The 124231-nt window shown below is 44.0% G+C and overlaps 1 protein-coding gene across 1 annotated transcript; it reads right to left on the minus strand.

The window, feature by feature from the left end:
- Positions 1-4260: 4260 nt before the first annotated feature.
- Positions 4261-111992, minus strand: LOC143289318 (mediator of RNA polymerase II transcription subunit 12-like protein). Its single transcript, XM_076598317.1, has 43 exons — positions 111872-111992; positions 110287-110349; positions 108127-108270; positions 104380-104460; positions 99248-99407; positions 97720-97907; positions 94316-94426; positions 91355-91497; positions 86668-87065; positions 84816-84952; positions 83137-83268; positions 80101-80227; positions 78651-78862; positions 77122-77230; positions 74096-74125; positions 66535-66698; positions 64898-65108; positions 61853-62142; positions 58869-59032; positions 56810-56924; positions 55047-55168; positions 44796-44906; positions 42783-42924; positions 42469-42598; positions 40422-40646; positions 38619-38733; positions 34805-34967; positions 34473-34574; positions 31759-31833; positions 28953-29059; positions 27053-27220; positions 26192-26330; positions 25521-25589; positions 24736-24845; positions 22795-22918; positions 20558-20713; positions 19946-20188; positions 17824-17937; positions 15731-15949; positions 12632-12815; positions 11847-12045; positions 9425-9629; positions 4261-7272 (listed from the first exon to the last, which is right to left on the minus strand). The coding sequence occupies exons 1-43, from the start codon at positions 111965-111967 to the stop codon at positions 7111-7113; spliced, it is 6459 nt and encodes a 2152-aa protein (XP_076454432.1). The 5' UTR covers positions 111968-111992; the 3' UTR covers positions 4261-7110.
- Between the last annotated feature and the right edge of the window lie 12239 nt (positions 111993-124231).

A 124231-nucleotide genomic window follows, 5' to 3' on the forward strand; every position in this document is an offset into this window, starting at 1 on the left:
ACAGCGCCACTAACCTCTTCCATTCACACACACTGTGTGTCACAGCAACACAAACCTCTTCCATTCACACACACTGTGTGTCACAGCAACACAAACTTCTTCCATTCAAACATACACTGTGTCACTGCCACACAAACCTCTTCCATTCACACACACTTTGTGTCACAGCGCCACTAACCTCTTCCATTCACACACACTTTGTGTCACAGCAACACAAACCTCTTCCATTCACACACACTTTGTGTCACAGCAACACAAACCTCTTCCATTCACACACACTTTGTGTCACAGCCACACAAATCTCTTTCATTTACACACACTGTGTGTCACAGTGACACAAACCTCTTTCATTCACACACACTTTGTGTCACAGCCAAACAAACCTCTTCCATTCACACACACTTTGTGTCACAGCGACACAAACCTCTTCCATTCACACACACTGTGTGTCACAGCAACACAAACTTCTTCCATCCACACACACTGTGTGTCACAGCGACACAAACCTCTTCCGTTCACACACACTGTGTGTCACAGCAACACAAACTTCTTCCATTCACACACACTTTGTGTCACAGTGACACAAACCTCTTCCATTCACACATACTTTGTGTCACAGCAACACAAACCTCTTCCATTCACACACACTGTGTGTCACAGCCACACAAACCTCTTCCATTCACACACACTGTGTGTCACAGCCACACAAACCTCTTCCATTCACACACACTGTGTGTCACAGCCACACAAACCTCTTTCATTCACACACACTGTGTCACAGCAACACAAACCTCTTCCATTCACACACACTGTGTGTCACAGCCACACAAACCTCTTCCATTCACACACACTGTGTGTCACAGCCACACAAACCTCTTCCATTCACACACACTGTGTGTCACAGCCACACAAACCTCTTCCATTCACACACACTTTGTGTCACAGCAACACTAACCTCTTCCATTCAAACACACTTTGTGTCACAGCCACACAAATCTCTTTCATTTACACACACTGTGTGTCACAGCGACACAAACCTCTTCCATTCACACACACTGTGTGTCACAGCGACACAAACCTCTTCCATTCACACACACTGTGTGTCACAGCAACACAAACTTCTTCCATTCAAACATACACTGTGTCACTGCCACACAAAACTCTTCCATTCACACACACTTTGTGTCACTGCCACACAAACCTCTTCCGTTCACACACACTTTGTGTCACTGCCACACAAACCTCTTCCGTTCACACACACTTTGTGTCACAGCGACACTAACCTCTTCCGTTCACACACACTGTGTGTCACAGCAACACAAACCTCTTCCATTCACACACACTGTGTGTCACAGCAACACAAACCTCTTCCGTTCACACACACTGTGTGTCACAGCGACACAAACCTCTTCCATTCACACACACACTGTGTCACAGCAACGCAAACTTCTTCCATTCAAACATACACTGTGTCACTGCCACACAAAACTCTTCCGTTCACACACACTTTGTGTCACAGCAACACAAACCTCTTCCATTCACACACACTTTGTGTCACAGCAACACAAACCTCTTCCATTCACACACACACACTGTGTGTCACAGCAACGCAAACTTCTTCCATTCAAACATACACTGTGTCACTGCCACACAAAACTCTTCCATTCACACACACTGTGTGTCACAGCAACACAAACCTCTTCCATTCACACACACTGTGTGTCACAGCCACACAAACCTCTTCCATTCACACACACTGTGTCACAGCAACACAAACCTCTTCCATTCACACACACTGTGTGTCACAGCAACACAAACCTCTTCCATTCACACACACTGTGTGTCACAGCCACACAAACCTCTTCCATTCACACACACTGTGTGTCACAGCGACACAAACCTCTTCCGTTCACACACACTTTGTGTCACAGCGACACAAACCTCTTCCATTCACACACACTGTCACAGCAACACAAACCTCTTCCATTCACACACACTTTGTATCACAGCGACACTAACCTCTTCCATTCACACACACTGTGTCACAGCAACACAAACCTCTTCCATTCACACACACTTTGTGTCACAGCAACACTAACCTCTTCCATTCAAACACACTTTGTGTCACAGCCACACAAATCTCTTTCATTTACACACACTTTGTGTCACAGGAACACTAACCTCTTCCATTCAAACACACTTTGTGTCACAGCCACACAAATCTCTTTCATTTACACACACTGTGTGTCACAGTGACACAAACCTCTTTCATTCACACACACTGTGTGTCACAGCCACACAAACCTCTTCCATTCACACACACTGTGTGTCACAGCCACACAAACCTCTTCCATTCACACACACTGTGTGTCACAGCCACACAAACCTCTTCCATTCACACACACTTTGTGTCACAGCAACACTAACCTCTTCCATTCAAACACACTTTGTGTCACAGCCACACAAATCTCTTTCATTTACACACACTGTGTGTCACAGTGACACAAACCTCTTCCATTCACACACACCAAGTCACAGCCACACAAACCTCTTCCATTCACACACACTTTGTGTCACAGCAACACAAACCTCTTCCATTCACACACACTTTGTGTCACAGCGACACTAACCTCTTCCATTCACACACACTGTGTGTCACAGCAACACAAACCTCTTCCATTCACACACACTGTGTCACAGCCACACAAACCTCTTCCATTCACACACACTGTGTGTCACAGCAACACAAACCTCTTCCATTCACACACACTTTGTGTCACAGCAACACTAACCTCTTCCATTCAAACACACTTTGTGTCACAGCCACACAAATCTCTTTCATTTACACACACTGTGTGTCACAGTGACACAAACCTCTTTCATTCACACACACTTTGTGTCACAGCCACACAAACCTCTTCCATTCACACACACCAAGTCACAGCCACACAAACCTCTTCCATTCACACACACTGTGTGTCACAGCAACACAAACCTCTTCCATTCACACACACTTTGTGTCACAGCCACACAAATCTCTTTCATTTACACACACTGTGTGTCACAGCAACACAAACCTCTTCCATTCACACACACTTTGTATCACAGCGACACTAACCTCTTCCATTCACACACACTGTGTGTCACAGCAACACAAACCTCTTCCATTCACACACACTTTGTGTCACAGCAACACTAACCTCTTCCATTCAAACACACTTTGTGTCACAGCCACACAAATCTCTTTCATTTACACACAGTGTGTCACAGTGACACAAACCTCTTCCATTCACACACACTGTGTGTCAGAGCCACACAAACCTCTTCCATTCACACACACTGTGTGTCACAGCAACACTAACCTCTTCTGTTCACACACACTGTGTGTCACAGCAACACAAACCTCTTCCATTCACACACACAGTGTGTCACAGCAACACAAACTTCTTCCATTCAAACATACACTGTGTCACTGCCACACAAAACTCTTCCATTCACACACACTTTGTGTCACAGCAACACAAACCTCTTCCATTCACACACACTGTGTGTCACAGCAACACAAACTTCTTCCATTCAAACATACACTGTGTCACTGCCACACAAAACTCTTCCATTCACACACACTTTGTGTCACAGCCACACAAACCTCTACCGTTAACACATTCTTTGCATCACTGCCACACACTGTCAGCAATCCACAGACCTCTGAAGCTCAGACTCTGCAGGTATCTGACTCTTAAGGCCATCACACTTGCCAACCTCAAGGGGCACGTAAGTAGATCAATATTTCTGCAGACAGGAGCGTTGGACTCTTCACACGAACTCTGGAGGCCCATTATGTCAAAACGAAACTCTAGCCATTTTTGTCGATGCTGAGCCACTGCTGTTGTTGTTCTTCTTGCAAAGCTCCTTTATCAGCGACAGTTGGCATTTTGAACAATGTTCCACGACACAATATACAGTGCGTATGTAACCCCCCCAGTTTCTCATCTGTATATCACATCCAAAACAAATATTCCGGAACGTGGACGCACACAAGAGCGACCTGGGGGTGAGACTGAAGAGGTGAAATCAAGAAAGTCTACATGAAGCAACAAAACAAAGAAAATAAAAACACGGATATATGGATAAATGTATACACACAGCAATCAAATGTACTCAAACAAAAAATTATCCAGATTTGTATGACCAGATCCTCGCAGTACTGAATTCAATTGCAGTGCTGACTAGTTTCATTCTTCTCTTTTCGTAATTTAATTTTTTTTTTTTAGGCACTAACTCCGTCTCGTTATCTTCTGGAAATGCGATTCCAAAGTCAGCAGCTCTTGTATCCAGAATTTTTTTTCCTACCTGTGTAAAGGAAGCCCCATACATATAACCTACATTCATTACAAAAGTTCCTAAGATTCCGTCACACACTGACTGAACTGGAAATGCCCATTGGAAAAGACTAAAGGGGTAAAAAAAAAAAAAGGTGATTATATCCAAGCTCTGTCATCTCCAGTGGAACTGAACAACAATCCATGCTGCACGGGAATGAGCACTGCTTTCTTAACTCACTCGGGACGACAAGTTTTCTCCCTTGCTTTTCCCCACAGACGGCCCGTTTGTAAGGGTTTGGAAAAAAATTACAAAAAATACAAAATACTGTGAAAGAAAATGAAACTTTCAGAACTGGTTTATTACATGTTGAGCTAGTACATATAAAATAATCAAATTTCTCATCTTATTTTTACAGTTTATGCCATATGTAGAAAATACTGCCAATTTTTCACCACGAATCACCATACCCATGCTTGCTTTCTGCATTAAATTCGCTTTCTTCTTCGTCATCATCCACTTCTTCAATGTCCGACCCTTCAGTTTGTAGCATTTCAAGTACTTCAGCAACCCTAAAACATTGCCGTTGCTGCCTTGGCTAATCACAAGATCACGTGTACAGCGTGTGATGGAATTTTACTTTCGAAGAATGCTATTCCATTCCTTCATCCAAATCCGAATACGTTTTGTGTAGGATTGCCTGAGCATTCCTTTGTCCGGAGAGAGTTAATATTTGTCATCACTGTCCCACTTTTCCCTCTAACGCTCGCAGATAGCCCAGTTCAGTAAACCAAACGTCATAAATGTATGAACAAATTTGCCCGTTCCCATCTCTGTAGCTAGCTGCCTTCACTTCCACACCCAAACTTGCACTCCACCATCAGCTTCGGAACCAATCTGTTCTTGCATTTCCAGATTCAAACACTCCACTGCTGGCTGCTGCTCTTTGTCTCTGGACCTTGTACTGGAAACAAACTTCCTTTCGCTTCTTCAAATCCCTGCACTTGGCGCCCTAAGCCTGGCCTTACAACTACCTTTCCAACATAGCTCCTCCCTTTTTCCATCCACTGTTTCTCTGGCTTTCTGTCCACAGAAGTTTTGTCTTTCGTCCTTTTATTTCAGAGTTACTCATGCATGTTCCAGCGCTTTGATCTGTCTCTGCACAAGATTCAGCGCTGTATAAATACATTTATAATTATCGTGACCCACACTGGAAACGGGGTTATCAACCTACAATGAAGTGTAGATCTTTATGACACAGACTTACACACACACACCCTGGACCCAAACGCCTCCCCATAGAGATGCTACAATTCACTAGTGCTCTCTCTCTCATGATATTTTATCTTAAAACACAGTCCCTGTTTGCAAACCAGACCATTTTTCATAAGCATCCACACTGGCAGCGGTAAAACCCCAAATGTCTTTCACCTTCAGTTTCTCCAAGGTGTCAAAAACACACAGACTGATCCATACAGTCTGCACAGCATCCACCGTCATGACGGAACGTGCCAAGCTGTGTGATTCCGCAGCCAGACCCATCATCACTGCTTGCGCTTCTAAGAGACGAGAGAGCAGGGATGTTTGACGATGCTGCCGATGTTGATCCCACCGACCTCGCAGTGAGGTACCAGGACTGTGCAGAGCAGAGAGGATAAACTCTTCACCTTCACCGTGACGGACGCAGTCACTGGACAACTTTTCCTTCTCAGCCCCAACCCTGTGGAACTCTTTGCCATGTAGGTTCAGACATTCCCAGTCCTGTTCCTGCTTCATACCCAACCTCGGAGCTCATCTGCTCAAACCTGCCTTTGATCAACTGTTATGTGTGTTTAAGCATGCATGTTTGTACATATACAATAATATATAAATACAGTTTACCGTGTGTATTGTACTTAATACTTCTTATTGTACTTAATACTTCTGGTGCACTGTCTTGTCAGTTTGCAATATTCCTCAAGTAGTTGGACTTGCATCGTTTGATGAATAGTGAAACATACTGCAATGCATATTCTCAGTGGAGTGATTGCATCGTTAAGCTCAAATCAAATCAAATGATGGTGTTTAGAGCCTCGCCGACCACTGAGGCCATCTCAAGGCTAGTGCAACGTTAGCATCCTTGTAAAAGTCTTAGAGCAAAGTCTTATTTGATTAGGCTCTATACAGGTAAACTGAACATTTTTCTTAAGTTACAACTGATGACGAGCTGAAGCCATTCCACTCCGCCACTGCCCTTTTCTAAACACACCCTCTCTGTCGAGAAGGTCAGCTCACAGGCTGAAGGGTGATACAGGAAACGTAACTCCGTGGCACTGAACAAGAGGCCCACTCCCACCCATGCCACACATACACAACAAAACAACCCTCAAAACATCAACAACAACAACAAAAAACAAAAACAAAAAAAAGGGGTGGGGTACTGAAAAAGACAAGACCAAAATGATCCAAACACTGAAAATGATGAACAACGACAACAACAAAATCCACCACCCCCCCCCCCCCACCTCCCAAAAAAAACAACCACACTCTCACAACCCAATCAAGGAAAAGCACCAATGAAAAACAAAACAAAACAACAAAAAATACCCACCCCACCCCCCTCGCACCCCCCATAAAATTCACCCCCAAAACCCTCCCCCGAGACTCAAACGCAGAGAACCGAGCGCTAACTCCAGCCGAACAAAGGGCAGACACCCACACGACACAGAGATTCAACCCCACAACCCCTCCCCACCCCCAACCCCCTCCGTCCAGCCGTGCTTGTGCCCCCCCCCAACCCTGACGGACTCAGTACTGCGGGGGGTAGGAGCCGAAGTGGGGGGCGGGGGCAGGAGGCGGGGGTCCCTGCATGCCGGAGGACATGCGTCGCTGCAGGTGAGCCACTAGCGCCGCCGTCTGCTGCTGCTGCTGCTGCATGGGCTGTGCCGACTGGCCCGGCTGTCCCGCCTGCTGGAGGATAGACAGACAGACAGAATGACTAGTTTTGTCATTTGTATTTGTATTGCTTTTTATCACAACAGATTCCCCTGTGTGAAATTTGGGGCTGCTCTCCCCAGGGAGAGTGCATCGATACACTACAGCGCCACCCATTTAAAAAAAATAAAAAAATAAAAAATTTTCCTGCGTGCAGTTTTATTTGTTTTTCCTATCGAAGTGGATTCTCTACAGAATTTTGCCAGGAACAACCCTTTTGTTGCCGTGGGTTCTTTAACGTGCACTAAGTGCATGCTGCACACAGGACCTCAGTTTATCGTCTCATCTGAATGACTAGCGTCCAGATCACCACTCAAGGTCTAGTGGAGGTGGAGAAAATATCGACGGCTGAGCCGTGATTCAAACCAGCGCGCTCAGATTCTCTCGCTTCCTATGCGGACGCGTTGCCTCCAGGCCATCACTCCACTCCCTATGGGAGTTTACTTTCTGTTTCACTTTCTCAAGGTGTGGCATCACTGCGTTCGGACAAATCCATACACGCGCTACACCCCGTCTGCTAGGCAGATGCCGCCTGGCCAGCAGCACAACCCAACGCGCTTGTCAGGCCTTGCATATTTGTGTACCTACCTACCAGAGTGGATTTCTTTTTACATAATTTTGCCAGAGGACAACACTCTCGTTGCCATGGGTTCTTTTTCAGTGCGCCACGTGCGTGCTGCACACGGGACCTCGGTTTATCATCTCATCCAAAAGACTAGACGCTCAGACAGACAGAATGATTACACTGACCAACGTGACGTTATATCACAGGTGTAAACTGCTGCTGTCCCAGCTGCTGGAAGAAAGACAGACAGACAGACAGAATGATAAACAATGACAAACGTGACGTTATATCACAGGTGGGAAAGAACACGTTCTCACTGTTTATTTATTCTTTCTATCTTTTTTATAAAGACTAAAGTGATGTTACTTCTTCTTCTTCTATGTTTGTGGGCTGCAACTCCCACGTTCACTCGTATGTACGTGAGTAGGCTTTTACGTGTATGACCGTTTTTACCCTGCCATGTAGGCAGCCATACTCCGCTTTCGGGGGAGTGCATGCTGGGTATGTTCTTGCTTCCATAACTCACCGAATGGTGACATGGATTACAGGATCTTTAACGTACGCATCTGATTTTCTGCTTGCCGTATACACACGAAGGGGGTTCAGGCACTAGCAGGTCTGCACATATGTTGACCTGGGAGATCGGAAAAAAACCATCTCCACCCTTTACCCACCAGGCGCCGTCACCCAGATTCGAACCCGGGACCCTGAGATTGAAAGTCCAACGCTTTAACCACTCCGGCTATAGCGCCCGTCGTGTTACTTATGAAACGTGTGATGAAACATACTGTAAGAAACAAATCCTCAGTAATACAAACCCACAAAGCCATGAAGTAAAATTGAATGTAACAATAAGAACAGACAGCAAACAAACAGATTTATACATTAACAAGAGAGGCAAGGCCTTCAAGACTCACTTGTGATAAATCAAGTCCCCTAGCATTAATTACAGAGTAATTTCCCTTTTTTACTATCTGCACCAAAACGTTTGCAAAATAAATAAAAATTCCATGCTTAGCAAAAGAAGTTCCTGTTTGAACAAAAAATGATAATAATGACTACTCTTGTTGTTGGGTCAGAATATCAGATCAAAGTGCCAAGTTCAGAGAATACAAAAAATATAAATATAACAGTAAATGCAGTTTGCATATAATTAGGCTTCATTTTTTTTGTGTTTTTTTTTTGTGCCCATCCCAGAGGTGCAATATTGTTTTAAACAAGATGACTGGAAAGAACTGAATTTTCCCTATTTTTATGCCAAATTTGGTGTCAACTGACAAAGTATTTGCAGAGAAAATGTCAATGTTAAAGTTTACCACAGACACACGGACACACACACACACACAGACAACTGAACACCGGGTTAAAACATAGACTCACTTTGTTTACACAAGTGAGTCAAAAATGAATGTAACAAAAAGAACAGTAAAAGACAGCAAACAAGCAGATTTATACATTAAAAAAAAAAAAACTGCAATTTTTCTCCAGTCAGTTTCACTCGCTGACGACCAGAAAAGATGGATTATCTTCTCTCATTATTATTATTATTATTTTTTTTTTTACCTGCTGCTGCTGCTGCTGCTGCATGGCCATCAACTGCTGCTGCCGCAACTGCTGCTGCCGCATCTGCGCGTTGGGCATCTGCCCCATGTAGGACCCCTGGTGCTGGGGGGTGGGGCCGGACCCCATCTGACTGTAGCCGGACATGCCGCTCATGCCTGTGGTGGGAGTCTGCATGTTGGGGGCCCCTCCCATCTGGGCCTGCATCCTGTGGAAATAGATGCTGAGGGGTTGCCGATGTATATTTGTATTTGTATTTCTTTTTATCACTACAGATTTCTCTGTGTGAAATTCGGGCTGCTCTCCCCCAGGGAGAGCGCGTCGCTACACTACAGCGCCACCCATTTTTTTTTTGGTATTTTTTCCTGCGTGCAGTTTTATTTGTTTTTCCTATCGCAGTGGATTTTTCTACAGAATTTTGCCAGGAACAACCCTTTTGTTGCCGTGGGTTCTTTTACGTGCGCTAAGTGCATGCTGCACACAGGACCTCGGTTTATCGTCTCATCCGAAAGACTTGCGTCCAGACCACCACTCAAGGTCTAGTGGAGGGGGAGAAAATATCGGCGGCTGAGCTGTGATTCGAACCAGCGCGCTCAGATTCTCTCGCTTCCTAGGCGGACGCGTTACCTCTAGGCCATCACATGTGTTTTATATATCTATACACGTGTACACGTCTACATAGAGATAGACATACAAATACAGACACATACAAGTGCACCTCCCATCTGGGCCTGCATCCTGTGGAAATAGACGCCGAGGGGTTGCTGATGTGTATGTGTTTTTTTTTATATATATATACACGTGTGTGCACGTCTACATAGAGATAGACATACAAACACAGACACATACATGCACACCTCCCATCTGGGCCTGTATGTTGTGGAGATAGACGCTGAGGGGTTGCTGATAGTTACATGTTTTATATAAATATATACGTGTGTTCACGTCTACATAGCGATAGACGTACAAACAGACACATACATGCACACCTCCCATCTGGGCCTGCATGTTGTGGAGATAGACGCCGAGGGGTTGCTGATGTGTACATGTTTTATATAAATATACACGTGTGTACACGTCTACATAGAGATAGACATACAAACACAGACACACATACACACACAGACACATGCACACCTCCCATCTGGGCCTGCATCCTGTGGGGATAGACGCTGAGGGGTTGCTGATGTGTACATGTTTTTGCGCGGCAAACAGTGAAAAGACGACTCGTCTTGCCCGGTCCGCTCTTAGCCAATCAAACGCCTCTAAAAGCCACAAGCGCTGAATCATTCAGTAACGGCACGCATACCTGCTCTAATCTCCACTGGGATAGAGAGTGCCATCCTACCTGCCGGAGGTTGTGAACTGCTGTGCTTGGGGCAAGAGGTGCTGGGACATGTCACTAGAAAAGCTTGAGTTCAATTCCCAAAACAAACAGCACCCTCCTACCTGCCGGAGACTAGGAACTGCTATGCCTGAGACATGGCTTGTTGGGGCATGTCACTAGAAAAGTTTGAGTTCGAGTCCAGACTGAAAGCTCCACCATCCTACCTGCCGGAGGCATGGAACCCGTGGGCCTGGGGCATGTCATCATAAAGTCTGCGTTCGATTCCCAGGATAGACAGCACCATCCTACCTGCCAGAGGTGGGAAACTGCTGTGCCTGAGGCATGGGTTGTTGGGCGTGGCACTAAAAAGCTTGAGTTCGATTCCCAAGTTTGAAAGCACTAACCTACCTGACAGGGTGTTGGGGCATGTCACTAAAAATTTTGAGTTGAGTTGGAGTCCAGACTTTGAAAGCCCCACAATCCTACCTGCCAGAGGCTGGAAAGTGCTGAGCTTAGGGCAACAGTTAGTTGGGGGCATGTCACTAAAAAAAACAAAAAACGTTTGATTTAAATTCCGGGCATGGCGCCATCCTGTCTGTAACTGTGCCTGGGACGTGGTGGGTTGTTGTGACAAGTCACTTCTTCTCCTTCTTCTTCTTCTGCGTTCGTGGGCTGCAACTCCCACGTTCACTCGTATGCACATGAGTGGGCTTTTACGTGTATGACCGTTTTTTTTACCCCGCCATATAGGCAGCCATACTCCGCTTTCAGGGATGTGCATGCTGGGAATGTTCTTGTTTCCATAACCCACCGAACGCTGACATGGATTACAGGATCTTTAACGTGCGTATTTGATCTTCTGCTTGCATATACACACGAAGGGGGTTCAGGCACTAAGCAGGTCTGCACATATGTTGACCTGGAAGATTGTAAAAATCTCCACCCTTTACCCACCAGGCGCTGTCACCGTGATTCGAACCCGGGACCCTCAGATTGAAAGTCCAACACTTTAACCACTCTGCTATTGCACCCGTCAGTGACAAGTCACTTAAAACCGTTTCAGTTCCAGTCCAGACTTTGAAAGCTTCGCCATCCTACCTGCCGGAGGCTGGGAACTGCTGCGCCTGGGGCAGGGGCTGCTGAGGCATGTAGGCTCCCTGCTGGGCGGGCATGCCCTGCATGATGGGCGTGCCCTGGGGCGGGGTGTAGGACGGCTGGCTGAAGCCCGGGGACATCATGCCGCCGTTCATCGGGTCCATCATGCCCGGCTGCTGCCCCGGCATGGAGCGGTAGTAACCTGCACAGGGTCGCGCAGACACGCACCCAGTCATTTGAATACATTTTACACAAACACACACACACACACACACACAGAGTCATATGAACACAATACAAAAAACAATACATTACCACACAGCACATTACAAAACAATACATTATAACACAACACAATACAAAAACAATACATTACCACACAGCACAATACAAAACATTACCACAACACAAAATTATACAACACAATACAACACAACGCAACACAAAATCATACAACACAACACAAAATCATACAATACAACACAATACAACACAACGCAACACAAAATCATACAATACAACACAACATCATACAATACAACACAACGCAACACAAAATCATACAATACAACACAACACAAAACCATACAACACAACACAATACAACGCAACACAAAATCATACAACACAAAATCACACAATACAACACAACACAAAACCATACAACACAACACAAAACCATACAACACAACACAAAACCATACAACACAACACAACACAAAATCACACAACACAACACAACACAAAATCACACAACACAGCACAACACAACCCAGCAGACCACTGACCCTGAGGCTGTCCCATCATGTGGCCCATGGCGCCGGGCTGCGAGGAGTTGGGGGGCATGGCGGCGGGGCCGGGGGGGTACATGGAGGGATCGATGATGCGCGTCTTGTTCAGGATGCGCTGACGCAGCAGGGTGGCGTTGTGCATCTTCTGCATGTTGCACATGTTCTGGCCGCCTTGCTGGCCCTGGGGACACGGTGTTGTATTGTATTGCATTGCATTGCATTGCATTGCACTGCATTGTATTGTACTGTATTGTATTGCATTGTATCTCTCTTTTTATCACAACAGATTTCTCTGTGTGAAATTCGGGCTGCTCTCCCCAGGGAAAGTGCGTCGCAACACTACAGCGCCACGCATTAAAGAATTTTTTTCCTGCATGCATTTTTTTTTGTTTTTTTCCTACTGAAGTGGATTTTTCTACAGAATTTTGCCAGGAACAACTCTTTTGTTGCCGTGGTTTCTTTTACATGCGAGCACACTGGACCTCGGTTTATCGTCTCATCCGAATGACTAGCGTCCAGACCACCACTCAAGGTCTATCGGAGGGGGAGAAAAAATCGGCGGCTGAGCCGTGATTTGAACCAGCGCGCTCAGATTCTCTCGCTTCGTAGGTGGACGCGTTGCATCTAGGCCATCACTCCACTATCAGTATGTATGATAGTCAACTGTGTCCGACTGTTCATTTATCTATTTATCTATTCATTACGACAACTTGCTACAGCGCATATTCATTAAAACAACTCGCTATAGTGCATATTCTCGAAGCTCTATGCACTTTACCACAGCGCTAAAAGCATTCACTCAAACACCCCCCCAAAACATACACACATCATTTGAAACATAAGTGAGAAGACAATTAACAGAGATCATGCCGTCAAACGAGCCAAATAATCAATCAGATATATATATCTAAAAAAGTTAAAAACAAGAAATAAAGATAATGATAACAACAAAATTGTAGACAATTTAAACACACACACACACACACACACACATATACACACACACACCAGACAGGTAGACATGACTTAAAACCCACCTGAGACCGGTATACATCACCACCCACCACAGGTGAACATCACCACCCACCACCTACCACAGGTGAACATCACCACCACCTGCCACAGGTGAACATCACCACCCACCCACCACAGGTGAACACCACCACCCACCCACCACAGGTGAACATCACCACCCACCACCTGCCACAAGTGAACATCACCACCCACCACAGGTGAACACCACCACCCACCACAGGTGAACATCACCACCCACCACCTGCCACAGGTGAACACCACCACCCACCACAGGTGAACATCACCACCCACCAACTGCCATAGGTGAACACCACCACCCACCACAGGTGAACATCACCACCCACCACCTGCCACAAGTGAACATCACCACCCACCACAGGTGAACACCACCACCCACCACCTGCTACAGGTGAACACCACCACCCACCACAGGTGAACATCACCACCCACCACCTGCCATAGGTGAACACCACCACCCACCACAGGTGAACATCACCACCCACCAACTGCCATAGGTGAACACCACCACCCACCACAGGTGAACATCACCACCCACCAACTGCCACAGGTGAACATCACCAGCCACCACAGGTGAACACCACCACCCACCACCTGCTACAGGTGAACACCACCACCCACCACAGGTGAACATCACCACCCACCACCTGCCACAGGTGAACACCACCACCCACCACAGGTGAACATCACCACCCACCACCTGCCACAGGTGAACACCACCACCCACCACCTGCCACAGGTGAACACCACCACCCACCACAGGTGAACACCACCACCCACCACAGGTGAACACCACCACCCACCACCTGCCACAGGTGAACATCCTGTATTCACAAATCTGCCCCTTCCTATCTCTGTGGCTGCCTTCACCTCTACACTCCATCTCGCTCACTACAATCAGTTCCGGAACCACTCTGTTTACGCATACCCAGATTCAAGCTCTCGACTGTTGGCCGCCGTTCTTTCTCTCGTCTCCGGACCTTGCAACTGGAATGAACTTCCTCTTTCGCTTCGTCAGGTCTCCACACTCAGCTCTTCTTTCAAGTCTGGCCTTAAAAACCCACCTCTTCCCAAACTAGCCTCCCTTGCCTGCCTCTTCCTTGTCTTCAGTTTCTCCAGTTTTAGAGTTATGCATGCGTGTGTGAATGACTGGTGCGAAAGCGCTTTGATTTGTCTCTGCACAAGATTCAGCGCTGTATAAATACCACTATTATTAGTATTATTATTATTATTACTATTGATCTGTCTCTGCACAAAATTCAGCACTATATAAATACCACTATTATTATTATTATTGATCTGTCTCTGCACAAGATTCAGCACTATATAAACACCACTATTATTAGTATTATTATTATCATTGATCTGTCTCTCCACAAGATTCAGCACTATATAAATACCACTATTATTAGTATTAGTATTATTATTGATCTGTCTCTGCACAAGATTCAGCACTGTATAAATACCACTATTATTAGTATTATTATTATTGATCTGTCTCTGCACAAGATTCAGCACTATATAATTACCAATATTATTATTATTATTATTATTATCGATCCGTCTCTGCACAAGATTCAGCACTATATAAATACCACTATTATTATTATTATTATTGATCTGTCTCTGCACAAAATTCAGCACTATATAAATACCACTATTATTATTATTATTATTATTGATCTGTCTCTGCACAAGATTCAGCACTATATAAACACCACTATTATTAGTATTATTATTATTATTATCATTGATCTGTCTCTCCACAAGATTCAGCACTATATAAATACCACTATTATTATTATTATTGATCTGTCTCTGCACAAGATTCAGCACTATATAAATACCACTATTATTAGTATTATTATTATTATTGATCTGTCTCTGCACAAGATTCAGCACTATATAAATACCACTATTATTAGTATTATTATTATTATTGATCTGTCTCTGCACAAGATTCAGCACTATATAAATACCACCAGTATCATTATTATTATTATTATCATCACCACCCACCCGCCACGTTACAAGACGACCTACCTGCGACATCTGGTTGTGGGAGGTGATGCGGTGCTGGATGATGGAGGAGAGGGCTGTCTTGTTGGAGGGGGGCCCCGGCATGTTAAAGCGGGGCGGTGGCTGCCCCATCTGCTGCTGGTAGTACTTGGGGGGCTGGGGGGCGTACCAGTTGGGGTGGGGGCCGGGCGGGGGGTAGATAGGCTCCTGCTGGTAGGCATAGGGGCGCAACTGCCCCGGTTGCTGTGAGGCGACAGAACAAGTAGTAATAATGATAATCATCGTCATCATGAAAGGACGTCTGGTACGCCCAATCTAATGATGCAAAAGAGCCCTGGGCGTTTTACAATGAGAAATACAATGACGCATGCATACTATGAAAAAAAACAACACATGAATACACCCCACACGCACAAATCCCCCCCTGCTCCAACTCCAACCCACTCCACACAAGATGTAGACACACACACACACACACACACGTGTGTGCAAGCACATCTTGGGCGTTCAAAGCATACGTTTGAAAACAGTAAAAACAATAGAAGTAAAAAAATCAACTTGACTAAAACATAAATGTGAAGACCAAGGAATTATCTACTGATCTGAATGGCTGAGAAATAACGGAGTTTTCAAAACAGGTCTTGAAAGAAGGGCGAGAAACAGCATGACGGACAGGAAACGGAAGTGAGTTCCAATCGCATGGGTTCTTTCTTTTCTGTCAGCTGCCAATGGAGGGGGGGGGGGGGGGGGGGCGGGGGTTGGAGGGGGGGGGAGAGGGTGCGGGTGTGGGGGGGGGGGCAGGGAGGGGGAGGAGCAGGAGCCATACAGTAACAGAAAACTGGCATCAAGGCATCAAAGTATAAACAAAACTACCCACAATCACATCATCATGTCATTATGCACAGAAAAGAAAAAAACAACACCACCACCAACAACAAAAATGCTGGCTTTTAACTCATTCTGTTCCAGCAACGAGTTAACTCATACCACGATTATTTCCCCCTGTGGACCTGGTACGAGTATTCTCATACCAATACACTATCCTTATTTTTGTTTACTCTTGCTTGGTACAGTTGGAATTCTGAAATGAGCCCTTTTACGGATTCCCGAAGCATGGTAACGAAGCTCTGATTGACCGATGAAATCAACAATGCTCCATCCGTTTTCACCGTTTTAGTGAACCACCCTAATTTTTGTGTGAGAGAGAGTGAGTGAGAGTGTGAGTGACTGAGTGTGTGAATGAATAAGTGTGTGAGTGAGTTAGTGAGTACATGAGTGAGTAAGTGAGTACATAAGTGAGTGAGAGTGTGTGTGTGTCTCTTTCTGTGCGTCTGCACGTGCGTGTGCATGCAAATGCATGTGCGAGAGTGCGTGTCCGTGTGTGAGTGATTTCCCATTTCCATGAAGTGCCCACAGCCTTATTCAGAGAGACAAACGCTAACACGAGTTCACAATATCATCGTCACCATTAATGAATTCACACAATCATCATCATCATAAATGAATTTACACTATCATCATCATCATCCTTAATGAACTGACACTATCATCACCATCATCATAAATGAATTCACACTCTCATCATTATAACCATCATCATCACAAATGAATTCACACTCTCATCATTATAACCATCATCATCACAAATGAATTCACACTCTCATCATCATCACCATGAGTTTCAGTTTCAGTAGCTCAACTGTGTTCGGACAAATAATATATACGCTACACCACATCTGCCAAGCAGATGCCTGACCAGCAGCATAACCCAACACGCTCAATCAGGCCTTGAGAAAAAAAAAAAAAAATCATCACTAATGATCTCTCACTATCATCATCACCATCATCACTAATAAATTCACACTATCATCATCATCATCATCACTTATGATCTCTCACACTATCATCATCACCATCATCACTAATGATCTCACACTATCATCATCATCACTAATGATCTCTCACACTATCATCATCACCATCATCACTAATAAATTCACACTATCATCATCATCACTAATAAATTCACACTATCATCATCATCATTAATGATCTCACACTACCATCATCACCATCATTCTTAATGAATTCACACCATCATCGTCATCATCATTTACCTGTATGTAGCTGCCGCCCACAGGAGGCTTGTTGCGGGCCCGGCGGTTCTTCGTGGCTTTCTTCTTGTTGTTGTCCTGAATCTGCATGTCCATGTTCTCCTTGGGTTTGTCCTCCTGTTGCCACACACACGCACCGTCATCATCATCATCATCATCATAATAATAATAATGGTATTTATATAGCGCTGGATCTTGTGCAGAGACAAATCAAAACGCTTTCGCACCAGTCATTCACACGCATGCATAACTCTAAAACTGGAGAAGCTAAAGACAAGGAAGAGGTCGGGAAGGGAGGCTATTTTGGGAAGAGGTGGGTTTTAAGGCCAGACTTGAAAGAAGAGCTGAGTGTGGAGACTTGACGAAGCAAGAGAGGAAGTTCATTCCAATTGCAAGGTCCATCACAATGTTAACAAGAAAATATCACATGCACCGTCCTCCTCATCACAACGTTGACAAGACAGCATCACACACACCAGATTCATCACAATGTTAACGAGAGAGCATCAAACATACATATGATGTGACAGTCAGTCGTGTCCGACTATGACCATCAGAACAGCAGAGGAGGCAACTTCTGTTCCGACTATTTGGGCTAGAATTTGATTATAGTGGAGAGTGTCTTGCCCAAGTTACATCCCCACTCTCTCGGCCATGAGGGTTTTAGGACAGTCGGCGTTGGGATGGTTCCCAAACACACATACACACAAGTACATGCATTTTTACATGCACACACACACATCACATTTATCACAACGTTAACAAGAAAACGTCACACACATCATCCTCATCATCACAGCGTTGTTAACAAGGGAGCATCACACACACACACACACACACACACACACACACCACATTCATCACAGTGTTGACCAGAGTACATCACACACACACACACACACACACCGCATTCATCACAGTGTTGACAACAGTACATCACACACACACACACACACACACACCACATTCATCATAGCATTAACAAGGGAGCATCACACACACACACACACAAATCACATTAATCATAGCACTTACCAAAGAACATCACAAACTCAAACACCACATTCATCACAATTCTAACAATGGAGCAACACACACTCACACACACACTCACACAAACATTCATCACAGAGTTAACAAGGGAGCATAATAATAATCATATCAATTAACATCTCAACCTGTGATTTTAATTAATAAAATGCAGTTTCTTAGCCGTATGAAGAGCACGGGAACAGGAGTCATAATGGCTGCCGGAAAAAGAGGGCGCTAGCCAGCGGGACAAAGGGGAGGTTACCTACTTCCGGGAGGTTATCAGCCGTAGTACTTTTGTTTTCTCCGCATAGGCGGATAGTAGTTTGCACAGGACAGGAATGTCAGACCCCTGCCGGAGTCTGCACTAGTTGGGTCACAGTTAAGTATGTGTAATTAAAATGCAGTTTAGCCGGAAAAAGAGGTCACTAATCAGGGATGCACAGGGGAGGTAACCAACTTCGGGAGGTTATCAGCCATAGCTATTTTCGGACATGAATCAGACCCCTGCCTGAGTCTGTGCTAGTGGGTCACGGTTAACTCACTCAGTACGGCCAGTCCTCTCTTCTCCTCTACACAGACCCCTCGGATGTCCAATGGGTGTCTGAATGACCCAACCTTTAGCTTCCGTCGTCAGAATTGTGGTATTCTTTGTCAACATTCACCTCTTCAGTATAAGAGCCTTCCGCTTGCAATATTTTGATGATGGTAACTGGGGTGAAACGCTGTAAACGTCGTCTCTTTCGCAGTTCGTATGGAAAGTCGTCTCTTTCGCAGTTCGTATGGAAAGAGTTAAGTATGTGTAATTAAAATGAAAGAGACGACGTTAACAGCGTTTCACCCCAGTTACCATCATCAAATTATTGCAAGCGGAACGCTCTTATACTGAAGAGGTGAATGTTGACAAAGATTACCACAATTCTGACGACGGAAGCTAAAGGTTGGGTCATTCAGGCACCCACAGGACATCCGAGGGGTTTGTGTAGAGGAGAAGAGAGGACTGGCCGTACTGAGTGAGTTAACTTGAAGAAACAGAAGGGTGCAACAGAAAGGGAGAAGAAAGAAAGCAGAGAGAGAAAAAAAAGTAAAAACCGACCACTTTCTCCGGCTGCGGCTGCAGCTCCTCCTGCGGGAGAGGGGGCGGCTCCATGTAGTGGGAGTCCGCCTGCCGCAGGGAGTGGGTGTGGTACATCAGCAGGCGGTGCTGGTCCTCGTGGGTCAGAGATCGCTTCTCCAGCCGCACGGCCCCGAAGTAGGCCCAGGAGATGGGCGCCGGGTTCTTGTGGCCCTCGATCACCTCCCAGGGGCTGATCTTGATCTTCTGGCCCACCTGCAGGCCCTGGGTTAATGCACACACACACACACACACAGCGAGTGAACAACACACGTGTAGGACATGGATCAAGTCTATTCTACTACAGGTAAGAGTTAACTCGCTCCATGATTACTTCCCCTGTGGACCAGGTACAAGTATTCTTATACCAACGCACTATTCGAATTTCGTTTATTCTTGCTTGGTACAGTTGGCATTCTAAACAGAACCGTTTACGGATTCCATAAGCATGAAAACGACGTTTCCTTTGACGTATTAAATCAACAATCCTCCATAGATTTTTCGCGGTTTTATTATCACCATCCTTACTTTAATCATCATTATCATCACTATTATGACTATCATTACTATCATCATCATCGTAACCAGTCTCACCTGTTTCTTGGCGTCGTAGCCAGAGACGCGGTTTCCTTTGGAGTCGTTCTGCGCTCCGTGAGGGTCCACACTGATCACCTCGTAGAACCGTTTGGGAACCGGCAGCAACTGTCGCAGGCGGTCCGTGGCATCCGTGTGTTTGTCCCCCAGCTCTTTCTGTGGGTGACAGAGACAAAGAAAGCATGACCCTTCCAAAGAAAGCATGATCCTTACACTGCTTCTGTGGGTGACAGAGACAAAGAAAGCATGATCCTTCCAAAGAAAGCACGATCATTCCACTCTTTCTGTGGGTGACAGAGACAAAGAACGCACGATCCTTCGACTGTTTCTGTGGGTGACAGAGACAAAGAACGCACGATCCTTCCGCTCTTTCTGTGGGTGACAGAGACAAAGAAAGCATGATCCTTCCAAAGAAAGCACGATCCTTACACTGTTTCTGTGGATGACAGAGACAAAGAAAGCATGATCCTTCCAAAGACAGCATGATCCTTCCAAAGAAAGCACGATCCTTTCACTGTTTCCGTGGGTGACAGAGACAAAGAAAGCATGATCCTTCCAAAGACAGCATGATCCTTCCAAAGAAAGCACAATCCTTTCACTGTTTCTGTGGGTGACAGACAAAGACAGCACGATCCTTCCACTCTTTCTGTGGGTGACAGAGACAAAGAAAGCATGATCCTTCCAAAGAAAGCATGATCCTTCCACTGTGACAAAGAAAGCACGATCATTCCACTCTTTCTGTGGGTGACAAAGACAGCACAATTATTCCACTGTGACAAAGAAAGCATGATCACTCCACTGTGACAAAGAAAGGTGACAAAGAAAGCACGATCATTCCACTGTGACAAAGAAAGCATGATCACTCCACTGTGACAAAGAAAGCATGATCATTCCACTGTGACAAAGAAAGCATGATCACTCCACTGTGACAAAGAAAGCATGATCACTGTGACAAAGAAAGCATGATCACTGTGACAGAGAAAGCATGATCACTCCACTGTGACAAAGAAAGCATGATCATTCCACTGTTTCTGTGGGTGACAAAGAAAGCACGATCACTGTGACAAAGAAAGCACGATCATTCCACTGTGACAAAGAAAGCACGATCACTGTGACAAAGAAAGCACGATCATTCCACTGTGACAAAGAAAGCACGATCACTCCACTGTGACAAAGAAAGCATGATCACTCCACTGTTTCTGTGGGTGACAAAGAAAGCACGATCATTAAAGAAAGCACGATCATTCCACTGTTTCTTCCATGCTTCGTCTGCACGTGTATGCTGAAGACTGCCCAGTGCTCTGACAGTGACAGTTGTGTATGTGTGTGTGTGTGTATGTGTGTGTGTGTTGTGTGTTGTGTGTGTGTGTGTGTGTGTACATGTGCATATATGCATGTGCGTGCGTGTGTGTGTGTGTGCGCGTTTGTATGTGCGTGCATGCACACGATACGTGCGTGTGAGTAGTCGTGAGTGCTCTGCGTCAGACTGGTGTGTTGCTGTAAAGTGCTCTGAGCTGTCGGAGAGCTATATAAATGTATCATCATTATTATGATCATCATCATTATTATCATTATCACTTATCGATCATGAGCACATTATTTCATTACACTCATCACCACCAGTGTGATCCATCCGCTACCCTCAAAACACAAGGGGTCCAAGTCTCTCTTATTCCATCTACCTCTCTCCGTGTCTCTGTATCTCTCTCCCTCTCTATCTCTAGTCAATAACTGTTGTTGTTTTTTTGTTGTTTGTTTGTTGTTGTTTTTTTCTGATAATGTGTAGTTGTCTCACTGATGTCCTAGTTTTGTCTGTGTGTGAGTAGTATATCATGCCTGACTTCTTTTTTTTTTTTATCTCCCTTTGTAACATGTTTTGACTGATGGATTATCCCCCCACCCCCCTTACCTTCCTTCTTTTTAATAGTACTCAATTCTTTTTTTCTTTTTCTTGTACTTGATAATTGCGAATTTGTGCGTGTTTTTTTTCTTTCTTTTTTTTTTCTTCTTGTGTGTGTGAGTGTGTGTGTGTGTGCGTGTGTGTGTGTGTGTTTTCTTCTTTTTTTCTCTCTTTGTCCAGGGCTGGGCGGAAAAAAGCATGTGTACTTGCTTATCTCATTACCCTGGTGAAATAAAATCTCGTTTCGTTTCTCTCTCCCTCTCTATCTGTCTGTCTCTTGCAGTCAATTTTTCTGTCCCCCCCCCCCCCCCCCCTTTTCTCTGTGTTTCGTACAGACCTTGAGCTTTTTGATGAGGTTGTGGTAGACCTTCTTGTTGTCTTCCAGCTTCTCTTGACCCTCGCTGATCAGCGTCCCATGTATCAGCACTGACAGCATGTCGATCACCGTGTAGAACAACTCACTGAAAAACACACATCGTCACCATCACTGACAGCATGTCGATCACCGTGTAGAACAACTCACTGAAAAACACACATCGTCACCATTACTGACAGCATGTCGATTATCACCGTGTAGAACAACACACACATCGTCACCATCACTGACAGCATGTCGATTATCACCGTGTAGAACAACACACACATCGTCACCATCACTGACAGCATGTCGATTATCACCGTGTAGAACAACACACACATCGTCACCATTACTGACAGCATGTCGATTATCACCGTGTAGAACAACACACACATCGTCACCATTACTGACAGCATGCTGATCACCGTGTAGAACAACTCACTGAAAACACACACTGTCGGTGACATGTCAATGTGTAGAACAACTCGCTGAAAGCACACATTGTCACCATTACTGACAGCATGTCGATGACCGTGTAGAACAACTCACTGAAAACACATATTGTCAGTGACATGTCAATGAGTAGAACAACTCACTGAAAACACACATTGTCAGTGACATGTCAATGTGCAGAACAGCTTGCTGAAAACACACATCACTGACACGTCAATGTGTAGAACTCACTGAAAAACACACACTGTCACCATTACTGACAGCATGTCGATTATCACCGTGTAGAACAACTCGCTGAAAGCACACATTGTCAGTGACACGTCAATGTGTAGAACAACTCACTGAAAACACACATCGTCACCATTACTGACAGCATGTCGATCACCGTGTAGAACAACTCACTGAAAACACACATTGTCAGTGACATGTCAATGTGTAGAACAACTCGCTGAAAACACACATTGTCAGTGACACGTCAATGTGTAGAACAACTCACTGAAAACACACATTGTCACCATTACTGACAGCATGTCGATCACCATGTAGAACAACTCGCTGAAAAACACACATCATCACTGACACGTCAATGTGTAGAACAACTCACTGAAAACACACATTGTCACCATCACTGACAGCATGTAGATCACCGTGTAGAACAACTCACTGAAAACACACACTGTCACTGACATGTCCATGTGTTTAACAACTAATTTAAAATTCACATCAATAACAAAAAACAACAAATACAATGCATAGTCACACACACACAACACACACACACTAACACACTGTTTGCACACCAGTACACACATCCACATATACAAAAACAAAAAAACCACATAAACACACATACCCACACGCACACCATGCACACACATCTACATAAACAAATTACATACACATACACTACCCACACACATTGCATACACACAGAGACACTACACACACCCACTAAGACACTACACACACCCACACAGACACTACACATACACACACACATACTACACCTACACACATACACAAACCCACACATACTTAACACACACACACACACACACACACACTGCACATACATGATACTACACACAACATACACACCCACACTACACACACACACACACTACACACACACACATACTGCACATACATGATACTACACACAAACTACACACACACACACTCACACTACACACACACTACACACACCCACACACGACACACACACACACACCCACATTACACACACACACACCGCACATACATGGATACAACACACACTCACACTACACCCACATACCCACACTACACACACACCCACACACACTGCACATACGTACCACACACACACACACACACCCACACTACACATACACTGCACATACATGATACTACACACAACACACACTCACACTGCACCCACACACACACACGCCCACACCACACACACACAGGGGCAGCCCTTCCCACCTGTTGGTCTGGCAGTCCACCACCTCATGACTGATAAGCTGCAGCAGGAGCATGGCCCAGTCGCTGGTGTTGGTGTTGGAGCGCTGGATCGTGTCAAACATCGCCCCCACCTGCACACGACAGAAGGTAACATTGGAACTTCTTCTTCTTCTTCTTCTGCGTTCACTCGTACGCACACGAGTGGGCTTTTACGTGTATGACCATTTTTACTCCACCATGTAGGCAGCCATACTCCGTTTTCGGGGGTGTGCAAGCTGGTTATGTTCTTGTTTCCATAATTCACCGAACACTGACATGGATTACAGGATCTTTAACGTGCATATTTGATCTTGTGCTTGCATATACACACGAAGGGGGTTCAGGCACTAGCAGGTCTGCACACATGTTGACCTGGGAGATCGGAAAAATCTCCAACCTTTACCCACCAGGCGCCGTCACCGTGATTCGAACCCGGGACCCTCAGATTGACAGTCCAACGCTTTAACCACTCGGCTATTGCGCCCGTCCCCACGACTGACAAAGAAAACTTTTTTTTTTTATTATAGGGACCCTGACATTGTCGCTTATAGTCCAGCCGACAGCAATTCAGGCTATATCGGGACTGCACAAACGAATGAAATATATTACATCACTCACAAACAACCCCTCCCTCCCCCTGCCCCTCCCAGCCCCACCCCCACAGAAAACAACCAACAACAAGAACTAACAGAAAAAAAAAAGAAAGAAAAAAAAACCCCACATAAAAACACACACATACACACACACACAACTTAACTCCACCTTACCAGAGATAAACGAAGCCGCAGCGCTTCGTGTAGATGCATCCGTATCTTGCTCTCGTCTGGGGTCTTTTCCTGGAAAACAGCACATGGTTGTATTTTTATTATCTAGTGTAGCATAGTGTAGTGTAGTGTAGTGTAGTGTAGTGCAGTGCAGTGCAGTGTAGTGTTGTGCAATGTAGTGTAGCGTAGCATAGCGCAGTGCGGGGCTGCAGTGTTGTGTGCTGTGGTGTGGTGCGGTGCAGTGTAGGTTAGTGTAGTGCAGTGCAGTGTAGTGTACTGTAGCGTAGTGTAGTGTAGGGCAGTGTAGCGCAGCATAGTGTAGTGTAGTGTATTGTAGTGTAGCGTGGTGCACTGTAGTGTAGTGTAGTGTAGTGTAGCGTAGAGTAGTGCAGTGCAGTGTAGTGCAGTGCAGTGCAGTGCAGTGTAGTGTGGTGTGGTGTAGTGTAATGCACTGTAGTGTAGTGTAGCATAGTGTAGTGCAGTGTAGCGTAGCATAGCATAGTGTAGCGCTGTGCAGTGTAGCATAGTGTAGCGTAGAGCAGTGTAGTATAGTGCAGCACTGAGTTGCATTGCACTGCATTGTACTGTATTGCTTTTTATTCTGACACGCTGGATTTTCCTGTGTGAAATTCTGGCTGCTCTTCCCAGGGAACGAACACATCATCAAGACTCACCAGAATCTCCTTGGTGTTGTTGATGAACTTCTCCAGCTGGGACATGAGGGAGTTGAGTAGCCCCTCCCTCTGCTCGTCCTGACCCTTCAGACACGTCTGCACCAGGGACAGGAAGGGCTGGTGGCCCAGCAACGACTGGCTGTTGTGCCGGGGGTGAGGGGGTGTTGGGGGGTGGGGGGGGGGTGGTGGTGGGGGAAGAAGAAGACACGAAACCAGAACCACAGTCAGAACCAGGGAGATAATGGTTTTTTATTTCACATTCAGGAAACTGTTTAACAAGCCGTCAGGAACAGTTGTTTTTTTTTTATTCACCATCATCGGGGAACGGTTTATTTATAATGAACGGCCAGGAACAGACTGTCAACATTCAGGAACAGTCTTGTTTAATTAACATTCAGGAAATGGTTCATTCACCACCTGGCCTCACACACAAACTCAAACACACATACACAACACTCCACCCACACAACCCCCCCCCCCCCTCCTCCCCCTACCCCCCCATCCCTCCCCCCACTTGTGTAGGTTGCGGTCCTTCTCCTGCTTGCTCTTGGCAGAGACACTCCAGGTTGTTGCCGCTCAACAACACACACACAAACTCCCCCCAACCGCCACACACACACACACACAAACCCACCATCACCACACATCCCCTCCCCGCTCCTACACCTCCCCCTCACCTGCGCAGGTTGCGGTCCTTCTCCTGCTTGCTCTTGGCGGAGACGAACAGGTTGTTGTCGCTCAACAACACACACACACACACTGACAAACACCCCCACCCCTCACCACCACCACCCCTCACCCCACACACAAACTCACCATCACCACACATCCCCCCCCCCCTCTCCCACACCTCCCCCTCACCTGCGCAGGTTGCGGTCCTTCTCCTGCTTGCTCTTGGCGGAGACGAACAGGTTGTTGCCGCTCTCCAGCACCTGTCCGGCCAGCTTCAGCACCTTGCCCTGGATGGCGTTGGGCAGGCGGGAGATCAGTGGTGCCACCAGCCACACCGTCTCCTGGTCAGAGCTCGACCTGAATGGCCCGCAATCGTGATAATCAGCCGTCACCTGTCTTTTTCAGGACACAGCAACTCACTCCTAGGTCAGAACTCGACCTGACATCTGTCGATTATGATGAACAGGCATCACCAGTCTCTTGGTCAGTGGTCGAACTGAACAACTGACAATTATAATAGTAAGGCGTCACCAGTCTCCTGGTAAATGGTCTGTCAATTATAAGGCGTCACCAGTCTCTTGGTCAGTGGTCGAACTGAACAACTGACAATTATAATAGTAAGGCGTGTCAATTGTAAGGCGTCACCAGTCTCCTGGTAAATGGTCTGTCAATTGTAAGGCGTCACCAGTCTCCTGGTAAATGGTCTGTCAACTGTAAGGCGTCACCAACCACAGTCAATTATAAGGCGTCACCAACCACAGTCAATTACAACACGTCACCAACCACAGTCAATTATAAGGTGTCACCAAAAGGCAACCACAGTCAATTACAAGGCGTCACCAATCACAGTCAATTAGAAGGCGTCACCAACCACAGTCAATCAGAAGGCGTCACCAACCACAGTCAATTATAACGCGTCACCAACCACAGTCAATTACAACGCGTCACCAATCACAGTCAATTACAAGGCGTCACCAATCACAGTCAATTACAAGGCGTCACCAATCACAATTACAAGGCGTCACCAATCACAGTCAATTACAAGGCGTCACCAATCACAGTCAATTACAAGGTGTCACCAATCACAATTACAAGGCGTCACCAATCACAGTCAATTACAAGGCATCACCAATCACAGTCTCCCAGTGAACAGTCAATCTGAACGTCCATCAATCATAATAATCAGGTGTCCCAAGTCTCTTGGTTGATGGTCGACCTGCACGTCCGTCAATAATGATGACCAGCATCATAAACTCTCTCCTAGTGAGAGCAGGATGCTCAACAACCCGACATCAACAACTGTCAGCTGGTCAGAGCTCAACGTCTGACAACTGTGATAATCAGGCATCAACAACCACAATGTCTCCTGATCAGAACTTAACTCTCTCCATACGAACGGCGAAAGAGACGACGTTAACAGCGTTTCACCTCAATTACCATCATCAAAATATTGCAAGTGGAAGGCTCTTATACTAAAGAGGTGAATATTGACAAAGAATACCACAATTCTGACGACGGAAGCTAAAGGTTGGGTCATTCAGACACCCACTGGATATCCGAGGGGTCTGTGAAGAGGAGAAGAGAGGACTGGCCGTACTGAGTGAGTTAACCTGAACGTCCATCAATTATAACGATCAGGCAACACCAGAGTCTTGGTCTCTCCCCCCTCTAACCCCCACCACGACCAAAATATCCCTTGGCAAACACTTGTTACTGAACAGGAAAGTGGCTCTGCACTGAAAGGGTTAAACTATACAGCTCTCTCCCTCCACAGTCTTTGTGCATGCGTCCACGAGTGTGCATGTTTGTGAGTGAGTGAGTGTGTGTGTGTGTGTGTGTGTGAGTGAGTGTGTATATATGTATGTATTGTGAGTGGCATAACACTCTTTTATCTTAATCTGTGCATGTGCGCGTGTGAGTTTCTATCTTCAATGCTTTTTTATATTCCTGTACCGATGCGAAATGTATTGTCAAATGCGCTCATCGCCACAGGGTAAGCACTGTAAAAAACGCGCATGATCATAATAGTCATCATTATTATCATTGCTATTATTATTATCATAATTATCATTATCATTTTAACACTGACTTGATCTCCTCCTGTGGAGAGCTGCCTCCCGCCAGCTTTATTTCTGTCTGCTGGTGGAACAGGTCGATGGTGGCTCGCGCTATCAGGTCCAGAATGCTGTTGGTTTCCTGTGAACCCCAGTACAGTACAGTGCAGTACAGTACAGTGCAGTGCAGTGCAGTACAATACAGTGCAGTACAATTCAGTACATCGCAGTACAGTACAATTCAGTACATCGCAGTACAGTGCAGTGCAGTACAATACAGTACAGTGCAGTACAATACAGTACATTGCAGTACAGTACAGTACATCGCAGTACAGTGCAGTGCAATTCAGTACATCGCAGTACAGTGCAGTGCAATTCAGTACATCGCAGTACAGTGCAGTGCAGTACAATACAGTGCAGTACAATTCAGTACATCGCAGTACAGTGCAGTGCAGTGCAGTACAATACAGTACATTGCAGTACAGTACAGTGCAGTGCAGTACAGTGCAGTACAATTCAGTACATCTCAGTGCAGTGCAGTACAATACAGTACAGTACAGTGCAGTACAATTCAGTACATCGCAGTACAGTACAGTACAGTGCAGTGCAATTCAGTACATCGCAGTACAATACAGTACAGTGCAGTGCAATTCAGTACATCGCAGTACAGTGCAGTGCAATTCAGTACATCGCAGTACAGTACAGTGCAGTGCAATTCAGTACATCGCAGTACAGTACAGTGCAGTACAATACAGTACAGTGCAGTTTTGGTATTTGTATTTTGTATTTTGTGTATTTATTTTTATCACAACAGATTTCTCTGTGTGAAATTCGGGCAGCTCGCTCCAGGGAGAGCGCGTCGCTACACTGCTGCGCCACCCTTTTTTTAATTTTTTTTTTTACTTTTTCCTGCGTGCAGTTTTATTTGTTTTTCCTATCGAAGTGGATTTTTCTACAGAATTTTGCCAGGAACAACCCTTTTGTTGCCGTGGGTTCTTTTACGTGTGCTAAGAGCATGCTGCACACGGGACCTCGGTTTATCATCTCATCCGAATGACTAGCGCCCAGACCACCACTCAAGGTCGAGTGGAGAGGGAGAAAATATCAGGGGCTGAGCCGTGATTCGAACCAGCGCGCTCAGATTCTCTCGCTTCTCAGGCGGACGCGTTACCTCCAGGCCGTCACTCCACTGTTCAGTTCAGTACAGTGTGGTGTGGTGCAGTGGTACGGCACAGTGCAGTACAGTACAGTACAGTGCTGTACATTTAAGTACAGCCCAGTACAATACAGTGCAGTGTTGTACAGTACATTTCAGTGGAGTGATGGCCTAGAGGTAACGCGTCCGCCTAGAAAGCGAGAGAATCTGAGCGCGCTGGTTCGAATCACTGCACAGCCCCCGAAATTTTCTCCCCCTCCACTAGACCTCGAGTGGTGGTCTGGGCGCTAGTCATTCGGATGAGATGATAAACCGAGGTACCGTGTGCAGCGGTCTCCCTGGGGAGAGCAGCCCGAATTTCACACAGAGAAATTTGTTGTGATAAAAAGAAATACAAATACAATATAGTATGGTACATTACAATACACTACAGTGCAATGCAGTGCAACATGTCACATTACAATACAGTACACTACACTACAGCAAAATACAGTGCATTACAGTATAGTGTGAGGGTGTGTGCATACATTATTTCACTGCATGTTCTTTGAATCATTATTATCATTGCAACTCTGTGACTTTGAACACTGACGTATCTCTTTTTATTCCTATGGTATGTGTCAAAGATGACAGACATGGAATATTTCCCAGCCCCAAGGGGGCACATGAAATCAACGTCTTCCCTTGCCTCGAATAAACTTCTTCTCCTTCTTCTTCTTCTTCTTCTGCGTTCGTGGGCTGGAACTCCCACATTCACTCGCATGTACATGAGTGGGCTTTTACGTGCATGACCGTTTTTACCCCGCCATGTAGGCAGCCATACTCCGCTTTCGGGGGTGTGCATGCTGGGTATGTTCTTGTTTCCATAACCCACCGAACGCTGACATGGATTGCAGGATCTTTAACGTGCGTATTTGATCTTCTGCATGCATTTACACACAAAGGGGGTTCAGGCACTAGCAGGTCTGCACAGATGTTGACCTGGGAGATCGGAAAAATCTCCACCCTTTACCCACCAGGCGCCGTCACCGTGATTCGAACCCGGGACCCTCAGATTGAAAGTCCAACGCTTTAACCACCCGGCTATTGCGCCCGTCGCCTCCAATAAACCAGTATCATCATCAGTAGAGGAGGTTAGCAGGTTGTGTGTCTTGTGTGCGTTCAATCACAACAGACAGTACTGAACACCACAGAACAAGTGTCTCCTTCAGAGTGTAGCCTCCTGGCGACCAAACATCAACGGTTCCCTGTGGACCGCTGGCACTGAAGACTGCAGCAGATGAACCCGGGTGTGACTGGGTATGGAGGTGTTGGAATAAGCGGGAAATGTGTTGATGATGGGGAAGCAAAGTTTCAGTTTCAGTTTCAGTAGCTCAAGGAGGCGTCACTGCGTTCGGACAAATCCATATACGCTACACCACATCTGCCAACCAGATGCCTGACCAGCAGCGTAACCCAATGCGCTTAGTCAGGCCTTGAGAAAAAAAAAAAAGAAAGAAAAAAAAAGGTGAATAAATAATAGATAAGCTTACATAAATAAATAAATAATAATTATAATATAAAAAAGGTAGTAGTAATAATAATAATAATAATAAAATAATAATAATAATAAATAAATGCTTTGGGGAAGCAAAGCAAAACAAAAGAAAAAACAAAAGAAAAAAAAACAAGTACAGAACACTTACAGCCTGGGTGTTGGCTTGTTCCAGCAGTAGCTTCAGTTCCAGGTAGGAGACCCGTAATGACCACTGATCCAGGCTCTGAAATGTGGTCTTCATAGTCAGTGCTGTTTCATCCACACACACACACACACATTCTAACCACCACTGATCCAGGCACACAATGACAAAGGGGGCAAAGTCACTGCACAGCATCCTTCTTCTTCTTCTTCTGCGTTTGTGGGCTGCAACTCCCACGTTCACTCGTATATGCAGGAGCGGGCTTTTACATGTATGACCGTTTTTACCCCGCCATGTAGGCAACCATACTCTGTTTTCGGGGGTGTGCATGCTGGGTATGTTCTTGTTTCCACAACCCACCGAACGCTGACATGGATTACAGGATCTTTAACGTGCGTATTTGATCTTCTGCTTGCGTATACACACGAAGGGGGTTCAGGCACTAGCAGGTCTGCACATATGTTGACCTGGGAGATTGTAAAAATCTCCACCCTTCACCCACCAGGCACCGTCACCGTGATTCGAACCCGGGACCCTCAGATTGACAGTCCAACGCTTTAACCACTCGGCTATTGCGCCCGTCCGGCACACAATGACAAGGGGGCAAAGTCACCCGCACAGCATCCAAACTATTCTGTCTTTACCACTGCAAAATGGACAAACTGAACATACCTGCACTGAAAAAACAAGAGTGCTTCAGCGCTCTGTAATCTCTCTGTTTTCTTTCGAGCTGTCACACGGCATCTTTAACCCTCTAACAGTTGCGTATGGTACTGGAAAACTTTTCCTACTACTTGAAAAATTTCATACTGTTTTAAGGTATATTTGGTTCCTCAAGTACACACAATACAGGCCATTTATATTTGGCCGAAGTGTTCCACAAGTTATCATACTTTCTTCTCACCCTAACATATGCGTCCTACATACAAGTGTCATGCTGCTGTCTCCTCTACTGTCACCAAATTAAGATAAAACTGTCATGACATCATGCTGCTAGTCTACGTCTACCCTCTAACATGCGCAGTGTACATTTGTTAGTCAGAAGAAATAAGTACGGTCCTATCTGAATGTGTTCTCTGCTGCTTCATCATGGTACTATCTACACTTGTCACAAAATCAGCATCACCAAGTCAGCAGTGGGCTGCGGCGGTTATAAATAAACGGTAGGGATTTCCAGCCTGTGGGATGTGGCTGGATAAAATGCTAGGCGGTTAACTCACTCGGGACGACAAGTTTTCTCCCTTGCTTTTCTCCACAGACGGCCCATTTGTAAGGGTTTGGAAAAAAATTACAAAAAATACAAAATACTGTGTAAGAAAATGAAACTTTCAGAACTGGTTTATTACGTGTTGAGCTATTACATATTAAAAAAAAAAAAAAAATCAAATTTCTCATCTTATTTTTACAGTTTTGCCATATATAGAAAATAATGCCAATTTTTCACTCCGAATCACCATACCCATGCTCGCTTTCTGCATTAAATTCGCTTTCTTCTTCATCATCATCCACCTCTTCAATGTCCGACCCTTCAGTATGTAGCATTTCAAGTACTTCGGCAACCTAAAATGTTGCCGTCACTGCCTTGTTCGCTTCACAACATTCTGAGAAGAGCCCGCTTTGCTAACAGGCTGGCACGCGAGCAGCCGACCGGTCAGTGACTTTGTCAGCGTGTGTGTGAGACAGGCCACACATCCCAGGCTGACCAATCATACTGTTCGATTGTGGAGTGACCCAGAATTGCGCACTCTGCTTGGCTAATCACAAAATCACGTGTACAGCGCATGATGGAATTTTACTTTTGGAGAATGCTATTCCATTCCTTCGTCCGAATCTGAATACATTTTGTGTAGGAATGCGTGAGCATTCCTTCGTCCGGAAGCAGTTAAGAAAACACACCTGCCAACCCCAGCAAGACTTATCAGTCACATTTTGGACACAGTGTCAGCAGCAAATGCCATCTGTCAGAACACTAATATATTTTCTGCAAATAAAGACACAAACTGATGCACATAATGAAAGGCCCTTTTTATCCCATATTCTGTTGCCGATCAGACAAACTCTTGTTCTAAATGATTCACTATCACCGTTGTCTTTGTTCTGACACAGCTATGTTGTCTGGCGGTGTTGCTCGTTGGAAAACATTTGCTGAAACAATTTTTATCGTATGTACCTGTCTTTATATAAAACAAGAGAGGCAAGGCCTTCAAGACTCACTTGTGATAAATTAAGTCCCCTAGCATTAATTACAGAGTAATTTCCCTTTTTTACTATCTGCACCAAAACGTTTGCAAAATAAATAAAAATTCCATGCTTAGCAAAAGAAGTTCCTGTTTGAACAAAAAATGATAATAATGACTCCTCTTGTTGTTGTGTCAGAATAAGAGGTCAAAGTGTCAAGTTTAGAGAATACAAAAAATATAAACAGTAAATGCAGTTTGCATATAATTAGGCTTCTTTTTTTATTTTTTTGTGCCCATCCCAGAGGTGCAATATTGTTTTAAACAAGATGACTGGAAAGAACTGAAGCTTTCCTATTTTTATGCCTAATTTGGTGTCAACTGACAAAGTATTTGCAGAGAAAATGTCAATGTTAAAGTTTACCATGGACACACACACACACACACACACAGACAACCGAACACCGGGTTAAAACACAGACTCACTTTGTTTACACAAGTGAGTCAAAAAAGAAAGGAAAAAAAAAGGTACGTCTCTCTCACCTGCAGGACACGGTTGATGAGATGTTTGTGGTCAGTCTCGCTGACGTCCAGCGACCCTGGCAGACCGGCAGGGTAACAGATGGTGTGCAGCAACTGCTGGCCCTGACCCCCACACAACACACACAATGCATTACACACTGTCACCCAACACACAACGCATCGCACACTGCCATTTAACGCACAACGTGTCACACATTACCATATAACACAAAACACATCATACACTGTCATTTAACACACAACACATTACACACTGTCATATAACACAAAACACATTATCCACGCCCCACACCATCCCCCCCCAACACGCACGCCCACTCCCACCCCCCTACCTGTTTCAGGCTGAGCATGGGGTCGATGAGCAGGTCACTGGTGAAGAGGTGGTCCACGTCCTTGAGGAACTTCTCCCGGACCCAGTCCTGCTGGCAGATCTCGTGCAGGGCGTGCTTGGCAAAGTCGTTCAGCCCCTTGCTCTCCATGCCACTGGTCCCTGACCTGCCGTGCACCAAACTTGTGTGTGTCACACCACAGCCCTCGTTACTTCTGGGGGCTCGAAAAGGGATTGAGGTTTCCGTTTATTGTTTTTTTTGGGGGGGGGTTTTTGGTGTTTTTTTTGCTTGAAACTTACACTTCCAATTCAATCCCGACTGCTTCTTCCAGTTAAATTTCATTAGAGCTCTCGGAACATTCTGTGAAACCTATCTTCTGTTAGACCTGTTTCAAAACTCTTGCAACATCCTGTGAAACCTATCTCCGTTAGATCTGTTTACAAAGCTTCGGAACATCCAGTGAAACCTATCTTCGTTAGACCTGTTTCAAAACTCTTGCAACATCCTGTGAAACCTATCTCTGTCACATCTGTTTACAAACTCTTGGAACATCCTGTGAAACCTATCTCCGTTAGATCTGTTTACAAAGCTTCGGAACATCCAGTGAAATCTATCTCTGTTAGACCAGTTTAAAAACTCTTGGAACATCCTGTGAAACCTATCTCCGTTAGATCTGTTTACAAAGCTTCGGAACATCCAGTGAAATCTATCTCTGTTAGACCAGTTTAAAAACTCTTGGAACATCCTGTGAAACCAATCTCCGTTAGATTTGTTTATGAACTCTCGAAACATCCTGTGAAATGTATCTCCATTAGATCTGTTTAAAAACTCTCAAAACTTCTGTGAAACCTATCTCTGTCAGATCTGTTTAATTTATGGAGCTTTCAGAAACTTCTGTGAAACCTATCTCTGTCAGATCTGTTTAATTTATGGAGCTTTCAGAAACTTCTGTGAAACCTATCTCTGTCAGATCTGTTTAATTTATGGAGCTTTCAGAAACTTCTGTGAAACCTATCTCTGTTAGATTTGTTAAATTTATGGAGATTTTGGAAACTTTTGTGAAACCTACCTCTGTTAGATCTGTTAAATTTATGGAGATTTTGGAAACTTCTGTGAAACCTACCTCTGTTAGACCTGTTAAATTGATGGAGCTTTCAGAACCATCTCAACCTGCCACAGAGGTCTGATTCCCCCGTTGTGTGCAAAAATACTACTCTGCCCCAAAACGGATACATCAAAAGCAGCTGCAGCGATGTAACTGCCCTTGAGTATATTACCTCCCTTCTGTTTATGAAAATGAAGCGTCCTTTGATGCAATCTTCCATTCCTGCAGCCTGTTCGCCAAGAGGCTAATTGGTTTTTTTTGCATTCTGTCTCTGTTGTTTGATCATTCACACTTGAATGAACACAAGCAACAACACACACACACACGCGCACAGAGGCTTGCGCACGCGCGCGCACTCACCCCACACATTCACACGCACGACTTTACACGTGCATGCTAATTCACAGACTAATGGCAATACAGGAAGGACCAGACACCCCCCCTGGCCTGCCACCAAACGTGAAGAAAACAAAGAAGAGGAGACGGACGGGAAATGCAGTACGAAGAAAAGAGGACACCAGGCAACAACCAGTGGAAGAACCAGAGGAAGAAGATAAAATATTATTAGCAGGATGGAAGAATCAGCCCAAGACAACAACCACCAAACACGCTGCAGCTCTGAAGATGAAGTCAGAGGATAAAAGGCGACGAACCCGAAGGGCAAGAGACAATGACAGAAAACACGAGAAGAGAACCCACAGACATACAGAAACATACAACAGCAAACAGCCAACTCTGAACCATTAATAGACAAAAATGGACATAACCAAATACAAAAGTACATTACAGACACAACAAAATAAGGATGGTCTCAGTATAGACCAGTCGTCCCTGATGACGAAAATGTCTGATTTCTCTTTAAAAAAAACAACAAAAAAACAAACACAAGCAACAACAACAACAACAAAAAAGAAAATAAAAAAGAATGTGCAATAGTAAAATGTGCACAACGTAATACAAGCCACAGACACACCTCAACAACCAACCACAAAATACATACATGTATAAACAACAAGAGGAGTGATGGCCTAGAGGTAACGCGTCCGCCTAGGAAGCGAGAGAAACTCAGCGCGCTGGTTCGAATCACGGTTCAGCCGCCGATATTTTCTCCCCCTCCACTAGACCTTGAGTGGTGGTCTGGACGCTAGTCATTCGGATGAGACGATAAACCGAGGTCCCGTGTGCAGCATGCACTTAGCGCACGTTAAAGAACCCACGGCAACAAAAGGGTTGTTCCTGGCAAAATTCTGTAGAAAAATCCACATCGATCGGAAAAACAAATAAAACTGCATGCAGGGAAAAAAAAAAAAAAAAAAAAAAAGGGGTGGCGCTGTAGTGTAGCGACGCGCTGTCCCTGGGGAGAGCAGCCCGAATTTCACACAGAGAAATCTGTTGTGATAAAAAGAAATACAGATACAGATACAAATACAGATACACACACAATTACAAATCATACACACAGACAGAAAAATCACCCAGTGACCCTTCCACAGTGACACGCCGTGTCAAAACGAGTCAAACGGAACACACACCCACCACCACTATCCTATTTACCCCGTGACCCCTCCACAGCGACACTCCCATGAATATGACACAAACAGAATGCACACAAAGACACTTCACCAACCCCTCCACAGCAACACGCCATGTCAAAACGACTCAAACGGAACACACACAAAGACACACTCCACCCACCCCTCCACAGCAACACACCGCATCAAAATGACACAAACAGAACGCACACAAAGTGACACTCCGTCCACCCACCCAATGACTTCTCCACAGCGACACACCGTGTCAAAAAGACTCAAACGGAACACACACAAAGAGACTCTCCACCAACCCACCCAGTGACCCATCCACAGAAACACGCCGTGTCAAAACGACTCAAACGGAACACACACAAAGACACTCTCCACCCACCCCTCCACAGCAACACACCACATCAAAATGACACAAACAGAACGCACACAAAGAGACTCTCCACCCACCCCTCCACACAACACGCCACATAAAACAACTCAACAGATCACACACAAAGACACTCTCCACCCACTCACCCACAGCAACACACTGCATTAAAATAACGCAAACGGAACACGCTAAAAGACTCTCCACCCACCCACCCAATGACCCCTCCACAGCGACACACTGTGTCAAAACGACTCAAACGGAACACACACAAAGAGACTCTCCACCAACCCACCTAGTGACCCATCCATAGAAACACACCGTGTCAAAACGACTCAAATGGAGTGCACACAAAGACATTCTACACCCACCCCTCCACAAAACACACCGCATCAAAATGACACAAACAGAACGCAAACAAAGAGACTCTCCACGCACCCCTCCACAGCAACACGCCACATCAAAACGACTCAACAGATCACACACAAAGACACTCTCCACCCACTCACCCACAGCAACACACTGCATTCAAATGACGCAAACGGAACACACTAAAAGACTCTCTACCCACCCACCCAATGACCTCTCCACACCGTGTCAAAACGACTCAAACGGAACACACACAAAAACACTCTCCACGCACCCAGTGACCCCTCCACAGCGACACACCATGTCAACACGACTCAAAACGGACTACACACACACAAAGACACTCTCCACCCACCCCTACACAGAGACACACTGTGTCAAAACAACTCAAACGGAACACACACACACACACACCACCGCCATCCCACTCACCCCAGCACAGCGTCCATGTCCACGCCCCCGTCAGCCAGGTTTTCCAGCAGGGAGCTGATGTTCCGTTCGTTCTGTCGACCAGACCCGCACTTCTTGCTGCCTTCCGGCTCGTCACCTGGGGCAACATCCGTCATTCTGATTCCCTCGCATCTTTTAAATCTCGTCTCAAAACTCACCTTTTCCCTCAGCAGTAAGTTCAATTGTGGCAGGTCCCCTTCCTTTGCGTTAGCTGTGCTTGACTATGCATGTATACATATGTATGTGTACATAACTACATGCATGTATATGAATGTGTATTGTGTGCGCATGTGTTTATGTAAGTTTGTGCCTGCCTATGTGTGCGTATGTGTTAGGGTAGCTGTTAGATACACATGTCACATGTATTGTTAAAATGTATGTACGCAGTGTGTGTGTGTGTGTGTGTGTGTGTGTGTGTAGTCATATTTTGGTGTGTGTATGTAACATAGATGTAATGTTTTATGTTAACAAAGTGTTTTTGTAAAGCACCTAGAGCAGATTTCTGGATAGTGTGCTATATAAGTATCCATTATTATTATTATTATTATAACATCAAGGTTAACTCACTCAGTACTGCCAGTTAGCTCCCCTGACTTTTCCCACAGACAACCCCCATTTGTCTGGGTCAGAAATAAAATCGCCAAAAAAATAAATGTTAGAATTTACGAACTGAAAACTTCCAAACTGATCAGTAACGTAACGAGTTAGTTGGGGAGAAAATATAAAACTTCCACCTTTCTGAGGCTATCACACAGAGAGATGATGAAAGTACCGCATATTTTTGGTTTGAAAATTTAACACACTGACGACTAGAAATGAACACACTGATGACTTACAAATGAAAACAGGAAAGCACAAAGAGTTTGAAACAGATTAAATTCAGACCCTTATATAGCCACGACTGAGCCCCTTCATGTAATTCTCATTTCTGCCTTGTGATCGAGGCGAAACTGGGTCAGACGACATTGTTGACACGCACTGTTCACGTGAACCGGTCTGAAATGGTTGTGAACAGCAGGGTCATGACAGGGGCCGTCTGTCTGGAGTGAGTTAAAAAAAAAGAAGGTTAACTCACTCCGGACGACTAGTTCTCTCCCTTGCTTTTCCCCACAGATGACCCATTTGTTAGGGTTAGGAAAAAAAAAATCACAAAAAATACAAAACAAATGGTAACTGAATGAAACTCACTGTACTTGACCTACTGACCCCTCTCCTCATGTTGTGTGAACGCCAACCCCCCTCCCTCTTCACTGCTCTCAGAAGCTGAGTCACTATCAGTACCTACTTGCTGGTAGCTTTCTTCACTACTTTATTCAATGTCTTCATCATCCTCATCGATGTTGAAACCTTCAGTTTGAAGCATTTCAATCACTTCAGCAGTGGTAAAAGCCGCTGTCATGATCTAGTTTGCTCCCCAAATTTCCATTTGTATCGCCTGCGACACCATTTTCGATACGTATGCAGATTAGCTTGTCGTGTAGGGTCCTGAACTCGCTGGCTCGCTATGGAATCTGTTTTTACGGAATCTCATGAAGAAACTTTTTATTCGACACTTGACACGTTCACAATGCCCGGTGTAGCTGCGATTTTTATGCTACCCCATGAGGAAAACGTGGAAAAATTTTTAACTGTCCATACCGCTATGGCATTCTGTCGTCCGGAACGCTACCTTACGTCAGGAACGCTATAGCGTTCCATCGTCCAGAGAGAGTTAAAACACACGCTAACACATATCTATCAGTCAATCCAATGCACCCCAAGCCCCACCGCCCTACCACAACTCACCGAGGATGAGCATGGCCTTGAGGATGGCTGACAGCGGGCCGATCTCCACCTCGTTGTGGGAGGCCTCCAGCAGGTGTCGGTCACAGGCCTCGTGGATCATGGGCACCGTCTTGGTGGTGTAGGGCCCCGCAGACTGCTGGGAGGTCAGCAGCGAGGGCTTGAACAGCCGCAGCAGCAGGTGGCACGACAGCCGTGCCCCTGGCTCCGCGTCCTGGTCCCCCCCCGCTGAAAACGGCCACCAGTCGTTTTGATTGGTCGTTAATGTCAGGGTGGTGGGCGGGGTGGGGAGCGAGGTGGTCAGTGTGACAAACGTCCTGTGAGTCAATCACGGGGGGTGGGGGAGAGAGCGTTAATTCATTTTCAGTGGTAATATGGCATAATTTTCAATTGAGTTCGCAACCATTTGGGAGAACCCATTTTTTGTTTTTTACCGTGTCCAATCCAGTCCAGTTCAGTTCAAATACTCAAGGAGGCATCACTGTGTTTGGGGGCAATCCTGGTCCGCGCCCGCTGCAAATGGCCAGCAGTCATTTGATTGGTTGTTAACTCTTTCTACTCCAAGTACGAGTTCACTCATACCACTTAACTCGTACCATGATTACTTCCCCTGTGGACCAGACACGAGTATTCTCATATAACACACTATTCTAATTTCATTTATTCTTGCTTGGTACAGCTGGCGTTCTAAACTGAACCGTTTACAGATTTCGGAAGCATGACAATGAAGCTTTGTTCAACTGATTAAACCAACCATTCTCCATCGATTTTCGCCGTTTTAGTGAACCACCCTGTTTCTTCTGCAGTGGTCTCATGTCGTGCTGGTCCAGGATAGTTGTAGCACGCATGTAGCTGTGGGGTAGAATGAGTCAATTCATTTTCAGTGTTAATACAGGATAATTTTCAATAAGTTCACAACCGTTCAGGAGAACCCACTGTTTGTTTTTCTCCGTGTCCAGTTCAGTTCAGTTCAGTTCAGTTCACTTACCCAACGAGGCGTCACTTCGTTCAGGCAAACCCATATGCGCCTCACCACATCTGCCGAGCAAACGCCTGACCAGCAACGTGACCCAACGTGCTTAGTCAGGCCTTGAGGGAGAGCAAAAGGAAAGGAAGTAAAACGAGGTATAATAGCAAAAAAATAGATATGCAATTAACCCTTTCACCTGCCAGGGAAATGATTTAAATGAAATCTATTTGCCAGAGTTTTTCACACAAAAAAAACTGGCGTATATTTTCAAAAAATTCTGTGTACTCTGTTATCGGAGACAGCCCCATAGAAGTATACATTTTCTGAAAAGGAAAAGAATAAAGAATGCAAAACACATGTTTTCCAATTTTACAAACATTAATCTGGTCATTTACACAGCAATATAATATTTTCTGGATAAACAGATAATAACTGTACACACATATTACACGAGAACAACTACAATTTTGCCAGGAACAACCCTTTTGTTGCCGTGGGTTCTTTTACGTGTGCTAAGTGCATGCTGCACACGTGACCTCGGTTTATCGTCTCATCCGAATGACTAGCGTCTAGACCACCACTAAAGGTCTAGTGGAGGGGGAGAAAATATTGGCGGCTGAACCGTGATTCGAACCAGTGCGCTCAGATTCTCTTGCTTCCTAGGTGGATGCGTTACCTCTAGGCCATCACATCACTCTAGCTTACGTTAGAGACCCAACAGCAACAAGAGAGCAGTGCCTGGGTAAATTCTGTCAGATAATTGATTTTGGTTCACTTGTAAAATAAATCTCGCTTACAGGCAGACAGGACAAAAAAAAAAAAATGTTGGCACCGCACCGTGACAACGCCCTCTCTCTCCTTCCGTAACGACACCGAAATTAATAACCCCCGATTTTCTCACTCAGAGAAAAGATGTTGTTGTGACAAAACACAACACAGAATACAATACAATACAATACTCACATGCCGCTTCGATTTCACCTGCCTCTTCCACATCATCATCATCACCGTCTTCATCATCGTTTTCATCATCCACCTTCACACTCTTGCTCTCCCACTTACGTGCCCACTCCTGATTACCTCGGGGGCAGGCCGCGACCAGACTGGGCAGGGCAATGTGGATGATGAAATCCTGCAGCGTGAAGCAGTGCCGGGCCACCAGGATGGCCGTGAACACTGCGATGCTGTCGTGGATCGACAGGTCCGCAACCTGACCAACACAACCACCACCATGATGGTGAAACCAGGCATGCCTACCCCTAAATCTGCTACTACTACTTTTTGCATCAGTTTGACATGGTACAGTATATGACACCAAAACTGAAATAATGAAAATGTCCCGTATTCTACCCCCCGCCACCCTCCCCCCCCAAAAAAGCTCCAAAGCAACTCACATCAATTTGTGTCAGGACATCGATGAAACCACTGCTCTGATTGGCCGAGCAACACAGGTACTTGAGGACTCCCAGCCAATCGCTGGTCAGGGCGTTGCACTTGGCCGTCACTTCCGCACAGTAGATGGAGATCTGGTTCAGACTGACCACACCGCGCTTCACTGTTACTTGCTTGGACATGCCACAGCTTGACCACAGCAACGACATCAGAGACGTCCACATCACATAAATGATAATAATAATAATGATAATAATAATAATACATAGTAGTATATGAAGTGAACTAATCATTAAAAAAGGAATTATTCAGTGCTTAATTTCATGCAAAAGACAAATCAAAACACTTTCACACCAGTTGCCTTCTTTTTTTTTTTGTGGGCCGCGACTCCAACGTTCACTTATATATACATGAGTGGACTATTATATGTATGAATGTTTTTATCCCAGCCATGTAGGCAGTCATGCTCCATTTTCAGGGGTGTGCACACATGGCACACATACACACAAACAGTTACACACATGAATATTCACACAGACACAAACACACATGGATATACACACACACACACACAAACAGTTACACACATGAATATTCACACAGACACAAACACACATGGATATACACACACACACAAACAGTTACACACATGAATATTCACACAGACACAAACACACACGGATATACACACACACACAAACACACATGGATATGCAGACACAAAGACACATGGATATTCAGACACAAACACATATGGATATTCACACAGACACAAACACACACAGACACAAACACACATGGATATACACACAGACACAAACACACATGGATATACACACAGACACAAACACACACAGATATTCACACAGACACATACACAGATATTCACACAGACACAAACACACATGGATATTCACACAGACACAAACACACATGGATATACACACAGACACAAACACACACAGATATACACACAGACACAAACACACATGGATATACACACAGACACAAACACACATGGATATACACACAGACACAAACAGATATACTCACAAACACACATGGATATTCACACAGACACAGGCACAAACACACATGGATATTCACACAGACACAAACACACATGGATATTCACACACACACACAAACACACATGGATACACACACACACAAACACACATGGATACACACACAGACACAAACACACATGGATACACACACAGACACAAACACACACACACCTGTCAATATCGGAGCACTCCCACTTTTTTTATTTTTTATTTTTTACAGATGGCAGGATGAAAAAAAAAAAAAAAAAGCTGTATAAGATTATTCTTTTACTCTCAAAAAGATCATTTCCCTAGACTTGACCTGCCATATCTCTGTTAGAGTCAGAGCACTAGGCAACTGCCAGAACACACACACACACACACACACACCTCAAGAGTTAGAGCACTGGGTGATCTCCAACACACACATACAAACATACACACCCACGCACAGACACACACACACACACACAAATTGTTTAAGGACAAAATATGTCAGTAATGTTTCTTGCATCTGTGGTGCTCACATAACAGCCGATCATATACCAACCTGCGATATGTTAAAGTCTCACATCCCGGAACTGAAATCATCTTCAGTGTTGACGATCTTCAGCAGTCCATTACTAATGTATGACTTTTTCAATAGTCCAGTTGGTTCGCTGTTACAGTTGTTAGTTTTTCATTAGAAATATGTTATATTGTTTAGTTGGTTTTTTTTTTAAATAATTTATTTATTTATTTTTTTAACAAAACTTAAATCATTCATTTTCTATATGTAACACACACACACACACAAACACACACACACACACTTTCACTTACTCGCATGCGTACACAGTAATTCCCCCCCTCCACCCACTCGATTTTTTTTCCTACCCTCGTCTAATATCACTTACAGTGAAAAGACGTTAAACTAAAGAACTAACACAAACACACACACAAACACACACACAAACACCCACACACCTGTCAGTGTCGGAGCACTGTGCGATCTCCAGCAGACAGTTGCAGACGAAGCTGTAACGACTGGGGGCACTTTCGGCCAGTCTCTTGGTATGGCTCTCTGTCACCTCAAACCTGTGTGGAAACGTTTTGCTGGACATTGGATTTTCCTTCGTTAACACGTGCGTTCACACGCAGAGATGCCAACCCCACCCCCCTGCCAAGCGTTTGTAGGAACAATCAGGAAATTTGGTAGGAATGACGGGCGCAATAGCCGAGTGGTTAAAGCGTTGGACTGTCAATCTGAGGGTCCCGGGTTCGAATCACGGTGACGGCGCCTGGTGGGTAAAGGGTGGAGATTTTTACGATCTCCCAGGTCAACATATGTGCAGACCTGCTTAGTGCCTGAACCCCCTTCGTGTGTATATGCAAGCAGAAGATCAAATACGCACGTTAAAGATCCTGTAATCCATGCCAGCGTTTGGTGGGTTATGGAAACAAGAACCCATACCCAGCATGCACACCCCCGAAAACGGAGTATGGCTGCCTACATGGCGGGGTAAAAACGGTCATACACGTAAAAGCCCACTCGTGTGCATACGAGTGAACGCAGAAGAAGAAGAAGAAGGTAGGAACATTCTGAATTTGGTATGAACACTCCGACTCCGAGCCAAATAATAATAATAATAATAATAATGGGCATTTATGGCGCTTAATCTTACCAAAGCCCTAAGCACTTACAAAAACAAAAATATATATAGGAAAAGTATACTGGGACGAAACAGCACAGGCATCAAGGGACAGTCACCACTTCCACCACGGTTTTGCCATTCTCTTATCACGCACACAACAGACGCACACGCAGAAGGGACACACAAACTGGAGAGGAATGAAACAGAGATGCCAATCAGGATGTGAAAAGAGTAGTTTAATGAGAAGACTTGAAGGATGACAGAGAAACCAAACTGTCACGCTCTGTAAGAGAGCGGACTAGAAACCCCCACCCAGCCCAGCACTAACACCCAGACAACACAAACACAGACTACAACAATCCGGGGTTCACATGGAAAACTTAAATCTAGATTTTACGGTTGAACCCTTTAATACACGTAACAAATATTTTATCACATTCTTATAAAATTTATGTCTAAAAATGCATACGCATCCTACAAATGCACATAAAAGAGCAAAGTATTATATTTACTCAAATATTCGCTCCCTCCTATCTCTCTCTCTCTCTCTCTCTCTCTCATTCACGGACATGAACACAAGACAAACAGACAGAACACAGGTTAGGACTGTCTTTACAGTCTCCTCTTACCTTCCAGAGAGGTACCACTACCCCAAAGCTGGAAGTTCACACAGAGCACACAGAGACCACGACCACTCGGAGGAAACTGATCCCCACTACAAGCGTCGAAATGGGCAAACAGCCCTGAAGAGAGCCAAAGACTGGCACGGCTGCCTCCTCTGACAGTCGCGGGCGAAAAGCCCAGAATCTTGTCATTTGTTGACAAGGAAGAGGCTGATCTCAGTTCAGTGACAGCCTGAACTGAGACCTAGACAGACTGAGTATCTCGTGCAAACCGCACAACCCACACTGCTCTCTAGCTAGATGGGGTGGGTGAACGAGGGGGTTGAGCACTTACTTGTCATGATATGTGACAACAGCCCCCCTCACAAGTTCAAACGAAGATTTGAAACTTAATTATAAACATGTCACACAGAATGACAAACACAATAACACATATTCCCACTGCCGTATCATCCACAATGTCCTCTCAAACAGAGACATGCCAAGACACTGCCCTCCTGAAACTAAATGTAAGGAAAAGGCAAAACAATTACATGAAAAAACAACAACAACATCATCAAAACTATGAAGTCTGGAATAACAGGATGAATTGCAAATTATAGAATTGCCAACCTTACCAACTAATTAGTGGTACTAAAAGATCGATACACATGGCCAGTATACAGCTGCCTCATTCAGGTGTTAACACTCAAACTGGGCCGTGTTCAGATCATATTTCATCCAACTCTGGCAGACGACTGAGGAAGTCAGCACCAATGTTTTCTTTGCCAGGAATGGCTTGCACCCTGAACAAGAAAGGCTGCAACTGTAGAGCCCAGCGCGTCAGTCTGCCGCTGACCGTTTTGGCCCTGTCTAGATATTGCAGCGGTGCATGGTCCACCTGGACGACAAACTCCTTCCCGTAGAGGTAGGGTTCAAACCTCTGAATACCCCACACAAGAGCCAGGCATTCCTTTTCAATTGTGGGGTAATTGCGTTCGGCTGGGCTCAATTTCTTACTGGCACACGCCACTGGTTGAGCACCCATACCTTGATCTTGGAGCAGAAGAGCTCCCAACCCCACGTTCGAAGCGTCAGTCCGCAGTATGAAAGGCTTGGACAGATCGGGGAGACAGCAAACTGGCCTACTGCAGAGGATTTGTTTGAGCTGCAGAAAAGCTCTCTCGCAGTACTCATCCCAGATAACTTTGTTTGGCTCCTTGCTCTTGGTTTTCTCAGTCAAGGGAAGAGCGATTTCCGCAAACTGAGGAACGAACCTCCTGTAGAACCCCACGAGGCCCAGAAACCCTCGGAGCTGTCGTTTCGTACAGGGACGAGGTGATTCTCGGATCTTCGCCATTTTTTCTGCAGCTGGCCAAATTTTCCCAGCACCCACATGGTGACCCAGATAGTCTAACTCCCTGTGGCCGAGAAAACATTTGGAGGGCCGTGCAGTCAGCTTGCAATCACGCAACCGGGAAAACACGCTGCGTAAGAGCCTTAGATGCCGTGTTTCATCGGCGGAGGAGATAAGAACATCGTCCATGAAGTTGTCCACGTCAGGGCTGTTGAGAGGCAGTACTAACTTCCGCATCATGCGGGAAAATACTGCGCCAGCAGTTTTGAGGCCAAACGGCATTACACACCACTGGAAGTGTCCCTGAGGAGTAGTGAAAGCTGTTTTCGGGCGATCAGCTTCCGCCATGGGGATCTGCCAGTACCCCTTTGAAAGGTCTAGCTTCGAGAACACCTTTTTCCCTGATAACCGGGAAAACAGTGCCTCTACATCTGGCATTGGTTCAGCATCAAACACAGTTATCTTATTGATGCGACGGAAATCGACGCAAAACCGTACCTTCCCATCTTTCTTCTTTACGAGGACGATAGGAGAGGAGTATGGGGACGAGGATGGCTCTATCACGCCCATCTTCAACATTTGTTGGACCTCCTCTTGAATCGTCTCACGTTGGGAGTAGGGCAGTGGATACTGCTTAGCCCTAATAGGGGTGTCGGAGGTGAGATTGAGCGTGCATGTCTCGAGGTTCGTACAGGCAGGCAAGTCAGTGAGAACATCCCTAAACCCTCGAGTCATTTCACGAATGGCCTCTTTCAGTGAGGAGTTATCAGCGGCCAGCACAACATCCTCCGGACCTTCAGTTGCCTCCAGGGGCATGAGTGGAATGTCGCGTTCCACTGTCCTCGTTCCTTCCCAGACCTCTGGGTCTTCAATCACAGCCAGAGCCACAGTCCCTCGAGGAGTGCGCTCAATGTATTCTTTCAACAGATTGGCGTGGTACAGCTTTTCTTTCTCGCCAATCTGAACGCAATAATCTGCGATGCCCACACGACGCAGAACAGTGTATGGACCCTGCCATTCAAGTTCCAGTTTGTTCTGTTTGGTGGGGCGAAGGAGAAGTACTTTGCTTCCCTCAGCGAACTGTCTTTGCTTTGCTTTGGCATCAAAATAACCCTTGTACCGCCTTGATGCCCTTTCGAGGTTTTGCTGAGCAATGGTACAGGACTCTGCGATTCTGTTTCGCAGTTCTACCACGTATTCAGCAGCAGTCTGAATTTCTGGCCTCTCAGGGTGGAGCCAGTGTTCTCTGAGGATCTGCATGGGACCCCGTACTGTTCTCCCATAGAGCAGCTCGAAAGGCGAGTAGCCAGTGCTCTCCTGGGGAACTTCTCTGTAGGCAAATAACAGAGCGGGAATCCAGCGGTCCCAGGCTCGAGGTTTCTCGTGCGATAGTCTCCGCAGCATTGCCTTCAAAGTAGCGTTAAAACGCTCCACCAACCCGTTGCACTGAGCGTGGTAGGGGGTTGTGGTCAAGCCCCGCACAGACAGAAGGCGATAGACTTCCTGCATGACACTGCCTGTGAACTGAGAACCACGATCAGTCAAAACCTCAGCAGGAACACCTGTTCGTGTCCACATGGTGAACAACGCCTCAGCCACAGTTTCAGCCGAAACGTGTTTGAGAGCGACAGCTTCTGGGTACCTGGTCGCATAGTCGACCATTGTTAAAATGTACCTGTTGCCCGACTCAGATGAAGGGGATATAGGTCCTACAATGTCGACAGCTACACGACTGAAGGGCTCTGAAATGAGGGGCATCTTGACGAGTGGCACTTTCGGGACTCGACCCTTAGCTACCGTCTTCTGGCATCTGTCACAAGAACGGACGAAACGCCGAATGTCAGCACACATGCCAGGCCAGTAGAAATGTGGGAAAACTCTTCCCTGCGTGCGGTTAACCCCAAGATGACCCGACATGGGGGCTTCATGGGCAAGAAGCAACACTGTGGAACGCAGTTCCTTAGGAACACAGATTTGGGTTGCTTCCCCCCGATGGTCCTTGAACCGCCGCATCAGTATTCCCTGCTTCCTGAAGTACATGACCTCTCCAGATCGTGTCTTTTTGACGGCTTTAGACACAGCCAGCTCCCGAGCTTGACACAGGTCAGGATCGCTATCCTGCTGATGCTCTAGGTCCTGTCTAGACACATGGATCTGGAAGTCCTTGACAGGCAAGGGAGATAACCTTTTAGCCCTGGCAGCTGCTTGGGCCCGCGTCTCCACAGCACCCACAAGACTGGCGTCCGAGTAAACTGGCACGGGCACTGAAGTGCCATTCTCGCGCCAGGCAGTATTGCCAATAAGGACCTCTTCCACAGGAGCCTCCATTACTGCCACGTCTAGTCTGCCTTCCACGAAAGGAGACTGGAAATCTACTCTGGCGATGGGTAGGACAGAGGTGCACCTCGACTCGGCCAGCACCACACGGACAGTCGCTCCAGTGAAAGAATCTGGACTGACCAGATGGCGTGCAACAACAACCATGTGAGCTCCGGTGTCTCGCAAAGCCGGGACTGAAACCCCGTTGACGAAAGCCTCACATCGTGGCGAGTACTGCTTTGCAGCACAGTTAACGCAAAGAGATGGAGGTGGGGAATGGGAACCCTGCTGCCTAAAGCTCGGCTGTGCCACAAGGGAAACCTTCTTCCGCTGGCGGCACTCTTTGGCCACATGTCCAAGTTTCCCGCAGAGGAAACAGGTAACTCCTCTAGTTCTCTCGACACCTCTTGAGCTGTCGCTAAGAGCGGAACTACTTTGTCCAAGAGATGCGGCCTTTTGCTCCGCATGAGGTTTGGCACCAAGACCATGATCTCTGGATTTCCTGGAGGCTCGTGCCTCACTCTCAGCCATCCGTCCCGCTCTCCTGGCACCGACAACCTTCGAGGTAATGCGTGCTACCTCCTCCACCCTATCTGGTTCCTCACGCTTAACCTCACTGACGAGGTCAGGGTTAAGGGTAGCTAGGAACTGTTCCTGAAGGAACAAGTCCCTTAAGTCCTCAGCACTGTCGTAATCGCGACCAGCAGCTGTGCACCAGCGAGACAGACAGACCTTAAGCCTTTCTAGAAATTGGATAAAGGTCTCTTCTGCAAGCTTCCGCATCGATCGGAAACGCTTGCAGTACGCATGGGCATCTAGCCGAAACTCGCGGAGTAAAGCCGCTTTCAATGACTCGTAGTCATGAAGTCGCTCCGGAGGCACTCGCAGACAAGCGTCCCTAGCTCGACCTTGTAACAAGGTTACCAAGCGAGCCGCCCATGAACTTGGCTTCCACTTATTGAGAAGCGCTACCCTCTCAAAATGGGTCAGGAAGTCGTCGAAGTCGTCCTTCCCGTCAAATGGAGCAAGGGAAAACGGTTGGCTTATTTGAGCCTCGACCTCTTCTTGCTTTAATTCCATCTTCCTTTCAAACCGCTGCCTATCCTCCTCATCCCTCTTCTCCCTATACCGTCTTTCCTCTTCCCTATATTCATCCTCCCTGTGATCCCTCCAGCGCCTGTAACGGCGCTCTTCCTCCCTATTTGCGCGCTCTTCCTCCTTAGCAGCAGCATCGACCACAAACCGTGCAAGGGCCTCACCAGTCAAACCCATGTCAGCACCCATGGCTTTGAATTTTGTGTAAGGATCCTGGTGAGATAGAGGAACAGTGTCCCCTTTTCTTCCATCATCAGACAGATTACCTGGGTCATCCTCTTTCAGTTGACCCCGTATCCATCCAGACAAACCTGACTCATCTATCTGAGAAGGAGTAGAGGTACTCGACTTATCCATCTGGGACTTTGACCCGGGAGTGACGGCCGCAGCCGTTTGTCGCCGAGTGGCCATTTCTTTCCCCTTTTTTTTTTTCTTTTTTTTTTTTTTTTTTTTTCTCCCCCTCGCAGAGTGCGAGAAAGGCCAACCAAACTCGGCCAAAATCAACAGCCAAAATCAAGTGCCTGAACAACAGCTAACTTTTTGAACAGGTAAGGTGTCTATCTTAACCTCACCCAAACATTCTTCCAGTGACACAGCATAATTTTAATCAGATATCATATGTACACAGGTAACAGACAAAACGATTACACCCACCCCCCTCCCACTCTAACCTAACGTACCCCGCATCTCCACCAATTTGTCACGCTCTGTAAGAGAGCGGACTAGAAACCCCCACCCAGCCCAGCACTAACACCCAGACAACACAAACACAGACTACAACAATCCGGGGTTCACATGGAAAACTTAAATCTAGATTTTACGGTTGAACCCTTTAATACACGTAACAAATATTTTATCACATTCTTATAAAATTTATGTCTAAAAATGCATACGCATCCTACAAATGCACATAAAAGAGCAAAGTATTATATTTACTCAAATATTCGCTCCCTCCTATCTCTCTCTCTCTCTCTCTCTCTCATTCACGGACATGAACACAAGACAAACAGACAGAACACAGGTTAGGACTGTCTTTACAGTCTCCTCTTACCTTCCAGAGAGGTACCACTACCCCAAAGCTGGAAGTTCACACAGAGCACACAGAGACCACGACCACTCGGAGGAAACTGATCCCCACTACAAGCGTCGAAATGGGCAAACAGCCCTGAAGAGAGCCAAAGACTGGCACGGCTGCCTCCTCTGACAGTCGCGGGCGAAAAGCCCAGAATCTTGTCATTTGTTGACAAGGAAGAGGCTGATCTCAGTTCAGTGACAGCCTGAACTGAGACCGAGACAGACTGAGTATCTCGTGCAAACCGCACAACCCACACTGCTCTCTAGCTAGATGGGGTGGGTGAACGAGGGGGTTGAGCACTTACTTGTCATGAGATGTGACACAAACTGCGGAGGGGAAAGAGGGAGCTTATTCCACGAGGACGGGGCCTGGAAAGAGAATGAGCGTTGGCCCACGGTCTTGGTATCAAAGCGCGGGATATGACGAAGGTGAGTATCAGATGAGGAGCGTAACTGTCGCGATGGAGTGTACAGATGTAGAAGATCGGTAAGATAAGAAGGAGCGAGACCGTTCAGGGATTTAAAGCACAGCAGAGACAGTTACAGCAAATGTACATTTTATCTACACGACACACAAACGCTTGGACCGACTTGCAACATGGTGTAACTGCTACGATTAAGCTGATTGGTCCACTCCATGCTGTTTCAATGTAAACGCGCACATGATTAGCTGAGCATCATCAACTGAGACCAAGGTAAGTAGAGACTGCCTTGGCCTCATAATCAATAGATCCAGAGTGTCTAGTTAATGTCACGACAGGAAAGCATGTGACCATGCTATGTACTCGAAAATGAACTTGTCCAAACAATTTTGACCTTCAGAACAAACTGCCATCAAGCGAAACAAAACATGGCCAGATCATAACAGCTGGCATCTCTACACACGTATCATTCACACATAACTAATACACACATGCATATCAACACACACACACACACACACAGACACACACACATGCACCAAATGCCAATTTGGATTACATGATCTTTAAATAAATAAAAAAATCTTTAACATGCTTAAACACACGAAAGAGGTTCACTGTTCAGGCACTAGCAGGTATGCATGTATGCGGACCTGGGAGATGGGGAAAAAAAAACTCTCAATCTTTGACCCACCAGGTGTGCTGAAAAGGGGAAGGGGGGGGGCAGGGGAAGGGGGGGGAAGGGGGTGGGGATCAAACTTGGGTGAGAATCCGGCGCTCCCAACTGGTTATCTGGTCACGGTGCCAACCATTATTATTCATAACTGTCATATCCTGACATGGCCAGCAGAGCAAGGGTCTGAGCGAATCACTGAGAAACTTCTTCTTCTGCGTTCACTCGTATGCACACGAGTGGGCTTTTTACGTGTATGACCGTTTTAACCCCGCCATGTAGGCAGCCATACTCCGTTTTCGGGAGTGTGCATGCTGGGTATGTTCTTGTTTCCATAACCCACCGAACGCTGACATGGATTACAGGATCTTTAACGTGCGTGTTTGATCTTCTGCTTGCGTATACACACAAAGGGGGTTCAGGCACTAGCAGGTCTGCACATATATTGACCTGGGAGATCGTAAAAATCTCCACCCTTTACCCACCAGGCGCCGTCACCGTGATTCGAACCCGGGACCCTCAAATTGACAGTCCAACGCTTTAACCACTCGGCTATTGCGCCCATCACTGAGAAACAATACAATATAATAAAACACACACACACACACCATACTAACCCCCCCCCCCCACACACACACACACAAACAAGACACTGTCCACTGATGTTTTCAATTATGACGGTAGAATACAGCGAATGGTTCACCCACACAACACACATACACATATATACACACACACTCACACACACAGACACACAACACACACACACATACACACACAACACAACACTTACTGTCCCTGGATGTTCTCAATCATGAAGGTGGCATCCAGCGAATGGTTCACCCACACAACACACACACACACACACAACACACACACATAACACAACACTCACTGTCCCTGGATGTTCTCAATCATGAAGGTAGCATCCAGCGAATGGTTCACCCACACACAACACACACACACACACATACAAACACACGCACACACACACAACACAACACTCACTGTCCCCGGATGTTCTCAATCATGAAGGTGGCATCCAGCGAATGGTTCACCCACACAACACACACAACACACATACACACACACACACACACACATAACACAACACTCACTGTCCACGGATGTTCTCAATAATTGAAGGTGGCATCCAACAAATGGTTCACCCACACAACACACACACACACACACACACATATACAAACTCACACTCACAAACACACGCACTCACACACACATACTTTCACACACACACGCACACACATACACATACACTCACAAACACACACACAAACACACAACACAACACTCACTGTCCACGGATGTTCTCAATAATTGAAGGTGGCATCCAACAAATGGTTCACCCACACAACACACACACACATATACAAACTCACACTCACAAACACACGCACTCACACACACATACTTTCACACACACACGCACACACATACACATACACTCACAAACACACACACAAACACACAACACAACACTCACTGTCCCCGGATGTTCTCAATCATGAAGGTGGCATCCAGCGAATGGTTCACCCACACAACACACACACACATACACACACACACACAACACAACACTCACTGTCCCTGGATGTTCTCAATCATGAAGGTGGCATCCAGCGAATGGTTCACCCACACAACACACACACAAACACACAACACAACACTCACTGTCCCCGGATGTTCTCAATAATTGAAGGTGGCATCCAACAAATGGTTCACCCACACAACACACACACACACACACACATATACAAACTCACACTCACAAACACATGCACTCACACACACATACTTTCACACACACACACGCACACACATACACATACACTCACAAACACACACACAAACACACAACACAACACTCACTGTCCCCGGATGTTCTCAATCATGAAGGTGGCATCCAGCGAATGGTTCACCCACACAACACACATACACACACACATATACAGAAACTCACACTCACAAACACACGCACACACAGAGACACACACACACACACACACAACACAACACTCACTGTCCCCGGATGTTCTCAATCATGAAGGTGGCATCCAGCGAATGGTTCAAAGCAGAGGGTGAAGGGGGGGCGTACAGCGTGGTGGTCATCTTGTTGTAGGCCGGCGAACAGCGACAACTGGCCTGTGCAACAAATCAACCGGCGTACGCGCAAGCGAGGTAAACTTGGCTTCAACGGGTCCCGGTTCGAATCACGGTGAGGCCTGGTGGGTAAAGGGTGGATTTTTTCCCGAACGCCAGGTCAACTTCTGTGCAACATCTAGTGCCTGACCCCCTCGGTGTATAAAGCCAAATCAAAATTGTAATCCTTAACCTCGCTTGCGTATGAAAACATACCACCACCCCAAGCATGGGCTACATCGGTAAAGCATAAAAAGTTGCACAAAGATTCACCCCGCGGCGCACTTGTACGTTGTAATAAACGTACTGTAAACCACCGTGTCATACGGTGTGGTGCCAAGTTTTTCACTCTCAAGAGCGCCGCTCGACAACCTACACCTACCCTCTTACAGAGCCTGACCAGCAGATACCCGCCGACTTAGTAGGCCTGTGTGGTAAAGGTTATGTTACCATTAAAGTGAATTTCGATTTAAGTACTAACCCAGGTTCACACTTCTTTCAGTGCTCCTAGTTCGTGCGCACAGGACGCTACATGGACCTCGTTTATCGTCTCATCCGAAAGACTAGACGCTCAGTTTGATTTTCCAGTCAAACTTAGGAGAAAGGGCGAGAGCGGGATTCGAACCCACACCCTCACGGACTCTCTGTATTGGCAGCTGAGCGTCTTAACCATTCTGCCACCTTCCTCCATGCATATGTGGAGGATATGCAGCCCATGAACGCAGAAGAAGAAGAAGAAGAAGAAGAAACCATGCTGTTTTTACCCCCACCTAACCTCAAAGGGACCAATTCCGGGCTGACCACCCCTCACTTCTGAACTCATTCTAACATCACAGCTACATTCCTGCTGCTACTACCCTCTCAGACCAGCACGACATGAGACCACCACAGAAAGAAACATGGTGCTTCACTAAAACGGCGAAAATCAATACAAAAAAATTGTTGATCGAATCGGTTGAATCAAGCTTCGTTTTCATGCTTCCGGAGTCCGAAAATGGTTCAGTTTAGAATACCAACTGTACCAAGAATGAATGAACGAAATCAGAATAGTGTGTTGGTATGAGAATACTCGTACCTGGTCCAAATGGGAAGTTATCATGCTACGAAAACTCATACCTGGAGTTTAACTTACTCTACTCCAGGTATGAGTTAAGTTATACCGTGGTTTCTTGTTCCTGATAACTTGTGGTCCAGGCACAAGTATTTTCGTACCAACACACTGACCTAATTTTGTTTATTCTTGCTTGGTACAGTTTGCATTCTAAACTGAACCGTTTACCGTTTCCGGAGGCATGAAAACAAGGGTTCAACAAAGTCTCCATCAATTTTGTCTGTTTTGGTGAACCACCCTATTCAAATTTTTTCACACACACACACACACACACAAACACACACACACACACCACAACACAACATAACAACACACACACACACACGCCACACCACACCACACCACCACAACACACACACACAAACACAACACACACAAACACAAGACACACACAAACACAAGACACACACACACACACACACAACACACACACAAACACAACACACACAAACACAAGACACACACAAACACAACACACACACAACACACACACACACAACACACACACACACACACACACAACACACACACACCTGGAGGTAGTTGCAGATGGAGAACCAGTCGTACAGCAGACTCAGCATGTTGCGTTCCTCTGTGGAGCAGTTCACCGGGTTGCACACGTTCACCGCCTTCAGTGCATCCATCATTCTGTGACAGCACCGTCCTCCTCACTTTAGTCATCATCATCATCATCATCATCACTTTCGTCATTCTCACTATCATCATCATTATCAACATCATCATCTTCATCACTTTAGTCATCATTATCATATGATCATCATCATTACTTTAGTCATTCTCACTATCATCATCATCATCATCATCATCATCATCATCACTCTAGTCATTCTCCTTATCATCATCATCATCATCACTTTAGTCATTCTCCTTATCATCATCATCATCACTTTAGTCATTCTTATCATCATCATCATCACTTTAGTCATTCTCCTTATCATCATCATCATCACTTTAGTCATTCTCATTACCATCATTGTCATCATCACTTTAGTCATTCTCCTTATCATCATCATCATCACTTTAGTCATTCTCACTATCATCATCATCATCATCATCACTTTAGTCATTCTCATTACCATCATTGTCATCATCACTTTCGTCATTCTCCTTATCATCATTATCATCATCATCATCATCATCACTTTAGCTATTCTCACTATCATCATCATCATCATTTTAGTCATTCTCATTATCATCATTATCAACATCATCACAATCACTTTAGCTATTCTCCTTATCACCATCATCATCATCAATTTAGTCATTCTTATCATCATAATCATCATCACTTTTCATCATTCTCCTTATTATCACCACTTTAGTCAGCACTTTAGTTATCGTCATCATCATCACTTTAGTCATTCTCCTTATCATCATCATCAGCAGCAGCAGCATCACATTAGTCATTCTCACTATCATCATCATCATTATCACTTTAGTCATTCTCACTATCATCATCATCATTATCACTTTAGTCATTCTCACTATCATCATCATCATCGTCACTTTTGTCATTCTCCTTATCATCATAAACAAGACAACACTTCTCATCACCATCATTATAAACAACACTTCTAAAAGCATCATTATAAACAACACTCCTCATTACCATGATTATAAACAACACTTCTCATCACCATCATTATAAACAACACTTCTAAAAGCATCATTATAAACAACACTTCTCATCACCATCATTATAAACAACACTCCTCATTACCATCACGACAAACACGACAAGACTCCCGATTACCATAACAACAAACTAGACAAGAGTCCCGATTACCATCATGATAAACAACACAAACTACTGATTTCCATAACGACAAACAAGACAAAGACTCCCGATTACCATCACGATAAACAAGACAAGACTCCTGATTACCATAACAACAAACTAGACAAGATTCCGGATTACCATCATGATAAACTACACAAGACTACTGATTACCATCATGATAAAAAAGACAAGACTCCTGATTACCATCACGACAAACAAGACAAGACTCACGATTACCATCACGATAAACAAGACAAGACTCACGATTACCATAACAACAAACTAGACAAGAGTCCCGATTACCATCATGATAAACAACACAAACTACTGATTACCATCATGATAAACAACACAAGACTACTGATTACCATCATGATAAACAAGACTCCTGATTACCATCATGATAAACAAGACAAGACTCCTGATTACCATAACGACAAACAAGACAAGACTCCTGATTACCATCATGATAAACAAGACAAGACTCCCGATTACCATCACGACAAACAAGACAAGACTACTGATTACCATCATGATAAACAAGACAAGATTCCAGATTACCATCATGATAAACAATACAAGACTACTGATTACCATCATGATAAACAAGACAAGACTCCCGATTACCATCACGACAAACAAGACAAGACTCCCGATTACCATCACGACAAACAAGACAAGACTCCCGATTACCATCACGACAAACAAGACAAGACTCCCGATTACCATCACGACAATCAAGACAACATCCCCAACACTACCATCCCTACAAAGACAACAACACAACGTACTGGTTGAAGAGGTCCGAGCCCAGCTCCCTGGAGATGAGGATGTAGGAGGTGTACTTGCGGATGACGCCCACGATGCGCAGACACAGCTTGGTCAGGAAGCGCGTGCTGATGGCCGACTCGATCACCACCAGCTGGGCCTCCACCTGGACCAGCATGGACAGCAGCTGTCCGACACAGAGAGAGAGAGAACAGTTCATTTACCGTAAAGTTCCGTCTATAAGCACCAGCCGCCATGGCGAGGTGGTGTCCTAAGTACGTAAAATCAGAACAGGCACCACTGAACACCACCACCGAAGTGACTCAGCAGCAGTGCAGGGTCTCCTCTGGTGTGTGGCCTCCTGGCGACCTAACATCGATGGTTCCCTGTGGACTGCCGATGCTGGAACTGCAACGGACGAACCTGGGTGTGGCCGTGTATGGGGGGAATCTAAATGAGCGGCGTGGGAGTAATGCCACTGAAACGGTGCAGACTATGGGGCAGCGAAAAAACAAAACAAAACAAAACAAAAGTTCCATCTATAAGCCGCGACTTTTTCTCCCAGCTTCAACCTCTGCGGCTTATACGATGATGCGGCTGGACTTATAACGATCCCGGGAGTGTCACGTTCTCGTCTATTCCTTAGCTGCGTGTCGAGTGGGAAACCTGGATGGCAAGTGATGAGAAATCCTTCACCAAAATTGGCCGTTTTTACGATGAGCAAGCTTTGCTGAAGTCCGTCATTGGATCCTGACAGCATGGGGAAAAGTAAAGCAGCCCACCATTTATCTGCCAAGCAGATGCCTGACCAGCAGCGTAACCCCACGCACTTAGTCAGGCCTTGAGAAAGAAAAAAAAAAGACAAACAAAACAAAACAAAAAACAACAACAAAAATATATATATATATAATAATATGATAAAAAAAATTTAAAAATACAAAATAATAGATAAATATATAAAAATACTACTACTACTACTAATATTTATAAGGCGCAAAATCTTGATTAAGTCAACTCTAAGACCACAGACAGAAAAAAAAAAGACAAAAAAAAAAAGACGGACAACACTGATGATAAATAAACAAATAAATGTAAAACATGCAGACACACGTTCACACATACACACACACACTGAACCATCACCTGATAACAATGTTTTGACACAGCACTGACAGCAGCTGTCACACAGACAGCACAGTGCACACTTTATCTACATAGCTCTCTGAACCATCACTTGATAACAATGTTTTGACACAGCATCGACAGCAGCTGTCAGACAGACAGCACAGTGCACACTTTATCTACATAGCTCTCTGAACCATCACTGGATAACAATGTTTTGACACAGCAACGACAGCAGCTGTCAGAGACAGACAGTACAGTGCACACTTTATCTACGTCAGTACTCTGAACCATCACTTGATAACAATGTTTTGACACAGCATCGACAGCAGCTGTCAGAGACACAGACAGCACAGTGCACACTTTATCTACATAGCTCTCTGAACCATCACTTGATAACAATGTTTTGACACAGCACTGACAGCAGCTGTCAGAGACAGACAGCACAGTGCACACTTTATCTACATAGCTCTCTGAACCATCACTTGATAACAATGTTTTGACACAGCACTGACAGCAGCTGTCAGAGACACAGACAGCACAGTGCACACTTTATCTACGTCAGTGCTCTGAACTATCACTTGATAACAATGTTTTGACACAGCATCGACAGCGGCTGTCAGAGACACAGACAGCACAGTGCACACTTTATCTACATAGCTCTCTGAACCATCACTTGATAACAATGTTTTGACACAGCACTGACAGCAGCTGTCAGACACAGACAGCACAGTGCACACTTTATCTATATCAGTACTCTGAACCGTCACTTGATAACAGTGTTTTGACACAGCATCAACAGCGGCTGTCAAGAGACACAGACAGCACAGTGCACTTTATCTACGTCAGTACTCTGAACCATCACTTGATAACAATGTTTTGACACAGCATCGACAGCAGCTGTCAGACACAGACAGCACAGTGCACACTTTATCTACATCAGTACTCTGAACCGTCACTTGATAACAGTGTTTTGACACAGCAACGACAGCAGCAGCTGGACACACAGGGTGCACATTTCTCAATTTGTTTATCGCACCGTTTTGTACATTTCCCCTAAATCAGAGCTGACAGCAGCTGGGCAAAGAGACAAGTGCACAACGCACGCTTTACTCTGCGTCAGCAATCTAAACCCCCGCACTTTATAACAATGTGAGGACACAGCATCAACAGCAGCTGCCAAACACATTACACTCTGCCCCAATCTATTTACATCAGCACTTTGATCCAGAACTTTATAAGACAGCAGCTGCCGGACACACACAGGGCACCGTGTACAGTTTATTCACTGTATGGTGGTCGTGGATTTTCCACCTGAACTAGCATCGATAGCAGCTGCTGGAGACAAAGTACACTGTGCCCAGTTTATTTACCGCATTATTTCATAGTGGAGTGATGGCCTAGAGGTAACGCGTCCGCCTAGGAAACGAGAGAATCTGAGCGCGCTGGTTCGAATCACGGTTCAGCCGCCAATATTTTCTCCCCCTCCACTAGACCTTGAATGGTGGTCTGGACGCTAGTCATTCGGATGAGATGATAAACTGAGGTCCCGTGTGCAGCATGCACTTAGCGCACGTTAAAGAACCCACGGCAACAAAAAAGGTCGTTCCTGGCAAAATTCTGTAGAAAAATCCACTTCGATAGGAAAAACAAATAAAACTGCACGCAGGAAAAAATACACAAAACAATGGGTGGCGCTGTAGTATAGCGACGCGCTCTCCCTGGGAAGAGCAACCCGAATTTCACACAGAGAAATCTGTTGTGATAAAAAGAAATACAAATACAAATACAAATAGAAGCAGAGGACACACAAGTACACACAAACACACAAGCACACACACACACACACACACACACACACAAGCACACACACACACAAACTCACGTCGACGATGAACTTCATGAGCCCGTTGAGGTTGAGCGCCTGCTGCATGAGCTCAAAGAGGAAGGCGATGGGCTGGACCTGGGGCAGGAAGGTGGAGTTGTTGTCCACGTAGGCCTTCATCTGGTCCAAGATGGCCACCGTGCAGTGCTTGGTCACCGAGTGCTGGTCGTGGTACGACAGCTTCTGGAACTTCTGCATCAGCGCCTCCAGGTTGGGGCCAGAGATGGCCGCCGGGGTGGCCACGTTGCCCCCCGACGACGATGACGGCATGCTGCTGCTCTCCGCCCCGGCTGCCAAGAGGATGATAATAATGACAATAATAGTTTTTATAATAATCATAATAACGATAATAATGACGACGGCTTGCTGCTGCGCTCCGTCCCAGCTGCCAAGAGGATGATAATAATGATGATAATAATGACAATAATAGTTTTTATAATAATCATAATAATAGTTTTTATAACGATAATAACGACGACGGCTTGCTGCTGCGCTCCGTCCCAGCTGCCAAGAGGATGATAATAATGATGATAATAATGACAATAATAGTTTTTATAATAATCATAATAATAGTTTTTATAATGATAATAATGACGACGGCTTGCTGCTGCGCTCCGTCGCAGCTGGCAAGACAATGATAATAATAATAATAGTTTTTATCATAAAAATAACAATAGTGTTTTTTTTGGTTTTTTTTTTAATACTACCACCACTAATAGTTTTTATAACAATAATAATAATGATCGCATACTGTTGCTCTCTGTCTTAGCTGGTAAGACAATAATAATAAAGGTAATAATAATAATAGTTTATAAAATTATAACAATAATAATAGTTTTTATAACAACAATCATGACAGCATGTTGCTGCTTTCCATCCTGGCTGCAAAGACAATAATCATGATAGTTTTCATAATAATAATAATAAACATAATAATATCATTAATTTCTGTAATAATAATGACAACGGCATACTGCTGCTCTCTGTCCCAGCTGCCATGGCAACAATAATAATAGTTTAAAAAAAATAATAATCACAACAACAACAACAAGAATAATAACAACAATAACAATACAACAACAAGAACAACAACAATAATAATAATAACAATAACAGTTTTATAATAATGATAATAATAACAATAATAATAGTTTTTATAATAATAATGAAGTCATGCTTTCCATCCCAGCTGGTAAGACAATAATAATAATAATAATCATAATAATCATTATTATTATATTCATAAATAATACAATATGTAGAAGTGGTATACCCACTGTTCCGTTTTATGATACTATAATGCTATCACCTGCTTTTGTCTTGTTCTTGTGGTAGCTGATGTAGCTGGTGCTATTGCTACATCCCTACTGGTTTCCCCTCTATTCTATTAATATTATCTTATTATCATCGTTATTTATTTTTCGGCCATTACAAGTGGCGTAGTTAATGAAATCACTACTGCTATCACTACTGTCTACACTGACTGACTGAATGATTGGTCAAGTAGTTAATCTCCTGGCCTCATTATCTGTTAATTTCCAGTGGAAAAACTACAAAGGCAACCATGTATTTGTCCTGTATTGTCCATGTGTTCTGTGTGGCTCATTCAGGATTAAAGAGGCTATGCCAGTCTTGAATAAAAAGCTAATTTGTGTTTGCACATTTCTTCTGTCTTTGCTGCTGTGTGCACATGTCAAATGATTGGTATAAGGGCAGGCCTGGCGCTTCCTTTTTGAGGAAGTGTTTGGGTTTGTTCCAATGTACCTTTTATTTACCTGTGTGCTAGCTGAATCGGTAGCGTAAGCATCACTGACTTGAAGTTGTGTACCTTGTGTAATGGAGAGAGTTACCACTCTTTACTATTTGTTGGTCAAGTAGTTAGTTATTTCAACATCACTCACTTTACTGTTGGCCCGACTGTAAGCGTTTAAAATGCGCTATACCTCCCTAGCACAGACGTCAGGAAGGCTTCTTCTTCCAATGCTGCAAATCCTCGTTTACAATTATCTGTATTTCTTTAGTGAAGGACTATGACTCTCAATGTAGGAGGCAAGATTGCACTGGCTCTTAGTGCTGCAGCCTTGGGGGCTGGTTGGCCTTTGGGAACCCTCCCAACACCGACTGTCCTAAAGCCCTCGTGGCAGAGAGCGTGGCGATGTAACTTGGGCAAGACAATCTCCAGTACACTCAAATTCTGGCCAAGACAGTCGGGACTGCGGCAGTTACCTCCTCTGCTGTTCTGATGGTAACAGTCGGACACGACTGACTATCGTACAGTTTCAGTTTCACTTTCTCAAAAAGGCGACACTGCGTTCGGACAAATCCATATACGCTACGCCACATCCACTAGGCAGATGCCTGACGGTAGCATGACCTAACGCACTTGTCAGGCCTTGAGTGCATGCTTATAATGTATAAAATATATAAAAGTGGATTTCTTTTTACACAATTTTGCCAGAGGACAACACTTTTAGGATCTTTTTCAGTGCGCCAAGTGCGTGCTGCCCACAGGACTTCGGTTTATCGTCTCATCCGAAAGACTAGACGCTCAGTTTGATTTTCCAGTCAAACTTGGGGAGAAAGGGCAGAGAGCGGGATTCGAACCCACACCCTCACGGACTCTCTGTATTGGCAGCTGAGCGTCTTAACCACTCTGCCACCCTCCTCCTTTATCATACAGTATTTCTGGAATTTGATAAAAAAAAAATAAAGAAACAAATAACAATAATAATAATAATGGATACTTATATAGCACACTATCCAGAAATCTGCTCTAGGTGCTTTACAAAAACGCTTTGTTAACATAAAACATTACATCTATGTTACATACACATACCAAAATATGACTACACACACACACACACACACACACACACACACGCACGCACGCACACACACACACACACACACACACACACACTGCATACATACATTTTAACAATACATGTGTATCTAACAGCTACCCTAACACGTACGCACACATAGGCAGGCACAAACTTACATAAACGCACATAAAAAAAAAAAAACAGAAAAGGGCGTGCTCACCTGTGCCCCCACCGTCCTTGCCCTCCTTGTCCTTCTTCTTCTTCACCTTGCCCACGTCGCCGCTCATCACGTCGATGCAGTTGCGCTTGGAGTAGAGCTTGACGATCTCCTTGGTGATCTTCTTCAGGTTGTGCCGAGCCTCGTCCCGCGCCTTCCCCACGCCGTACAGGACTATCAGCCGCTGGTTCGACTCGTGGTTTGTGCAGTCCTCCTGCTCCACACACACACACTGGTTGCAGGTGTCAAAGAATTGACCATGCTCTACACACATGCATACACGCTCGCACCCAACATACAAATTCACCACAAACACGCACACAACAAACACACACACAAACACACTACACACATACATCCAAGACACCAACACCTCACACACACCACACACACACACCAGACAAACATCCACCAAACGCACACACACACAACACACTACACAAACATCCAACACACTACACACACCCAACACATTTACACACACACCCAACACATTACACAAACACCCAACACACTAACACTCTACACACACATACCACATCCACTCACACCCAACACACAAAACACTGAACACACACATACTTCATACACACAAACACAACACACACACTCCCAAGACACCACACACACACACATCCAACACACAAACAACCAAAACCCACATACACCAAAAACACATTACACACACCCAACACAAACACATTACACACACATACAACAACCCAACACAACCACCCAACACACTACGCACACACATCCAACACACTACACAACACAACCACCCAACACACTACGTACACACATACAACACACTACACAACACAATCACCCAATACACTACACACAAACACCCATCAAAGACAAAACCATCCAACATACACACACACACCAAACACATCACACACACAATCCCTTATGTGACCTAACAAACTGCACACACACACACACACACACACACACACACACAACACACCACACACATAAACATCCATGTGATCCAACATACGACACAAACACACTACAAACACCCAAACACAAACCCCCAACATACACACACACACACAAACACCAATGTGACCCAACATACTACACACACTACACACACACACAAATACAAACCCCCCAAAAACAAACACCCAACACACACACACACACACCCATGTGACCCAACATGCTACACAAACACACTACACAAACCCTCCACAACCCCCCACTCCCACGTTCACTCGTATGTACACGAGAGGGCTTTTATGTGTTTGACCATTTTTACCCCGCCATGTAGGCAGCCACACTCCACTTTCAGGGGTATGTATGCTGGGTATGTTCTCGTTTCCATAACCCATCGAATACTGACACGGATTACAGGATCTTTAACGTGCTTATTTCATCTTCTGCTCACGCATACACACGAAGGGGGTTCAGGCACAAGCAGGTCTGCACATAAGTTGACCTGGGAGATCGGGGAAAAATCTCCACCCTTTACCCACCAGGCTCTGTCACCGTGATTCGAACCCGGGACCCTCAGACTGAAAGTCCAACGTTTTAACTACTCGGCTATCGCGCCCATCACAACCCAAGCACAAACACACAAACCCCCTGTGAAAAAACAAACACCCAACACAAACACCACAAACACTCACAAACTCGATGGGCAGGTGAGTGGCGTACACCAGATGTCGGGACGGCCCCTTGGGCATCTGCTGGGGGGGGAGGTGGGAGTGGCTGTGGTGGTGGGATGAGTGGGGCTCCCCCACGCTGGGAATCATGGGCAGGTCCTTCTCCGACTTGACCGACTTGACCGAGGCTGCAAGGGAGGAGCAAGGGAAGGAACCCCGTCAACCCACGATGCAAGGGAGGAGACCCATAATGCAAGGGAGGAGCAAGGGAACGAATCCCGTCAACCCACGATGCAAGGGAGGAGCAAGGGAACGAACCCCGTCAACCCACGATGCAAGGGAGGTCAAAGGGAACGAACCCCGTCAACCCACGATGCGAGGGAGGAGCAAGGGAACGAACCCTGTCAACCCACGATGCAAGGGAGGACAAAGGGAACGAACCCCGTCAACTCACGATGCAAGGGAGGAGCAAGGGAACGAACCCCGTCAACCCACGATGCAAGGGAGGACAAAGGGAACGAACCCTGTCAACCCACGATGCAAGGGAGGACAAAGGGAACAAACCCCGTCAACCCATGATGCAAAAGAGGAGCAAGGGAACGAACCCTGTCAACCCACCAGGCGCCGTCACCGTGATTCAAACCCGGGACCCTCAGATTGACAGTCCAACACTTTAACCACTCGGCTATTGCGCCCATCACCATGTGGACACATTTCATCACACACATTCTCCTTCACTCTCTCTGCAAGAATTCCTCACAATAACATTCTAAGAAGAACCCCCCCCCCCTCCCCACCCCACCCCCGAAAAACAACAACACCACAACTTTTTTAATAAACCATCTGCCATGGTGTACTTGTTTACCACCACAGATAAGGCCCAACACTTGGCTTATATCACAGATTGATGTAAGTTTACATTTGGGCCAACAGCAAAGTAAGAGCTGTATTGCCAATGGTTCCTCCAGTCAATGGGAAACCATTTACAGCTTAGTCTTTTGTGAAGGACTATGACTCTCAAACTAGGAGGCAAAATTGCACTGGCTCTTAGTGCTGCAGCCTTGGGGGCTAGTTGGCCTTTGGGAACCATCCCAACGCCGACTGTCCTAAAACCCTCTTGGCCGAGAGAGTGGGGATGTACTTGGGCAAGACACTCTCCACTATAATCAAATTCTAGCCCAAATAGTTGGAACAGCAGTTGCCTCCTCTGCTGTTCTGATGGTCATAGTCGGACACGACTGACTATCATATAAATATATATATATATATATATATATATATATATATATACCACCACAGATTGAGGTGACAGTCCAGTTTGAACCCCACAAGAGGCAAATCACTGTATTATACTCAAAGGATCGCTGGCTTCTACCCACACTTTAGACGACTGGGACATCAAAGCCATTCAATCATTCCACAGAATCCCACACTGCCTGAATCAACCAACACTGCAGACGTCTGCACCTCTCAGGCCTGGCTGATGCTGGGCTATGAAATGACCAGAAGAAGCATGGACCTACAGACCTGGTAAGCGGTCCCAGTGACAGACAAAGCCCAAGTCCAACAACAGTGCATGTGGGGAAGGAATGGTAGGGATGAATCCTGTGGGGCGGTGCCGTACGAAAAGAGACAAAAGGGGAAGGGGAAGAAGGGGAAGGAGGGGGAGAGGAGGGGGAGAGGAGGGATGGAAGGTAGTCGTGAGAAGGAGGGGAGGGGAGTGCGGGAAGGGTGGGGGGGGAGCAAAGGGAGGTAATAGAGCAAATACATTATAATGAATTACATTAGTAGTACTTTGACTACACACACTCCCGATAACCACACACATACACACACACACACAAAATCACCACAAAATCCCACCAATAACATTTCTTTAAAAAACAAAAACAAAAACAAACAAACAAAAAAAAAACCACCCAGGGGGAGGAAGAGGTTTAGGGTGTGGGAGATATGACCACAAGCAAGACTTCTTATACACTTCCCTGTTACCTCACCACACAAACAACCAACCGCATACCACAACCACCCCTCCCACCAGCAACATTCCAATCCAAAAAACAAACAAAAATTACTTCATCACACACTGCTCAAAACACACACAGCTGGAGTGCTCCCTACACTGTTCACAATCCCTGAGGAAGAAAAAAAACAACAACACTAACACACTTCCCACTACCCCTCAAAACTTCTGACAGACAGGGCGACGCGTGTGCACCTTTCAACCACCCGCACATGGGAAATCAGTTTCAGTGTCAGTTTCAGTAGCTCAAGGAGGCGTCACTGCGTTCGGACAGATCCATATACGCTACACCACATCTGCCAAGCAGATGCCTGACCAGCAGCGTAACCCAACGCGCTGAGTCAGGCCTTGACGAAAAAAAAAAAAAAGAAAAAAAAAAAAGGTGAATAAATAATAGATAAGCTTACACAAATAAATAAATAAATAATAACTATAATGTAAAAAAAAAAAAAAAAAAAAAATCAACCACAGTTCAGTTCAGTTGCCCAAGGAGGTGTAACTGCGTTCAGACAAAGCCACATACGCACGCTACACCGCATCGGCTAAGCAGTCACCTACACCATGAAGGGCTAGGAGGGGTGGGGGGAAGGTGACAGAATAGATTTGACATTTATCTGTCAATACAGTGTCCGAGAGAGAGAGAGGGTCTGGGTTCGATACCTCCTCTCGCCCTCTCTCCAAAGTTTGGAAAATCAAAACTCAGCAGCTGTTCATTCGGATGAAGACGATAAACTGAGCTTCCCGTGTGTGCAGCACGCACTTGGGAGCACTGGAAAAGAACCCATGGCAACAAAAGAGTTGTCCTCTTGACAAATCCACTCTGATAATATATGTACACAAATAATACATATATATATATATATGCACTCAATGCCTGACTAGCCTGTTGGGTTTTGCTGCTGTCAGCTGTGGTGTAGCATATATGGATTTGACTGAACAAAGTGAATCCTCCTTGAGAAACAAAACTGCATTTACCACAATGAATCACAAACTGGACACTATCTTGTGAATGCCTACCCCCCCCCCCCCCCCCCCCCCCCCCCCCCCCATTTAGTTTTCTGTGCAAAGTGTAAAATACCTTGTAAACTCAAACCACAACTTTGACGAGAAAGAAAAAAAAAAGAGGATAACTTAAAACTAATGAGAAATCAAATAGTAAAGAGTGGTAACTCTCTCCATTACACAAGGTACACAACTTCAAGTCAGTGATGCTTACGCTACCGATTCAGCTAGCACACAGGTAAATAAAACGTACATTGGAACAAACCCAGACACTTCCAGTCTTGAATAAAAGCTAATCTGTGTTTGCACATTTCTTCTGTCTTTGCTGCTGTGTGCACATGTCAAATGATTGGTATAAGGACAGGCCCGGCGCTTCCTTTTTTGAGGAAGTGTCTGGGTTTGTTCCAATGTACCTTTTATTTACCTGTGTGCTAGCTGAATCGGTAGCGTAAGCATCAATGACTTGAAGTTGTGTACCTTGTGTAATGGAGAGAGTTACCACTCTTTACTATTTGTTAATCATATCGTTTCCTGGCCTCATCATTTGTTAATTTCTAATGAGAAATCAGTTTACAATTTGTGATGATTGTGTTGCTTCACAAAGTAGTAAAAGATTTAGATCTAGAGGTAAAGAACAGAATGCCTGCACGAGATGTCAAAGTCACTGAAAAAGCAAGCAATGGCGTGACACCAAGATGCAGCCTCTCGTTTCAGTGGTCAGCGTTTCCTTCTTTCTCTTTCTCTCTCTAAAACACACTTTTATGTTTTGCTGTCCTGTCTTTCACGACTTAACTCTCTCCGGACGAAGGAATGCTCACGCATTCCTACATAAAACGTATTCGGTTTCAGACGACGGAATGGAATAGCATTTTCAAGAAATAAAAATCCATCACGCTCTGTACACGTGATTTTGTGATTAGCCAAGCAGAGTGCGCTATTCTGGGTCACTCCACAATCGAATGGTATGACTGGCCAGCCTGCCATGTGTGGCCCGTCTCGCACACATGCTGACAAAGTCACTGACCGGTCGCCTGCTCGCGTGCCAGCCTGTTAGCAAAGCGGGCTCTTCTCAAAATGTTGTGGAGCGAACAAGGCAGCGACGGCAAAGTTTTAGTGTTTCCGAAGTACTTGAAATGCTACAAACTGAAGGGTCGGACATTGAAGAGGTGGATGATGACGAAGAAGAAAGTGAATTTAATGCAGAAAGCGAGCAAGGGTATGGTGATTCGGGGTGAAAAATTGGCATTATTTTCTACATATGGCAAAACTGTAAAAATAAGATGAGAAATTTGATTTTTTTAAAATATGTAATAGCTCAACACGTAATAAACCAGTTCTGAAAGTTTCATTTTCTTACTCTGTATTTTGAATTTTTTGTAATTTTTTTCCAAACCCTTACAAATGGGCTGTCTGTGGGGAAAAGCAAGGGAGAAAACTTGTCGTCCCGAGTGAGTTAAGGATAAAATATATTCAACTTAAGTTTTATAGTAGCCATGTCGCTTTAGATTTAATTTGCTTATGTTATTTAGAAATGAAACTGTTCTACGTAATGCTGCGTTCTACATTTACTATGCCTTGAAACGATTACATACGGCTGTAACTTAAATCATGGTATCAATTTGAATTTTCATGACAATAGTTATGTTAAGATCAAATACTAGACACTGTGTTATCGTAATTTTGGTTGGTTGTTTCGTATATGATTTCCCCTTCAATTGGGGGCTTAGGCCTAAATTTGAATAAACATTTTGCATTCGCATTCGCATTCTCTAAAACACACACAAATGAATACGCACATGTCAGAGATAGAAAGACAGGGAGGGGTGGGAGTGTGGGGGTGCAGACAGAAAGAGAAGAAATGGAAAGACAGAAACAATGATGAAATAAATGAAGGAGACACAGAGAACGAAGACTAAAGTAAAGAAACACATCCATCATACATTTGAACAATTTCCTACTGATATCACCAGTTTAACGAATGACTTCTCATACACATAATCATATACAGTAAACACCCAGCCAGTGCTGTATGGTCAAACGAAGTTCAGGAATGGACCCCCATAGTTGTCAAAAGGCGAAGTAACCAGTAAACGCCCATCCCCAATTCTAAGTTCAAATTTGTGCCAAGAGGGGGTGAACGCTTACAAGGTAGTTTATGGTACAAGCATCCTGACAACACAGTCGGTCAATTTCTCTACTAATATCAAAGTGCATGGTGAACTAGACAGAGTGCAGCTGTCCTAATTCAGTCCTACTGTGAACTAGACAGAGTGCAACTGTCCTAATTCAGTCCTACTGTGAACTAGACAGAGTGCAGCTGTCCTAATTCAGTCCTACTGTGAACTAGACAGAGTGCAGCTGTCCTAATTCAGTCCTACGGTGAACTAGAGTAAGTGCAGCTGTCCTAATTCAGTCCAACAGTGAACTAGACAGAGTACAACTGTCCTAATTCGGTCCTACGGTGAACTAGACAGAGTACAACTGTCCTAATTCAGTCCTACGGTGAACTAGAGTAAGTGCAGCTGTCCTAATTCAGTCCTAACAGTAACACTTACATTACATGGACTACGGGAAAGTGGAAACAACAAAGAACAGCACAAGAAAATCCTGAACAGATTTCAATAGTTGATCAGCTACAAAGAGTGCTACACTGGATGGAAATGATACGCTCTGATAAAGCTACATACACGCACGCACCACACACACACAACACACACACACGCACACATTAAAAACATTTAACAATAAACTTAACACAAGTTATACTGACACAACATGAAAAAACAACAACAACCATTAACATTAACAATAGTAGCAATAAACAGTAGTAGTAGCAGCAGTAGTAATAGCAGAAATGATTTTCAAAAACAACAACAATAAATAAATAAATAATCATAATAATCACACTCGCTGGCCGTGAACTGTTAACTTAACACACACGTCTATTTGTGCTCAAAGATACAACCAGCTTTATCTTTAAACGCCTATTATGCATACGACTCAGTGTTTGTAAAGCGCTTTAGAGTTTTGTCTCTGACAGAAGACAGGCACTATAAGAGAGTCAGTAATCATAATGATAGTAATGCCTCCAATTTCTGTGATCTCTCTTCATTACACATAGGGTTACCTACTGCCCGTTCTGGTCGTTTTCTTCAGCAAAGTTATTTCTGTTCTTTCTTCTTTGTTTGTGACCTGTGACTTCCACGTTCATTCATATACATGAGAAGGCTTTTACACGAAAAAAAGTTAACTCTCTCCATACGAACGGCGAAAGAGACGACGCTAACAGCGTTTCACCCCAATTACCATCTCGCGTCAAAATATTGCAAGCGGAAGGCTCTTATACTGAAGAAATGAATGTTGACAAAGAATACCACAATTATTCTGACGACGGAAGCTAAAGGTTGGGTCATTCAGACACCCACTGGACATCCGAGGGGTCTGTGTAGAGGAGAAGAGAGGACTGGCCGTACTGAGTGAGTTAATAAAGTGTTTTTACCCCCCGCCAAGTAGGCAGTCCTACTCTGTGTTCGGGGTGACTCCTGTTAATACAAGTGTTAAAATTTACTCCTCCTTTATAAAACAACAACAACAACAACAAAAAACAAAAAAACTGGTGCTCCTTGAAGCTATGTCAACATGAATACATGCCATGATGTGACATTTGGTATCTTGTTTATCTTGTTCTTTATTATTTGTTATTGTTCTTCATCTTATTATTACTACTATAAGTATTATCATATTGAAAAATAACCCTTGCATCTCAACAAATTAATGATTTTTTTTCGATGATCATTGATGGACCAAATATTTTGCTATCTGACTGTTGAATCACAGTGATGTCGTGAAATGTCAAAATATAACCTTGTGTACATGGGGGAAAAAAAACGACAAAAAAAACCCAAACTTACTCCTCGTCATACACATATGTATTTCCACGGTGATCGTTGCTGCTGTTAAGTATCACATCTGATGACGGTTTGCACCAGGAAATATATCCTCAACATAACATGGTATCAGTTCAAGAGGCAGGAAAAGGGAGACAATGAAGCAGGAAGATGTTCTCTGACCAAAACCCAAAACAACCCCCCCCCCCAACCCCCCCTACATGAGTTAATAATTAATCCTAACAAAATAACTGGCATTGGTTAAAAAAAACAAACCCAACCCACCAAACAACTAAGCCAAAAAATCAGAAATGTTAAAAATATAATAAAAGAACTACAGATCGTAAAAGATTAAATAAAGAAAAGAAGAAATTAAGACCCTCCAAAAACACCCCATAAAATGCCAAACTTTTCCTTTACCAATACTATGTCTAAAAACAAATAACACCACAATGCACACTATAAAAAAAAAGAAAAAAGAAAAGAAAAAAGCAACAACAATAAATAACAAAGTTGGGGAAAGAGCACCACCAATCACAACAGACTCAAAACAAAAAAAAAAACAAAAAACAAAAAAACCCACTGCCACACCGACCTAGAAATCACCAGAACAAATCAGGGAAGGAAGGATAACTCTCATGCCTAAAGTCAAGTCAAGGCAAACAAATCTTACCTGTCAGTACTCCGTGTGACAGAGCTAGGCCTACAAAATGACAACACATTAAAGAAAGAAAAAAAAGAAGAAAAAAAAAAGAAAGAGGAAAAAAGAGAAAAAAGCAGAAGAAAACAATAAGTAAGATATGTACCATAGCTTTTTTTTTTTTCTAATGACATTCAGGTACAAGCCATGCAAACTCTGTGTGTGTGTGTGTGTGTGTGTGTGAGTGTGTGTATGTGCATACATATGTGTGTGTGTGTGTGTGTGTGTTTTGTGTATGAACCAGAGCGTGTTGTTTACACAATTACAGTTCAGCTGACATCAAAGAGGCCGTTTCATGTCAGAATTCCAATTCTTCCTAAGACCAGTCAAACAGAAACCACACACACATATGCGCACGCACGCGCACACACACACGCACACACACACAAGCATGCATACACATGCGCAAACACACACACACACGCACACACACACACAAAGTTCTCAATCTGATCAACTAAATTAGTCTAGATTTCTTGTGTCAAACGCCATAAAAGATTTTTTTCAACAACAACAGAAGAAGAAAAAAAAGAAGTAAAAAAAAAACTAAAAAACTAAAAAACCTCACATCCATTCATATGAACATCCACAAAACATACAAACTTCATAAAAAAAAAAAGCACATTATTACTGACATCATGAAAAGCCAGCTTTAATCAATACAAGCTGAATAAGAGAATGACAGAAACAGTATGCAGATGCAAGAAGATAAATAAATAAAAAAATCCCGACGATTCATGTTTTCAACACATCAACAAAAATAATACGCCTCAGCAAACCAAACACTGACCGTAACAAACGAGCAAAACAACACATCAAGGTCAACTGAGAAAAACTGAACAAAACAACAAACAAAAACAAACAAAAAACAAGAGAGGCAAGGCCTTCAAGACTCACTTGTGATACACTTAAAAAAAAAAAAAAAAATCCAAGCTTTTTATGTATTGAGTATAATTTCAAAATGTAATGTTTAAGATCAGTTTAAAGCAAATTAAGTCCCCTAGCATTAATTACAGAGTAATTTCCCTTTTTTACTATCTGCACCAAAACGTTTGCAAATAAATAAAACTTCCATGCTTAGCAAAAGAAGTTCCTGTTTGAACAAAAAATGATAATAATGACTGCTCTTGTTGTTGGGTCAGAATATCAGATCAAAGTGCCAAGTTTAGAGAATACAAAAAATATAAATATAACAGTAAATGCTGTTTGCATATAATTTGGCTTCATTTTTTAAATTTTTTTGTGCCCATCCCAGAGGTGCAATATTGTTTTAAACAAGATGACTGGAAAGAACTGAATTTTTCCTATTTTTATGCCTAATTTGGTATCAAATGACAAAGTATTTGCAGAGAAAATGTCAATGTTAAAGTTTACCACAGACACACAGACACACACAGACAAACGAACACCGGGTTAAAACATAGACTCACTTTGTTTACACAAGTGAGTCAAAAATACAAAACAAAACAACCAACCATACAAGCAAACCAAACCTTTAACTTTTAAAGGACACACAGGCAAACACGACCGTGACACACATACATGAGCAATGAGCTATCAGGCCACAACTGAACAATCATGCTCACGAACAGATCAAGACAGAAAATAACATCCCTCAAAACAGACTGAGGAATATAACAATAGAAGATCATCCCTCAAAATAGGCTTTGGAACATTGTGATGGAAAATAATACCCCTCTAAATTGACTGAGCAACATTGTCCAGATACTGATAGGAATTTTTTTTCTCTAAAATTACGTTATCTAACATACTTACCGTGACCCACTAGTGCAGACTCTGGCAGGGAGTCCGATTCCTGTCCTGTGCAAATTACTATGCGGAGAAAACGAAAGTAGCTACGGCCAATAACCTCCCGGAAGTAGGTTACCTCCCCTCTGTATCCCTGACTCGCTTCCTCTTTTGACAGCAGCCATCTGATAAAGATTTTACAGTGATCTACGCAGTTTGTACACCTCTGTGGTTAGCTGAACCTTGGAGGTTTTGGTATGTTTGAAGGTTTTGGGTATGTTCAAACCGGTATGTTCGAAGGTTTTGGGTATTTTCAAAAGTTTTGGGTATGTTTGAAGGTTTTGGGTTTGTTCGAAGGTTTTGGGTATGTTCAAAGGTTTGGGGTATGTTGAAGGTTTTCAGCATGTTTGAAGATTTTGGGTATGTTCAAAGGTTTTGGGTATGTGCATGTTAAAAGGTTTTGGGAATGTTTTAAGGTTTTGGGTATGTTCAAAAGTTTTGGATGTTCTAAGGTTTTGAACATGTTCAAAGGTTTTGGGTATATTCAAAGGTTTTGGGTATGTTGAAGGTTTTGGGTATGTTTGGAGGTTTTGGGTATGTTGGTTTTGTGAATGTACCTGAAGGTTATGGGTATGTGTTAAGGTCTTGAGCATGATGAAAGGTTATAACTTATAAGTATGTTTAAAGGTTTTGGGTATATCTAAAATTTTTGGGTATGTTTAAATGTTTTTGGTAATGTTAAAAAGTTTTGGGTATGATTAAAAGTTTTAAGCATGTTTAAAGGTTTGGTGTACGTTTAAAGGTTTTGGGTACGTTTAAATGTTTTGGGTATGTTTAAACAGTTTGGGTAAGTCTCAACTTTTTTTGGGGCATGTTTGAAAGTTTTGGGTACGTTTAAATGTTCTGGGTATGTTTGAAAGTTTTGGGTACGTTTAAATGTTCTTGGTACGTTTAAATGTTCTGGGTATGTTTGTAAGTTTTGGGTACGTTTAAATGTTCTGGGTATGTTTGTAAGTTTTGGGTAGGTTTAAATGTTCTGGGTATGTTTGAAAGTTCAGGGTATATTTAAATGTTTTGGATATGTTTAAAAGTTATGGGTAAGTTTAAGGGTATGGATAATGTTCAAAGTTTTGGGTGTGTTCGAAGGTTTGGGGTCACTGTACAAAGAAGAATCACATCCTATCCCCTCCCACAGCAACACCACCATGATGGAGTTCACGTGGGACACCACAGGCGTCTGGCTGACCTACCTGGGGGTTCCGGACTGGACCGCGTCTCCTCCTTGACCGACCCAAAGAGGCTGCTGAGGTCAGACTCCATGGTGTGGATGTCCATGTCCACCTTAAAGTCGTCCTGATGCTGCAACACACACATCCCCCTGAGTGCCCGCTGTCAACGCGTGTAAATCATTCTGTGATAGTCACCACATGTAAATCATCAGGATGTGATTGTCACCTCATGGAAATCATCCTGGTGTGATTGATACCACATTTGATGTGGTTGTCACCGCATAGTAATCATTCTGATGTGATTGTCACCACATGTTAATTATTCTGATGTGATTGTCACCTCACGTAAATCATCCTGATGTGATTGTCACCACATGTTAATCATTCTGATGTGATTGTCACCACATGTTATACACGCAAATCATTCTGATGTGATTGTCACCACATGTTAATCATCCTGATGTGATTGTCACCACATGTTAATCATCCTGATGTGATTGTCACCACATGTTGATCATCCTGATGTGATTGTCACCACATGTTGATCATTCTGATGTGATTGTCACCACATGTTAATCATTCTGATGTGATTGTCACCACATGTTGATCATTCTGATGTGACTGTCAGCACATGTAAATCATCCTGATGTCATTCTCACATGTATATCATTCTGATGTGACTGTCAGCACATGTAAATCATCCTGATGCTGTAACATACAAGACGCTCCATACCTACCGTCAATGTCATGACAGGAAAATCACTGGCACTGCTCAACTAGTGAACACGCACACAGACACACAGACCCAAACATACACTCACCTGTGCACACAGGCGCACAAACACGCCCACCACCACCCAACCCCTTCACACACACAACTCCACCATCCAACTTACTCCACTCAACAAAAAGTACTTGCATCATTTCTACAGGATTCAGACTGACAGTATTTTCAGAACTTGTACAGTCAACTGAGCAATGAGCAATAATGTTAATAATAACAAGAGAGGCAAGGCCTTCAAGACTCACTTGTGGTAAATTAAGTCCCCTAGCATTAATTACAGAGTAATTTCCCTTTTTTTACAATCTGCACCAAAACGTTTGCAAAATAAATAAAACTTCCATGCTTAGCAAAAGAAGTTCCTGTTTGAAAAAAAAATGATAATAATGACTCCTCTTGTTGTGTCAGAATAAGAGGTCAAAGTGCCAAGTTTAGAGAATACAAAAAATATAAATATAACAGTAAATGCAGTTTGCATATAATTAGGCTTCTTTTTTAAATTTTTTTGTGCCCATCCCAGAGGCGCAATATTGTTTTAAACAAGATGACTGGAAAGAACTGAATTTTTCCTATTTTTATGCCTAATTTGGTGTCAACTGACAAAGTATTTGCAGAGAAAATGTCAATGTTAAAGTTTACCACCGACACACAGACACACACACACACAGACAACCGAACACCGGGTTAAAACATAGACTCACTGTGTTTACACAAGTGAGTCAAAAATGAACCCCACCGCCCCGCCCCCCAAAAAACAACAATAACTCACATCATTTCTCAAACTTTCACTGGGGCTCTTGACACTCGATGGCGCCGCACTGTCGGCCGACTGCATGAGGGAGGGGGAGCAGAGCAGGTCGCCGCGGGAGATGAGGGTGCACATGTAGGCATCATGGGAAAAGACGTCGTGCATGATCAGCTCGTGGAACAGGAGGATCAGGTTCCGGAAGGCCTGCTTCTGCTCTTCGTTGCTGTGTTCCTCTGCAACACGACACACGAGACACACTGATGGTCAGGTTACAAACACACAGACAGCATCAGCATCAGTAGCTCAAGGAGGCGTCACTGTGTTCCGACACATCCATACACGCTATGCCACGTCTGCTGAGCAGATGCCTGACCAGCAGCGTAACCCAACACACTTAGTCAGGCCTTGAGACAGGGAACGTTACCAAAACAAGAGAAGACAAAAAACAGAACACACAGATAGGAACAGACAGAGAACGTCACCCAGCACAGGGCGCCCAGTTGTCCAGAAAATGATGAAAACACACACACACACAGAAAACAGACAAGAGGACATTGCCAAAACAAGAGAAGACAAAAAACAGAACACACAGACAGGAACAGACAGAGAACGTCACCCAGCACAGGGCGCCCAGTTGTCCAGAAAATGAAGAAAAAAACAAACACACACACAGACAGAAAACAGACAAGAGAACGTTGCCAAAACAAGAGAGGACAATAACAGAACAGACAGACGGAAACAGGCAGAGAACGTTACCCAGCACAGGGTGCCCAGTTGTCCAGAAAATGAAGAAAACACACACACACACACACACACACACACAGAAAACAGACAAGAGAACGTTGCAAAAACAAGAGAAGACAAAAAACAGAACACACAGACAGGAACAGACAGAGAACGTCACCCAGCACAGGGCGCCCAGTTGTCCAGAAAATGAAGAAAAAAACAAACGCACACACAGACAGAAAACAGACAAGAGAACGTTGCCAAAACAAGAGAGGACAATAACAGAACAGACAGACGGAAACAGGCAGAGAACGTTACCCAGCACAGGGTGCCCAGTTGTCCAGAAAATGAAGAAAAAAACAAACACACACACACACACACACACAGAAAACAGACAAGAGAACGTTGCCAAAACAAGAGAAGACAAAAAACAGAACACACAGATAGGAACAGACAGAGAACGTCGACCAGCACAGGGCGCCCAGTTGTCCAGAAAATGAAGAAAACACACACACACACACACAGACAGAAAACAGACAAGAGAACGTTGCCAAAACAAGAGAGGACAATAACAGAACAAACAGGAACAGCCAGAGAACGTTACCTCAGCAAAGGCGTCCTGGTGTCTAGAAAAAGAGAGGGAGAAAAAAAAAAAAGATAAAAAAGAGAGGAATAAACAAACACACAATAAACGAGAGGGAAAAAAACAACAACCACACAGACAGAAACAGGCAGAGAGCGTTACCCAGCAATGGCGCCCTATTGTCCAGAAAGTCCATCAGCAGAGACTGGAAGGGGGGAACACCCACAGACACCATCTCCTCAGACCCCCCATCCTCCTTGTCCTCCATCATCTCTGAATCGTGGTACTTCTGGAACAACAATCAACTTCATAACAATAATAATAATAATGGATACTTATACAGCACACTATCCAGAAATCTGCTCTAGGTGCTTTACAAAAACGCTTTTGTTAACATAAAACATTATATCTATGTTACATACACACACCAAAATGTGACTACACACACACACACACACACACACACACACACACACACACTGCATACATACATTTTAACATACATGTGTATCTAACAGCTATCCTAACACATACGCACACACACGCACACACAAACGTACATAAACACATGCACACACAATACACATTCATATACATGCATGTAGTTATGTACACATGCATATGTATACACACATAGTCAAGCACAGCTAACGCAAAGGAAGTGGACCTGCCACAATTGAACTTATTGCTGAGGGAAAAGGTGAGTTTTCATACTGACAAAATGCGTGGAGTGATGAGCTAGAGGTAACGCGTCCGCCTTGGAAGTGATAGAATCTGAGCGCAAAGATACTAATCCCATATTCGCCAGTACTTTCTCACCCTCCACCAGACGTTAAGTGGTGGTCTGGATGCTAGTCATGGTGGTCTTCTTCTTCTTCTTTCCGTTACACGACCAACATCAACTTGCCGATGATTCTGTCATGGTTGATACATGCTGGGTATTTTCGTGTCTCCATAACCCACTGAACACTGACATGGATTACAGGATCTTTAACGTGCGTATTTGATTTTCTGTGTGCGTATACACACGAAGGGGGATCAGGCACTAGCAGATCTGCACGTATGTTGACCTGGGAGATCAGAAAAATCTCCACCCTTTACCCACCAGGCGCCATTACCGAGATTCGAACCTGGGACCCTCAGATTGAAAGTCCAACGCTTTAACCACTTGGCTATAGCGCTAGTCATTCGGATGAGATGATAAAGCAAGGTCCTGTGTGCAGCATGCACTTAGCACACCCAAAAGAGCCTACGGCAACAAAATAGTTGTCCAACGACAAAAATTCTGTAGGAATTCGATAGGAAAACAAATAAAACTGCTGGCAGGAAAAAATACAAAAAAAAAAAGAAAGTGTGGCGCTCTCAATGTAGCGACGCCTTCTGCCTTGGGACAGCAGCCCGAATTTCACACAGAGAAATGTGTTGTGACAAAAAAAGAGTAACACAATACCAATGAAATCAACTCCTAATTGTGGTATTTCTGGAACAACGGTAAGACTTTTACGTTGACAAAATGAAATCAAGTTCATCGCTCACTCTGTGGCAGCGTTTGGTTTTAATAATCCAAGATAAGAGTGAAATAGAAGAGTCATGGCATTTCTGGAACAACAATCTACTTTACCCTGACAAGATGAAATCATCTCCGAATTGTGGTATTTATAGAACAACGATCAGCTTTACATGACAAAATGAATCCTCTCCAAATTGTGATATTTCTGAAACAACGATTAGCTTTACTCTGACAAGATGAAATCATCTCCAAATTGTGGTATTTATAGAACAACGATCAGCTTTACACTGACAAAATGAAATCCTCTCTGGATTATGGTATTTCTGAAACAACTATCAGCTTTACTCTGACAAGATGAAATCATCTTCGAATCGTGGTATTTATAGAACAATGATCAGCTTTACACTGACAAAATGAAATCCTCTCTGAATTATGGTATTTCTGAAACAACTATCAGCTTTACTCTGACAAGATGAAATCATCTCCAAATTGTGGTATTTCCAAGGAAGCATGCATTCTTTGCTAACTGGTTTTTGACAATGAACAGCAAACAGACAAAGTTTTTTTGTTTTTGTATTTTCTTTATGAAAACCCATTGCACTAGACCATGCATGCAAAAGATGATATCCAAGAAAATTTCTCTTTATGCTCCTTCAATAAAATGTTTCTTATAGCAGAAATTTCACCATTCTTTCATGTTTAACTTTATTGTACTTATTTTTTATTTTTTCATCTGAAACAGTCCTATTCACAGAAGCCAAATAGATTAACTATAGATTTTATCAAAAACTCTTCAAGCACGTCACTGTAATCAAACTAATACAGCTAAACAAATTCACTGAAGACTTTATCAAACACTCTTTATGCAAATCAATGCAATCAATGAATACAGCTAAACAAACTTGCTGAAGACTTGCTGAACTCTTCAAAATAATCAACGCAATCGATGAATTCAGCCAAACAAATCTGCTGAAGACTTTATCAAAAAATCTTCATACAAATCACTGCAATCAGTAAATACAGCTAAACAAACTTGCTGAAGACTTTATCAAAAACTCTTCATACTAATCACTGCAATCAAGGAATTCAGCCAAACAAATTCGCTGAAGACTTTATTAAAAACTCTTCATACAAATCACAGCAATCAATGAATACAGCTAAATCAATGAATACAGCCAAACAAATTCGCTGAAGACTTTATCAAAAAATCTTCATACTAATCACTGCAATCAACGAATTCAACCAAACAAATTCACTGAAGACTTTATCAAAAAATCTTCATACAAATCACTGCAATCAGTAAATACAGCTAAACAAACTTGCTGAAGACTTTATCAAAAACTCTTCATACTAATCACTGCAATCAACAAATTCAGCCAAACAAATTCACTGAAGACTTTATCAAAAAATCTTCATACTAATCACTGCAATCAAAGAATTCAACCAAACAAATTCACTGAAGACTTTATCAAAAAATCTTCATACAAATCACTGCAATCAAAAAATCTTCATACAAATCACTGCAATCAATGAATTCAGCCAAACAAATTTGCTGAAGACTTTATCAAAAAATCTTCATACAAATCACTGCAATCAATGAATTCAACCAAACAAATTCACTGACGACTTTAATCAAAATCTCGTCATAAACATCCCTGCAATCAACATCAGTTACATGCTGTACTCACATCGGGTCGTAGTTCATTCTGCCGTCGTTCCAGAATTTTGGCTGTGACAATTGCTCGGTGCTCACCAAAACGCTGAGTGCTGACTGCCCAGTCAATCAGCAGGCGGATGATGGGCTCATCATTGAGCGGTGCCTGAAAAAATTAAAAAATAAACAGTCAAATGATAACGACTAGCTCAAAACTGTGTGTCTGGTACAACAGTCTTCATTCTAGCAGCTGAGAATTTAAAATACAAATAACTTGAGTCTAGTAGCAGTACAAATACCAAATACTTGAGCAACTGACAAAAGTATTCATTCCAGCAGCTGAGAATTTAAAATATAAATAGCTTGAGTCTAGTGGTAGTACAAATACCAAATACTTGAGCAATTGTCAAAAATATTCATTCCAGCAGCTGAGAATTTAAAATATAAATAGCTTGAGTCTAGTAGCAGTACAAATACCAAATACTTGAACAATTGTCAAAAATATTCATTCCAGCAGCTGAGAATTTAAAATATAAATAGCTTGAGTCTAGCAGTATTACAAAAACCAAATACTTGAACAATTGACAAGTCTTCATTCTAGCAGCTGAGAATTCAAAATATAAATAGCTTGAGTCTAGTAGTAGCACAAATACCAAATACTTGAGCAATTGACAAAATTATTCATTCTAGCAGCTGAGAATTTAAAATATAAACAGCTTGTCTAGTAGTAGAAAAACCAAATACTTGAGCAGCTGACAAGTCTTCATTCTAAGAGCTGAAAAAATATATATATAGCTTATGTCTTGTACAAAAACCAAATACCTGAGCAATCGACAAATCTTCATGCAGCTGGGAATTAAAAATATTAACAGCTTGATTTTTTTTGTACGTTAACCTGTGATTTTTTAATTTTCTGAAGTGCATGAATGTCAAAAATCATAAACTCCGCATTTTCATGTGCTCTGTCACAAATATATATTGTACTGTATTGTATTCTATTGCTCTTTTTTTTTTTTGTCAGAACAGATTTCTCTGTGTGAAATTCGGGCTGCTCTCCTAAGTGACAGCAAGTTGCTACACTGAGCGCCATCCATTCAAAAAAAAAAAAAAAAAAAAAAAAAAAAAAAATCAATCTGATTTGTTTTCCTATCCAAGTGGGTTTTTGTACAGAATTTTGCCAGGGACAACCTTTCGGTGGCCGTGGGTTCTTTTACATGCGCTAAGTGCATGCTGCACACAGGACCTCCATTTATCGCCTCATCCGAATGACTAGCCTCCAGACCACCACTTAAGGACTAGTGGAGGGGGAAAAAAATACTGGCAACTATGGGATTCGAACCACTGCACTCAAGATTCTCTCTTTTCCAAGCCAGACGCGTTACTGCTAGGCCAACGCTCAACGTTAGTTTTCAGTTTCAGTTTCAGTAGCTCAAGGAGGCGTCACTGCGTTCGGATAAATCCATATACGCTACACCACATCTGCCAAGCAGATGCCTGACCAGCAGCGTAACCCAACACGCTTAGTCAGGCCTTGAGGAAAAAAAAAAGTATATAAATAATAGATAAATACATAAAAAAAGAACTACTACTACTCATAATAATATGTATAAGGCACAAAGACTTGATGAAGTCTATAAGCATACAAGAAAAAACAAAAAATGAAAAAAATAAAATAAAACATTACACACATATATATATATATATATACACTACCTCATTTCCCTCCTTGCTGTTGACGACGGAGAAGATGTTGGTGTAGAGGGTGTCCAGGTTGTTGTTCTGGTCCACACGGTCAAAGTTGTGTCTGTCCAGAATGTCCAGCACTGCCAGCACCTTGCTGGTGATGTAGCCTGCAACACAGTGTCAGTTTCACTGCGCTGTTAAGATTGTTCGTTCTTTAGTTTAACGTCTTTTCACTGTAAGTGATATTAGACGAGGGTAGGAAAAAAAATCAAGTGGGGGGTGGGTGGGGGGGAATTACTGTGTACACATGCGAGTAAGTGAAAGTGTGTGTGTGTGTGTGTGTGTGTGTGTTACATATAGAAAATGATTTAAGTTTTGTTAAAAAAAACAACAACAAAAAAACATAACAATATAACATATTCCTAATGAAAAAATAACAACTATAACAGCAAACTAACTGGACTATTTAACAAGGAGTTGAAAAAGTCATACATCAGCAATGGACTGCTGAAGATCGTCTACAGTGAGATGATTTCAGTTCTGGATGTGAGACTTTAACATATCGCAAGTTGGTATATGATCGGCTGTTATGTGAGCACCACAGATGCAAGAAAAATAACTGACATATATTTTGTCCTAAAACAATTCATTTTCCATCTGCAGATTAGAGAAATGATTTCCCTCTTATGAAAATCATTATGCTAATGTTTTCCCATGAAACCATACATTTTCTGTATGTTCTTATGTAACTCCGAGATACTGCTGTGCATGCATGTGTGCGTGCGTGCTTGCGTGGTGTGTGCGTGCGTGCATGCATGCGCGTGTGTGTGTGTGGAGAGGGAGGGTGATCAGGGGTGTACGTGGAAATGAAGCCGTTTTCGTGTATTACTTGCCTGTATGTATTTCGCTTTATATATATATATATATATATATATATATATATATATATATATATATATATATATATATGTGTGTGTGTAGCTTTTTGATCTTTTGGTCCAACCTTTGTCATGTTGTGTGCGGGTGTGTGTACTGGACTCTGCTGAGGGCCCAGATATTGTGCTGAGTGAGTGACAAGCCTATGGATGCACAATTATTAATTTCCAAATTTCCCATCCCCCCCCTACCCCCCCCCCCCCCACAAAAAAAGCCCCAATCCCAGCCCCCTCTTTTCCTCTCTCTCACCTGTCTGCGACTCCTGGCACTTGTCCCCCCCCCCCGAGGACCAGTTCACCCTTCCTCCTTTACCCCCACCACCCCACCCTGTCACCTACCTCCCCTCCCCCGCCCCTCTTTTTCTCACCTGTCTGCCACTCCTGGCACTTGTCCCAGTTACAGTTACCCCCCCCCCCCCTTCCTCCTCACCCCCCCATTTTCTCACCCTGTCTGAGACTGCTCGCACTTATCTGAAGACCATTTCACCACTCTTCCTCCTTCCCCGCCCAAACCCACCCCCCACACATCCCCCCCCCCTCCCTAATCACATCTTGTTCACCCTTCCCCACCCCCTTGCCCCTCTTTTTCATCTCACACGTCTGCGACTGTTGGCGCTTGTCCAAGGTTCAGTTTGCCCCTTTTCTCCCACCCCTACACTCCCTAATCATACCCCTATCACCCTCCCCCCACACACTGGCCCTCCCAAAAAAGCCCCATCCTCCCCCCATACACTGCCCCCCAAAAAAGCCCCATCCTCCCCCCACACACTGCCCCCCAAAAAAGCCCCACCCCCAAGCCCCACCCTCCTCCCACACACTGCCCCCCAAAAAAGCCCCACCCTCCCCCCACACACTGCCCCCCAAAAAAGCCCCACCCCCAAGCCCCACCCTCTCCCCACATACTGCCCCCCCACCCCCAAAGCGCCGTCTTTTTCCTCTCCCCTCACCCGTCTGCGACTGCTGGCACTTGTCCGAGGACCAGTTGACCTCGGCGGCCCGGCTGCGGTGCCGGATGAGGTTCTCGGCCACGCGGATCTGGGCCCGCGTCTGCTGGTTCTGCTGGGAGGGCAGCATGGGCAGGGAGGAGGGCCGGCACGGGAGGATGTCCAAGGGAGACCCGCAGATGAAGGAGGCCGCCTTGCCGTCCCCCAGCCAGTTCCAGACCAGGGCCGTCGGGCAGCGCAGCGTGATGGTCTGCACCATGCCGCACAGCTTCATCACCACCGAGCGGTGCTGGGGGCAGTCGCGGTACTCGGCGAACACGGCGGCGAAGGGGTGCGTGGTGGCGGTGGTGGCCGGGGCTGTCGGGTGGTACTGGTTGTTGCTGGTGGTGGTCGTCATGGCCCTGTGGGGTTCCGTTTGTTTGGTTGGTGGATCGTTGATGATGAGAATAATGATGATGATGATGATGATGATTGGGTTGTTGTGACCGTGATGAGAAGAACAGGAAATTTTTTTTTTTCCCTAAAATTACGTTTATCTAACATACTTACCGTGACCCACTAGTGCAGACTCCGGCAAGGAGTCCGAATCCTGTCCTGTGCAAACTACTATCCGCCTATGCAGAAAAAACGAAAGTAGCTACGGCCGATAACCTCCCGGAAGTAGGTTACCTCCCCTCTGTATCCCTGACTAGCTTCCTCTTTTTCCGGCAGCCATCTTGACTCCTGATCCTGTGGTCTCCATATGGCTATTTTTTTTTTTGTATTTCTGTCTGTCTATCGATTCTTTGACACTCATGTTTTGTATCTGACGAAGACTTGTATCAGGTCACAAACTTACTTAGCTCGTTTGGGCAATCGAGCTAAAATTACGGGTTCTTTCAACAACAGGTACAGGTACAGGAACAGTATTTGGGGCAGAAATTAAGCCTAATATTAATGCCTGGTTGTTGTGATTGTGATGAGAATAATAATGATGATGACTGGGTCATTGTAAGCATAATGAGAATAATAATAATAATGATATTGATAATAATGATAACGTCATCACTCTCAAACGTCATCATCATGACACCAATAATAAGAATAATAAGATGTTGTCATTGTCCTGATAAACGCATCCACTCTGGATTCTATGCCAGTTCATCAACTCTTTTGGTGGGAGAGGAGAAGGCGCAAGTGAGGGGGTGGGGGGGACAGTGGTCATCAGAAAGTCACACTGAGTTACATACAATACAGAAATAACCCATACATCAACACATTCAAGGACAAGCCTACATAAGACTATCTCTCACACCAAAGCCTCATTTTTCGTTTGTTTTGTTTGTTTAAAAAAAACCAAACCGGAAGATAATTATCATTATCATAATCATTATTGTTGTTGTTGTTATCACAATTATCATCATTATTGTTGTAATTATCATCACTGCCTCACTTGTGTAAACAAAGTGAGTCTATGTTATAACCCAGTGTTCGGTTGTCTGTGTGTGTGTGTGTGTGTGTGTGTGTGTGTGTATGTGTGTGTGTTAAACTTTAACATTGCCATTTTCTCTGAAAATACTTTGTCTGCCAGTACCAAATTTGGCTTAAACACAGTAGGAAAAAAAAAATCTTCACAGTCATACCAATAATAGGTTGTAAGTCTCCCGAATTTAGCTGTATTTCTGAATCATTAACAGTTTATTTCGTTGATGTTCGGTCCGGATTCGGAAAACCGTTGTTACCCCTTTGCAGCTTCTCAATTGTCTGGTGACAATACGCCATGACCTCGTTTTTCTTGTTCGCAATTAAAAGCAAAAGATATACACATTCCAGACAGAACACATACAGTGACACTAACTACATTATTGACAAGTTTACTGCATATGTGAATATTCTAAAGTGGACACTGATTAAACTAGAATGAACAGAAAAGAAAATTTGAATCGACCGTTTCACTGCTTCGTCTACGCAGCTCATGTCAATGCAGATATTGACAAAACATGCTGCAAATGAGAATGAACACATATTCTTGACTGTACAAGACTTTATTGGATTCAAGTCTTAAAATATTCACAAAGAAATATTCTCTGCAGTTATAGTGAACAGTTATTTTGACGAATGGCCCCGGTTTCACTCTGTAATCTCTCTCTCTCTCTCTCCCCCTCCCCCATTACATTACTCCTTAGGTGATGTTCACTTTCCAGTGTGTTATTATTGTTGCTACTATGTTAGTATTAGTATTACCATTAATATTTTCATTGTTGTTGTCAGTGGTAGTTGCAGTTTGGGGTTTTTGTTTTGTTTTTGTTGTTGTTGTTTTTCTTGTTTAGTTTAGTTTTGTCTTGCACTTCAACCTTCTTTTCATTGTCAAATAATGTGTGTATTTTCGCCATTGTGTTTGTGTATTGCTTGTTACATATGAACGAGCACGATATAAGCTCATGCTTGTTGTTGCTCAAGTCTTCTTAATTGAACGCTGTACTGCACCTTGTTTCTTGATATTAAAAATGTTTACATGCTGCAAAGCCTGACGCGATGGCAACGCCTCCTTTACTGCCGAGTTAAAAGAATTCTTAAATAATCATCGACCCGTTTACTGCACATGAATGTTTTAAAGTGGATACTGAATTAACTAGGATGAACAGAAAACAGAAACTGAATGGAACGTGTCGGTAGTTTCTCAGTGAGTGGAAAGACAAAGCTTGTCGATCACAGACCTGTGCAGATCTATAAAAACGGACATATACTGCAGTGTTTTTTAGGCGAAGGGAACATCTCGTTTACCTCAAACTTGAAAGAAAATTTTTAAATGCCCAAAATATCCAAAATAACATGATTAAACTGCATTATGACGGGTGCAATAGCCGAGTGGTTAAAGCGTTGGACTTCCAATCTGAGGGTCCCGGGTTCGAATCTCGGTGACGGTGCCTGGTGGGTAAAGGGTGGAGATTTTTCCGATCTCCCAGGTCAACATATGTGCAGACCTGCTAGTGCCTGAAACCCCTTCGTGTGTATACACAAGCGAAAGATCAAATACGCACGTTAAAAATCCTGTAATCCATGTCAGTGTTCGGTGGGTTATGGAAACAAGTACATACCCAGCATGCACACCCCCGAAAGCGGAGTATGGCTGCCTACATGACGGGGTAAAAACGGTCATACACGTAAAAGCCCACTCGTGTATATACCAGTGAATGTGGGAGTTGCAGCCCACGAACAAAGAAGAAGAAGAAGAAGAAGAACGTCAACAATGAACCTGCGTTAACACAGTAGGTAATACCACTCATTCTCGACCCATCCGTGGTTCGAATCTGCATTAAAACCTTTTTTCTTTTCTTTTCCCCGCAAAGCTGTATATAATCATAATAACGAATAAAGAACACATTTCAACAAAGGAAATTTTCTATCTAAAATTACGTTTAATTACACATACTTAACCGTGACCCAACTAGTGCAGACTCCAGCAGGGGTCTGACATTCCTGTCCTGTGCAAACTACTATCCACCTATGCGGAGAAAACGAAAGCAACTACAGCCAATAACCTCCCGGAAGTAGGGCAGTGCTGGATTCTTCTGCCCCACTGCCTAACTCTGCTGTTACCCAGACTAATATCGGCACTTCCACGTTGGAGTGCCTCTTAATAACTCGATCCTGCCTCTCAGCAGTGCTCGGGCCAATCTTGTCTATCCCTTTTTCCGTCAACACACAACAGCTGAACGTCGGTCCTCTCGCAGGAGCTACTCGCGAGGTTGGACCGCCGTTCAGCTACAGGGGGATGCACATCACACGGCAAGCCGACGGACAAAAACTAATTTTTCATTTTTATAAGTTTTTTTTTCTCTTTAAGTATGTATCGCAAGTGAGTCTTGAAGGTCTTGCCTTTCTTGTTATTATTATTACTAAAATCATTATCACATATTCGATTCTGAATTATGGTCATTATCATAATTCAGGGTGATGACGGCAAACTTACTGCATAACAAGGTCGCTAGAACGTATTCTAGGATACCTCTATAATTATCGTAAAAGGAAATTTTCTACCTAAAATTATGTTTAAATAACATACTTACCGTGACCCACTAGTGCAGACTCCGGCAGGGGTCTGACATTCCTGTCCTGTGCAAACTACTATCCGCCTATGCTGAGAAAATGAAAGTAGCTACGGCCAATAACCTCCCAGAACTAGGTAACCTCCCTTTTGCCCCCCCCCCCCCCCCCCCCCCCTAACTAGTGCCCTCCTTTTACGGCAAATCGCCGCAACCAGCGCAGCAGGGAGAACAGAAAGTGGGGAGGAAAAGGAGGGTCTTAAATGTGGGTCATGGTAAGTATGTAACTTTTTTTTTTTTTTTTTTTTTTGCTGCCCCATCATCTGCACCATTTTAGTGGCATTACTCCCACGCCGCTCATTTAGATTCCCCCATACACGGCCACAGCCGGGTTCGTCCATCGCAGTTCCAGCATCGGCAGTCCACAGGGAACCATCGATGTTAGGTCGCCAGGAGGCCACACAACAGAAGAGACCCTGTTAGGTCGCCAGGAGGCCACACAACAGAGGAGACCCTGCACTGCTGCTGAGTCACTTCGGTGGTGTTCAGTGGTGCCTGTTCTGTTAAGTATGTTACTTATACGTAATTTTAGATAGAAAATTTCCTTTTAATTACACATACTTAACCGTGACCCACTAAAAAAGTTCTCCTGCCACAAGACTCACCCGTTGGCGCTGGCGGTGACCATGGGCGACTGGGTGCGGGGAGACACGTTCCCCGCCTCACCACACATCTGCTGCAGGCGCTTGCAGCAAAAGTAGGCCAGTCGCCGTGACAACAGGGCTGAGAGAGTGATCTCCTCGATGTACTGTGGAAACGAAAGAAAAGAAAATGAGTCGGGTCACTGTGGGGGGCTGGGGGGGGAGGGGGGGGTGTGTGTGGGGATGGGGTGTATATTTGTGCGTGATTGTGTGTATGTGTGTGTGTGTGTGTGTAGGTAAGAATGTGTGTGTGTAGGTAAGTATGTGTGTTGTGTGTGTTGGTGTGTGTGTTTATTTGTGTGTGTGTGTGTGTATACGTGTGTGCGCAGGCATGTTTGTTTGTATGTGCACACGCTTGTTGGTATGTGAAGTACTTGAATCAAGCATGCTTACGTATTGTATAACTTTTTGTTGTAAACACCCTAAGTACCCTACCTGGGAAATGTGGACATCAATCTGCATCAGTATTATCATCACATATGAAAATCTGAGTAAGGTATAGCTAATAATGAAAAGAACTTTCTTGCTTCTCACTTGTTTGTACAACAAGATATGATTCACCACCAGTTTTCGAAGGCAAACGAAACCTTTTTTTTCGCTTTCTCCCCTTCACAGGGGCAGCACTTTGAACAGGAGAGGGAATCAGACCCCTGCTGCAGTCTGCACCAGTGAGTCATGGTACAGTATGCGTATTTAAAAAAAAAAAAATTCAACATTGTGTGGAGTGATGGCCAAGAGGTAACGCGACCGCCTTGGAAGCAAGAGAATCTGAGTGCGCTGGTTCGAATCACGGTTCAGCCGCCGATATTTTCTCCCCCTCCACTAGACCTTGAGTGGTGGTCTGGACGCTAGTCATTCGGATGAGACGATAAACCGAGGTCCCGTGTGCAGCATGCATTTAGCGCACATAAAAGAACCCACGGCAACAAAAGGGTTGTTCCTGGCAAAATTCTGTAGAAAATCCACTTCGATAGGGAAAACAAATAAAACTGCACGCAGGAAAAAATACAAAAAAATGGGTGGCGCTGTAGTGTAGTGACGCGCTCTCCCTGGGCAGAGCAGCCCGAATTTCACAAAGAGAAATCTGATGTGATAAAAAGAAATACAAATACAAATACATTACATTTTTCTCTTTCTTTTTGCTTTTATGTTACTGACTCTTGTACATCAGAAGTGCAACACAGCAGTGTTTTTTTTAATAATTACTTTTATCATCATGATGTTCAGAGTTCAGCAAACAATATTTAGTTCATGAAGCGTGTGTGATTTTTTTTTCTTTCTTTTTCACTCTCTTAACTCACTCTGGACGATGGAACGCTATAGCGTTCCTGATGTAAGGTAGCGTTCCGGAAGACGGAACGCTATAGCAGTTTCGACAATTAAAATTTTTTTTCCACGTTTTCCTCAATGGGGTAGCATAAAAATCGCAGCTACACCGGGCATTGTGAATGCGTCAAGGGTCGAACAGAAAGTTTCTTCATGAGGTTCCGTAACTATACACTCGCTGGCCAGCTGTTGATCTTGGTACCCCACATGACAAGCTAATCTGCATAGGTATCGAAAATGGTGTCGCAGGCGATACAAGTGAAAATTTTTGGAGCAAACTAGATGACAGTGGCTTTTTACTGCTGCTGAGGGTGATTGAAATGCTTCAAACTGAAGGTTTCCACATCGACGAGGATGATGAAGACGTTGAATAAAGTATCTGCAGTGAAGAACGCTACCAGCAAGAAGGTACTGACAGTGACTCAGCTTCTGAGGGCTGTGAAGAGAGGGTGGGGGGTGGGCATACACACGACATGAGGAGAGGGGTCAGTGGGTCAAGTACAGGGAGTTTCATTCAGTTACTTTGTGTTTTGTATTTTTTGTGATTTTTTTTTCATAACCCTAACAAATGGGTCGTCTGCAGGGGAAAGCAAGGGAGAAAACTAATCGTCCAAAGTGAGTTGATCCTTTCGATGTGAAGATTCATATCCACCATCTGCATCATTTGTTGTTTTGGTAAGTGTGTGTAGATTTTCATGGGAGGTGCTCCGAGCAAACAATGTGGAGAGCGTTTATCATATTAGTAACAACAGAAGTATTTATTCATTTGTTGTTGCCTTCTTTCCCTTCTTTCTGTTTTTATGTAGTGAGAGTCTGTGCCCCCCAAAAAGTACTATATATTATTGCTAAATACTATCAGTAACAATAATATTATTTTTATCATTATTATCATCATGTATTGGGAGTCTGTGCAATGATAGCATCATACATGCTATTGTTATGATTATCATTATGATCGTGATTAACATAATCATTATCATTATCTACTGGGAGTTTGTGCCATACAAATAATATACATATTATCGTCATTATTATGTACAGGGAGCTTGTGCCAAACAAATACTATGCATATGTGGAGTGATGGCCTAGAGGTAACGCGTCCGCCTAGGAAGCGAGAGAATCTGAGGGCGCTGGTTCGAATCACGGCTCAGCCGCCGATATTTTCTCCCCCTCCATTAGACCTTGAGTGGTGGTCTGGACGCTAGTCATTCGGATGAGACGATAAACCGAGGTCCCGTGTGCAGCATGCACTTAGCGCACGTAAAAGAACCCACGGCAACAAAAGGGTTGTTCCTGGCAAAATTCTGTAGTAAAATCCACTTCGACAGGAAAAACAAATAAAACTGCACGCAGGAAAAAATACAAAAAATGGGTGGCGCTGTAGTGTAGCGACGCGCTCTCCCTGGGGAGAGCAGCCCGAATTTCACACAGAGAAATCTGTTGTGATAAAAAGGAATACAAATACAAATACAAATAATCATAATCATCATCATTATTAAGTACTGGGGAGTTTTTGCCATACAAGTACCTATATATTCTTCTTCTTATGTAGTGTGTTGTGGAGGAGGTGTGGAGGGGAGGAGAGGAGAGCCCACTCACACTGTCAATCTGATACAGCAACAGCTTCAGCACCGAGTCGTCCGCGTTCTTCATCTTCTCCAGCAGCTCCACCAGCCAGGTCAGGGTCTCATTGCGGTCCAGAAGTCCCTCCTGTGTACAGAATATAAGTGAGTGAGTGAGTGAGTGAGTGAGAGAGAGAGAGAGAGAGAGAGAGAGAGAGTGTGTGTGTGTGTGTGTGTGTGTGTGTGTGTGTGTGTGTGTGTGTGTGTGTGTCTGTCTGTCTGTGTGTGTCTGTGTGTGTGTGTCTGTGTGTGTGTCTGTGTTTGTGTGTCTGTGTGTGTATCTCTGTGTGTGTCTGTGTGTGTGTCTGTGTGTGTGTGTGTGTGTGTGTGTGCGCGCGTTGTCAGCACGCAGAGGACAATCCACACTATACACATAATTCAGTCCTCACAACTGGCGATTCAAACAAACCACACCTTCCTCTGAGCATACACACTGTGAGCACCCACACTGTACTTTAATAATAGTTTTTTTCCCCTAAAGCAGTCAATGCCCTGTCTCTCGAACAAAGCCAGTGTGATAAATAGAATTGTGCGGCCAAAAACCATCTACCTGAAGATCTAGTCATCAGCCCCATCCACATGTAATATGCAGCTTCTGTTCAAACATGTGTGTGTGTGTGTGTGTGTGTGTGTGTGTGTGTGTGTGTGTGTGTATGTGTGTGTGTGTGTGTATGCAGTGCATGCATGTGTGAGTCTACACAAGTTTTTATATTGATATGCACTTATATGTATCCTAACTTCTACTGTACCTGCGTTTGTTTATGATTTTCGATTTATGTTCGTATCTTGTAATGTACTATCCCCCCAATATTCCTTGTGACCCTGGTACACTTGGTAATAAAGACATATTCTATTCTATTCTACATGTGTTCAGTCAGACTACAAACCACACCATTCTCTGTGCACACACACACACTGTGAGCACCTACATTGTACACGTGTTCAGTCAGACTACAAACCACACCTCTCTCTGTGCACACACACACACTGTGAACACCTACACTGTACACGTGTTCGGTCAGACTACAAACCACACCATTCTCTGTGCACACACACACACTGTGAGCACCTACATTGTACACGTGTTCGGTCAGACTACAAACCACACCTCTCTCTGTGCACACACACACACACTGTGAGTACCTACATTGTACACGTGTTCGGTCAGACTACAAACCACACCTCTCTCTGTGCACACACACAAACTGTGAGTACCTACATTGTACACGTGTTCGGTCAGACTACAAACCACACCTTTCTCTGTGCACACACACACACTGTGAACACCTACACTGTACACGTGTTCGGTCAGACTACAAACCACACCATTCTCTGTGCACACACACACACTGTGAGTACCTACATTGTACACGTGTTCAGTCAGACTACAAACCACACCATTCTCTGTGCACACACACAAACTGTGAGTACCTACATTGTACACGTGTTCGGTCAGACTACAAACCAGACCATTCTCTGTGCACACACACACACACACTGTGAGCACCTACATTGTACACGTGTTCAGTCAGACTACAAACCAGACCATTCTCTGTGCACACACACACACTGTGAACACCTACATTGTACACGTGTTCCGTCAGACTACAAACCACACCTCTCTCTGTGCATACACTAACTGTGATCACCTACATTGTACACGTGTTCGGTCAGACTACAAACCACACCTTTCTCTGTGCACACACACAAACTGTGAGTACCTACACTGTACACGTGTTCGGTCAGACTACAAACCACACCGTTCTCTGTGCACACACACAAACTGTGATCACCTACATTGTACACGTGTTCGGTCAGACTACAAACCACACCATTCTCTGTGCACACACACAAACTGTGAGCACCTACATTGTACACGTGTTCGGTCAGACTACAAACCACACCTCTCTCTGTGCACACACACACACACTGTGAGCACCTACATTGTACACGTGTTCGGTCAGACTACAAACCACACCTTTCTCTGTGCACACACACACACTGTGAGCCCCGACATTGTACACGTGTTCGGTCAGACTACAAACCACACCTTTCTCTGTCACACACACAAACTGTGAGTACCTACATTGCACACATGTTCGGTCAGACTACAAACCACACCATTCTCTGTGCACACACACACACTGTGAGCACCTACATTGTACACGTGTTCGGTCAGACTACAAACCACACCTTTCTCTGTGCACACACACAAACTGTGATCACCTACATTGTACACGTGTTCGGTCAGACTACAAACCACACCATTCTCTGTGCACACACACACACTGTGAGCACCTACATTGTACACGTGTTCGGTCAGACTACAAACCACACCTTTTTCTGTGCACACAAAAACTGTGAACACCAACACTGTGCATGTGTTTGACCAGGCTACAAACTACACCTGAACACCCTTCGTGTATATACGCACGCAGAAGATCAAATACACACATTAAAGATTCCATAATCCATGTCAGCGTCTGGACGATTTTTTAAAACAAGAACATACCCATCATGCACACCCCCGAAAACAGAGAATGGCTGCCTTCATGGCAAGGTAAATAAAAAAAAAAAAAAGGTCATACACATAAAATGTTACATGTCTTCTTCTTCTTCTTCTTCGTTCGTGGGCTGCAACTCCCACGTTCACTCGTATGCACACGAATGGGCGTTTACGTGTATGACCGTTTTTACCCCGCCATGTAGGCAGCCATACTCCGCTTTCAGGGGTGTGCATGCTGGGTATGTTCTTGTTTCCATAACCCACCGAACGCTGACATGGATTACAGGATCTTTCACGTGCGTATTTGATCTTCTGCTTGCATATACACACGAAGGGGGTTCAGGCACTAGCAGGTCTGCACATATGTTGACCTGGGAGATCGTAAAAATCTCCACCCTTTACCCACCAGGCGCCGTCGCTGTGATTTGAACCCGGGACCCTCAGATTGAAAGTCCAACACTTTAACCACTCGGCTATTGCGCCCGCCGTTACATGTCTGAATGAGTTTGTACGTGTGCGTGACTGAAACCTGGTGGAATGACCCAAGAAACAAGCGATGAGCGCCCAATGGCAGCCGTCAGTCAGCTCTACCCAGGTAGGCAGCCTGTTGTGCAAATGACCCCAAGTTCGTAAAGCGCTTCAAGTTTGGTCTCCGACCGAGGACAGGCGGTGTATAAGTAATAATAATATTAATAATAATGGATACTTATATAGCACACTATCCAGAAATATGCTCTAGGTGCTTTACAAAAACGCTTTTGTTAACATAAAACATTACATCAATGTTACATACACACACACCAAAATGTGACTACACACACACACACACACATACAGGTAAAATAAGAATCCATATCACATCATTCACCACCTACATTGTACATGTGTTTGGCCAGACGGGTGCAATAGGTCCACTGTTTCAGGGCCTGCTCCATGTCGGTCTGCGAGCTGTGGTTGTTGGTCAGCAGGAAGCCGGACTGGGGGCCGCTGGTGCTGCCGTGGTAGAACTCCTGGACCTTCTGCAGCTGCTCCCGCAGGTACTTGGTCAGCGACTGCGTCCAGTCTGCACGCAGAAAGGGGCAGTGGTGATGAAGGAATCAGTTAAAAAACAAACCCCCAAAAAACCCAACAAAAAACCCAATTCATCCATGACAAGCTTTTCTTCTTCTTCTTCTTCTGCGTTCGTGGGCTGCAACTCCCATGTTCACTCGTATGCATACGAGTGGGCTTTTATGTGTATGATCGTTTTTACCCTGCCATGTAGGCAGCCATACTCTGTTTTCGGGGATGTGCATGCTGGGTATGTTCTTGTTTCCATAACATGGATTACAGGATCTTTAACGTGCGTATTTGATCTTCTGCTTGCGTATACACACGAAGGGGGTTCAGGCACTAGCAGGTCTGCACATATGTTGACCTGGGAGATAGTAAAAATCTCCACCCTTCACCTACCAGGCGCCATTACCGAGATTCAAAATCGATGACAAGCGACTGTGTCCAGTCTGCACGCAGAAAGGGGCAGTGGTGAGGAAGGAATCAGTTAAAAGAAACAACAACATATATATATCAATATATTAACTAATCCATGACAAGTGACTGTGTCCAGTCTGCAAGCAGAAAGGGGCATTTTCCTTTCAGCAAATCAAGGTCATATAAATATTTCATTCGTAGTTCGCAAGCTAGGTGGGGTTTTTTTCCTTGTTATCACCCTCCGTGACCTAAACACTTCTTGGCAAACAGCAGTTACTGAGCATAAAACAGGCTTGGCACTGAAAGGGTTAAGTGGTTAAGTGTTAACAGAAACCCAAAAACATGACAAAAATCCAGCCAGGGACACATATTCATGGGTAGACAAAACCCAGACAGGGATTTATATTGTATTCTATTACAGTTTTTTGTCACAACAGATTTCTCTGTGTGAAATTCGGGCTGCTCTCCCCAGGGAGAACGCCTCACTACACTGAGAGCCCCACCATCTTTTTTTTGTTTTGTTTGTTTGTTTGCCTGCAGTTTCTTAATTTTTTTCTACCAAAGTGGATTTTTCTACAGAATTTTGCCACGGACAACCCTTTTGTTGCTGTGGGTTCTTTTACATGCACTAAGTGAATGCTGTAGAAGGGACCTCAGTTTATCATCTCATCCGAATGACTAGCGTCCAGACCACCACTCAAGGTCTAGTGGAGGGAGAGAAAATACTGGCAACTGCTGGGATTCGAACCAGCGCGCTCAGATTCTCTCACTTTCTACGCGGACGCGATACCTCTAGGGCCATCACTCTACATTAACAAAAAACCTGGCGACATGAAAAATAAAACCCAGTCAGGGTCGCACATTTACGCGTTTAACAGAAAAACCCTACGACATGACACGACCCAAATCCGTGTTCGCATCATGTTCACGTACCCATGGACTGGTCGGCGGCCGGGCGACGACGGATGCGAGTGTCCTGGGTGGCCATGTTGTGCGCCGCCGTCATCTTGATGAACCAGGCTGCTCTCACCAGGGGCACGGAGTACTCGCACAGCGTGGAGAAGATCTCCTCCTTCTTGTTGAACGTGGGCACCTGTCACACGATGTAACGCTGTGAGGCGCCACTGGCAGGGATGGATAACTGTGTGTTGTGTTGTGTTGTGTTGTACTGTGTTGTGTTGTGTTGTACTGTATTGTGTTGTGTTGTACTGTATTGTGTTGTGTTGTGTTGGGTGTGTTGTGTTGTGTTGTGTTGTACTGTACTGTGTTGTGTTGTGTTGTACTGTACTGTGTTGTGTTGTGTTGTTGTGTTGTACTGTATTGTGTTGCGTTGTACTGTATTGTGTTGTGTTGTGTTGTGTTGTACTGTACTGTGTTGTGTTGTGTTGTAGTGTATTGTGTTGTGTTGTGTTGTACTGTATTGTGTTGTGTTGTACTGTATTGTGTTGTACAGAACTATGTTGTGTTGTACTGTACTATAATGTTGTACGGTGCCAACAGCAGGGATGGGTTATGTGTGTTGCATTTGTGTTGTGTTGTGTTGTAGTGTGTTGTGTTGTGTTGTGTTATGTTGTACTGTATTGTGTTGTACTGTATTGTGTTGTGTTGTGTTGTGTTGTACTGTATTGTGTTGTGTTGTGTTGTGTTGTACTGTGTTGTGTTGTGTTGTGTTGTACTGTATTGTAGAACTATGTTGTGTTATGTTGTGTCGTACTGTACTATAATGCCGTAAGGTGCCACTAGCTGGGATGGGCTATGTGTGTTGCGTTTGTGTTGTAGTGTATTGTGTTGTGTTGTGTCGTGCTGTATTGTACAGTATTGTGTTGCGTTGCACTGTACTGCTCTGCACCGCACGCTGTTGCACTTGCTGAACGTGGGCACCAGACACACGAGGTCTGTGCTGTGAGGCACCACGAGTAGGGATGGGCTCTGTGCGTTGTGTTTGTGTTGTGTTGTGTTGTACTGTATTGTGTAGCACAGTATGCGTTGTTTTGTGTAGTATTGTGTTGTGCTGGGCACCTGTCACATGACATAATGTTGTGAGGCACACTCGGGATAGGCTATGTGTTGCATTGTGTGTTGCTGTGTTGTGTTGTACTGTGTTGTATTGCACTGTGTTGTATTGCACTGTGTTGTGTTGTGCTGTGTTGTACCGCTCTGCATTGCACTGTGTTGCACTTGCTGAACGTGGGCACCAGTCACACGCGGTCTGTATTGTGAGGCACAATAGGGATGGGCTATGTGTTGCACTGTGTGTCGTTGTGTTGTGTTGTACTGTGTTGTACTGCACTGTGTTGTGTTGTACTGTGTTGTATTGCACTGTGTTGTGTTGTGCTGTGTTGTACTGTGTTGTACTGCACTGTGTTGTGTTGTGCTGTGTTGTACTGTGTTGTACTGCACTGTGTTGTGTTGTACTGTGTTGTATTGCACTGTGTTGTGTTGTACTGTGTTGTACTGTGTTGTACTGCACTGTGTTGTACTACTCTGCATTGCACTGTGCTGCACTTGCTGAACGTGGGCACCAGTCACACGCGGTCTGTATTGTGAGGCACAATAGGGATGGGCTATGTGTTGCATTGTGTGTTGCATTGTGTTGTGTTGTGTTGTACTGTGTTGTATTGCACTGTGTTGTGTTGTGCTGTGTTGTACCACTCTGCATTGCACTGTGTTGCACTTGCTGAACGTGGGCACCAGTCACACGCGGTCTGTATTGTGAGGCACAATAGGGATGGGCTATGTGTTGCACTGTGTGTTGTTGTGTTGTGCTGTACTGTGTTGTATTGTGTTGTATTGCACTGTGTTGTGTTGTGCTGTGTTGTACCGCTCTGCATTGCACTGTGTTGCACTTGCTGAACGTGGGCACCAGTCACACGCGGTCTGTATTGTGAGGCACAATAGGGATGGGCTATGTGTTGCATTGTGTGTCGTTGTGTTGTGTTGTACTGTGTTGTACTGCACTGTGTTGTGTTGTACTGTGTTGTATTGCACTGTGTTGTGTTGTGCTGTGTTGTACTGTGTTGTACTGCACTGTGTTGTGTTGTGCTGTGTTGTACTGTGTTGTACTGCACTGTGTTGTGTTGTACTGTGTTGTATTGCACTGTGTTGTGTTGTACTGTGTACTGTGTTGTACTGCACTGTGTTGTGTTGTGCTGTGTTGTACCACTCTGCATTGCACTGTGTTGCACTTGCTGAACGTGGGCACCAGTCACACGCGGTTTGTACTGTGAGGCACAATAGGGATGGGCTATGTATTTTTGTATTTTGTATTTCTTTTTATCACAACAGATTTCTCTGTGTGAAATTTGGGCTGCTCTCCCGAGGGAGAGCGCATCGCTATACTACAGCGCCACCCATTTTTTTGTATTTTTCCTGCGTGCAGTTTTATTTGTTTTTCCTATTGACGTGGATTTTTCTACAGAATTTTGCCAGGAACAACCCTTTTGTTGCCGTGGGTTCTTTTACGTGCGCTAAGTGCGTGCTACACACGGGACCTCGGTTTATCGTCTCATCCGAATGACTAGCGTCCATACCACCACTCAAGGTCTAGTGGAGGGGGAGAAAATATCGGTGGCTGAGCCGTGATTCGAACCAGCGCGCTCAGATTCTCTCGCTTCCTAGGCGGACGCATTACCTTGCTGTGCGCCGTACTGTGTTGTACTGTACTGTATTCAACACGCAGGCACACACGCGTGCACATGCACGCGAGTGTGCGCACACACAAAACAATGCATGCACACGCACGGACACACACGCAACACACACACAGTTGTTACACTCTGAATCATAATGTAATAGTATCTTACCCACATGTTTTTCTTTTTACATAATAATTGATGTGTGCATGGTGATAAGTGAAGGGTGTGTCAGTTGTTTTTTTGTTTTTTTTCTCTTTGATTTTTGCTGACGGGCATTTTAGTTTGAGTGAGCCTAAAGAAAATTTTCTGTTTTTGGTTGAAGCAGATAATAAAGTATTTTGAACTGAACTGAACTGAATTGAACTGAACTGAATTTACTGTGTTGTGTTGCATTGTACTGTACTGTACTGTGCTGTGCTGTGCTGTGCTGTGCTGCCCCAATGCCCACTGTCCTAAAACTCTCTCTGTTGAGAGAGTTGGGGTGTAACTTGGGCAAGACACTCTCCACTATCATCTTCTTCTTCTTCTGCGTTCGTGGGCTGCAACTCCCACGTTCACTCGCATGTACACGAGTGGGCATTTACGTGCATGACCGTTTTTACCCCGCCATGTAGGCAGCCATACTCCGCTTTCGGGGGTGTGCATATTCTGGGTATGTTCTTGTTTCCATAACCCACCGAACACTGACATGGATTACAGGATCTTTAACGTGCGTATTTGATCTTCTGCTTGCATATACACACGAAGGGGGTTCAGGCACTAAGCAGGTCTGCACAGATGTTGACCTGGGAGATCGTAAAAATCTCCACCCTTTACCCACCAGGCGCCGTCACCGTGATTCGAACCCGGGACCCTCAGATTGAAAGTCCAACGCTTTAACCACCCGGCTATTGCGCCCGTCTCTCCACTATCATCAAATCATAGCCCAGACAGTCGGGACAGCAGTTACGCCCTCCCTCTGCTGATGTGACGGTCATTCGTCGAACACGACTGACTGTCATACAAATACATACATTGTACTGTGCTGTGTTGTACTGTATTTTTGTGCTGTGTTGTACTGTACCGTATTGTGCTGTGTGCTGTTGTATTGCACTGCACTGCACTATACTGCAATGCAGTGTGTTGCTTTGAGTTGCATTTGATAGTATAGTATAGTATAGTATAGTATAGTATAGTATAGTATATTACAGTACAGTATAGTACAGTATAGTTAAGTATAGTTAAGTACAGTACAGTACAGTTTAGTTTAGTTAAGTACAGTACAGTAGTATAGTATAGTATAGTATAGTATAGTATAGTATTGTAATTTGTATAGTATAGTATAGCATTGTATTGTATAGTATAGTACAGTTATAGTACAGTACAGTACAGTATAGTTAAGTACAGAACAGTATAGTACTGTACCGCTTTGTACTGTAACTTGTACTGCACTGTATTGCACTGAACTACATTGTTTTGTATTATAGATCTTTATCTGTCCAAAACTTGTTCAAGCATCAAGCGCTATTTAGCATTTATGTTACGTAAAATAAATCCTGTATCAGTTTCACAATATTGTTTTCACTGATCTGTCTGTAAACTAAAATAGATTTCAATGTTAAAATAAAAGAAGAAACAACAAAAAAAAGATATAAATCACTTTAGAAAATTTGATGACTCCCCCTAACCTCCCCCCCACACCACCCCCCAGAGAAGAACAACAACCAAGTATTATGTAAACGTAACTATAAAAATAATATCACGGTCCAGATTTCCACCCTGATTCTAAACAGAGCACGCCAGAGGAGCAAGACAAAAACCTGAAGCACAATAAAATATAAAAACACACACACACATACACAAAAACGCACTATAAACCACGAAACTTTTAAACATCTGCACTTACATGTGTACACATAAATCTGGCCTAATGCGCAGCCATTAAACAACAATAACATAACTCCAAGGACAGATACTTTTTTGTTTTGTTTTGTTCCCAGAACACAAATGCAGGAGAGAAAAAAACAACACAAAATACCTGATCAAACAGGACAAGCTGTCTACCTTGCCTGAAATTCACCAGGTGCAAACACACACACACACACACACATACAAACACAACAACACACACACATATACAAACACAACAACACACACACATACAAACACAACACACACACACACACCACAACACAACAACACACACACATACAAACACAACACACACACACACACACACACACACACACACACACACAGGACAGCTGTCTACCTTGCCTGACATTCACCAGGTGCAAACACACACACACACACACACACACACACACACACACACACACACACACACACACACAGGACAGCTGTCTACCTTGCCTGACATTCACCAGGTGCAAACACACACACACACACACACACACACACACACACACACACACACACACACACACCTACCTTTCTGCTGAGCTGCGCCAGCGGTTTGCTGCCAGCCAGGTCTTTGAACCACGCCTCCATGCCTTGCTTGCTGCGGGCAGCCTGCCACATCACACACACAGCTGTCCGTCTACAGTCTGTTTCAGATTCTCAAGGAGGCGGCCACAGAATTCTTCTTCTTCTTATGCGTTCACTCGTATGCACACGAGTGGGCTTTTACGTGTATGACCGTTTTTACCCCGCCATGTAGGCAGCCATACTACGCTTTCGGGGGTGTGCATGCTGGGTATGTTCTTGTTTCCATAACCCACCTAACGCTGACATGGATTACAGGATCTTTAACGTGCATATTCGATCTTCTGCTTGCATATACACACGAAGGGGGTTCAGGCACTAAGCAGGTCTGCACATATGTTGACCTGGGAGATCGTAAAAATCTCCACCCTTTACCCACCAGGCGCCGTCACCGTGATTCGAACCCGGGGCCCTCAGATTGACAGTCCAACGCTTTAACCACTCGGCTATTGTGCCCGTCGGCCACAGAATTCAGACTAATCCATTTACACAACACCACATCTGCAAGGCAGATGCCAAACCAGCAGCATAACCCAACGCCCAAGTCAGGCCTTGAGAGTGCATGCATGTATATTTTGGGTACCTATCAGAGTGGATTTCTTGTACAGAATTCTGCCACAGGGACACAACACTCTTGTTGACATGGGTTGGCTTTTTTTCCCCAGTGCGCCAAGTGTGTGCTTCACACAGGACCTTGGTTTATCGTCTAATCCTTCTTCTTCTTCTTCTGCGTTCGTGGGCTTCAACTCCCACGTTCTCACTCGTATATACGCGAGTGGGCTTTTTACGTGTATTTTGTTTGTTTGTTTCCGCCAATGAAGAAGGCATATAATTTTGTATGCTCATCATGTTATTTTTGTTGCATTCTGCATTCAACAGAAGAGTGGTTAAGAAAACTAAAAAAACAAAACAAAAACAAAATAAAAGAACAGCAAGAAATTAAAAAAAAAGAGGAAAAAATAGAATGGAGAGCCCACTGCATTATCTTATGTTGCTTATCGCTTATATACAACTGGACCACTATTCTACTGGTACTCATCATTGTGCGTCAGTCTTTGCTATGCCAATGCTTGTCAATGTTATATTTTTGTTCACATTCACTTAAGTGAATCATTATCAGTAACCGTTATTGTCTATCAGTCATTCTGTCTGTCACTGTCACTATTATCTGATATCAGATGTTATGGATTATGTCAGAAAGTCCTGCTTCTTTGTTGGCGATTTACCTTAAACATGAACCGTATGTGAGAAAGACTATTAATATCACAAAAGCTGGGATGGTGCTTACATTGTAATGCACAAACATACTGCTGCTCCCAATGTCATAAACCAATGCAAATATCTAAAATTATCAAATGACACACAGAGATTTTGATAACTTGATTTCTAATTCTATGCTTTTGAATTCGAACACAAGTCCTCCACAGTCCAAAAGGGGGTTGTGGGGTTGACTGGAATATTTCTGCATTGCTTTTAGTCTGATGCGTGCACTCACTCACTTCCATACAGACACATAGGTCTTCTGCTTTAAAGTGCTCACAGCCACGTCTACTTCTTCTTCTTCTGCATTCGTGGGCTGCAACTCCCACGTTCACTCGCATGTACACGAGTGGGCTTTTACGTGCATGACTGTTTTTACCCCACCATGTAGGCAGCCATACTCCGCTTTTGGGGGTGTGCATGCTGGGTATGTTCTTGTTTCCATAACCCACCGAACGCTGACATGGATTACAGGATCTTTAATGTGCGTATTAGATCTTCTGCATGCGTTTACACACGAAGGGGGTTCATGCACTAAGCAGGTCTGCACAAATGTTGACCTGGGAAATTGTAAAAATCTCCACCCTTTACCCACCAGGCGCTGTCACCGTGATTCGAACCCGGGACCCTTAGACTGAAAGTCCAACGCTTTAACCACTCGGCTATTGCACCCGTCGCCACATCTACTAATTTTACATGCATCTATTCATGACTCCACACACACACCAGCCAGCAACAAGGCTAATAGTTAGTCCACCAGTTAGTTTGTATTTGTATTTTGTATTTTGTATTTCTTTTTATCACAACAGAGTGTGAAATTCGGGCTGCTCTCCCTAGGGAGAGCGCATCGCTATACTACATCGCCACCCATTTTTTGTTGTTGTATTTTTCCTGCGTGCAGTTTTATTTGTTTTTCCTATTGACGTGGATTTTTCTACAGAATTTTGCCAGGAACAACCCTTTTGTTGCCGTGGGTTCTTTTACGTGCGCTAAGTGCGTGCTGCACACGGGACCTCAGTTTATCGTCTCATCCGAATGACCAGCGTCCAGACCACCACTCAAGGTCTAGTGGAGGGGGAGAAAATATCGGCGGCTGAGCCGTGATTCGAACCAGCGCGCTCAGATTCTCTCGCTTCCTAGGCGGACGCGTTACCTCTAGGCCATCACTCCACTGACTTCCCACATTTCCATCCAGAGTCATCCCCACCAAGACACCTCTCAGATTGTACTTTTCAATTAAGTATTCAATAATCTTCTCAATAAAGTATCTAATAATCTATCGATCAAACTTGTATTTTCTCAATAAAGTATTCAATAATCTATCCAACAATCTCTTTTCAAAGCAATTACTCACACAACAATGTCTCTTTATTTGTGTTGAAACCCAATCAGTATATATATATGTCTCATTATTCCAAGCACTCAAGTCATTATTCACCCATCCAGTCTGTCTCTACAGACACACACATACAATGTCTCTACAGACAGACACTCATACAATATCTCTTTTCTTTTTCTTCTTTTTTTTTTTTTTTTTTTTTGCTGTCCCATCATCTGCACCATTTCAATGGCATCACTCCCACAGTGTCGGCTGCGCTGGCTGGACCACGTTCGCCGCATGGAAGATGGTCGCATCCCAAAAGACATCCTTTATGGAGAGCTCGCCACGGGGCAGAGAAGCATCGGCCGCCCACAGCTGAGATACAAAGACGTTTGCAAACGTGACATGAAGGCACTTGAGATCAACACTGATTCCTGGGAGGGCCTTGCAGATGACCGCAACAGATGGAGAAGCACTCTCAAGAATCAGCTACGGATTGGTGAGGACAAACTGTCAGCTGCTGCAGCAGAAAAGCAAGCTCGCAGAAAAGGGACGGCAGCCGACAGACCAGCATCAGCTTACACATGTGACCGCTGCGACAGAGACTGTCTCTCTCGCATCGGTCTCTACAGTCACAGGCGACGCTGCTTGGTCCAAGCAGACAGCCCAATTAGACATTAGGTCGGGTATACTCTATCCATGGTCAGCCATGACCGAAGGAGGCCTACTACTACTACTACTCCCACACCACTCATTCTGTGTCCCCAATACACAGCCACACCCGACTCCATCTGTCACAGTCCCAACACTGGCAGTCCACAGAGAACCATCAATGTCAGGTTGCCAGGAAACCACACACCAGAGTAGACCCTGCACTGCTGCTGAGTCACTTCGGTGGTGTTGTGTAGCCTGCTCTGATTTAACGTATTTAGGACACCACCTACTGAGCCCCCAACTGACAACAGCCATGGTTTAGTCGCAGAGTTAGACTGAGTGAACGTCCCCCCCACACACGTTCTTTTGCCTCCTTCTCTCTTTCTAGCTGTTTCTCCTTCCACCACACACACACACACACACACGCACACACACACAACCTGAAGAACACCACTCACAGGCCAGAAGTTGTCCTTGACAGGCAGCTGCTGTTTCTTCTTGGTGTCCTGCAGGGTGTTGAGGTCCACCTTCTTCATCATGATGGACTGGAAGTAGCTGCCAAACTTCTCCGCCGACAGGCCGGAGCCCTTCTCCGACCCATACTGCAACACACAGGCACACGCAATGATGCAATGGAATCCTGCTGTTTGGTATGTCATGGCATCTTGTTTGGTATGCCATGGCATCTTGTTCGGTATGCAATGGAATCTTGTTTGATTTTTTTTTTTTTTTCAATCTGAACTCTATCAAATGATCACAAAACAAGAGAGGCAAGGCCTTCAAGACTCACTTGTGATATCTGCACCAAAACATTTGCAAAATAAATAAAAAATTCCATGCTTAGCAAAAGAAGTTCCTGTTTGAACAAAAAATGATAATAATGACTCCTCTTGTTGTTGTGTCAGAATAAGAGGTCAAAGTGCCAAGTTTAGAGAATACAAAAAATATAAATATAACAGTAAATGCAGTTTGCATATAATTAGGCTTCTTTTTTTTTTTTTTTTTTTGCCCATCCCAGAGGTGCAATATTGTTTTAAACAAGATGACTGGAAAGAACTGAATTTTTCCTATTTTTATGCCAAATTTGGTGTCAACTGACAAAGTATTTGCAGAGAAAATGTCAATGTTAAAGTTTACCACAGACACACGGACACACACACACACACACACACACACACACACACACACAAACTGAACACCGGGTTAAAACATAGACTCACTTTATTTACACAAGTGAGTCAAAAAAGCACCTTGTAAATGCCCATTCCTCACTTTAAAAAACAACAACAAAAGAAGTCATCAACTGATCATAATTCAATTTGCTATTCATGTTCGTGTTGCTTTTCAAAGCAGTGCAAACGTAGATCTAGAGATTGCATGACATGTTAACGTGTCACTGAGCATGACAGTACATTACTCCATGACACAGTGTCTTGTTTCAGCAGCCAGCATTCTGTTCTCACTGCCATCCCAGCCAGCGCTGTGTGGTGAAACCAAGTCAGCAAATGGGCTCCCTCAAAGGGGAAAGTACCCAGTAAATGCCCACCCATACGTAACTTCAGGATGGAATTTGTCCCAGGTGGGAGTGAGCGTTTACAAGGTACTGGCAGTTTACAGTATATATACTGTTGGCACAAAATTTCAAGGACAATGCCTGGACCCTGCTGAAACCTGGGTCTGGTGATCTGTGGTAGTGGTTCAACTTCAGACAAGGCTACCATTTACCATTCTGATCAGTGTGACTGTTCCCAGAATTTGGATCAATTTTAGTATTTATCACCATTTTTGGCATCATTCTTTCGAGGATTCAGATCCGTTCTTCACAATGTTTGACTTTTTTGCCCATACCTCTGTGTTTAGTGTTAGTTTTAATATTTGTTACAATTAAAATTTATAATCATGCATATCAGATCTGCACGGTTGTACGCACATCAAGAGTTGTGAAAAAAATTATGCTTGCATAATGAATATAGGGACATGAATGATGAAATATTCATCCATGCATTTATGCCAGTTAAAAGGCATCTAACCATTAGCAGTGTTACTGCTAAGTAGGAGGAACATGAAGGCATGCATGGTACAAGTGACGAGAATGTACACTGAAGAGAATCCATACTGAACTGTGAACATCCTCCAGGAATTATAGTGCACGATGTGAGCAGTGCAAAGTCATTATCATAATTATGTATGCTTTCATGAAGTCGAGTATAAAAATTCAGTACAATGTCATCATAACAATAAATGCTTTCATGAAGTAAAGTTCAAAAATTGCATTTCACAATATCCATGAGTTTCTTCTCTGTGTTTCATTTTCAAACAGCAAAGCAATGTGATTTTTTGTTTTTTTTTGTTTTTGTTTTTTGTTTTTTTGTAATACACAAGAAACTTACAGTGTGCATGGTGGATAATGAGCCTTCACTCAAAGTATCCAGGATCATTACTGCTGGTATCTTTGACCACTCTGGTTGATTATAAAGTTGCTTCTTCTTTGCTTGTTCAGTTGTTATGTGTTTCTATTTTCATTCATGCATACACAGACAGACAGACACACAGACAGACAGACAGACAGACACACACACACACACACACACACACACATTTGGACAATAACACATTACCTCATCACTGAAGGCTGGAGTGTTACTGAAACCATGTTTCACGCTTGCTTGATTAAGTTCATCCTGTAAAAGTTAAACACAGTCAAAATTAAAATATTTACAATTTTCAAATGTTTCATTATGATTCAACATATCCATATGGCATATTTCTGCTATGCCAAATAAACTGGTAACTAAAGAAAATGCACATCAGCCAGCTCAAATGAAATGGAGCAATCGTTATCAAACACAAAGACAATTATATCACTTTTGATTTTAAAGAAAACTTGGCAAATGAAAGAGACATAGCAACTGTGTATGCTTGAAAGCAAATTAATTTTTTTAAATAGCATGCAGGTCAGTTACTACCTAAATAGCTTTAATTTCAGGCTCTGGCAGTATAAAAATGTTAATAAATCATCATGAAAGCAAATGATTACAAATTTGTGTGTTGTGATTTATTCGTCATTATTTATTTTGCTTTCAATATAACCATTATCATCATCATCTTCTTCCTCTTCTTCTATTAATGCTCAGCGGTCATAAGTTTGACCATAACTAGCATTTTATGCGTGCTGGGTATTTTCATGTCTCCATAACCCACCAAATGCTGACATGGGTTACAGGATCTTTAACATGCGTATTAGATCTTCTGCATGCATATACACATGTAGGGGGTTCAGGCACTAGCAGGTCTGTACATATGTTGACCTGGGAGATCGGAAAAATCTCCACCCTTTACCCACCAGGCGCCGTTACCGTGATTCACACCCGGGACCCTAAGATTGAAAGTCCAACGTCTAAACCATTTGGATATTGCGCATGTCTATATCATTATCATTGTTATTACTATCATCATATCACTATTATTGTTATTATTATCATCATTATTACTATTACTGTTGATGATGTGATTATCATTATTATAATTATTTTATTCATTATTATTTTATTATTATTCTTATTCTTTTTTTTATACTATTATTATTATCATTATTATTGTTAATAATTTAATTCTTGTTATTTTAACTATCACTATCATTATAATTTATAAAGGGAACTTACCTGCTTACGGGTGTTTGTACATACCAATTGACAATAGGGATTTCAGCACCAAACTTACTGTAGTGAACATAAAATTTGTGTGAGTGTATATCACTCTGTGTGTGTGTGTGTGTGTGTGTGTGTGTGTGTGTGTGTGTGTGTGTGTGTGTGTGTGTTTGGATGGGTGTCGAGCTGAAACTGGTGATATTTGACTGATTCGAGATCATGAATTCGGAAGAATAAAAACCTGAAAAGGGAGAGCATCCTGATCTGTTTTCAGTATTTACAAAATGGACCGAAAATTCTAAACAGATATTATTAAATTTTTCTCCCTCGCAGACTTGTTGCTGCCATTATTGCTCATTCAATAGAGTCAAACTGTGTGTTTTATCTACTCCCCCTTTTAACAGTGGCCATTCTAAAACCCGAAAAAGAGGAAGAAACTGAATCGGTGATTGTTATGAAGCATACTGCACAGAAACATCCCTGGGTAAAACGAAAAAAGATATCGCCAAATGGAAACAGCGCATCTTGCAATCGAAATTTATCAAACATTACTTACCTCTTTTTGCTTTGGATCTTGTGGATACACATCAGGCGGACCAAGCCGCGGCTTTTTTAATGGTCTGTGTTCTTGTGACGGGAAAGGGGTAGCCATTTTGGGCTTTGTCAATCAATGTAAAACCGGAAACGCAGTTCTCTTAAAATTTATCGTGCTTATACACAAAGCAGCTTGCAAATGTGTGACGTCAAACTTTTTTCTTTTACGCGGGCATGTGCATATTTCGGAAGGGGTCTCGGTTTATTTTCCTGTCAAAAAGGCAAATACTCAGACCACCGCTCAAAGGTTAATGGAACGATGAGTAAAAATCTGACCTGTTTGGAATCGAACCTAAGACACTTTATTCCCAAGCAGCCAGCAACTCCGTGTGACGTAGTTGTCCACTGAGTCAGTAGTTTGACAAGCGATCGACCAGAAAGCCGACTGTACCAAGGCTGTAGGTATTTCATTCATTCATTCATTTTGCCCATCGCTCCTGGTGGAGCATAGGCCATCGACGACCCCTCGCCATCGCACTCTGTTCTGGGCTGTTCTGGCCATTCCAGTCCAGTTGGTCCCTTGCTGCTTCAGCTCTGCCTCGGTATCTCGCCTCCAGCTGTTGCGAGGCCGGCCTCTCTTCCTCTTTCCCTGCGGGTTCCAGTCAGGGCTTGGCGATGCTGGACGCAGCACCACTTCCTTCTCAGTATCTGCTTGGCCACTGGTTCCTGTCCCGCTCGCTCCCACAGATCTTTGTTTCGGATCTTCTCCTGCCATACGGTGGATCTTGTAGATGCACCTCAGACAGGTGTTGAAGAATGTCTGAATCTTCTGCTGCATCGTCTGTGTTGTCCGCCATGTCTCGCATCCGTAGAGCAGAATTGACTTCACACTGGAGTTGAAGATGTGGAATTTGGTTTTCATACTGATTGCTCCAGATGCCCAGATGTTCTTGAGCATGATGAAAGCTGTTCTTGTCTTGCCGATTTTGGCTGTGACGTCTCGGTCCGTGCCTCCCTGTCGGTCAACCACGCTTCCCAAGTAGACGAAAGACTCCTCCTCCCTGATGGGCTCTCCACCGACTGTGACTGGAGTGTTCAGTTGGCAGTGGTGTTGATCTTCATCAGCTCGGACGGTCTTCTTCTTGTTGATCTTGAGCCCTGTCCTGGCTGACGTGGTCTCCAGGCGAGTGGTCTTGTCCTGCATCTGGCTGTGGTTGTGTGACAGGAGCGCCAGGTCGTCAGCGAAGTCGAGATCGTCCAGCTGTGTCCAGAGTGTCCACTGTATACCGTTGTTCCTGCCTGTTGTAGTGGTCTTGAACTAGGTATTTAATGCTGTCAAATAAATTCCGTGGAGTCATGATATTATATGTTTTTAACGGTATGTAGCTTGCTACTGAAAAGGCTTTCCAAGTGAATGCCAGATCAGTCACGTCAGTGTAGCTCAGTACTGAAATCCACGTGAGAACGCAGAAGAATAGGACCTGGAGGAAAAAAAGAGGGTAACTTTGGCAAAATGCACTACTCAGAAAAAGACAACATTAACAACGACAGCAACAACAACCAACAAAATCAGTAAACATGGTCGTGACACTGACACTGTTACACACACACACACACACACACACACACACACACACACACACACACACACACACACTACATGCGCACAGGCAGACGGACAGACTGACACACGCACGCACACCACTGACACTCTGAACACACAATACACGCACGCACGCACACATACACACACACTCAGTGACACACAATGACACACCGCACGCACGCACGCACGTACATCCACACACACACACACACGGAACACTGGGCACACCACACACAATACACGCACGCACACACGCACACTCACACACACCGGAAATACTGACACGCACGCACACACGCGCGCGCACACACACACACACACACACACACACACACGGGACAATGGACACACGCACGCACACCACACACACAATACACACACGCACTGCACGCAAACACGCACACTGACATATACCGGCAATACACGCACGCACGCACACACACACACACACACACACACACACACACACACACACACTCCACTGTACTGAGAAACTGGGCGGCTTTTCTTGTTGTTTTTTTCAAAACGGAATGTCGTACACATAGGCCGGATCGTGCACGCGTTCATTCAACACACATATGCACCCACGCCATCAGTAAATGCATTTTTACAGTGAATGCAAGTTTTGAGCACAGTATCAGTGTCAGTATCAGTAGCTCAAGGAGGCGTCACTGCGTTCGGTCAAATCCATATACGCTACACCACATCTGTCAAGCATATTCCTGACCAGCAGCGTAACCCAACGCGCTTAGTCAGGCCTCGAGAAAAAACAAAACAAAACAAAAAAACACCATAAAAAAAATAATAAAATAAATAAATAATAGATAAATACATAAAAATACTACTACTAATAATAAAAATAGTTATTAGGCGCAAAATCTTGATGAAGTCAACTCCAAGCGCGCACACACGCGCGCACACACACACACACACACACACACACACACACACACACACACACACACACACACAACAATGATGATAAATAAGCAAATAAATGTAAAACACACACACACACACACACACACACACACACACACACACACACACGCACACACACACACACACACATGCATAACAGATGAGCACAGTTAAAAAAGATCTAGATCTTTTTTTTTTGCCCGGCTCTTGTTGTACCGTTCACTAGGGGCCGTATTCATGGGCACTGACTCTCTGAGAACGTCGGGCGAAAAGCAAAACGTCTGGACTTTGGCCGTCCGTCAAAACTTTTTGCCGCAGCAAAGTTGGTAATCATTGGGCGGGCGTGAAGTTTTTTTGTTTTTTTTTGTTTTTTGTTTTTTTTTTTTTGTAGTTGTTGTTTTGTTGTTTGTTTTTTTAAAAAGTATATTATTATTTATTTATTTATTTATTTGTTTATTAGTTTATTTGTTTATATTATTGTTTATCTGTTATTATCATCATTACTTATTTATTTATTTATTTTAATTTTTGTACGCTTATAATTGACTTCATCAAGTTTTTGCGCCTTATACATATTATTATTAGTTGTAGTTCTTTTTTTTATGTAGTTATTTTATCTTTTTTATTTTATTTTATTAATTTTTTTTAATTTTTTAATTTATTTTTAGAAAAAAATTATTATTATTTTTCCTCAAGGCCTGACTAAGCGCGTTGGTGGGGGGTGGGTGGGTGGGTGCGGGTGTGTGCTGATTATCTGGTTGCGGTTTTCCGCAATTTATCTTTATTCTTATCTTATCTGTCTATTATAATCAATGTGCAGTTTAGTAGACGATGTTTATAATTATATTCAAACAATGTTTCTTAATTCTTTCTGTTTTTACATTGAGAATATTAGTTATTACCTGCAGTGTGTGGATGTATGTATGAAACGGTGTATGTGATATTTTTTTACATTTGTATCTTCGTAATATTCGTAAAAGCTGTTGTTGACTTTTACAGTTATGGTCCCCATGTTGTTTACTTGTCTATGTTGTGATAATGCACCTGACCAAATTTCTCCAGTTGGAGATAATAAAGTTATTCTTATCTTATCTTATCTTATCTTATAGCGTCATTTTTGATGTGGCCGATTCGCCGTTCGCACATCTGTCTCTTTTGTCCGTTGATAACTTTACAGTATACTTTCCTTTTTTCCATTTCAAGTTTTAGCAACACAACGGATGCATGCACTTCAGCTGATTTTTTTTTTCTTTCGGTAACATATAAGAAAGAACAGACATGCTTGTCCAGTATGTCCTTATGGCTACTTTGCACACACACACACACACACATATATATATATATATATATATATATATATATATATATATATCTGTACGCAGCGCGTGTAACACAGTTTGATTGCAATTAAATCCAATTAAATTTATTTTCAGGGATTAGTAGTTGGATGGAAGGTAAGGTGTATTTTGCGAACGCATCCAAACTTTCCAATGGACATATTAAGGAGAGATACATGGCCTATAACAGCGCTTATCAACACAGCGAAATGCTCTTTCGGCTTTCTTGTTCACTGAAGTTGGGGAGTACAATGGCTGCCGCGCGCGGCCACACGCTCGCCTCAAGCTATTACGCGGTCAGCTACAGGAAGGTGAGGTGCATTCCCGTCGGGAGGGACGGGTCCATCACCAGGACCGTGACCAGAGCTGTGTTGGCGCTGGGGAGTACAATGGCTGCCACACGCGCGCGCCACACGCTCGCCCAAAAGCTATCCCGCTACCAGCTACAGGAAGGCGAGAGAATCTGAGCGCGCTGGTTCGAATCACGGCTCAGCCGCCGATATTTTCTCCCCCTCCACTAGACCTTGAGTGGTGGTCTGGACGCTAGTCATTCGGATGAGACGATAAACCGAGGTCCCATATGCAGCATACACTTAGCGCACGTAAAAGAACCCACGGCAACAAAAGGGTTGTTCCTGGCAAAATTCTGTAGAAAAATCTACTTCGAAAGGAAAAATAAATAAAACTGCACACAGGACAAAATACAAAAACATAGGTGGCTAGTCATTTGGATGAGACGATAAACCGAGGTCCCGTATGCAGCATGCACTTAGCGCACGTAAAAGAACCCACGGCAACAAAAGGGTTGTTCCTGGCAAACTTCTGTAGAAAAATCCACTTCGATAGGAAAAACAAATAAAACTGCACGCAGGAAAAAAAAAAAAAAAAAGGGTGGCGCTCTCAGTGTAGCGACGCGCTCTCCCTCCCCAGGGAGAAGCCCGAATTTCACACAGAGAAATCTGTTGTGAAAAAAAAAAAAAAAAAAAAAAAAATTACGGTTGGCTTCACGAGGAAGGTGGCAGAATGGTTAAGACGCTCGTCTGCCAATACAGAGTCCGTGAGGGTCTGGGTTCGAATCACGCCTCTTGCCCTTTCTCCCACGTTTGACTGGAAAATCGAACTGAGCGTCCAGTCTTTCGGATGGGACTATAAAGTACAAGATCAGCACTCTATGTTATAGATGTATTCACAAAACTGCCCCTTCCTATCTCTGCGGCTGCCTTCACCTCTACACTCCATCTCGCTCACTACGATCGGGTTCGGATCCACTCTGTTTACGCACACCCAGATTCAAACACTCGACTGTTGGCCGCCGTTCTTTCTCTGTCTCTGGACCTTGCAATTGGAATGAACTTCCTCTTTCGCTTCGTCAAGTCTCCACACTCAGCTCTTTCAAGTCTGGCCTTAAAACCCACCTCTTCCCAAAATAGCCTCCCTTCCCTGCCTCTTCCTTGTCTTCAGTTTCTCCAGTTTTAGGGTTATGCGTGCGTGAGAATGACTGGTGCGAAAGCGCTTAGATTTGTCTATGCACAAGATTCAGCGCTATATAAATACCTTTATTATCATCATTATTATTATTATGCTGCTGGTCAGGCATCTACCTAGCAGATGTGGTGTAGTGTATATGGATTTGTCCGAACGCAGTGACGCCTCCTTGAGAAACTGAAACTGAAACTGAATCGCTTCATTCTAATATCATCATCTTAGATGAACAGACGACGGGCGCAATAGCCGAGTGGTTAAAGCGTTGGACTTTCAATCTGAGGGTCCCGGGTTCGAATCTCGGTAACGGCGCCTGGTGGTTAAAGGGTGGAGATTTTTACGATCTCCCAGGTCAACATATGTGCAGACCTGCTAGAGCCTGAACCCCCTTCGTGTGTATACGCAAGCAAAAGATCAAATACGCACGTTAAAGATCCTGTAATCCATGTCAGCGTTCGGTGGGCTATGGAAACAAAAACATACCCAGCATGCACACCCCCGAAAACGGAGCATGGATGCCTACATGACGGGGTAAAACCGGTCATACACGTAAAAGCCCACTCGTGTACATACCAGTGAACGTGAGAGTTGCAGCCCACGAACGAAGAAGTATAAACATTCCTGGAACACAATGTTTCTGCATTTTGTAGGACTGCGGAGCCAATCTATTGAGCTCCAAATGTTTCAGGAAGGAACTACTAATTAACAGTGTTGTCGTGCGCTCATTTACGGAAAGAGAACTTAATATTTCGAACGGAGATCGGTTTGGGTTAACGCTATCAGAGGCGAAAAGAGACATTCCAGCAACCTTCCTCTTTTTTAATTTTTGACACGAATGCTGGACCATACCACGGAAAGGCGAAGGGAGGGTAAATATCTTCGCTCCGCCCACTGCCGCCCACTGCTTCGACCATGACTTTGCGTGAACGGAATGAGCGAGAAAGAGACAACGTACCAAGACAAGACATGGTTGCCTTCTGTTTGGAAAGGAGGAGAAGGACTTTGCCCCCACCCCACCCCCCACCCCTCCCCCTGCGCGCGCGCGCGTGCGTGTGTATGTGTGTTTCCACTGGGTTTCATGTCAGTCCGACAGAGTCAACAACAGTACTACATGACATCACTATCTATGAACAGTCTCCCAATTATTTATCATATCACTGGTCTCAAGGCCTGACTAAGCGCGTTGGGCTACGCCGCTGGTCAGGCATCTCCGGCTTGGCAGATGTGGTGTAGCGTGTATGGATTTGTCCGAACGCAGTGACGCCTTCGCTTGAGCTACTGAAACTGAAACTAGTAGAAGAAGTAGTAGTTGTTGTATGGGTATTATTATTATTATTATTATCGTCATTATTGTTATTATTATATCTTATTATTATTATTAGAAGTAGTAGTAGTAGTAGTATCACGATGCTAGTCTTTTTTTATTCTTTTTTTTTTCTAGTTGTAATATCCACTGTTCGTGTGTCAGTGTGTTCGTGCATTTGCTGATAAACAAATGGCCCCTCTGTAAAAAAACAAAACAAACCCACTGAAACCTGCGACGGTTGCCCACTGAACTACTGACGTTCACCGTCAGACAGAATCAGTGCACACTGATAAACCGTCAGGGGTTTGATGGTAGAGAAACAGGCTGAGTTTTCTCTCAAGCGGTGGCTGACCGTGTCCACCCAGTACCCAAGCCTTGCCACATTCCCCCGATCACTGACACGAAGGAGTTTCAAGAATAAACCGTCCGCTCGCGGCGTCCAAGTTGGAGCTCAGTGGTTGGCCCCGTCATGTCAGCCCTATTTTTAGCGACCAATCAGAAAAAGGCGGTGGGGACCGAGTTGTGGATAGAAAGCGTGGTGGAGATTATTGGAGGTGGGGTGGAGTGATGGGACTGGTCAGTTTGTGTTGTAGTATTGTGACATGTTCCAAATCAAATACTGTTGAAACCAGACCCGTTGGTTCAGTATCACATCATCCTGTGACGTCACCCTGACGACAGCCGTTTGGGAAGAATAGTTTGAGTGTCTTTGGAAAATAGAGAATAGTGTACTGATATGGACAGACGGGCGCAATAGCCAAGTGGGGAAAAAGGAGAATGGTGTATGTGGACAGAGACAGAGAGACAGAATTTGACAAGCCCAATAGCCAAGTGGGGGGGGAAAAGGCCTATGATGTATGTGGACAGAGACGGAGAGACAGAGTTTGACGGGCGCAATAGCCGAGTGGTTAAAGCCCTTGGCATTCAACAGAAGGTCCAAGGTTTCCAATCTGGGTCACGACGCCTGGTAAGTAAAGGGTGGAGATTTTTCCGTCCGATCTCCAGGTCAACATAATTATGTGCAGATCTGCTTGTGCCTGATTCCCCCTTTGTGTGTATACGCAAACAGAAGATCAAATACGCACGTTAAAGGTCCTGTAACCCATGTCAGCATTCGGTGGGTTATGGAAACAAGAGCATTCCCAGCATGCACACCCACGAATGGCTGCCTACATGGCGGGGTAAAAACGGTCATACGCATAAAAACCCAATCGAGTTCAACGAGTGAACGTGGGGGTTGCAGCTCAGTCACGAACGCAGAAGAAGAAGAACAGAAGAAGAAGGATCCTGTGACACCACCTGACGACAGCCTCGCGATGAAAGTGAGTTCAGCTCTTGGTCCTGTTTCACTTGCAACCACTGTTACCATTTCGCCTGACAAGCCTTCCACCACCTCTCTTTTTCTCTCTCTCAAACACACACACACGGACACACGCACACACACACAGAGGGGAGGGGGAGAGGGTGTATGTTGTGAGTTGTGTTGTGTTGTGTTGTGTGTATTGGTTGTCCAGCAAGAATGGTCAGAACTGAAGCGATCAAGGCACACTGACGGTAGAACTGGCTGGAGGTGTGTACGTGTGTGTGTGTGTGTGTGTGAGTGCGCGCGTGCATGCCGTTGTGTGTAACCAGTTGAAATCAGTGTTATACATGACTATGGTTGTTGCAGTTGCTGTTTTGTGGATGCTTTGTGTGTGTGTGTGTGTGTGTGTGTGTGTGTGTGTACAATCAACCAACATGTAGAAGTTTGTGGCTCCATCCATTTCACCAATATTACTTACTTTTATAAATGGCTTTAAAACTTGTGTGCAGACCTACGTCAAGTTTACAATTTTATTTCGTAATCTTGAGATTCAGTTACAGCCATCAAAACATTTAGGTCTGTGTAATAACCACAAGTAAAATCAAGAGTTACTTCTGTTGGTGTACTCTGTCTTGAGTCGAGCGGCCGCGGTTTTCACCACGTCCGTCCTCATGTCTTTTGACGGAGATAAACCAACAATTTTTTTTTTTAATTTCAGTGTGCTGTCAGTTATCATTACAAGCTAAATTTGAGTTCTTTCCGTTCAAACAGTCCCCACAAAACCCGCGTGGCTTTTGAGAACGTTGAATCGAACATCGTACACAACTGTCCGCTCAACTGAGCTAATTGTTTTCAAGATGGCGGCCACAACCTTCATACTGTGTGTGTGACTTAGTCATGTGACAGGCCATGTGATCAGACTGTGATGCGTCACAGAGTGACGCTGGGAAGAGAGTGTTGGAATCATCGAGCTCACAAGTAATACGGGATCTCCACACATTGTGGATTAGAGATAGGATAGGACTGTTTGAACCGATGCAGAGATTGGATTGGACTGTTCGAACCGATGCACTCAAACCACAGTGGAATGTCTGGGCCTTTTTTTTTTACACCGTTGATCTCAACACTGAGTGGATTGGAGACTCTCGATGTTGTTGTGAGCACGGCGTGTGAGTTTGAGGTGTGGCTGTAGAATAGAATAGAATAGAACAGAATAGAATAGAATACTTTTGATTGTCATAAAACCTTAAAGTTTATAAGACACAGTGGTGTATGTCGGGTGGTTTTTTAGTCTTGAAAGTTTTTATACCGTGCCAAGTTTTCACGAACAGGGCCTCTGTGGGCTTTTTGTTCATGGAGTCATTGGCCGTGGACATTGGCCCGCCCGGCCACTGAACGTTTGTCCGCGAGCGTCACTCTCACTTACATCGTCTTGTGGCTGTCTCACTGGACGTCTGCAAATGGCGATCGGCGGGGGGAAAAAAAAGGTAAAAACTAATGTCATTAATGTAGCTTGTGCAACAATGTGAGCGTCTGTAAACTAATGTAACTGATGTGGCTTGTGCAAACAATGTGAGCGTCTGTAAACTAATGTAACTGATGTGGCTTGTGCAACAATGTGAGCGTCTGTAAACTAATGTAACTGATGTGGCTTGTGCAACAATGCGAGCGTCTGTAAACTAATGTAATTGATGTGGCTTGTGCAACAATGTGAGCGTCGGTAAACTGATGTAACTGATGTGGCTTGTGCAACAATGTGAGCGTCTGTAAACTAATGTAACTGATGTGGCTTGTGCAAACAATGTGAGCGTCTGTAAACTAATGTAACTGATGTGGCTTGTGCAACAATGTGAGCGTCTGTAAACTAATGTAATTGATGTGGCTTGTGCAAACAATGTGAGCGTCTGTAAACTAATGTAATTGATGTAGCGTGCGCGCATGTCATTTTTTTTTATAGTAATCTATACCCTTTTCTGTTGGATGTTTTCATTTGTTAATATTGTTGTGCAATACCCTATTGTCTTAACATGAGTATGTGTGCAGGGGTGTTAGTATATCGTCAGCTATTGGGAATTCTTATTTGACTAGTTTCAATCTCTTCTTAAGTCGCGCATGATGATTTTATGCCAGTGTTTACAACGAGCCTGTGATTGCACAGCTTAATTTTCCATGTGGGTTAATAAAGTGTTTTTGATTGATTTGATTTGATTGACAATGTGAGCTTCTGTAAATTAATAACTAATGTAATTGATGCAGCTTGTGCAGTAGTGTGAAATTCTCTCTGACACGGTGCTTATTTTATGTTTCTTGCGCGAATATTTGTTACATTTTTTGGGGGGGGGGGGGGGGGGCGGGAGGTTGGGGTGGGAAGGGGGGGGGCAGTCTATTTTCAGTTCGGTGAAATGTGTTTTTGGGGAGTTATTTTCAACAGTCTGTAAGTTATAATCAACAAGAAGATAATTATGGACATTAGGAACCACCCCCAATGCCGACTCTTCTTGAAACTTTCATTGCTGAGAGAGTGGGGATGTAACTTTAATAATAATAATAATAATAATAGATACTTATATAGCACACTATCCAGAAATCTGCTCTAGGTGCTTTACAAAAACGCATTTTGTTAACATAAAACATCATATCTATGTTACATACACACACCAAAATGTGACTACACACACACACACACACACACACACACACACGCACGCACGCACGCACACACACACACACGCTGCATACATACATTTTAACATACATGTGTATCTAACAGCTACCCTAACACATACGCAAACATAGGCAGGCACAAACTTACATAAACACACGCACACGCACACACAATACACATTCATATACATGCATGTAGTTATGTACACATACATATGTATATAAACATAGTCAAGCACAGTCAACGCAAAGGAAGTGGACCTGCCACGATTGAACTTATTGCTGAGGGAAAAGGTGAGTTTTGAGACGAGATTTAAAAGATACGAGGGAATCAGAATGACGGAGGTTATCAGGGAGCTTGTTCCACGTCTTTTTTGCGATTGAAAAGAAAACGATCTGTGTCCATAGGTCTTACTTCTGACTTTGGAAGACACTCTCCACTATGATCAGAATCTAGCCCAGCCAGTCCGTCGGGACAGCAGTTACCTCCTCTGCTGTTCTGAAGGTCCTTGTCGAACACGACTGACTATCCTACATTATGGACATTATTCACTGCACATTTTCCCCAAACAGCGGTTTGAATTGTGAACATGACGGGCGCAATAGCCGAGTGGTTAAAGCGTTGGACTTTCAGTCTGAGGGTCCCGGGTTCGAATCTCGGTAATGGCGCCTGGTGAGTAACGGGTGGAGATTTTTCCGATCTCCCAGGTCAACATACGTGCAAACCTGCTAGTGCCCGAACCCCCCTTCGTGTGTATACGCAAGCAGAGTATCAAATACGCACGTTAAAGACCCTGTAATCCATGTCAGCATTCGGTGGGTTATGGAAACAAGAACATACCCAGCATACATACCCCCGAAAACGGAGTATGGCTGCGTACATGGCGGGGTAAAAACGGTCATGCACGTAAAAGCCCACTCGTATACATACGAGTGAACGTGGGAGTTGCAGCCTACGAACGAAGAAGGAGAATTGTGAACATGTTTTTTCAGATGTTCTCCTACGACGAACTTGACTATGGTCATTTCCCTGACCGTCATCGTTGGGTCTATATATGTAGGTCAAACATCTGCATTAAAAAAAAATTTTTTCTTTTCTTTTATGACACTTTACAGCACATGTGATGTCGCGGATATGGATCAGTCCGCACACTTTCAGGATCAGGATCAGGATTTGGGGCGTTGTTTTATACAACTTAGCCATTTTTGGCTTTTTATGCCCCTTCAGATGTACTCCTTTACATTGTTGGTCAGGTCGTTGACTAGCTCAGTCATTTTATCCATCCAAGTCATGTTTCGTTTTTGTCAATTAACTCGTGTTTATCGATGAGGTTCTTAAAAGTACTTATACTAGATGCGTTTCAGGTTCAGTTTCAGTAGCTCAAGGAGGCGTCACTGCGTTCGGACAAATCCATATACGCTACATCACACATCTGCCAAGCAGATGCCTGACCAGCAGCGTAACCCAACGCGCTTAGTCAGGCCTTGAGGAAAAAAAAAAAAAAAAAAAGAAAAAAAGGTGAATAAATAATAGATAAGCTTACACAAATAAATAAATAATTAAATAAATAAATAATAACTATAATGTTAAAAATGAAATAAAATAAAATAAAATAAATAAATAAATAAACAAGATAACAATGATAAATAAGCAAATAGATGTAAAACATGAAGACACACATTCACATATACACCAACACATGCATAACAGATATGCACCGAACATGCAGTTTCACAGATACGAAAGCACAGTCAAATACATA

The sequence above is a fragment of the Babylonia areolata genome, chromosome 13 (genome assembly GCF_041734735.1).
Source record: "Babylonia areolata isolate BAREFJ2019XMU chromosome 13, ASM4173473v1, whole genome shotgun sequence".
In the NCBI taxonomy this organism is placed as follows: domain Eukaryota; kingdom Metazoa; phylum Mollusca; class Gastropoda; order Neogastropoda; family Buccinidae; genus Babylonia; species Babylonia areolata.

Excerpts from the sequence above, each read along its gene's own strand:
- LOC143289318 (XM_076598317.1), bottom strand. The coding sequence starts at position 111,967 with ATGGCTACCCCTTTCCCGTCACAAGAACACAGACCATTAAAAAAGCCG. Across the intron at positions 66,699-74,095 it reads GTCACACGGAGTACTGACAG|CCTCGGTCAAGTCGGTCAAG; the intron begins GTAAGATTTGTT and ends CCTCCCTTGCAG. Across the intron at positions 20,714-22,794 it reads ACCTCATCAAAAAGCTCAAG|AAAGAGCTGGGGGACAAACA; the intron begins GTCTGTACGAAA and ends TGTCACCCACAG.